Source organism: Musa acuminata, chromosome BXJ1-4, assembly GCF_036884655.1.
Source record: "Musa acuminata AAA Group cultivar baxijiao chromosome BXJ1-4, Cavendish_Baxijiao_AAA, whole genome shotgun sequence".
NCBI lineage: Eukaryota > Viridiplantae > Streptophyta > Magnoliopsida > Zingiberales > Musaceae > Musa > Musa acuminata.
The window spans coordinates 39650870-39761570 of NC_088330.1; the positions used below are offsets into that span (position 1 = coordinate 39650870).

The 110701-nt window shown below is 38.7% G+C and overlaps 15 protein-coding genes across 32 annotated transcripts; 7 read left to right on the forward strand and 8 right to left on the reverse strand.

Moving 5' to 3' along the window:
• The first annotated feature begins 4487 nt into the window (after positions 1–4487).
• Positions 4488–8189, forward strand: LOC103982785 (pyridoxine/pyridoxamine 5'-phosphate oxidase 2). Its single transcript, XM_065178403.1, has 7 exons — positions 4488–4684; positions 4746–4795; positions 4868–4925; positions 5005–5037; positions 5475–5570; positions 7380–7547; positions 7833–8189. Exons 1-7 carry the CDS (start codon positions 4598–4600, stop codon positions 7932–7934), a joined length of 594 nt encoding a protein of 197 aa, XP_065034475.1. The 5' UTR covers positions 4488–4597; the 3' UTR covers positions 7935–8189.
• An 811-nt stretch (positions 8190–9000) lies between these two features.
• LOC135667196 (probable trehalase) lies at positions 9001–16531 on the reverse strand. 3 transcript variants are annotated; one of them, XM_065178400.1, is made up of 12 exons: positions 16396–16531; positions 15711–16315; positions 14441–14560; positions 12861–12976; positions 12648–12748; positions 12458–12567; positions 12053–12125; positions 11295–11462; positions 11103–11190; positions 10282–10393; positions 9931–10144; positions 9001–9399 (listed from the first exon to the last, which is right to left on the reverse strand). In XM_065178400.1, the coding sequence occupies exons 2-12, from the start codon at positions 16313–16315 to the stop codon at positions 9310–9312; spliced, it is 1797 nt and encodes a 598-aa protein (XP_065034472.1). In that variant the 5' UTR covers positions 16396–16531; the 3' UTR covers positions 9001–9309. The 3 variants fall into 3 exon arrangements, with proteins under 3 accessions (XP_065034472.1, XP_065034474.1, XP_065034473.1); XM_065178402.1 differs by having other exon boundaries at positions 16401–16504; XM_065178401.1 differs by lacking the exon at positions 16396–16531 and having other exon boundaries at positions 15711–16370.
• Positions 16532–17414: 883 nt separating this feature from the next.
• LOC103982782 (replication factor C subunit 2) lies at positions 17415–21400 on the forward strand. The gene is made up of 7 exons (XM_009399806.3): positions 17415–17671; positions 17786–17892; positions 18009–18110; positions 18215–18410; positions 20617–20745; positions 20831–21025; positions 21100–21400. The coding sequence occupies exons 1-7, from the start codon at positions 17516–17518 to the stop codon at positions 21208–21210; spliced, it is 996 nt and encodes a 331-aa protein (XP_009398081.2). The 5' UTR covers positions 17415–17515; the 3' UTR covers positions 21211–21400.
• Positions 21401–29029: 7629 nt separating this feature from the next.
• Positions 29030–32364, forward strand: LOC135667262 (F-box protein PP2-A13-like). Of its 3 annotated transcripts, none has more exons than XR_010510353.1 (4): positions 29030–29518; positions 29679–29797; positions 30317–30525; positions 31574–31712. XR_010510353.1 is itself a non-coding variant. In XM_065178404.1 (3 exons), exons 1-3 carry the CDS (start codon positions 29192–29194, stop codon positions 32025–32027), a joined length of 900 nt encoding a protein of 299 aa, XP_065034476.1. In that variant the 5' UTR covers positions 29032–29191; the 3' UTR covers positions 32028–32364. The 3 variants fall into 3 exon arrangements, 1 of the variants encoding a protein (XP_065034476.1); XR_010510359.1 differs by having other exon boundaries at positions 30317–30442; positions 31574–31701; XM_065178404.1 differs by lacking the exon at positions 30317–30525 and having other exon boundaries at positions 29032–29518; positions 31574–32364.
• A 5120-nt stretch (positions 32365–37484) lies between these two features.
• LOC135672619 (ethylene-responsive transcription factor ERF027-like) lies at positions 37485–38455 on the forward strand. Its single transcript, XM_065181119.1, has one exon. It carries the CDS (start codon positions 37540–37542, stop codon positions 38236–38238), a length of 699 nt encoding a protein of 232 aa, XP_065037191.1. The 5' UTR covers positions 37485–37539; the 3' UTR covers positions 38239–38455.
• A 700-nt stretch (positions 38456–39155) lies between these two features.
• On the reverse strand, positions 39156–41886 carry LOC135667288 (uncharacterized). 2 transcript variants are annotated; one of them, XM_065178406.1, is made up of 3 exons: positions 40884–41886; positions 40385–40538; positions 39156–39897 (listed from the first exon to the last, which is right to left on the reverse strand). In XM_065178406.1, the coding sequence occupies exons 1-3, from the start codon at positions 41604–41606 to the stop codon at positions 39338–39340; spliced, it is 1437 nt and encodes a 478-aa protein (XP_065034478.1). In that variant the 5' UTR covers positions 41607–41886; the 3' UTR covers positions 39156–39337. The 2 variants fall into 2 exon arrangements, with proteins under 2 accessions (XP_065034478.1, XP_065034477.1); XM_065178405.1 differs by having other exon boundaries at positions 39156–39903.
• A 3738-nt stretch (positions 41887–45624) lies between these two features.
• On the reverse strand, positions 45625–52844 carry LOC103982778 (zinc finger CCCH domain-containing protein 17). Of its 3 annotated transcripts, XM_065178407.1 has the most exons (10): positions 52128–52842; positions 51935–52030; positions 51759–51848; positions 51544–51645; positions 51212–51358; positions 50610–50729; positions 50417–50476; positions 47018–47115; positions 46775–46921; positions 45625–45825 (listed from the first exon to the last, which is right to left on the reverse strand). In XM_065178407.1, the coding sequence occupies exons 1-9, from the start codon at positions 52566–52568 to the stop codon at positions 46780–46782; spliced, it is 1296 nt and encodes a 431-aa protein (XP_065034479.1). In that variant the 5' UTR covers positions 52569–52842; the 3' UTR covers positions 45625–45825; positions 46775–46779. The 3 variants fall into 3 exon arrangements, 2 of the variants coding, with proteins under 2 accessions (XP_065034479.1, XP_009398076.2); XM_009399801.3 differs by lacking the exon at positions 45625–45825 and having other exon boundaries at positions 46437–46921; positions 52128–52841; XR_010510436.1 differs by lacking the exons at positions 45625–45825; positions 46775–46921 and adding an exon at positions 47931–50013 and having other exon boundaries at positions 52128–52844.
• Positions 52845–52898: 54 nt separating this feature from the next.
• Positions 52899–66693, reverse strand: LOC103982777 (phospholipase D gamma 1-like). Of its 2 annotated transcripts, XR_010510405.1 has the most exons (11): positions 64946–66693; positions 63377–63493; positions 61668–61862; positions 59587–59835; positions 59414–59482; positions 59164–59311; positions 58211–58359; positions 55481–55648; positions 54432–54629; positions 53214–53899; positions 52899–53021 (listed from the first exon to the last, which is right to left on the reverse strand). XR_010510405.1 is itself a non-coding variant. In XM_009399798.3 (10 exons), the coding sequence occupies exons 1-10, from the start codon at positions 66545–66547 to the stop codon at positions 53606–53608; spliced, it is 3189 nt and encodes a 1062-aa protein (XP_009398073.3). In that variant the 5' UTR covers positions 66548–66693; the 3' UTR covers positions 53056–53605. The 2 variants fall into 2 exon arrangements, 1 of the variants encoding a protein (XP_009398073.3); XM_009399798.3 differs by lacking the exon at positions 52899–53021 and having other exon boundaries at positions 53056–53899.
• Positions 66694–67179: 486 nt separating this feature from the next.
• On the forward strand, positions 67180–71896 carry LOC135667364 (copper chaperone for superoxide dismutase, chloroplastic-like). Its single transcript, XM_065178408.1, has 6 exons — positions 67180–67465; positions 67565–67591; positions 69338–69410; positions 69571–69705; positions 70588–70808; positions 71450–71896. The coding sequence occupies exons 1-6, from the start codon at positions 67259–67261 to the stop codon at positions 71684–71686; spliced, it is 900 nt and encodes a 299-aa protein (XP_065034480.1). The 5' UTR covers positions 67180–67258; the 3' UTR covers positions 71687–71896.
• Positions 71897–72533: 637 nt separating this feature from the next.
• LOC135585482 (barley B recombinant-like protein D) lies at positions 72534–78131 on the reverse strand. Of its 5 annotated transcripts, XM_065178411.1 has the most exons (5): positions 78010–78059; positions 76851–76904; positions 74871–75073; positions 74643–74753; positions 72534–73732 (listed from the first exon to the last, which is right to left on the reverse strand). In XM_065178411.1, exons 4-5 carry the CDS (start codon positions 74709–74711, stop codon positions 72764–72766), a joined length of 1038 nt encoding a protein of 345 aa, XP_065034483.1. In that variant the 5' UTR covers positions 74712–74753; positions 74871–75073; positions 76851–76904; positions 78010–78059; the 3' UTR covers positions 72534–72763. The 5 variants fall into 5 exon arrangements, with proteins under 5 accessions (XP_065034483.1, XP_065034481.1, XP_065034482.1 ...); XM_065178409.1 differs by lacking the exon at positions 76851–76904 and having other exon boundaries at positions 78010–78128; XM_065178410.1 differs by lacking the exon at positions 76851–76904 and having other exon boundaries at positions 78007–78125.
• Positions 78132–78784: 653 nt separating this feature from the next.
• Positions 78785–87040, forward strand: LOC135667435 (uncharacterized). 6 transcript variants are annotated; one of them, XR_010510523.1, is made up of 11 exons: positions 78791–79209; positions 80305–80357; positions 81372–81431; positions 81529–81606; positions 82540–82669; positions 83950–84002; positions 84569–84742; positions 85511–85994; positions 86171–86243; positions 86502–86606; positions 86864–87040. XR_010510523.1 is itself a non-coding variant. In XM_065178415.1 (8 exons), exons 1-8 carry the CDS (start codon positions 78876–78878, stop codon positions 85658–85660), a joined length of 1032 nt encoding a protein of 343 aa, XP_065034487.1. In that variant the 5' UTR covers positions 78791–78875; the 3' UTR covers positions 85661–85998. The 6 variants fall into 6 exon arrangements, 1 of the variants encoding a protein (XP_065034487.1); XR_010510517.1 differs by having other exon boundaries at positions 78785–79209; positions 86502–87040; XR_010510545.1 differs by having other exon boundaries at positions 78791–79213; positions 86502–87040.
• A 1998-nt stretch (positions 87041–89038) lies between these two features.
• LOC103982773 (1-aminocyclopropane-1-carboxylate synthase) lies at positions 89039–91131 on the reverse strand. The gene is made up of 4 exons (XM_009399786.3): positions 90908–91131; positions 90690–90821; positions 90392–90552; positions 89039–90134 (listed from the first exon to the last, which is right to left on the reverse strand). Exons 1-4 carry the CDS (start codon positions 91067–91069, stop codon positions 89144–89146), a joined length of 1446 nt encoding a protein of 481 aa, XP_009398061.2. The 5' UTR covers positions 91070–91131; the 3' UTR covers positions 89039–89143.
• A 2397-nt stretch (positions 91132–93528) lies between these two features.
• Positions 93529–100907, reverse strand: LOC103982772 (G-patch domain-containing protein 1). Its single transcript, XM_009399785.3, has 11 exons — positions 100712–100907; positions 100158–100242; positions 99973–100052; positions 99850–99874; positions 99678–99768; positions 99527–99593; positions 98237–98327; positions 97029–97213; positions 95011–95238; positions 94825–94941; positions 93529–93853 (listed from the first exon to the last, which is right to left on the reverse strand). The coding sequence occupies exons 1-11, from the start codon at positions 100787–100789 to the stop codon at positions 93797–93799; spliced, it is 1104 nt and encodes a 367-aa protein (XP_009398060.2). The 5' UTR covers positions 100790–100907; the 3' UTR covers positions 93529–93796.
• Positions 100908–101427: 520 nt separating this feature from the next.
• On the forward strand, positions 101428–103848 carry LOC135667506 (BTB/POZ domain-containing protein At1g63850-like). The gene is made up of 2 exons (XM_065178416.1): positions 101428–102608; positions 102689–103848. The coding sequence occupies exons 1-2, from the start codon at positions 101973–101975 to the stop codon at positions 103655–103657; spliced, it is 1605 nt and encodes a 534-aa protein (XP_065034488.1). The 5' UTR covers positions 101428–101972; the 3' UTR covers positions 103658–103848.
• An 85-nt stretch (positions 103849–103933) lies between these two features.
• On the reverse strand, positions 103934–105979 carry LOC103982770 (scarecrow-like protein 8). The gene has a single exon (XM_009399784.3). The coding sequence runs from the start codon at positions 105768–105770 to the stop codon at positions 104043–104045; it is 1728 nt and encodes a 575-aa protein (XP_009398059.2). The 5' UTR covers positions 105771–105979; the 3' UTR covers positions 103934–104042.
• Between the last annotated feature and the right edge of the window lie 4722 nt (positions 105980–110701).

A 110701-nucleotide genomic window follows, 5' to 3' on the forward strand; every position in this document is an offset into this window, starting at 1 on the left:
TTAATCCCAGTATAAATTTATACAAATATTCGAATATAATGATAGGAAAATTTTCATCACAATTATTCAAATATTAGCTCATTACCACAGGAAATTTAGAGACTCCTTACAAAAATAGAAAAATAATCTCAGGTTATTTAGTCTAAAATTTTAATTACAACATAAGGAAATGCCTAGAGAAACCTGTCCTGATTTGTATATATATTTCTTTGAATATTTAAATATTTCATATATGCAAACCAAAATTTAAATATGAAAAATATCATGTCTTATTTTCATCAATTATTTGATTCATATTTATTAATATATCTGAAGGGAGTATTATTGTCAGCTTGACTTTCAAAGCTATTTATTAATATGTCAAGAATCAACTGACTATGATGATTAATTACAATGAAATATTGGTATTTTTTTTAATTTTAAGATTAGATATATACATATATATATATGTATATATACATACATATATATATATACATATATATATATATAAGCAAAATTTTCAAAAAAAAAAAAACACTGATTTGAATCTGGTGAAGTAAAGGAGAGCCAATGATTAATCTTGAGTATGTGCCCCTCTTTACTCCAACACAAAGGTGATAAGAGACTGGCACAGCAAAGTCCTTTAAACTGTCTCAAGTGCAAAGTGACAAATATGTCAGTGTATTTTTACTGCATAATTCCACCATGTTGGGACAAGTCTTGTGATTGATCACATCTTCTCCTTCAACTTTTGACACAATTATTTTGTTAGGTCATCAAAATCCAACTGAAAATAAATTATCATAGCTTTTTTTTTCTCTTTTCTTTCTGATTAATTATGTTCTCATTAGTGAACAAGATTTAACTTTCACTATAATAAATTCAGAGATAACAAAAGTGTGGAGATAATATTATACTTAGAATAGACAGTGTTTTGAATACATTATAAATGTTGAGGATTTGAAATTTTATTCAATAAATTTTTTGGGGATCAATCATCCTATCTAATAAAAACTTTGATGGTTGGTATGAAGATTTTGGAATCAAATCTTGTATTCAGTCCAAATATTTTGAATGTTATTAGATTTAAAATGTATTATATGCATGAATTTTGAAGTATAGTCCATGCCTAGGATTATATTGGATGAAGAATGAGAAGCTATATCTAAAAGTTGGAGTCTTTGTCTAACCTAATTACCAAGGTATGTTCCATCAACACCCCTAGAAAGGACATCATCTTAGGATTCAGGACAGCATATTTCAGGAAAAGAAATCTTTTGGAGTTAAATTGCTCTACATTCAGAACAGTTCTTGAGGATGTTTTAGCAACCCTACCAAGATGGAACCCCTACTTGTTTAGTGTCCTTGATGTGAACCCAACAAAACCCTCTCTCTCTCTCTCTCTCTTCCTCATGAGAGCATCAATTCTTGCATTCCTGTTGCAGCAAGTTATCAACAGAAGTGTCTGACTCTTTATACTTTTGAGAAAGAACAGCATAATGGCACCCTACATATGCAGTAAGTTGAGGCAGTACTCCCCCTCCCTCCAAAAAGAGAATAGATTAAGCTGTACTATGTCAATTCTCTCTCTCTCTCTCTCTCTCTCTCTCTCTTATTTTGTGTGTGTCTGAGAACTAATTTTGTTTGGGACAGGAAGCCACCACCCTCTAACTTTAGGGATCACCTGTCACTCTCTCAATGGGCCACAAGGCTAAAGTTCTCTGTGCCTATGGAGAACAAGGTCCACAGTCACATAAAGTGTAGGGAATATCCATCAGAGTGAACATAATGTCCATCTAGAGCAATGCTGCTCACCAGAGGAATTCACTCAGAAACCAAGAAATATATGACCCCCTCTCTTAACTATGATAAGCCCCATACAACATAAGAATGTTGACTAAAACCTTGGCCTACACAAATCCAACAACAACAAGAATAAAAGGAATAGATCTCCTTCCACAGGACTGGAAGGGTTTGAAAGACGAGAAACCCAAGAAGCTGCTGGTCTTTGCTCATATGCCAGCAAAGAGGACCACACAAGTTATTATCTTGTTCTTGCTAATCCAATCATGCTTGCTCACCTATGATTGGGAGCCTGCTGAAGGAACATTTCTAGGGTTTCCTCTTTGCTTGTCTTGAGTGAGCCCTTGTGACCATGGACATGGTGGTCTTGGGACCTGCCCATGACTCTTCTTCATCATCATCTTGTGGGTGGGGTAAAGCTTGGGGGGAGGAGGGGTTGGGGTGGAGTCCACCACTGGTTGCTGCAAGCACAAAAGTTGTGCCCATCATTCTTGGCATCAAGCCCTATGATTCTGTCTCCTCAAGCTTCAGAAGGTGTCTCCCTTGATCATGGCTGTCCACAGCAAGGTCAATGGCCTCAGAAAGTGCTGCTCTCCTTGTGTTTTCACTCAGTTTTCTTTTGCAGAAAGAGAGCAGGTGAAAAGAGGGGCAGGGTCTTACTACCAGTGTATGACTACAGTCTACAGACCATAAAAGATAACTCCATGTGAGTTCACTGGAGAAGACTGAATGCTGCATGGAGTAGTATTGTCTTGGTTTACTTGATGTGTGCTTCTCCACTTGGCTCCTGCTGATTAAAATTTAGTATACTCCATTAATCGGCCATGCAAATCTTGTGTCAAGTTTTGTAGCTACTTTGGTTTTCTTTTTATGGTTCTTTTATTCCTTTCTATTAGACATAATAAAAGTTTCTTTTGTCGTTCCAAATAATTATACTGTAGAATGACAAGGTTTTCCATAATTCTGAATGGAAAATAGACTTTATTGTTGGCAGTTCTCCCATCAAAGTAACCTAGACATGCATGAATGCTCAAAGCAAATTCTGCATGATAGTTAATTAGCTGCAACATGATGGTTGGCATGCAAGCCTACACTTGTATGTTCCCTTTGTAGACCATCTCCCCAAACAGTGCTATGCCTCTTTTGGAGTTATAGATGCTGGAACTTCACCTTTGGATTACCAACAACATACTCTCTCAGTGATAAGTAGGCTCTTTTAGTACGCTAGACAACTAGATCAATACATCACTACCTGTGTTGCTGCTGTTGTTTCTTTGGCATAGGATTCATAATGACTTTTAATTCAAGAAGGGGTAGAACTTACTTTAGGTTGTTGTGGCATCAATTCAATCGACACACTGATACTGCGATGAAATGCCGTCAGTTTCTCTACATTTTGATCTCAGGACTGGGAGAGAAGCTAAGATTAGACTTGAGAATTTGAATGGAATTATGGATGAAAAGATGTGATGGGTTAAGTGGTCACAGATTATTTAGAGTACCGTATCATCAAATCATGTGATGATTAATACTATGTTATGGATCGATCTATAACACTATGCTATGGACTTATTCAATTCTATATATAAGTTTATGATTAAAATATTTTTAAATAAATTTATCTATATTATTAATATATTATATTTAAAAACATTTAACTAACACAAATGAACTCAAAATAAAATTTTAAACAGGTATTCATATTAGAGGTGGAATAAGAATTACCAAATATAAAGATTGTTGTATCTTTAAATAAATTTATAATTAAAAAAATATATTATAGGCTTATTTAGGAACACTATAACTAGGGAATTAGATAAGTTCATCATATGGATCGATCTGTAGGATGTAATTAGATATTGTTCTAATTATCTTATTAGGAGATATTTTAGGGATTATAAGAAATGTGGATGTTATTTGGGAAATATAAAAGGGAATTTTACCTTAAAAAGTTTTTAATATTAGATTTTTACCAAATGACATTCCTTAATTATTTTTTATTTAAGAATTATTTCATTAATTTGATAAAAATATACTCGATCCTCTATAGTCGTCGCCTCCGATTGTCATTGCTTTTGTTGCCTTAACCATCATCATTTTCATCGTTATCTTCATGCTTTTGTTCCCACTACGAGTGACACCTCTCTATCCCCGATACTCCTCTTCCTTGTTGCGATGAGCGCACCAATAATAGAGGTAGTCTTAATGTAGCATCGTCCCATGGGCAATAGTTTTATCCTCTCTCTTAGTAAGACTACCTCCACGATGGCACGGGTGGACACCTCCGCCATCACCACTCTTTGCCGTCGTTGCTTCCACCCCACTATGAAGTGGCATCACTTATTCTTCCCCTTATTCTATTAACTAACGATTTTTTTAAATTGAAAAAAAAATATCCTTACGTAAAAATCAAAGGACATCCATTCATAAAAACTCCAACATTAAAGAGTTTTCTAGATAAATAACCTAATATATATAAAAGTACACTCAGGGCATTCTACCTCAAGTAAAAAAATTGATGATTGACTATTGTATCTTAGTTATGCAATTAAAACAATAAACCCAATAAACACAAGAAAATAACGTATTAATGGCCATACTTAATAGCGAATAATCCAAACCACAAATTACTTGAGCTAATGCAAAATCTAGTGATGTGTTGCCACGTACATCCATCGTACTTTAAATCGTAACCCAGGTCGTGCACGAACAGGAGCGAGAGGACCGAGGAGGGACACATCCATCGCCGTGTTCCGAGGCCGAAGCAAAAAAACTAGGAGAGCAGGAAATAGAGGAGCATAGCTTTTCCGGTATGGCGACGGCAGCGTCATGGAAGCCCCTCCTCCTCAGAGCCTTGGACTCCAACGCCCACCTCAAGCACTCTGCCTTCTTCCAACTCGTACTCCCCCCTTCTCTTGCTTGCTTCTCCTATTTGATTCTGATCGAAAATTATGTCGCAGGCGACGATCGGCTCCAACGGAAGACCTTCCAATCGGACGGTCGTCTTCAGGTAAGATCTGTTCTCTTCTTGCTTCATTTAGATCGCAGGCGTTTGGGTCTGAACCTGTTTTGGGGTAATTAGAGGGTTTCAGGAGGATACCAATGTGATTCAGATAAACACCGATCGTCGCAGCGCCAAGGTGAGGTTTTACTTATCTGGATAGTGAAAGGAATTCCATTTCGCTGAACATTTGTGCTTGTTGTTGTTGATCGGAACAGATCGAGGAGATTAAGCATTGCCATTTTGGAGAGGTAATTGGTTTATGAGGTATATGATAGTATGCGTGTTCGATCTTTTGGTTGAAGCATGCTGAGCATCAGTAGTTGCAACTGAGTTTTTAGGAAGAAAGTGTATAATTTGGCATACGAATCTCAAATCAACATCCATAATGTTTGCTTCTGTAGGTTCTGTAAAGCGAGTACTGCAATTGCTTTTCCTTTCCTTGCATTCGCTGAAATAGAATGACGAGGCAAAAATCTCACTTCTGTAAGGATAAATCTGCATCGAAAGATGACTTACGATTCAGTAAATTATGTAAACACCATGTATCATCAGAGGCTTACACCTCCAATTATATCATCACTGGATGAGATTCATTATTTATTTGAGTGGACTGCAAATTAAGAAGATTTGTACTAGAGGAGTTGGATTATATGTTAGGTTCTAATGCTTTATGATTCTTTTATAGATATGTTGGTACTTCACTGAATCGTGGGAACAGTTTAGAATAAATGGAAAAATTGACATTAACGACGGAGCAAATTCAGATGCTTGCAAGCTGCAGGTTAGGAGACAGCTTTGATCCTTAACATGATGATCATTTGTTTACATTTAAACTAGCATAAAATTACTGATCACATGTTGTAAGCCTTGACTCCATTGCACAGGTCTGTGGTAGTTTTTGTATTACTTTGTTCATTTGATTGTATCTGCATTAACCATCCCTGAACTCTCGTTAGGTTTACTTCAGCAAAGAAGGTTATCTACTTGATTTAAAGTCCTAGTTCCTAAATTTGAGCAGTTATTTTTGCTGAACTGGCTTTTTTGATGACATGGTATTAGATCAACCTCCTACTAGGCTACTACAATCACACAACATATAAACCAGGATTCATTGATGAGTTGGTTCTGATTTGGTGGTAACATCATGTTTGTGTCATCCACATGGATGCCCCTTGCATATGAAATTAGCAGTTTCAAACTTTAGTGGAGCCATGGATGACACATATGTACCATGTAAGATGGCAAATGGTCTGTCACATCAGCATTAACCTATTGATAAACCAGGATTTGTCAATGAGTTGTCACTGGCACTGTGGTGATATGGCATCTATTTGTCATCCTGGGTTGCCATATGGGACATGGAAAGTATGGCTAGAAAGTGCCATGTAAATATCATACGAGATGCCACATTGGATGTATCAATTAATTGTGGTGTACATATAACACTTGTTGAACTTTAGCAAAAATGCAAAATGTCGAGAGGTCTTTTATAGACATGGCCTTATCAGCAGTTGTTGGGTGAGCTGACAGAGATACCCACAGGTGGGCTAAGTGCTATCAATAATTTTACAGATAGGTGAAGTAAAATCAGGTCATACCACAAATGGGAAATCTGTTATTAAATCATTAAACTGATACAAAAGAAAAAAGTTTGTTACTATATCTTAGAACATTTTTTTCATTGTTGATTTTAAGCACTGTGGTATTTTTTTGTCTGTTATTTTAAACTGAATTTAATGTGACACTATACTGAAGTTCTGCGCATGGTTGCTTGAACACCTATTATGGCACTATATAGTGTCATTTTAAGCAACATGTCCCTATTTTTCTGTGCAAAACAGGTCCATGACTGGACACCATCATTATCAGAGCTCTTGTCTAGGGGAGAGTGGTAATTGTGAGCACAAATCCACCTACATGAATTGACACATTCCTTTCTTAAAAACTGAAAAGACTATAATCAATTTTCACATTAAAGAATCTTTTGTTGTCTTCAATAAAGATCTTTAGTTCTAGAATGGAGGGAGATACATAGATCATTGATTTTTTACACTTTTTGAAGGATGAAAACAAGCACTAGACTTGGACAAATAGGGGAATGCTAGTATGACAAGGACATACATTACAATAGGAAATGTACATGGCCTTTGGTTATAACTAATTTAATTGTGCCGTGGTTTGGTAATCTTTTTCTCATCCTCTTACCTTTTTTGTTTTTAATGCTATTCTGAATTGAAGTATTGGAATCATTCTGTATGTTTAGTTTCTTGAACTTTGCCATTAGGTATGTCATTTATCTTATAAGGGAAAGGAGTTAAAATTTTGCCATAGACGTTCATACATTATGTATTCTGCCTATGAGTTATTTCTCACTCTGGAAAAAATTAAGCAATGGTCACAGTAAAGAAATAAGATTACAAAGGTGATCCATCTCTTTCAAGCATGCTGCTAATTTCAAGAATGTCTTGTCTTCTTTAGCATAATGCACAAAGCATTTTGACTTCCTACCCAACCAAAATAATTAATTACTTTATCTCCTCAGTTCAACTGATCTTTAGCTTTGACAATACAAACAACTCTCTTGATGCAGCAGAGGGAAAAAGCTTGGTTTGCTAGTTCTCTCAAGTCACGGCTACAGTACTTAGCACCTGCCCCTCGTCTTCCAGATATTAGCAATGGCTCTGGCGAAGAGAATCAACTTGACCCATCTGAGGGCCCAGTTGAAGCATTTTGCCTTTTGCTCTTTGATCCAGAACAGGTTAGATAGTCATCAAGAACTTTTATTAATTAGTTTCATGGTGCAGAGCTTCTATGTAATTTATTAGATTGTTCATTGGAGTCTCATAAAGTTCAATTTTCCATTTACAAAACAAAATGCCACCACATTCAGCCTTTCTTCTTAACTTGTTTTTCCCCAAGGCTTCTATTTAATATCAACCACGTAATTTTCCAGAAACTTTTCGATAGTTTTGTCTATGTGCTGCTCAGTTCTATCAATGTTTTTATTTAATTTTCTTTTTGTACTATCATCTGTTGAACTCAGGTTGATTACTTAAATTTGAAAAGCAATGAACGATTCATCTTCACATCCAGATCAAGTGAGCAAGGATTCAAATTGTGGATGTCTGAGAAAGTCAACCCATGAAGTCATGTAACATGTATGTGCCTTCTTGACATCAGTTGTCTGATAAATTTTCCTTTCTATCTCAGTTAAATTTCTCCATTCTTTTGGATCATGTTGGGATAATATTACCCATCATTTCTCCTTAGGAATTGTGTGATAGCTTGGTTGCTGAAATTGCTTCTGTTCTATTAGAAATTTTCTATTCCTGTGTTGTCTTATGGTTCTTACTTTTAGAACAAATCCATGAAATGCTAATTCATCTAAAAGTTGCTTCGACCTTCTTGAGCCATTTGACATTGGTGACAAATAGAAGCCCTGGAAAGCATTCCCATACAAGCATGCTTGCATGATTCACAAGCTGTTGAGACATGCTTGCACTTCACATTCTTAATACTTGGTTCTCATGAAAAAATATCTTATTCCATGAAGTAACCTCAAACTGTGAATTGTTTTCCCTCTCAATCTTATGTTAACTTCCCAGAGACAAATCACATTAAAGATTCAAATAAACATTCCCGTGGAAAGCCTGAATTTTATTTAATGTCAGCTGCCCCAATCTTATTAATTGTGGTCTTACGTTATTTCTCCTTATTATCTTGTGAGTCAATATATTTCAATTATGATAAAAGATCCATGTAGCTAATCCTAAATAGTTAGGATTTATGATTTTGTTGCTGTTGTTGTTGTTGTAGTATCTTGCGGATAAATTTGTGATATATATTATGGCATAAGAAGTTGGTGTTTGGGAGGCCATTCATATCAAGCTTTAGAATTATGGTGATGGAAGTTGACATTAACCCACCTAGTGAATGAGAAAAGGAACAACACGAGAAACAACTATGATAATCTATACTTTGAACATCTTCCCTCACTTACAAGCTTATATAGTCATGGTGATAAGATTTTAATTGAGATTTATTATTTATCCTGAAAATGCTTGATAAGGGGTTTGACATAAGTCAAGTTAAAGATACAGTATATTGAGAGGGTTATCACTTATCCTAAAAGTAAATTCAAACTTATGATCAGCTACCATATCACGAAATAATTATGATATGACTATCATTCATCACAATAGCAATCACAATGATAAGGTCGTAAAATCTCAATTATTTAGAAATTATCATTCATCACAACAAGATTGAATTATTAGGAAAGAATCCACTTTATATATACTGACACATCGAATGACAATGTGCTAATTGTCATTATTTTACTTTGGCTCTATAGCCTACATTTTCCACACTCAAAACCAACCAAATACACACCTAAGTTGTTCCATATGAACTATAGTCTCTGCCTGATCTGGAACAGGACAACAGAACTCGAGAACTTGTGAATATGTTCGATATTTAAGCTGAGAATTGTAGTCCAATCATGAGCATCAAACCTCTTCTTATGAATCGCAATCTATTTCTTTGTCGTGAGGCCAACCAAACTCTTCCAGAAAAGCAAGCACTACACCATTGGACCAACCAAATCCAGTCTGCAGTCACAGTGCACACAGAATAAACAAAAAAAGATCATAAAAAGGAAATGTAAAATAGTATAAGAAGAATAGGTAACATAAAAGATTCAGATATCTCTTAGTGGATGCCAGACAATCTACATGTAATCGAATGAAGATATGACTCTTGGAAAGGGAGAATGTAGCCATATGGGTTTGGCTATTTCCCATCTGTAGTCAAAATATTATATATGTCCTTTCCCATTGATAGAAGACTTAATCAAAGATGAAGTTAATGCTGAAGTTATCCACTTTGGTAACATGTGCTTTGCCTCTTTTCCAAGGACTATCTCATCAGCTAATAACATATGCTTAGGAATACTTGTGAAGATGTCTAAAAATTTCACTCATAAATGGTATTCAGAAGGACCAAGAAGGCATCTTTTTGAAGAAACTTGAGTGTTTCTTCTATGACTACATAATCTCAATGCAGAAACCAAAAATGGCACTGAAAATCTTGAGATAGATCAAATCAATTGTCAACAAGAATAACTTGAATGGGTTCATTACCTGAGGTTTGTATTCCCCACCTCCACCAATCTTTCCACAGGCCTCAACGTCATATTTTTCATGCATGGCGCCAGTTTTCTTGTAGGCAGCATAATTTGTTCTGATCCACCTGACAGCAATGTCTTCAGCCAAAGACCTTGCCTCTTCAGAACCAGAATTAGCCAATCCCTCAACAATCATGTGTTGCAATGGGGCCCAACCATTTGGGAAATCCCTGCTCCAACAATCAACAAAAACTTGCATTGTTATTATTATTTATCATAAAATAAGAAAATAGTGATTCATGATTTCAGTTCCTTTGGTAGATCTGTTCATGGCAGTTTGACGTCTAGTTACAAGAAGACAACTTACCATTGTTGCCCAGTATTTGTCAATGAGGTAGCAATTCCAGCAGGCTGAAGTAGCCCTGAATTTTGGAGGCTTTTCAGAACTTTCTCCACCTTTGGTCCATCTTTATAAGCATCTGAAAGTAGAGTTACAATTTTTTGGACAACAATTTAAAGGAAGTTAATAATTTTGAAACACTCATTCTTCACATAAAAAAGTTAAAAAGGTTCATCCTTTTCTGATATGGGCTTCTCCACGAAATCAGATAAAAATATTTACACTGATATACAGCAATATGCAGCGTATACATTAGTGGTTCATTGTAATATAATTTGGAATTTTCTTCTCATATACTACATTTAACTCCATAATCAAGTGTCACAATCATTGACAGAAGTGATTCAGACGATGACAGCTCCATTGTAGTGTGTACTGTTGGTAAATATCTTGCGTGCCCTGGTTAAATACCTCTAAATCATATATTTCGTTGTTCTCTGGTTATAATAATTGGAGAAACGAAGCCTGAAACAACTTTCTTACCTAGGATGGAACACAATAAAAAAGCTCTGTGGTACACTTTCCAACTCTTCAATTTGCTCAATCTGATCTTGGAGTTCCAGACAGAAAATACAGATAAGCGTAAATACCAAACTCACTTGTAGTTATGGATAAGTTGCAGTCGGATGCAACATAAAACATTAGGTGTGCTTTAATCTTCAAGTAAAACAATGGTAGATATATGTGATGAATGGATTTAATGCTTCTGCACTTTAAACCTCAAATAATGTGAATGTTCCTCTGCAACATGATAGTCTTGATTCAATCACAGAGAGATGATGACATACCTGAACTATATGCCCCTATCCATAGAGGTACGAAGTTAGAGGCAAATATATTATGGTTTTGGTGGTGTGCTTCCCATTGGTAGAATTCCTGGAAAAATTCAAACAATTTAATTGAAATATCGTCAACCAACATACATAGCTAACATGTTTCTTCTTTAAGAGGATAAATGAGGATACAAGGGAGCAGTGCACCTCACAGTTGCTCTTCTTTATAAGCCAGTAGTCAAGCCATTGGTCCTTCTGTGAGTTCCAAAAAATGGATGTTATTGCTACTCGCCGTGCTTTAGAAGCTGCCAAGAAGCTTTCTGAGGTCACACTGTCCCCAGTGAGTTTTGCAAAGAAGGCTATGTCAGATTCCATCTGTTACAACAAGCAAAATTGCTGCTTCAGGTGTTGACAGAGAATAGAGTATCAATCTCAAAAGTTCCATATAGTTCAGAAATTACATATACATACTAACAATATAAAGTACAAGGAACTAGAATCATAATTGGCATCAAAACAGAATAACTGGAAATTCTATAAACCTCATTCCTATGGAAACAACACATATTTGTAGGCAGAAGGCTGGACATACTGATCTTCCCTATAGCCTGCATCAGCTAGGACTAAATGCTGTGTGTCAATCCATATAGATTATGTTGAATCTTATTAGCATATCAGCAATAACATATATTCTCCAGATAAAAAAAATATGCCCCTTTTATCTTAGTGCAAGAATGTATTTCCTTACCAATTTGTTCAATGATTGGATAAAAATAATTGAAATATCATTTCAAGAGAGTTTGTACCTTTCTGCTGTTAAAACACTATTACAATCTTCACATATGAGATTCAAGCAGAATACTGACAGATTTTGAAATAGTTAGCTCTTTATACATATGTCACCAGATAAAACCATAAAAGCAAAGCATCTAACATTTAGAAAATGGAAATCTTGCTTCCGATACCTTGTATATGAAAGCATTTAGGTCCACAGGTATGATTGATGTTGTTTCTAATGTTGTCAAGTCAGATGAATTGCTGCAGCAAACAAGAAATGCCAGATGAGGTTACACAGAACTAGCTGCTGAAGCATCACTTTTATAGCTTGAGTTACTAAAAATATTTGGATAAACTGCAAGGTGTAGATGACTTGCATCCAGCTTAACAGCATAAAATATAAGGAAGGCTTGGAGATTGATGAGTAAACAAGTAAAAAATAAACACCAAATTCAAAGTACTGCAAAGATTAAATGAACTATATGCTACAAAGAAGATGTATTAATTTAGTAAAGTTGACTCTAGGATCAAATAAGACCTAAGCAGAATTGCAAGTTCAAGATGCTATACAAGTACAACAGGAAATACATAACCTCATCCATCGTGAGCTGAAGTCCCATCCCGATTCAGCAGTTGAAGCAAGTTGGTGGTACAAGTTCTTCTTCTGAGCAGCAGTTGAAAGCTTGGAAGCAGATTCTTCATCCTACGAGAAGGTAGCAACTTTCGTATCTGATGCATTATCATTATCAAATTAGAAAAATAATACATGGAATTGAAACATACAGTAGTAGCAGATTCTGGCCGGGGGTTGTTCCACATAGCATTGTAGCGACTGAGGGAGTGTTTCTTTCCACGTGCAACTTGAATGGTCACCTTATGGATCTCTGTATCAATTTTTTCAAGAACATTGGATATATCCTAATCAAAATAATTTAGAAACATAGCAATAAACATAGTAAGGGAGGTAAGTTTTGGATTGCAAGAAATGAGACAAACCTGAATTCCAGAACTTATGTTCTTTGAGCAATAAAGGAAGGGATTGTTTTACTAATTTCAAATCGTGAGTTTTCTTGTATATTTCCAGTATCATTGAACTCAATAGTGGAGGCTGACTGCATAAAGTTCCACATGTTCAAACTTCAAAATGGAAGACAGAAACATTCAAGAGCAATTACTAGAATATAGTAGACGGTACATGTCAATGCTCATCAAATTTTATTATATATGGAATCAGTGAAAGCATAATTCTTGGTTGAATGAGAAATCATCAAAATCAATTTGAATCTAACAATTCCATGTGGTCTCTTTTCAGACCATCAAGTTTCTGCCTACCAGAAAACAGAACATCTTAATATAATACCACTGAAACTAATGTAGATCACATCAAGCCACATAACTTAGCAGATAAAATGCCATTAGTCTCTCTATGCTGTCTTCAGAAAATATAGAGTATAAACTTCCGTTAAATCTTGCCAAAAGCCAATTCTTAGCAAGCTCACAAATGTGCTTCTACTATAGGTATAAGTGGGAATAGAAATTTTCCTTTTGTTATTTGGACTACAAGTTGTTTTGTTGATATGAAAACAAACTAAACTGTTTTATTCACTATGTAAATGGAATTCCTAACCAAATTTGTCTCTTAATATCTTTTTCCTTCATAAGAAATCTTATGTATCTTAACATAATGTAATATCATAAAGTAGTTTAATATCTTATTTAAAAATGGAATAAGTAATTTCTTGTTTATTACATTCAGTTCATCACAAACCTGCACTGACACAGGCTCGTGCATTAGGCTGCCTCTTTCATTAAAATAAGTTAAACTGATTCACCTTTCCACATACATGGTCTCAGAAATCCTTTACATCTTTGAATAGAAACCATAATGTGCTAAGCAAGGTTCGTCGTATCGTACCGTATCGGAGTTTCGACCCGGGCTCGATACGGTACGGTACCGGTATACCGGGCGGTACACCAGGGCATACCGAACGGTACACCCGGGTGTACCGATACTATAGTAGTGCTACAGTGTATACTGTAGCACTGTAGCGGTACAGGGCGGTCCACGGACCGGTACGTACCGCCTGGTACGCTTCGGTACGATAGACACTGGTACTAAGTAAACGAACATAGTATTATAATTTATTCGGCAACAAATTGCTAAAGGAGGGTATAGAACTGATACTAAATGAATATTTTGGGTCCAAATGATACCCTTTCTTAGTGCAAACCACATAGTCTCAATAGATCAGTATTGAACATTTAATTTGAAAGTAAAAACATATATTGCTTCAAAAAAAAAAAGAAGAGAAGAGAAAACATGATAAGGAATATCAGCTGCCGGAAAGTGGAAATACTACATATGGCCACCCCATGTGAAATCTAGCAATAATTTTCCTTAGTGTAGAAGCAGTTAAGACATTTTGAACCTCATCCAGGCTCCCTTAACTAATCTTAATAAGTGATCCCAACATAACAGAAGATACAGATTTCAGAAATAAATGCAGAATGCACTTGATGTTTCAGAACAAATTGATGCACATTACCACTGAAGGAAATGAGCTAAAGATCCTCACCTTCGATTAGTATAGTATGCTCTTGCACCATTCAAGACGAAGCCATACTTTTCAATAAGTGAAAGAAGATTGCGCACTATTTCCTTTGCAGTTTCATACATTTTGCTGGCTAGTAAGCCCCTGCATAATAAGACATACATAAATGAACAACATTGCTAATTTTTACAGTTATTAAAACCATATTGTATCGGACGATTTGATGGGAAAATCCATTATCCGACTCTAAATAGACACACCCAATTCAATTAAAATATGAAATGTTTCAAAAAACTAAGTAGATGGGCTAACCCTATCAGTACTTTATTAAAACTTAAGCATAATTGGTCCATTTCTAGCATATGCAAAAGATAATAATATCCTTGCAATTCTAAATAAAGTTGAATCATAATAAGGGGTATATAAATAATATCAACATCAAATAAAACAACTATCTTCTCCTCAATCCCCTTTCTTTCGTTGTCATGCTTACTTTGAATATCAAGATGCGAAGAGGAGAAACAAGAGAAGGAAAAGAAGAGGTAAGGAGATGGAGGACAGAAAGAACAAAAACAGAAGAAAAAGTGAAAAGAATGGAGGAGAGGAATGAAAAAAAAAAACTAAAGAGAAACAAAAGAAAAAAAAAGGGGTGAGAAGACCAAAAGTAGGTATAGGAGATAACATTTGCAAAAAGGGTGAGCAGTCACTTGCATCAGGTGAAAAAAGATATCTTGCTTGGAAAGTAAGCCAAAACAGCTCATCATACTATATAGATTGCATTTCAATAACATTCCTCTCTCTCTCTCTCTCTCTCTCTCTCTCTCTCTCTCTCTCTCTCTCTCTCTCTCTATATATATATATATATATATATATATATATACATATATATATACAGACACACACACATATGCTCTGCTTTGCAAGATGAAACCTTTAGGGAACAATTTTGTGTATCCTAATATCCTGATTTTTAGTGAAATTGTCCCAGTGTGGAAATCAAAGATACCTCCTTTGCTGCTTAGTGTCATCCACACTGTAAGATCCAAGTTTGATTTGAAGGTGTTCATGAATGAAAGATTAATGAACACAAGGATGTCTTTAAAGTAATAAAGATTCATGTGAATTGTCTACCATGGTATTCTTTCCTAGAACTAAATTTAACGCTCTCGTATACCAAAACTACCTTCCATCAGGTCACAAAATCCTCCGATGAGCAATTTGATGAAACCAACATAAGATGCTTGTGAAAGGAACAGAAGGAAAGAGTGGGTGATCAAGATCGTCATCAACTGACCTGATACTCCAATAGGAATCCCAGTAATAAACCTCCCTGAATCTTGATCCCGGCACAATGACCGATCCGGGAAGCGAAAGCAGCGTATGCAACTCCGGCCGCTCCTTCACGTCGTCGGCCTCTCTCCGACTCAAATTCTTCCACAACGCGTGCACCTCCAGCGCCCAAGCTCTGACCTTCGGGTGCTTCACCTTGGGCAGGAACCCCTCCGGCTCCGCCACGAAGTCGGCGGGCGCCGCTTGCACCAAATCCGACCCGGCCGCGCCAAAATACTCGTCGACGAATCTCTCCAACTCGGGGGCCGGCACAACGCCGGCGACGTTAGGGAGCGCGGCGAAGGCCGCCTCGACCTCGGAGAGGTTCCGTTTGAGGGGAAGGTCGACGTAGAGCTTGGGGTCGAAGCCGTCGGAGCCGAGGGTCGCGAGGGCGGCCGATTGGAGCCGCTGGAGGAAGGCGACGAGCGGGGTTGTGGCGACGACAGCAGCGGAGGCGGCGGCGGGCAGCATCGCGGCGATGACGAGGAGTAGAAGCACATGAGGAGCAGACGGCGGTTTGTAGGAGGACGTTTTGGGATTAGGGATCGAGGAAACCACGCACTGCGGCATCTGCGTAGGAAAGGATGGAGTATTATTCTAATCGTTCGGATTCGTTCCCCGCTTTCCTTGCGTTACACATTTATACTCGCCTTACGTTCGCCGTTGACCGCTTGTTGGGACCGGCGGGAGATCAGTCTTCGCTTCGGCAACAGCAGTTGCAGCCGCCGCCTCGGAGCGAGTGCTGCGTTTTTCGTGTTCCCTTACGTGAGAACACATCGTCACGGCCACCTCGTCACTACTAATTCAGCGGGTTGGAATTATTAGTGTGATAATTAACATCATTTTCCCGTTCCATAAGTTATTATAATTAAATAAAAAATTATGTTTAGCAACATAATTATAATTAAACCATTTTCCAAAAATTATATTTACGAACTTCTAATAAACTATAGTTTAGCTATAATTACTTTAGTTATTCGTCCAATCGTTATGACCAATGCTTTGTTTGAGTACTCGTAGAAGCATTAAAGAGTGCTGTGTACAAGAAACAGGAAAGACAAAGGCAGATGACTTCTAATGGTTGTCGCTGTCTGTGTGTGTTGTAGCGTTCCACAATTGATGCTGGAGAATCCTTCGGGGCAACTCCAAAGACTTTGACTGAAGAAAGCTCTCCTTACCTTCAAATCGATTGCGTCAACAAAGAAAAAAGTAGTTTCACATGAGACACGTAAACCCAACTTAATCCCATGTTATTCAATCAAGTCTATTATTTAACTTCCTTCTACCGACCTATCATGTTAGAAAATTGATCACATAAATGTCAAATAGATACAATTCCTGCTAATTGAATTATGTATGTCTTTGTTTGACAAATTAATATGAACACATTGTAGAACATTTCTTATTCATACCTATCTTAGATTGACAAGTAAAGAAGATGGACATCAATTATTGCGCATTGGGAACTAATTTCAATATTGTAATGCTTATTTTCTCTCATATTTGAGAATTAATAGATAATATTTTCCTTTTTTTACATGATGACACGTGTAATTAAATCCAAATATAAATATTAATTAAGATTAAAGACGCACACAGACACACAATCACAGATGTGACAAAGCCCGGCCCAGATGATGTCGGCCTCGAGTCTGAGGGAAGGGATTGGGCTTCCTCTTGGTGCTTGCCCTGTCCACCAAGATCAGGGTTTTTGGCTCCCGCCCACGCTTCCTCTCGTCCCTCCGCTTACCGGCGAGGCGTCCAAAGTCCATGGCCTCCTCCTCCTCCTCCTCAAACCCGTACGATGTGCCCTGGGTCGAGAAGTATCGCCCATCCAAAGTTTCTGACATCGTCGGCAACAGCGACGCCATCTCCCGCCTCGAGGTCATCGCCCGTGATGGTAACATGCCCAACCTCATCCTCTCGGTAAGCTCCATCTTGCTCCTCCTTTCTCCTCTCCGATGCCTCACCGAGAGCGTAAAAACTCTCAAACCAAGCAATGATCTTTGCGTCGATTGACCTCATCATCTCCGGTTCTAGGGCCCTCCCGGCACCGGGAAGACTACGAGCATCCTTGCCCTCGCGCACGAGCTGCTGGGGCCTAATTATCGTGAGGGCGTCCTCGAGCTGAATGCATCTGACGAGAGGTATCCTTAAAACCTTTCGAGATTTTGTGCGTTTGTGTATGTTTGCTCGATCTGTATTTTCAGGTCCTTTAGTAGCATATATTGCTTATGCGGAAGAGTCTGATGGAATCTTGCAGGGGTATCGATGTAGTGAGGAACAAGATCAAGATGTTCGCCCAGAAGAAAGTGACGCTGCCACCAGGCCGGCACAAGATTATAATTTTGGATGAGGCAGATAGGCAAGTTGATGATTTTGGTTTATCTTTTAGTGCAAAATTTCATCTTTTCCTGCTTGTGAATGTTATTTTGGTGATTCTGATCTGACATTGGGAAATACGTATAGTATGACATCTGGGGCGCAACAAGCACTGAGAAGGACGATGGAGATATATTCGAACACCACGAGGTTTGCTCTGGCATGCAACACTTCGTCTAAAATAATTGAGCCCATCCAGAGCAGATGTGCTCTTGTTCGCTTCTCAAGGTTATCAGATCAAGAGATTCTTGGCCGCCTTATGGTTGTGGTGGAGGCAGAGAGGGTAGGTAATCTCACTTATTTCATCTTCAGTGCAGAAATGCCTTGGTAGTGTAAATCTTCTGCTGACAATGCCACATTATTCTTGTATGATCTTTGAGAATCTTGTTTAACCCTTCTTATAGGGTTGTTTGAAATAAATTATTTATTTGAGATTTTCTTTAATAGACGCGAGTTTCACCTTGTCGCCTATATAAATTTTATAGCATCTGGTCTGGAGTTTCTGGCAGTTTGTCTGATTTCTGTAGAGATATCTGTTACAATTAATCTTAAGTTTCCATTTTCTTAATTTTTTGCAGATGCAAAGTTCATTGTATCATGTAAATGTTTGTGTTATAGATTTATCATTGACCTCAATGATTTGCTTGATTTTCCACTATCCAGGAGATTTTACATTGTCCACCCTGTATCCAATATTTAGTTCTCATTATGTTATTATCTTGCCATTGAGACAATAAGAACTTTATATCTCACTTACCTTAAACTAGCAGACAAATGTGCGGCACACTCCAACATGATCTAGCTACTTTGTTGTTGTGAATAGTATAATACACTTCTTTGTCAGAATCCTTTACTTCAATTTACTTGCAAGCTGCTATTACCTTTTGGACTACATAAAACACATCTCTGATACGCATACAGTCAGTTCTTGTATCTAAGATTAGATATGTGATTTTGTCTTGAGTTTGGGCAACTCATATTTATTCTTTGCTCTTAACTAAAGTTGTAGAGAATAGTTTAAACTACACATAATATGATTTACCCTTTCTTCATGTTATGGGAATATGTGTGATTTTGCTCATTGCCTGGTTCATGCTAAGAATGATTATGAACTTCTGATAGAGTAGGTTCACTGATTGAAGCTGTATAAAAATTTTTGCTGAGCACTTGCATATTTAGTGAAGAAGCATATGCTTTTGAACACAAATTTGTGATGCAGTGTGTGCTGATTGAACTCGTGAAGGTAACCTCACTGTACATAAATTTGTTAGTTGGTTTCAAAAGTTTGAGAAATCTGGTCCATTTTTCATTTCTGTGGTGGATTGCAGTACTATATTCTTATGAATAAGCTTTCAAATGGCTATCCAGTACTTTTCTTTTCTGAATATTCGAAACAAACCTTTTATAATCCCCAATTTTTTGCTTTTACTTTTTATGTACTTGATACTGTCCTATCCTTGATCCCATAGAGCTACTCAAAGCAGTCTGTTTTACCATGCCTCTATGTATGTCAGAAATCTGAACTAAGCCTGATTGCCATATGTAGGATTTAGAAAAAAATAGATGAACCCAATTCATAAGAATCCCACCAATGAACCCAATGCATTAGGCTCCCACTAATGTTGGATTTAATGTACACAGTTTTTCCTGTTATTTAGGGAGATTGTTTTCGAGACTCCAATCCTAATCTCTCACAAACAAGTAACCTTACCGTTGTATGAAGACTCTCCCTCTGATTGGACCTTTCTTTATTTTACTCTTCACATCCTCCAAATTTCTGAGCCCAGGGAGGTGGCTTGATGTCATTGCCATAATTAATGTTTCATTTTTTTCTCTGAATGTTGCATTATAGAAGCTTATCTCTTCTCTTTCTCCTGTGTAGGATTATACTATATCAAGCAAATGACTACTATTTGAGATCACGAAGTGGTACATGCTTTTTTCCAATATATCACATTGGTTGCATCCTATTCTTTTTAGAAACTGCAAGGTAACAGAGAAGAAATGCAAAGAAGGGAATCTTTTTTTGGAAGAACTATTTTGTGCTTAAGATTCTTTATTAGAAACTTTGGATAATTTACCAAAGGAATAACCTAATAAGTAATAAGTCAAAACTTCTAACTATCAAGCTTATCAACTTCTCCAGAAAGCTTAAACCCAAGCCAAATTGTTCTATTCATTTCTTATTCCACAACGTTCTTATTTGCTAACATTAAACTATTGGGTGTGACAAGGATGCATGCTCATCAGGAACTAACATATGGCTATCGTGCAATAGTGAAAGTTATCTATGCGGCTTCACTTGCTTTGTTCTAATATGTAAAGTTTGCTTTTTTATTTAACCCTTGTATATTTGTTGAGGTTACCCAGGTTCAACAGTTCCATCGTAATTTGTGATAAATAATTTGTTGTTAGGGGCATGATGGTGTTTTTGATAGAATCCTAATGGATTGTGTACAATTAATTGAATTGCTGTCAAATTTCAATAGGTTCCTTATGTACCAGAAGGCCTTGAGGCCATTATATTTACTGCTGATGGCGATATGAGGCAAGCTTTAAACAATTTGCAAGCTACTTTTAGTGGGTTCCGGTTTGTCAATCAGGAGAATGTGTTCAAGGTTTGATCAAGGATCTTCAAATATTCGTCATTTTCAAAATCCATCGATTGTTCTATGACAATTTATTTGACAATTTTATTGACAGGTTTGCGATCAGCCCCACCCTCTGCATGTAAAGAATATGGTTCGCAATGTGCTTGAAGGAAATTTTGATGATGCCTGTGCTGGCTTGAAACAGCTTTACGATCTGGGTTACTCCCCCACCGACATAATCACCACTCTCTTCCGAGTTATCAAGAACTATGATATGGCTGAATTTTTGAAGCTGGAATTCCTGAAGGTAAAGAATATTCTTTTCTTTTGGTTTGCCCTAACTTTGCACTTGACCATTCTTTGACTTCCTGCTGAGTTCAGGAAACAGGATTTGCTCATATGAGAATCTGTGATGGTGTGGGTTCCTTCCTTCAGCTCTCAGGCCTTTTGGCGAAGCTTGCAACGGCCAGGGAAACTGCAAAAGCTCCATAAACACTTGTTTTTCTTGCCATCCTGTTTCTACTCTCAACTCCTGAAAACTTTATTCTCTATGAAAAATCTAGTCATGAAGAGCTAGACACTTGTAGGTGGCTGACTGAACCTTGTTACTCTGTTGTGTTTAGCAAAGGGCTTTGGTCTCAGTGCCAGATTCTAGTAAGAACAATGGCCACATTTATGTTCATTTCCATCTACTTGTCAAGTTCCGATAGCCATTCTACTTGTCAACAACAAGAGGCAGGAATGCTTATGCACATTTCTCTCTCTATCCAGTTCACTGCTCACTGCCTGTTTACTCACCCCATAATACAGCCAAGAAATGTGTACAACCTTGTTGAGATGCAGTGCACCAAAACAAGGGTTAGGTTTTGACTTTTAATGCATCTCATTTAAAAGGATAATACTGTTAGGATTAAGTAATGTACTGATATGCACATGAAAAACATCCCACTGTACAGTCATAGAATGAGTAAATCCTTTTGGAGATGCAGCACACAAAAGGAAGGGAGAGAGAGAGAGATTTGTTGTTGCTGTTTGTCATCGGAAGGAGAAGCTCGATAGCCGTGTCTGGTTTTGCGGGATAGCATCTCATTCACTTATTTTCTTGCATCTCGCATTCAAATTTTGTAAGATATCCCATCAAATCCACTTGATAATCCAACGATATAATCTTGTAAGACATCCCATCAAATCCACTTGAGAATCCAACACCAACCTTGCGATGGACATGAATCTCGTGAGACAACGTTAATAATAGATGGGATCAACCAAACTCCGAAAACATTATTCGACTTTTTTCTATCATTGGTGATTAATATCGTAATATTATCTCAAATTTAACGAGCTAATTACGCGGGTTCTGTCATCCCTGTTTGTGATCACTAGCTATTATTACATCTAACCTGTTATTTGGTAGGTAAAATTGACATCATCAATCACATCATGATTTCGAAACATGTTTGACATTGATGCATGGATGTAACTCCTTTCCCTGTCCTTCTCATTTCTCTATTCTTCTTCATGCCTGCCACGAACAATTCACAAAAGCTTCACCAAGTTCTTGACAAGAAAATTGTTAGGTGGTCATAGTCAACTTACATCATCCAAGACTTCAATCGGTAGGTTCACGAAACCTCTAATGACAGATTTCGCATGGTTTCATCATGGCTTAAAAAAGGGTTCAAGCTTTTGGATTGTAATAGCATTGCATCGACTCCTTAATCCTCACTGATTTCTAAATCATCTTGGATTTTCTTTTTCTTTTTTTTAATGTGATTGCTGTAAAATGATATTTTAAGAGATACAATCGCATGGTTTCTGTAAATACAACTGATGATGTTAGGATAAATAAGGTTATTTGTTTAATTTTTTAGAACTATAGAAATCTCAATATAATTATTTTAAATACATGACCGTAATACTAATAGGGTTTAAATATAAGAGGTAATATATAATTATCTTATTTTTCTTTGTTCATGAGTGATGAATGAAAAAATAAATATATAAAAAGATTATAAACGAGCATAATTATTAATATTAATTTATGGTAAGCGACTATCAGATTAATATTTTAAATATTATTTTTTAAAATTTTATTTTAACCTTTGCAAGTAATCAATTACTCAACTAAATAATATACCAATCATATAACTACTAATAAAATATTTTATCTTGGATACTTAGTAGCTTAAGTGTGCCATGTAATTCTATTTTATTTTTTTGGGCTAATTCGTAGGGTGTGCTTTAAATAAATATACTAATAATTTTTTTTGGTCTAATGATTCTTAGGTGGATCAATTTATCGAAGCAAATTTCTAAGAAGGTGATTCACATTGTGATCATAAGTTGAATTTAGACATTTAAATACTTCTGTCATATTTAGATTTAAATCCGGATGAATATGAGACCCGTCGATTGTTATTGGGTTCACCGAAGAAAGAAAGATGGAGTTGTGGGAAGGAGGAGAAAGATCACAGTGGTCATCCACGGTTTCACAAAACCAGCCTCATTTCCGTCAAATACCACATCATATCTATCGAAGGCAAAAGAGGTGATGACAACAACGCTTGCAATGCGCATCGATGAGACACCATAGTGTGACTCACGTACGTGTCCTCTATTCCCTTCGAGAAGGCGTCCTCGAGCTCTTGCCCCCTCCCCCATGTTTGTCGGACTTGTTGTTGGCTCACCATCTCAAAGAGACGGCCAGAAAAAGTCCACAGAGAGAGAGAGAGAGAGAGAGAGAGAGAGAGTCGGAATAGAAATTAACAATGTGAATAATTCTATATCGTTAAGGATTAAAACAATCATATTGTATATATGTAAAGGTTTGGTTCATAATCTATAAATATAAATTTTGACTAAAATGATATCTGGTTATTAATATATTAAACTTGAACAATTAGACACAAATTTATTATTTTTGAAATTTAACTTTTGGTATCATAATTAGATGAATAAAATTTGATTAGAATGAGTCAAACTAAAAAAAATTGAGTCAAGATGTATTTGATAATCCAACATTAGGTCAAGCTAGAGTTTGACTACTCTAAAATGAGTCGTATTACTCTTCATGGCGTTGGAAAAGATATAGTTGAACTTTGAACAGTTAAAAGATGAGGAAAACATAATCGATCTATATATAAATAAAATAATATTGAAAATATTCATGTGTGAAATAAAGAGGGATAGATTAAGAGGATAGTTCTATATGACTGTGTATTAAAAGAATCAAATTATATATATATATATATATATATATATATATATATATATATATATATATATATATATATATATATATATATATATATATATATATATATATATATATATATATATATATAAGATTTGACTCTTTTGGTTGAATTAGTGATATGTATGTTACCCTCGGCAGTTTAATTGGAAATCCAACACATTTATCATCTCAATCTCTTTTTTCCAACCCATTGAAAGATCGTAAACCATATATAATTAATTATGTTTTAATCTGACTTAATAGGATTCTTAATCATTTGGTTTTGTATTTCAATAATTTCTTTGGCATAGTGAATGCCTTCTTTAACTATTCGGTACAGTCAAACATGAAGAAAGGAGTTGTGGCATCAAATGAGACATCAAATCAAAGCCTATAGTGGAGTGGAGATTATTCTTGAATGGCCTTTGCTACTTCATCATCAAAACTTATATTTTCCGTTGAATGCTTAAATATGTAATAGCAAGTCCAATTTACTATATAATTCATTTTGATTCATTTATGAGATGATTCTTCACCACAATATTGTGCTCAAATGCTGATGAGGCATTTAAGAGTAGGAGGTGATGTGTTGTCGGATTATCCGTGTATCAATTTTTTATCATCAATCATCGTCATGTTTATGATTGACTATGCTGTTCGATGGTTATTTTGAGACAGACTATAGTGAGCGGTTCTTTGTGACTAGATTTATTGAGCTTAATTCTCTTAAATTCGAGTTCGATGTTGCATAACATATATGATGATATTGTTATAGGAAATAATGAATGAATTCAACTACGTTATTATCGAGTGATGTTTCATGATCAAATTCGGTTGTGTCATAGTTATAGAATGTTTCATGATCAAATTTGATTGTGTCATAATCGAAAAATACTTAAAGATCAAGACGACCATATTCAACTCTGTCATTTATAAATATATGTTTTATGATTGGGTTCGATGGATGAATATTTCATGGTTTATTTGATTATATTAGTATAAATGAACACTTTATAAATGGATTTGATCACATCATCAAAGAGGAACACTTTAGAAGGGTGCTTTATGGTTGGTATGACAACATCATAGTCGAAGGATGCTTCATGGATGATCGTATCATCTTCAAAGAACCTTTATGGTCAATTTAGTTACATCATCATAGATAGATGTCACCTCCTACTTAAATGCTCTGTTAGGTGACAAGTAGGACTAGTGACAATTGTGACCAGTTCGATGACACTGATAACAATGCTTAACGGTTCAAATAACTCTTCATGTCCAAATAACGTCCGATAATCTCATGAAACCATTCTTACATATAACCTTCCATTTAATTTCGACGGCTATCAATGGACACTAAGTTTGTAAAATACTTGATCTCAAACCAAAATTGATCTCAAATTCTCGACATCTTACACAATCAAATTCTGCTGAATATCTATCTACCCACTTCCAAATTGCTATTCCTTTTATCATTTGATCCTTGCTTTTGTTCGATCGAATTAAGCTTGATGCAATAGAACCCATCGAGTCCGAGCCAAACACGAGATCGAGTGAGAGCAATTCACAATCCTTGGTAATGAACTTAGGAATGCTTAGATCTCAAATAACAAGTCTTTTATTTGATATAATTAATATTGATTGATCTACAATGTTACCTTCCATCATCACCACAATGTCGTACTAAAGTGAAAACTCTTCCCTTCACACCTACGCTCATATTATTGACCGAAAAGTAATGGTTCTATGAAATATGAATCAACTGATCATACATCTTTGTTGATTAAACACCAAAATCAAAATATAATATATAGCTTATCGCACATTACTTTGGGCAGAAAAATCTATCTTCCCCTCGCGAGATCCAAAGCGTTGACGGATTCTTCCTTGTCGTCTTCCAAAACACAAAGGACTTAAAAAAGACGAGACACTTTCCATCTATTTCTGTAGTTATTTGGCAACCTTCGACGATCGTCTATATGCCCCACAATTCTTTGGTGGCTTGTGATGTCCATCTGCCACGAACGGAACAACAATGAAGGAAGTAGGATTCTAAAGAAGACAAAGATGACACACAATAAAGTGAGAACTCGATTCATCTCCTTTGGCAGTATCTCAAAATGACTCCGATAAAGTGGAATCCCATCTTGTCTAATTGTCTATATTTATCTAATCACCAAAGGTTGAGCTGTAATACCGTATGAGAGAGAGAGAGAGAGAGAGAGAGAGAGAGAGAGAGGAATGCAACATTTTTGTCGGGATTGTAGAGCTTGAGGTGGGATTTGGCTCATAAAGGGAATAATATCTCTCTAAGGCGACACCAACCTCGACAAATGGAGATTGATAAAATAAAATATAATATCAAAGCACACTTTAATTAGTTAAATATAATATATATTTATACATATTAGAAAGAAAAAAAAATTCTTAACTGATCAGCGAGATTCTCGTACAGTTGGAGATTAATAAAATAAAATATAACAGTAAAACACATTTTAATTAGTTAAATATAATATATATTTATACATATTAGAAGAAAATTTTTTTCTCGGATCAACAATATTTTCTCGTACAATTAAGGAAATCTTATCCGTTATTAGAAATATCACTTTATGATATCTTACAATCTAGATAAACTCACCATTAATATTTCTCATGTTGAACCTTATTAATACTTAGGTTTAAATTTTAATCCTTTTGTAACTCTAACATATGTCTTCATTATCAAGAATATAAAATTTTGGATATCCTTTTAAATAAAATTACACTGATCAAAAGTGTAACATGGTGTCAGAGCAACAAAAAGTTCGAAAAGATGCATCTCACATCAACCTAAATATTAAGTCGAGGATAAGCCTTAAGAATATTGATTATATCATATCATATTTATGGACTCAAGCTTTAGTCATTGAATCTACTTAAAAGAATGTAGATTATATCTTGCCAAATGTATAATTTTTATTAACTATTAAAAAAAATATCATTAATGTATTGATCGGTTCGATATGATTCAAACCCGTGTGCACAAGAATATCCAAGATGGTTTTGATGAAAAAGTATCGTACTTTTAAAGTGACTCTAAGATAGCCCTAAGGTGGGTTTAAAATGGATCCAAGATGACTCTAAAGATAGTTCGAAATGGATTCGAAGAAATCGAAAATAGTTTTGAAGTGCAAGTATTATACTCATCGAGTTATCACCTATACCAAAGACTAAAGTCGGATGAGATTTTTCGATTTGATCATTTTCATGCTCAAGTTAATAAATTGAGATTTTCAAATATAAGTTAGAATAGTTTTTCTCTACGAGTTATTTTTTTTCTTATTTATAATACGTTTTTATACGTTGAAAGGAGGAGAGAAAAGTTTATAATTGTCATTCTCTTTTTATAAAAAAAAAAAGGAGAAAAAAGGATTTAGGATTACCCTTTTTTAATCATAATATTTACTGAAACGCCTGATGCTAAAATTATATTTCTTTTGGCATCAATTTACTACGACATATAACTCTTTGATGGTATATTATTTTGTTGATGCATATTGTCTTTTCCTTCAATGTGTTATACCAAATAGATTTTACGTATAAGGGTGTTTGTTGCATTATGCGTGAGATGTAACGATATATGTAGATATATCATAGATATACATACTAGATTGCTTATAATTTCTTGTCGATTAAATAGTAGAACTAGTTTGATGAAATGATTTCTTAAATAGATTCGATTTATGTTTAGTCAGAGTAACATTATGAACGTATCTTTTCGTTTCTTTTTTTTGCTTAGGTTATAATATGTTTATTATCAATAGCGAGCATAATGATGCTTGAGATTATTTTCATGATGATTCCTTGTTCTAATTAACCAATGCTCATTTTGCAATCGTTGTTCGTGTTATAAAGTATTTGCATCTCACGCAATAGGTTTTCGTGGTTATAAGAAAACCTCTTAATTGAATATTTTAATTAATATTTTTCAAGTGGTCAGCACTTTTAGGAGCTTGAAAATTATGAGTTTTCAAATTTAGTGAAAGTGAAAATGTTAATTGATCACATTTTGTTAGAAAAAATATTTTACTTTCATAATAATAATAAAATATGTTAAGTTGGATTGGATTATGATTATCTAATACTTGAATATCGTTTGGAGCTAACTAAAACTTATTTTTAAATCTATCTCTCCTCTTCATCCGTGTGGGCATTACTGATAATCTTGAATTTGTCATACTTTCGTGAGGCGGTCTATAATAACTCTAGCTATGTCTATGCCCTCACAATCTATATTATTATGACCCTCAACGTTGTCTACCTTCGTGGCTCCCTTGCTAATATGCTCTTTGTTCTCCACTACTCAACTTGCCCGGCATCCATAGCCTTCCACTTACTATCACTTGACTCATCTTTTTCACATCCATAACCTCTTCCTTCCCCTCCCTCCCCTTCAACATATTTTGCTTCAACCTTGCCATCATCCACAACCCCATCTCCTTTGTCTGTCATGCCCTTGACCAGCTCCTAAATTGAATTAGCATCTATCTCACCATCATCCGCAAAAGTTGTGGTAGAGACATAGTTTTACTTGTTGTAGAAGGCTAAGGCCTCGTGAAAGTGAGGCAACTCCAAGGTTATCGACATCGAAGATCATGGCGGAGACATAGTTGTGCCCATTGCGTTTTGAAATGTTGAGACCTGACGAAAGTGGGATAATTCCAAGACGACAGACAATATTTATCTAAGAAGAAATGATGACAACCAAAAATGATATCCTTGTGACGAAGGAAAAGAGGCATGAGTGATAGTGAGGGATAATTACAATATTAAAAGAAAAATAAGGACACCTAATTTAAAAAAAAAACCTAAAAATGGGGAGCATTAATCTCTGAAAACCTAAAAAATTACATATTTTTTTCAGAAAAATCGCCCTTAAAAGAAAATATAAGATTACAATTATACCAAGAAATTGAGGCATACCAAAGCGTGCTTATATATAGCTTGCCAGCTTTTCGTTGAAGAAACAACCCCAGGGGCAATTGCGTCATTTCATGGGCCACCATTCCCCATATTTCGAACGTACCATGTCTCTAGGACACGGCCGTTGATCGATCGGGAACCCGCGCCAATGGTTCCCTCCTCTCTCCCACCCACCAAAGCCCTCATCTTTCCGTGACTTTGATTGCCTCCTCCGTGTTCTCGAGCTCGATTTCAGTGGAAATTGGAGCCGGGGTGGGGTTCCTGGTGTCGTCGATGGGCGCCGGGGCGTCTAGCGTCATGGGGCGGGAGGGAGAGGCGGAGGACCACGAGACGGGGCTCGGGAACCTGCCGGAAAGCTGCGTCGCCGCGGTGCTGCTCCACCTCGACCCGCCGGAGATCTGCCGCGCGGCGCGGCTCAGCCGGACGTTCCGTGGCGCGGCGTCGGCGGACTTCGTGTGGGAGGCTAAGCTGCCCGAGAACTACATGTATCTGGTGGAGCTGGCTTCCGGGGGGAAGAGCCCCAGCGAAAGGGATCTCCTGTGCTTGAAGGAGGTCTATGCGTGGTTGTGCCGGCCGAATCCCTTCGATGGAGGTAACAAGGTAAGCTTTTTTTCCTCTTTAATCTGTTTAAGGTGGTTTTGTGCAATCGATTCCGTCGTTTGAACGAAATGGACGCAGTTTTTCTAATCGTAGTGTTGGATATGTGGAAATCGATCATTTACTTGTGCTTAAATTTTCGTTCTCTTGCTGTAATCTTCAGGAATTCTGGCTCGACAAGAGCTGGGGTGGGTTTTGCATGTCGATTTCCTCAAAGGCGTTGCTGATTACTGGGATTGATGATCGGAGATACTGGAATTATATCCCCACGGAGGAATCCAGGTATCACCTGAATTTTGGTGACATGACTGCTATTTGATTCGATTATTCTGTTCCATTTTTGTGTATCCATTAATACATTTTTTGGTGTCTGATTTCTTGATATGATAAGCATTTATTCTTTTTTTTTTTCCAAACTATCATTTGGAGGTGGATAATATTTGTGTCTTTCATTTGATCATCCCAACCACTGTATCCAACGTATAATCTATAGCTTAATATCTCTCCAGATACAATCGGTCAAATTTGCTTAGTTTTTCCAAAAGCATAAAAGTACATGCGAACAACCACTTAGACACTCATCATTTGTTTATTCTCTTTGGACTGTTCGATTGTTTCAAGTCTTTAAACAACAGGATTGAAACTCAAGGGTTGGAAACAACCTTTTGGCTTGCGAAAGGCTGAGCCTCTTGTGCTGGGCTATGTTTCTTTTTTGACTCCTTAAACATTAATTATTCATTGCTTTTCCTTACATGACTTTTAATCTGCCTTTTTCTTGACGTTTGTATTGTTGTGTTACAGATTGGTCTGCCTTCTGTATTATAGTACATGCGAATCAGAACGAAATGAAACGAAGGAAAATAACAATTGCTCATAGTGAAACTTTTATATGCATCATTGGTTTTTGACCTGTGGTTAGCTTTCCAGGTAATAAGATCCAACAAGGTTTGGTGTGAATTGAGGACCCAGTTGGTACCATGTTGAGATGCCTTTCGAGTCACTAAGTTGTGGTAATTGCAATAGAATTACAATTACACTTATTACCAAAGGACTGTTGATTAAATTTTAATTCATTAAATTGGTTATGATGAATTAATCTGAACTTTTTTTTTTTGGGACATAGGCTTTAACTGTGTTGAACTTCCTAGCTTCATGCTATATTTATGGCTTCTAATTTGTTATGTATAGATTCGAAGTAAGTTCTGTGGTTGCTTATCTAGTGAGCCAAGCTGATTTATGCTTCATTGCAGCTCTTATTTCCTTCTTCCTCTTGTACTCCTCCCTCTTTCCTTTTATACTGCTGCTTTAGCATTTGCATTCTCAACCTTAAAGAACTATGTGGTGACTACTACATCATGCTGACCTACAGTTGAATCTCAGTCAGTAACTAATCTTGAAAAGCAGTAGTTTCCTTGAGATGTCATTAATTAATAGCATATTATTATCAGCTTCTAGATTATAAGAACTTGGTAGTATTGTGGCATGTAGGTTAGTTGTGTTCCATGGTGTTGCTAATGCATCTACATGACTTTTATTATTGTGTTCAGAGTGCCCACTTGCTTCTTTGAAAATTGTAATTATCACTATTAGCAGAAAGATTTTTTGTATGACTTTTTTTTCAGTAGAATTGCACAAAACTTGTGTTGCCTGAATATTTCTATGGGCCTGCTTATTGGATAAATCATTTTTTATTATTAACTTAATAATTGTCAAAAGCAGAATAAATCTTGTACTGAATGCTTTTTGTTGACGTTTGTGGGCTTGTTTGGCTTAGTCAAGGTCCCTTTGTGTTTTCTTTGAACATGTAGTGCTTTTATATTGACTTTATGCACTAGTGATACATCATGTGGCTTTTACTCGATTAGCATAATGTGATGAATTGACCAAGTGGGTGTTGATATAGGTTGACACAAAATTTGAAACATGAATTTAATTCATTAAACACTGTTTTGAACTGTTGTGGTTTCAATTCTGGGAACTTGTTTTTGATGTTTTTGTGAACACAGTACTCTGAAGAAATAAAGAAGCAACTTAACCTTAATGTTCTTCTCCTTGCAGATTTTACACGGTTGCATATCTTCAACACACTTGGTGGTTTGAGGTGGATGGGGAAATTGATTTCTACTTTCCTGCCGGTACTTACAGCCTGTTCTTCAGGCTTCATCTAGGTCGAGCCTCCAAGCGACTTGGTCGTCGGATATGTAGTTCCGAACACATCCACGGATGGGATATAAAACCAGTGCAGTTTCAGCTGTCAACATCAGATGGTCAGAACACTATATCTCATTGTTTTCTAGATGAGCCTGGGAGATGGATCCTCTACCATGCAGGAGATTTTGTTGTCGATAACTCCAATATCTCAACAAAGATCCAATTCTCGTTGACACAAATCGACTGCACGCATACAAAAGGTGGCGTCTGTGTTGACTCTGTGTTGATATATCCCAAAGGATTCATACTGAAAAGGTCTCTACTTCCAACTTGTAAATCTGTGCAGTTAGTGTCTGAATAACAGCCTCAGCTTAGAAACAGTAGAAGATAGGAACTTTGCTCTGTAGTTTCTGAAACGACAGCCTCAGAGTAGCACAATAGAAGAAGGGAAGTTTGCTCTGTTCCCTGGTCATATATGGTCCAAGTCAGTGTACATAAATCTCCTTTTAACATTTTGAGTGGGAGATGTAAGTGCCCTTTATCATTATGAGTGAAAGATGGGGAATTTTGTGATATCTATCTTGAGGACTGCCTCAAGTTCTAAAGATGGACATTTGAGTTGACTGTGGACAACTAAGTTTCACCTATAACAGATAAGGACTAGAATCAAGTTCTGAAACATGGTTTTTTGGTGCCAACACTGTGTTCGTGTTCTCTTGTCAATGTGTGCTTGTTCTATTTGTTTGGTGTAATCTCTTCCGATCACAATATTACAAAAGAGATACACATTGATGGAATATCTATCATCATTCTGTGCTTGTTCTATCTATTTGGTGTATCCCGGGTCACAATCTTACAAAAGGGATGCAGTCAAATATTGCCTGATCCCAATTGTACCCCTAATTCCATGTCTCAGTCTATCTGGAAAGATTCTAATTGTACGATTTGATAGCTTCCATGGGTTAGCCACACCATGATGCAAAGAAGAATAATGTGGCTCTCAAACCTTGTATGACAATGAAGGAATTGGCAATTCCATGGGCTTTCCTGGTGTAAGTTTACTGGATCACTAGGAGGAGCCTATACAGGCCCAAGGGACAAGGAAAATTTCCCTCATCAAATCGAGTTCGCATATATTTTCATTATATTAAATAGACTCGAAGCTGAGATATATCAATTAAACAACAATATCTTAATCCGGACATTTTAAAAGACACATCAACCAAAGCATTTTGGTGGATGGAAGCAATAAGTTAATGTTTAAGATGAAGAAAAATAATATATATATATATATATATATATATATATATATATATATATATATATATATATATATATATATATATATATATATATATATATATATATATATATATATAACACTAGGGAGCCGATAACCAAAACATTTGTGAATGGTAGTCATAACTATAATTGTTCTAAGGTAGTAAAATTCACTAGTGAGTAATTTCCGACCGGTACGAAAGGCGTAACGATCTAACTATTATCTTAGAGAAAAATTTTGTGAAATATATATATCTGTGAAAATGCGAATAGGCAAAACCTATAAAATTTATGTGTGTGTATATATATATTATTTTTTATAAAAAAAGAGTTGATTGACCATGTGGTTATGATGATGAAGGGGTGGGTATACGGAGAGGAAGATATGCAACCAAATTTTCTTGAAAGGAAGAAAGAAAAGCAGAAATACTCTCTCTCTCTCTCTCTCTCTCCCTCTCTTTCAACATATTGTGTGGATGTAATGAGGTGTGTTTGAACGCAGACAAGAAACGATACTTTGGACTGCCGACGTCGCAGTCTTTGCTTTCCGCTCCAAAACACTTTGATATCTGACATAACAACGCCTCTATCCATCTCCTCGCCTCTCGCCCTCTGTTGTCATCTCATGCAGCCAATGCGAACACTTGCATGGTTAGCTTCATCTGTCGACGCACGCCTTCCTATGACGAGACATATTGTAATGGCAGAAGACAGCTGCCTGTAGCCGAATCGATCACCCATATGCAGCTGGATTACTCCCAATTCTCTCTCGCACTCGGTGCCGGACACCACCACCATGTTTTGCGTCTCCTTTCACTGCTCTCGAACAACTTCAATTCAAAGCGCAACAGAGGCGAAGGATGCATTGTTTCCTCCCAAGGAAAACGAAGCTTCCTAACACAAAGTGTTAAGATATTGTCTTAGATATATTAGACTAAAAAATTTAAATTTGGTCATATGTGTGACCAAATAATATTAATAGATAACAACAGAAGGGCTACAGAACTCTTTAATTATCAATAAGTTTTATCATTCAATTTATATCTCATATTAGAATTAGAACACTTCGCATTCTCCACAAACATCATAGTTAGACTCACATGAGCTTCATAGTGTCTAAGAGGGGATGGAATGTTTTGCTCTATTGCACCATATAAGAAAAACAACTCGAAATTTATAAATTTAGATTATCCAGTTATACGCATCGTCAAATACGCTAGTTTAGCTCTACACTTAACTCACAATTCATTCACTTGTTGCATTATCGCTCGACCAAAACTAATTTTTTTTAATCATTTTCGAACGTCATAATACGTGTCAAATCGCCTAGGGAACATAGGGCTCGATGTTGCTCTTGATTAGTAGAACGATAGATCTCATTTGCTTTTAACAAATCATTATCCCTACATTTTAAGTCATTGAAAATGAATACGAAAAATGATCCATAATAATTTATAATATTAGAGGGAAAAAATTGATACACTAAAATATATAAAGATCACACTTTAACTTAATTTTATTTAAGACTCATATTTGAATTCAACTAATTTGACTACTATAATAAAATAAGATAAACCCCATCCTCTTCATTGATTATAAAAGAATCTAATTCACCAACTGGAACTCTACTTTTAGCCTCAAGCACTCTTTATATCTTTACATATGCCATTAATGTTGGTAGCCGCTCTCCATGTCCTTTAAACTTTAAATTTGTTGTGAGATAAAGTATTGCATGTGGAATATTGTACCCAATCAAAGGTTCCTTCTTTCTCTTCTTCTTCTTCTTCTCCAAAAGAAATAGAAAACAGTGTGTGTTCAATCATTGAAGGGCCACAATAATGAATCCAGCAACATGATTCGTCAAAACATCTTGTAGCTCCTCCACATGGATGGAGCTATTCCAAGTAACATCATCATCTTCTATGCACCTATCACTTTGTTGAAAAGACCCAAGACATTCCAATTCAATGTTGTTGAGTGGCCATGAAATATTAATCTTGTTGTGCAAGATGGAGAAAGTACTACCCAAATAAAAGAGTAGCAGACCAACAAGGAATGCCCAAAGATATGAGAGCCAATGCAGGCAAAAAATCCACTCCATAGATTTGTTAGGAAAGCCATTCTGAGAAGAACTTGTTTAATAGCATTCTAAGAGAGAGAGAGAGAAGATAATGTCTTTTCAAGATGAATCTTATAATAACAAAAGTGACTTTCTTTCTCTCTGGATATAGAAATGGAAGACACAAGCTCTCATGATTCACTGCAATATTATTATGAGTACTAAACAAGATAGATAAGAGTGAAACAACCACTTAGTATATCAACTCAAAGCTTAACATAACAATAATGTAGAAGATAGCCTCACATTAGTAAAATATTAAAATAATATTTGTCTTTTAAAGAACTTTGTGGTGCATAACGCTAACATGTGATGATTGTATGTAATAAGAGTGTCATTTGACAATCAAAATAATAATTTATGTATTCCTATGTATTGTAATTATAACTCTTTATCTTCTTCTTAAATATCTTTCGCGACAGAGTGTGTCACATATCGCAAATGTCCTAACAATTAGTCACATTGTAAGTTTACTAATTAAGATTATCTTTGACGTTGTTATAAAAACCGATATCCTTAAATTCAAAATAAAATATTTAATAATATTATTATTTTAGATATATAAATAACTCTTATAGAATTCCACAATGAATCCATTTATTCGGCACCAAATTGTCATGTTGTCACCCGTACAACAATTAACAAAAGAACATCACCCGTACACAAGAAAATATTGTCATGTTGAGCATCAAATCTATGAACCAAGTTGGCCCATCTACGAATCATGGTAGTCACATGATAATATCTAGTATTGTGATCACCCTTTCGTGATTCATTTGATCCAACACTTTGAGCATCATTTCGTACTTATCTGCCATGATAAGCCCTCTCTTGTCATCGAGATTTGGAGTTTAGCATCTCGGTTGTTGTGTTCTCCCATGTGGAATGTACCCATTCAAATCAATTACGGCTGATTTCTTTTTGCGAGGATTTGATGTTTCGATATGCTTATTATAACTTCAATCAAGCGGAACACCTTTTAGGATTGGTTAAGATATAGAAAAGCTATCGAATATTTTAATTAGCATGATTAAGCTTCAAATGCTGATCACATAAACCTTTTCAAAGACTTCGAATTTTCCTAACATGAAATATTTGTTTTATTGGTTTCACTCGATTTGCATGACTAATATTAGTTATTAACTAGCAATTAAGTTTTATATGTTATCTTTCTTTTTCTCCTTTAGTGATTGCTTTATAACCAAAAAAAAAAGTGACAAAAACAAGAGGGCCTATGACTTAGGTTTTGATGGATGGAAAATAGAAATCTTGATTATTTTTAATTCATAAATAACTTTTGGCATTTTATGCTCCATATGGAAATAGGGTTCATCGAATCTCTTCATGTATGTGTATGTGAAACTAATAATTTTGATTATATTTGAATAATAATAATATTATTTGTTTATGTTAAAAAGATTTAATATTTTTAACAAAAGAATACTCTAATAAATTGCTGAGGCATTGAAATAGTTGGAAATGAGACGAATCCTCTCGCTACAATGATAAACAATTATTTATTTATTTATTTATATTTACGGTAATGATACAATAAAATATTTCTAAAAACTCAAAATATTCGTGTAATAATATTTCACATTGATGTTAGAGATCAAGAAATGGAAAGTCAATTTCTTTTACAGTCATTTTGCGTGATAAAAACATCGAAAAAGTTTAAGAATTCATAATGTAAAACACATTTTGGGAGATTCTTCTTCTATAATATTTGTTTGTTCTGTAATTATCATTAGTTTCGATTTCGATATCATGTTAACATTTTTTTAGTAAATAAATGTAGTCAATCAAACATTTATACTTGCATAAACACATTTATAGTAGGTGATAAAAATTTAGAAAATACCATCAAAGTTTATTGGAAATCACAAAAAAATATCTTCATCTTGTTGTGGCACCACAATATATATTATGGATTTAACTTTCTCATCAAATCATGATCACCAACTTTGCACGTCAATCAGCAAAGAATTTACCATGATCGTGTTGCAAACACATCTCCACGTGTCGTTACCACCCCAAATATAATATCCCAAAAGCTTCAGCAATCACTACGCTTTTGGCTCAAAGATTTATGCTCCCAATCTTTCCCCAAAGCAGACATTAAAAGATTCACCCACTTCCAAATAGGGGAACACTGTTTGACTTTGACCCCATCATCACATCAATCCTTTGAGAGATCACTCGGTTGACGTTGTGGCTATTGTGATCTCACTACAAAGATTGGCTCCGAGGATAACAGCTAATTGGTTCCTGCACTCACACAGAGAGAGCGCGTGCCAACCAAATCTTACTCTCCTTACACCTCTCACACTCCCTCGCCGCGAAAACCCCACGCTTTCACTTCACCTTCGCTCTTACCACCCTTCCCCGGACACCTTAAATACGCCTCATCGTTCCCGTCTCCCATTTCGCCTTCGCTGTTCCCATTGCATTTGCGCTTGCTTGGTGTAGATGTATGGCTGAGCAACCTACGGACACGCAGTGTCATCCCCCCGTGCAGTGTTCGCACGTGGGCGAGGGCGGCCGGCCACCTCCGCTGCAGCCGCCCGAGCAGCTCGCTCCACCTTCTGACCAAGGAGGGAATGTGCCGCAGACTGAGGCGCAGCCGAGCGAGCAGCGCGCGAGGGCGGAGCGGGGCGTTTCCCGGAGGCACCCCACCTACCGCGGCATCCGCTTCCGGAGCCGCAAGTGGGTGTCGGAGATCCGGGAGCCGCGCAAGGCCAGCCGCATCTGGCTCGGCACCTACCCGACCGCGGAGATGGCGGCCGTGGCCTACGACGTCGCGGCGCACGCGCTCCGTGGCGCGGACGCCGTGCTCAACTTCCCCGACGAGATCGCCACCCGCCCGGTACCCGCCTCGGCCTCCCCCACCCATATCCGCGCTACGGCCGCGGAGGCCGCCGCTTCGATGGTTCCCAAGTCAGGCGGCGCCGATGACAAGGTCGCTGCTCCGCAGCAGCCGGGTGGACTCGGCGAGTCAGCTGCGGGCGGCGCGGAAGGGAAATATATAGATGAGGAGGAGATATTTGACATGCCGCAGTTGCTGGTGAACATGGCTGAGGGGATGCTGATGAGCCCACCAAGGCTGAGCCCGCATGGGTCCGAAGACTCGCCGGAGGCCTCGGAAGGCGAGAGCTTGTGGAGTTATCCTTAGCCGCCATACGAAGGAGTTGCATTGGACCTCTTATTCGCTATTTGTGGGGTATATTGTGTGTACGTGAACTTCTACATAGCAATAATAATAATAATATATGTAATGTTTGCTATTATGTAATAATTTTGATCTCCCTTCATTGTACTGGAAATGAATAAAGCATCCATCCAAACTCATTCATCTCAATTGTCGATTCCTTACATAGACTTTGCATTCAACTAAAATAAAATAGAGAGAGAGAGAGAGAGAGAGAGAGAGAGAGATGACTCAAAGCAACTGTAAGCCTATCTTTGGCCAGTTTGATCCATCTGATAGATCAAAAACCATGCAGGAAATCCAGCAAGTCTGACTTTGACTTGAAAGAAAGCTCTTTCCCTTTCCTTTACAGTTGCTCAGGGGATTGATAGAAACAGCTTACAGAGACAACCCTACTCAGCACAACATGTGGTATACCATAAGATTCCCCCTTCCATACAAAGCTTGCTCGCTTCTACCTTTCTCACGTTCCAACAAAAGAGGAACTCGGGCAATGTTTCTTAGACGTCCCCACCCATCATCGAAAGCTCTGCAAACCCTTCGAGGAACGTGAAGTGGTTTGTTCTCACCTTGTTTGGCACTGTAGTCAACTCTTTAAGACCCTAATTTTAAGAGCTTCAGCTATTCAAGAATAAATAGACTATGGAATACCATTGGTCATTCACGACATTAATTAATCACATAATAATTATGGATGGAGGTGTGTTAATCTATTAACACTACGCATATATTGTCTAACATTATGCTTTTGGGTCTACGACGGAGATGTACACTAATGTCTACGCACTAATAATATGTAGTTTATTGTGCATATCATGATATTTCAATATGGTTTACATTATATAATATTTTATATATACATTCAAATTAACAGGAAAGTGTAGGATTGGCAAATAATCATTATCCATTAAATAATTGCCATTACGAAGGTCTTCTAACAATGGAGGGATGACGTATGGGAGTCAGCCTTGGCCTTCATCAATAAATGCACAAACATATCGATCTGCTCTACCACAAAATTGAATGGCCTCATCACCGACGATGACGAGATTCGTGGTGGTCTTCAACATGACACGAATTCCTCCACGACCTCCTCCATCAACGACCCGAGCACGAGCCGCTCCAAATCCACCCCCAGCTGTCGCTCCTCCCCCTCGAACGATCTCCACCGCCCGTCCCGCTCCATCTCCCTCAGCGTCGCCTCCCCGTGGTAGTCGTCCAGATCCCCGCTTCTCGCCCCCTCGATCCAACCCCTCGCGGTGTTCAACACTGCATCTTCTTCCGCCGGCTCACGGCGGACGGCGGAGGTCCAGCACCTTTGCCTCCGGCGCAACGGGCGGTCGAGATCGTCGCCGTCGTCGTCGAAGGAGGACAACCGTTGGATGAAGAAGTCAACCAGGAGCCTGTCGGTGCTCCTCTCCTGTAGGTCCGCGTGGCAGCTGGCCTTTAGTTGTCCCAGTAGGCCCCACGCCTTCCTCTCACGTGAGGCACCTCCCTCCACCTCGTGACCGGTGCGTTCGGGAAGCTCATCAGAGGAGGAGAAGCGACGGTCGAGATCGACGGGGCCCAGATCTTGATTCCTCTCGAGCCGTCTGATCTTCTTCAGCTGCTGCACCTTCGTCCCTGCAGCTACAGATAATCCATATCCACGTTAAGTTAATATAGAAAGAGACAAATCCGATATGAAATTACATATGATATATGTCGTATCGTATTCTATGGGTGTCCCATTGTGGCAAGAGGACACGTGAAGCAGGCAAAGCCAACTCAACGAGGGACCATAAAACAACAAGATTATAAAGAATACACACGAACGAGAGGAGGGTTATCATTAATGGGTACAGTTGGCTGAGGGCGTGGTTAACGCCCGCACCCGACAAGCCACGAGACAAGGGGAGGAGATTCCGGCGGAAGACGAGGACCCATGTTGTCCTCTACTCAGCAGCAAGAATGTGGAGACGAGAGCAGAAGAGCTGTGTCTCGAAGCTCAACAATGTCATACGGACAATTTACTTCGTGGGCTCTGAGCGCAAACAAACAAAAAGACAGCTACTGCGTCTCAAGATTCTTCACACGAACAGAAGCCAAAAGAAATAAACAAGTGGCGTACTTTCGAGCTTGGCGAGGCTGTGGCGGAAGGAACGCGAGGCGGGGTCGTCCTCTTCTTCGGAGGGGAAGTCCATTACTGACACTGGACTTAGCTGCTGCCGCTCCTCCTCCTCCAAGTGGCATTGCGGTGATCCCGTGCCCTCGCTCTCGGTTACCTGTTTTGCACATGTAATCCATCCTCGGATTAATCTATATTCCACGTGCTATTTGATTTGTGTGTGTTTCCCGATCTCCACCTGAAAGGTAGGGGTTGGGAAACAGCAGCGAAGAAGAAAAAGGGAGAAGAAAGGCATGGCACGACGGGGACGGCCGATGGAAGGAGATGAACGGTGATGGAGATGGAAGGACATCTGGGCCCAGTCCTAATGAACCATCTCAACCGCATATTTCATGCATTTCCCCACCAATCGTTTCTTTTTATTTTGGGGCAAATAATAACCGACAGAGGTGAGAGAGAGAGGGTGTAACGAATTATTGACGCGCATTAAATGAACCCTCACCTTCGGCGCAAGGCGGTGGCCAGCGGCGAATCCCTCGCCGGTGCTTTTCCTACACGCCCTGGGGCTGCGTCTCGGGCTTGCTCGCTGCGAGCCCTTGTTTCCGTCTTCGGTGGTGTCGGCGCCGGCAGCGGGAATGTCGTCCGAGGCGTCGGTGCTGGCAGTGGAGGGGAGGAAATCGGACCCGTAGGAGTCTGACTCCGACCAGCTGCTGCGGCTGCTGATGGTCGGCGACAAGAAGCTGAACGACCTCTGCTCATCGCCATTCGCCTCCTCCTCGAACGATCTCAGCCGGACGATGTCCTTAACCCTCACCCTGTTCTCCACCTCCTCAGCCGCCGCCATCTTCCCCGTCTTCCTCCAGAAGCTCCCCCTCAGCCGCCTCGAGAAGCTCCTCGACAGGATGCCTTCCTGTCCGGACCGGTGCTCGCCGCACGAGGCCGAGTTGGAGGAGGAGGCGACGGCAAAGGGCAGCAGCTTGATGGCGTTGATCACGGCCGAGATCCGCGTCATGGCGCTCATGGATCGCGTCCGCGGCAGCCTTCGTCCTCCACTACCGCCTCGGAGCTCCGCATCAAGGAGGCGCCGCACGGTCGCGGCATCGGCGTCGGCGTCGTCGTCGGCATCGCTGGCCCGCATCGGTGCCTGCCAGAAGCCCTTACCAACTGACTCGGAATCGCAGTCCAACTCAAGGTAATCCTTTAACATCAGCGGCTTCCGTGCCATCACCACTCAGCGACTCTTATCACCCAGAAAACCACCCTTTTCTCCTCTTGTTTCTTTCTTCTTCGGCGGAAAGAAGCAAAGATTAGGGAAGTGGAATGGAAGGAGTGTGCGAAGCGTATTTAAGGGGAGAGGAGGAGGCGGAAGTTGGAAGTCGAAGGAGAGGCGAAGCTTCGGAGACGGAGATCTCAAGACGATGAAGAACCTGGGAGACGATGACAGTATAATAATGGAGAGGGGAAGACAGAGAGAGCAGAGCGCAGCGACGCCGCTTCTCCCCTAATTCCCCTCGTGGAGGTCTTTAATACCCGAGCGAAGGAGGAAAAGGCCAAACTTACGTCTAATCTACCGACTAAGGTAAATAGGTAAGTAGTAAAGCAGATTTCCGAGAGGTGGCAAGTAGGATATTTTAGATTCGTTCGAGGGCTTTTTCGTCTCAACATTTAGGAAATACGACCTCCTTTTGACCTCCCAAAGAAATTAATATCAGTTTGAACGCCAAAAATACACGACCATAAAAGGTAAAAAAGGGGGGCGATTCGAAAACATTTGAACCCGGTCGCGCCGCGAGAACTGTCGGCGGTATACGTGGCGGCATCGGAGCATAGCTCCCGTTCGTGTGGGTTCCCGTGAGGAGAGGATCCGATGTTGGCCTCGTCGGTGCGCTCGCGCGGGGAACGAGACTTGGGCACGGACGGGGGAGATCCACGCGCGGGGATCGGGTGATGCGGGCCCCGTCGTGACCTACGGCGGATGATTCGTGCGCCTCACGCCTCTTCCTTCGTACAACTTCACGGATGAAGTGCTGTACGCGGGAGGCAAATATCGCACCACGAGTTGAGGCCCGACTAGGAAACGCATGCGGTGTTCCTTTGGTGGGTGACGTGGAATGTGCCACCTCTGCCTGTCGTCACTTGGACCGCGACACTCGGTTTCTTTTTTGAATGATGGATTGCATGACGATTGTCGTAGGAGTCAGCCATCGAGTTGCATGCGAAAGAATAAGGTGCGAACCGACCATCGTATAATTGGAGATTGCTTCTTACTGATTTGGAATGACTTGAAGCTTTTAGATGCAACGATGGTGATAAAAATGGAAGTGTAGTTATTGAAACAGCTCCTTCAAACAATCTGATAAAAAAATTTACCACACTCAATCACCATTTGTTATTCTAGTCATCCTATATTATATAGGATTGAGAAATATATTTTTTTTTCATTCATTATGATAAAAAAAAATAAACTTTCTTTTCTCTTTGTGGTAAATAACATAATTTTAAATTTTATTCTCTCTTTATGATAAAGATAATCCCGAACTCTCAAGCCTAAATTTCATTCTCTTTATTAATGATATCACAAACTTTATTACCTTCCGTTAAGATATAAAAACATATTGAAACGAGATGACTCTTTTCATTCTTAAACTACTCAAGCTCATATTTTGAGATCTTGGATTATTAACTTGAGCGTCGAAGGGATTAAGTCGAGAAATATCTCTCAACCTAGGTCGTTGTATAGGTGACATTTCGAGAGTATAATACTTCCATTTTCGAAGAATGATATTTCTACCTCTGAGGCCTATTGTATATTCTTGTACACATAAGTCTGAATCATGTCGAGGTGAACAAGACGTCAATGACATTTCCCCTTAACACCATCTAAATAACTCAACATAGCTCATTCAAAATAAAAAAAAGGGGAAGGAAGGCATACACATCATAATTTGATTTAAATTACAACTTAATAAGCCAATGACTTAATAATTCTAAATCAAATTAGAATTGGGTCGAGTTCCACCTACATTGGGTCATTGAGTGGTATCAAGTTTTGAGTGATATCCTTATCCACCTATATTAGATGATAGAGTGGTATTAGGGGTGTTCAAATTAGTTTGAACCAAATCAACCCTTTTTTTTATTTGATTTTATTATAGTGAGAGAGTCCAAATAGAAATCGATCCAACTATACTTAACTTAACTAATTCAAAACTAATTATTCCAGTCAATTAATCGATTTATAATATTAAATAATTTAATTTTTTTTTTCAAATGAATTGATTCAATTCAATTGAACTGAATTGAAATCTTGATCCAATTAAGTGATACAATAATATTTGGAAAATTGAGCCAATGTTATTTATAAAATTGAGCCTTTGAGCTAGTTTGATTCATCAGTTTTGAATCAAAATCGGATTCATATCTTTTAAATTAAAATCGATTCGGTTTGATTCAAATCGATTAATCTAATAAAAAATATACTCTTGAACCATAATCATTTATTTATAGTCTTCAAAACTGAACCATTGGTAAACTAGTTCGGACCAAATCAATTCAGTTTAAGTTTAATTCTGATTCGATATGATATTTCGGTTCAATTTGAACACTCTTAGCGTTTGTCGAATGATGTCAAATAGTATTAAGGAAGTATCGAGTAGTATCGAATGCCAGAATAACATTGGAATTGAGTCTTCTTCTTTCAAGTGACATCTGACATCATGAGATAAATTATGTCTAAAAACTTTAAAGCTTACCCCCTTACTATTAAAAATTATCTTAAAAAAATAATTTTACTATTCATAATATCTCAATTATCAATTTTATCTTTTAAAAAAACAAAAATTAAAATTAAAAGGATTATGAATAATAAAAATATTATTTTATTATTTTTTTGAAAAATTAATTGTGAAAAAAGGCCTTTAAATAGCAAACTCCAAGCTAAATGATCAAACACCGCTCTGAGTGACGAATCTACCCCTTCCAGGGGGCAATAAAATACCACTACTTCATTGTGCGTCGTCATCATAAGTGGGAGCTCAAGTCGCACCTTAACTCGGTTACACACGACAAGCAAGAGAATTCGTGACGTGGATCGTGTTGTGTGACCCCATGCCTCGCGAACCTTCACTGCTCCTTCTCTTCGTCGGGATTCATCGGTGCACGGCGCTGTCACCGTCCTCTACGTTAACTCCAAGCCCTGCCCAGGTTGGAATGTTGTCTTCTTCTACTTCAAGATTCCGTAACAGCTTGTTCCCCATTGCCTGTGTCGAGCAACGCTATTGGAACACTTGCTGAAAGAACGTAGTAGAGTGCAGTCAATGGTAATTTACATATATACACACGGTGACCTCGAGATGGAAGACTTATCATATTAGCCTTTGCACAACGAGATCCCAATAAAATGTTATCATATTAGCCTTTGACTGTCCCTATTAAGACTTGTAGTTGATTAGTATGAGACAGTGTTCGGCAGCAGTTGGAGCAAAGAGTAGTCATGTGCTTGACGGCCGGGATGTTGGCTATCTACTTAGCAGTAGTTACCTTATCTCGAGAGGAAGCTTCCTCCGGCTTTGGAGTTTACGGGCATGCAAACCTTGTGTCCTTCTGCCGACATACACACAAAGTCTTATACTCGCAAGGATAAAGAAGCAATCTTAAGGTGATACCAAAGCTTGTCATGGATAAGAAATTTCACTGGCAATATTTATCCAAATTCTTTAGTAAAGACTCTAAAACTCACTATCTTGTTTGGTTTGGGATTTCAAAAACATTTGTTCACATCAATTCAGCATATACATGAGTTGCGGCTCAATAAATTTGCATTAGCCAAAGAATTCGTATTCTTTTGAACCTAAAATTTCTCTATTTCAGAAGAGCTAATTATATATTATCTAATGTAATTAATTATCTTTAATATCTTGATCTTTATACTTTTAAAAGTTATATTACCATCTCTGTCTTCTGAAAACAAAAAGACAGCAAGATAATTTTAAATGTTAAACAACTCTTTCATCGTTCTACATCTATGCCGATGTCGAACGATCATTTCGACGACACAATCGTCAAGTGACGAAAGAGCTGTTGACTGAACCAAACAAACTTGTAACTTCCTTATGAATCAGGTTCACTCGGGAAGATATATTATGGATTCAAACCTCTCAAGTTGGCATCTAATTGCTAATGCAGGTGCTGTAATTGTGAAAATATAAAGATGGTGAGAGGTACTACAAATGCCAGCCAAACAATAAGAGAAGGGGATGTAATTTTACGTGGAAGCTGTAACAAGTAGAGTTTGATGTAAAATATGAAGATTTATAACTAAATCAACCACAGTCATTCTTATCCCCTATTCTTTAGCCCATTGTTGGCTACTGACACCACATCAATTGAGATATGTATATGCTTCCAACTGACCAAGAATTTGGTTCAAAACACAAATCTCAAACCTGCAATAAAAATAAAAAAAATTACACTTTAAGGCCTTCACTCTCCAGACAAGTAAATTTGATGCAAAATTTTGGAATGCCTCCATTACATGTTGTTGAACAAGGTTATGCTAAATATGGCGATCAACAGTACCATAAGAGTGTTTAAGTATACAAGAAACTTCGAACCAGGAAGAGCCATGGACGAACTTGGCTGCGGTCCAATATGTCACTTAATTACATCCTACTGAATTTTAACAAAGATCCAAAGAATACATTAGACGAGAAAGGCCATCAAATGATTTGGATTTCACAGTTTCAACTCCCAGGCAAAGAATAGATTAGATGGAAAAAAGCATCTATCTTCTCATATGTTAACAGTTGTATCTGGTAACAAGAACATCACGCTGATGGAAAATACAACTCCTTGCAAGAGGAACAAATTTGTGCACCGACAAATGCAAAGATCACTTATTTTCATCCTTGTTCCATATGTCACGCAAAAGAAATTCTTAGTTCATAAATACACTACCATAGTGAAGGTTCTTAATCCAGAAAAATGCTACTACAATGGTGCATGAGACCTTGGATAACCACTGATCAAGTGCCAAAATGCCAATGAGTAAATACACTGATTTGAAATGTATCCCTTTCACCATATTTTGTTTTAGTATGATATTCGGAGATCTGTAAAACACTGAAATAATGCAGGATTGAATTTGGTTCTTTGCTGACTTGACAGCTTATCCAAACTACCCGAAATCAGACTACTTGTCTGCTAAATGTATTCCAAGTGACGGCCAACTAGCAGCAGCCAGTGACCTCATGATTTGATTTCTATCAATGAGAAGTACTTGGAAGGCAGGTAATTAAGGATCAATGGCCAAGATGATAAAAATGGCAGGCACAACTCTCACTTCTGTTGTTTATCATACATGAGAGGATACTATAAATAGAAAGAACAGCTCACTCTTATCATGAATGTGGCATCTCATTGGGTAACCAATTCCACACCTTAACTTCACCTGTGGCATCCCCAGTAAAAAATAAACCACCAGGTCCAACTTGCATGGCTCTAACTTCTTCTTTGGAGAAGATCTTACCCCTCTCGCTGAATCTACAAAATGAGAAAAACAATTTACCTCTTAATATAATGAGCATTTCGATAAGCATTAGATACTTTTAAGGAGTGACTATATCAATATCAACGTACGACGGCAGGTCATAGAGGCGGACACTGTTGTCATTGCAAGAACATAATAAGATGGGTTTCGCTTGAGCATCAAGCATACCAAATAAAGAAAGAACTCCCTGAAACATAAAACAGCATCAATTAACAAAATTTTGCTAGAAACATATTGCACCAATAAACCGGTAACACATGAAGCACAAATGTAGGCCAAGAAAAAAACAATCCACCATCTGAAAGAATGATTAAAAAAGCCTTTACGAGATGTGGCTTTAAAAAACTGGTCATAGTGACAGAATCTTTCCATTCAAATGCACACTGAACAAGCTTTTGAAAGACTTCAAAAATAATAACATCTTTATTACTACTTAAACAGGAGAAGGATGCCCAACTCTAATATTTTCTTTTTCATAATACAACATGTGCGTGCTTGGCCAAACTGATAGATTCTTGATTTTGCTGATACTTATAAATATAAACTAGATCCAGCAGACAAGCAAATAAGTCACCACAATTCAGATATAAAAACAATGGTGACTAAGCATAAAACTGATTTCGGATTTTCCCAGATTGTCTTTGCGGTGTGACCAGACACACGATAGATTCCACTGGTAATAAACAAGGCTCACCAGAATTCAAGCTTAGCACACATCATACATCCAATAGAGGCACGAGTCCCACCACTTCTATATATAATATCTAGATGATGAAAATGTACACTTTTCAAAGAAACAGTGAAATAGTAAAGCTTCTTGACAACTAATAATACCAAGGACTGTCGTATCATCCAAAATGGTACAAAATGGATGGTATGTAATGGTACGAAAATGGACCACTACACAGAACGTTCCAGTTTCGGACAGTTCGATCAAAATGTTATATAAGAACATATAAACCCTAAAATAAGTGTGATGCCACCTCGATAAGGGCTTGCTACCTGACACTGTTGTCATTGATGTCATCGTTATCGTTGTGGGACGTCATTTGCTCATTTGCTACCGTCACAGGGCGTCGCCCGCTCATTCAATATAGCTGCGGGATGTTGCCGGCTTGTTTGTTGCTGCCGCGGGATGTCGCTCACTCGTCCAATGTCGTTTCTCTCTGGTACACACCCTCATCTTCTCTTCTTCTTGCTTCCTTCTCCTCCTCCACAGCTCCGTCTTCTTCCTCCTATCCTCTTCTTCCTTCTCCTCTGTGGCTCCATCTTCTTCGTCTTCCTCCTCCACAGCTCTGTTTTCTTCCCTTATCTTCCTCCTCCTCATCCTTCGTCGCTTTGTCTTCTTTTTCCTCCTCCTCTATTGCTTCCCCTTCTTCCTTCCTCCTCCATTGCCTCCCTTCTTCCTTCTTCCTCCTCTGTTCCTCCACCGCTCTTTCCTGTTCTTTTTCTGCCTCTCCAAAACATTGTTACATACCGATATACTGACACATGGTGTACCGGTACTGACTGGTATTTACTAGTCTGACATATTATCGAAATGACAACCCTTGAATAATACATCATGTTTTAACCAGGAGCATAAGATGTACATAAATGGTTCATTGGATGTTTGTACACACTACTACTATGGATATAGAAGATTTACTAATCAAACTTCAGATTAGCAGAATCTTAGACATTTTATAGACTTTGAAATGCTTTCTTTCACTGTCCAATAAAACCAATAGACAGTATAGGTGCTCTACACAAGAACCATAATGTTGAATGCTTGGATAAGAAGATAAACACTCAAGCGAGAAATTAAACTTATAACTCACCCCAAATCTCCTAGAACTTTCCAACCTGTTCCATGTATCCTCGGTCCCAAAGAAAGAAAGTCTTTGGCTATTCTTTTGTCATCTCTTAAATGCAAATCAACCGCACATACTCTTCCCATTTCAAGTGGCAATCCTGTTCTTGTCAGAAGCTACTCTGACAATATACCGAGTTTGATTTAAAAGATTGTACAGTTGAACTTTCCAAGGAACTATGGCTCCAAATACATCATAGACAACAATATTTCATCTACTGATAACGAAGATCAATCAGGACTTATCACCATTCACCTCCTATATCTAACATTGCCTTTAAGCATTAAATTTATATCACAGTTAGAAACTCGCATTTAGAAAACAAGCTTCAACCGGGCAGATCATAACTTGAGAAACTTTTTAAGTCTCTTATGACTATTTCAATGGCATTGTATCCATGTAATATACCAATGTCCTCAAATACTTAATTTTACAGCAAATGTCATAATTCCAGGAGGCAAATATTCAAGTCCCCGTCACTTTTCCCATGATCAGATGAAATAGACTGAGTCGGCGTTCTTTGAAAATCCAACACTAACATCACAGGTGAAACAACTCACATTATAAGCCCGAACCAGATCTCTAAAAGGTGGCAAAAGCCCTTTGAATAACAGAGTAGATATGTTTGGTCCAAAAGCTTTAAACCCTTCAACTTTAGGCTTTCACAGAGCATCATCATCCCTTCTGAGAGCTTGCCACTTGCGAACTCACAAGCTTCACCTTGCCTTAGAACCTCCTGAGAGGTGTGTGGAAAAGTGTGGAGTCCTCGCCACCACCTCATCTCATGCCCTCACCCCTCGAGAATTCCAGCTGAGAATTCCTTGCCTCAGATCCTCATGTAAGTCCATATTGTTTAACTTGTCTTCCTTCTCACAAGCCTTGCCTTGCCTTACCAAATCCAGATTAAAGTAGAAAGGCTGGAGAAAAAGAGGAGAGTTGTCACTACCACTTTTGATTTGCATTCACTTTCTTCTCTTATTTCCTGTTTCAGTGGGACAGCAATTGTGCAGCCACCACATCACAGAATACATTGTTCAGGTGACACAACTCCAGTATTGCTAGAACTTTTGGCAAGAGTTCAATGATACATATTTGAATAATCTTCCAAAATGGCTAATCTTATGGTCAACTTTAACTTTTCAATACATATCCAATCATATATCCTCTGTTTCTATTTTCATATGTACTCACATCCAACAGAAAAGAAAAGGCTTAAAAGTGTTAATGATCCCCTGAAATAACAACCAAAGGACCATATTAAATAAAATAATGAACCATGAAATTAGTTTCTTAGATGTGGTATGAGGCTAATTTTTTTAAATTGAATTTTCAACTGACTGATGTTCCAATTTTTCTGCAATATATTGAATGGTTTAAGCTATTTAAAGAAATTAAAAAAATTCCTATAAATCAGCAACTAAATTATTCAAAATCTAATATCATCACAACTACAATAAAGCAAGCACTAAGCAATCCTATTAGTTAAATTTCACATAACAAATATCAAAGAATAGCAATAAAACTCATGAGGCAACAATTGTTATCCCAGATCACTTAGATAAAAATTGAACCAACGAAGTTATGGTTTTTGTGATCCAATGTCCAAAGTTTCTTCTATAGCTATCTAGTGCTTACATGCTCTTCATTGTGAGTATACGTTACTTCTAGGTTCCCACTTTCTGTAGCTACCCAGACCTGCACAGAAAAAAAAAAAAGACATAAACAGAAAACATTAATAATGCTGCAAGGTGAGCAATCCAAAATAGAGACTAAAAACAAAAGAAATATTTCTTTCAAATACATAGAAAAAATATAAATGAAAACTAACTTTTATGGTTTTGTCCAGTGAACACGATAGTAAGAATTGATCCCAACAAAGCACTGACATGACAACTGATGTATGGTCAGTAAGTGTCTGGATACACTGTAGAGTTGCAAGGTCCCACACCTGAAAGATAAGATGCAGTATGATTTAGAAAACATGTTTTACAATAATAAAACAAAAAAAAAGAATCAGTGCTTTTCATTGTCAAATATTTTACATCTTCTCTACCACACTTCTAACATCAGTGCTTTACCACAGAAAATAATAGAAGGTATTAAGATTACAGGAAACTCTTCATCTCACCACATCAACCCAAGAAGCATCAGTTGGAAAGTTAAAGAATCCAAATAAAATCAAAGAGAAAATAAACTTTGTCTACAACCACAAAAAAAAAAAGTATAAGAGAAGGATGAAGTTTTTTCTAGGCAAGAATGGGCTTGCTTCCTATGTTCGAATTATATAGTACTGTTTGCGATAGTGAGATCTCACAAATACTTAATACCTAGAGAGTGAACAGGAAAAATATATCAAGCTCAATAACCCAAGGATGAGGTTAAAATCCTATAGCACTAAAGATATTTGATGAAAGATGGCACAATTCTTACTCTTATCATGTGATCCATAGAACCAGAGTAAAGCCTCACAGCTCCGACCACTAAAGAAACTACTGAAAGTTGATGCCCAACAAGAGATGCTGCTGGTTCAAAGCAGTTTCCTACGGCAATAAATTTCCATGCCAATATGCGTCCATCCTGCAGCAGAAACACAGGCATAAGTTAAACAGATTTAAAAGTTATTATCAAAAACCTGAAGATAGCACATTGTTATTATCAATAAAGCAGACTAGATTTAGAAGTTATTATAAAAAACCTGAAGATAACACATTGTCTAAAATTAAGTATAAAAAAAACAAAGAGATCAATGATAAGAAAACTACCTGAGTGCCAGCAAAGAGCAATTCATTGCCAACAACCAGGGAATAAACTTGTCCGATTGGGCCATCAAGACTTAGATCTGTTGCAGTTTGCATGTTCCATGCCTGTCACACCACCCAAAAACAAATTCAATATGATTTCCCCTCATTCAATGACAAGAACATAACTGCAATCAATAAAGAAGCCTAGAAGAACAAGATTATAAAATGTAACTAACCTTGACAGCATTTGGAACTCCTATAAATATCCAGGGCCCTTCACTGATCATACATCCAACTTCACCTCCCACATTGATGACTCCAACGCACTACCCCAAACACATGTAAAGGGTTTACGAGGTTATGACACTGGGCTTCAGGGGAAAATAAAAAAGAACGACAAGATCATCTGTACCTGCCCAGACTGGCAATCCCAAACCCTCACAGATTCATCCTTGCTTCCAGAATATAACTTGTCCGAGCCAGAAGGAAGTGCGATACCAGAAACGGCCTGCAAGCATTCGTCACCTGATTTGAGGTACTGAAAACTGAACAAAAGCTCGACAATGAAACCACAAAATCAATACCAAGGAAGCCAAAGAAATCACCTTTTGGTGCCCCTGCAGTGAGGTCAGAAGGGAGAAGCTGTCGCCGACGAACCACGAGTGCAAGAAGCGGCACTTCTCGCCGTACGTACAATTCCCCGCCAGGAAATAATTGCAAACCCTGTCGGGGCCTTTGCCAGGGGGTTGCCCGACAGCGCCTCCGCCACGCCCCTTCCCCCACTTGGAAGGGGGGCCGGAGGCGGCGCCGGCGTTGCTAGGGTTCTTCCAGACGAGGTTCCGCTTCGCGACGCCGCCATCCGGGGACGCGGACTGCTGCTGCGGCGTCGGGATCTCGCTGTGGAGAAAGGGGCAGGGGTGACGGTTGCACCGCCCTGCCCGCCAGTGGTAGCACACCTTGTTGTTGGCGCGGTCGGGCGCCGCCGCCTGGGACGGCCCCAACCTCTGATGCATCCTCTTGTTGCCATTTCGGCCGGTCGCCTCCATCTCCGTCGATCCAAGAAGAGGAGGACAGAACCAAGAAAGGATGGATTCCAGTCGACAAGGAAAAGATTTGAAACCCGGGAATCGGACAGAAAAAAGGAAAGATCTCGAGGGTGAATGGTAAGAGTGAGTAGAGGAGAGGACAGGGATCGAGGGAGGGGGGAAGCAGAGGAGCGTTCGCGAGATTCTCCTTCTGCTTCCCCGCGTTCTGCTTAGGTTTGGCTTTTGGATGTAGATTGGGTTCTCTGTTGCCTTCTTGCTCTCGGGCGCCGCTTTTCCTCGTCGGCCTCCGTTTACTTCTCTCACACCCCGACCGCGCCGGAAGGCGAGGTTGGTTCTATTAGACCGGGCTCGGCCCAAGTTCCTGATCAGCCCATTGATCTCCTAGTTCGTGGAAGGCCAGGCCCAATTGCCCGTTACCACATGGATAACTATCGCAGGTAGGTGATAAATATACTGCAGTACATAAAGTTCCAGATTCAAATGCTTGTGTAACTCTTTTGATAAAATACATACACAGGCATATGCATCAAAAGGATACATACATATACATTTGGAATTGACAATGCTCCGAATCATACATAGATTTACATTAAACACCAGAATAAGCTTATTGAAGAAGAACTTGGCATCATAAATACACTGCACCTTTGGGTCTTTAGCAATCACACGAGAATAGCACCTCTGCTTCCAGGAGTAACATGCGAAGGCCCTACGCTAGTGGAATCTCTGTGGACTCGCGATCATTCTATTTACTAAAATAAATGGATTAGTATCGCAGAAAATTTTGGAAGCAAGAAAGCAATCTTCTCTTGTATGGATAACACCCAAATAGTAGCCGAGACCTATCTTGATCCATTCCCTTGGTGACATTGCACAGGTGAGATCGATGTGAATGCAAATGCTGTTTCCATCTGAATGAAGCCAAAGTTACATTTGCTCAGTGTAGAATTCTGCTGTCTATGCAATCTACAAAAGCAACCGACGCCAATTGCTGAGATGTGCCAGAAGAGGTCAAGAGTGATATTGTGTTGGAGCACTTAAATGGTGATATTCTCTTGAAAACCAAGAAATGATCCACATATGTTGCCACCAATATCTGGGAACGTCTCACATCCAGGGAGAGGCTTCACTCTGCCCTTCCTGTCGACAAACACTGGGTATTTCAACAAGTGACTTTTCATTTCAGTAATCTCATCAGCCACATACTGTTTCCAATTCTGTTTACCAAGATCACGGACACGTCTCATGCATTCAAGGCTTTCTGGTTGTGTAAAACATTCCTCGAGAAATCCAATGTGTTCAGCCCACAGTGACATTCTATAACCATAGATCTACATAGTCGTCCATGAATCCAAATCAACAGCATTTAACATTACTAATATAATAAATAAAGTTTAAGATGTTATAGACAAATAATTCATCAAAAATACAAATTGGCTGTAATATTGCTCAAGTATCAGAAGATGTATTTTTATATTTATTTCATATTAGTAAGTTGAGGTGTTTCTACAGTTATACCATAGGAACAATGTTAGTAGCAACTTGATGAATTAGAAGCTGGACAAGAATAAGACAATTAAGGTTGAAGTGAACATGGATGCAACTAAACTTGCACTAGGTTATCAGTGAATTCCAAAGTTCGATAAAAAGGCAGCAGTTCTGAATCAGTAGACTGATAACAATGCAAGCTTAGACAGATGAGAGAAAAGTCAGGGGCAAGCTTAGACAGTGGTGTCACAGATTATAGACACATATACATGATCAGTGTCTCAACTCAAGTATCATTATGAAGATATCTATATCATCAGGGTATTGAAGATATGTTGAGTTCAAATAAATGAAATTTGCAATCACATTTCTTACCTCTCCACGAGGACCAGATAATTTTCTTGCCCATGTATATTGTGGCTGGTATGCGCCTATTGCAATCTCTGTATCCCTGGTACCTTCCAAGGACCTTTGATTGATATTTGCTGAACCCAATATCACATATTCATCATCCACTATCATGCCTTTTGAGTGTACATAGATCATGAAGCGTCGATTCTTCTTGGCACGTGCCTGATGAAACCAGCAACATGTTATAGAATAGTAATTAGTAGGCACATGCTCTACTGCAAAGATATGCATTATCAATGCATATTACATTTACAAACAAAATACAAGTCTTCAGTAAGCATTGACCAAAATTCATTGTTATATCAATAGATGTTTCAGGCCAAAAGATCCAATAAATAAGGAGCAAGGTTCTTTCTGAATACCATACTTTATCGATGTACCAATCAACTATCGGTACAATACATACCGAGTTGTACCGAGCATACCAACACACGGTACACTAAGATGTACCGATGTATTGCTCATACCAGTCCTCTATCTGACCGGTACGTATCGAGCGGTATGATACAGTATTGCAATTCTTATTAAGGAGGCTATATTTTGAGGGTGACCTTGATAATTAAACCCCTTAATGCTAGTCTTTTTATTCTATGAGCATATTAGAAATAACCATGAACACTAAAGTATATTATATAGTTGCTCTATTTATCGTCATTTGCCAAATGTTCAAGCTAAGCCCGTCAAAGGTCCAGTTTTTCACTTGAAGGAAAGTTGAAGGAAAATGATAATACAAGGGATTGAAAGTACACAAATTTAGTATGTAGTGAACAAAAGTTTAAATGGAGCAAGTAAATTTTGAAATGCACTCAACCATAGTCAATACTCAACAGTTGACAATAGAATAGCAAACAACCTAAACAAGACCAACACAAGCATTTTAAACTTCTGATACAAAATATAACTTGCAATGTGTTTGGTTAATATATACATACATATGCATCATGTGTGTGATTCAGGTCAGCATATTGAATAACTTATGAACACAAAATTTGCACTTAGAGATGGAAAATTACATGAGGAGTGTTTGCTGTTGCATTCTGACTTGTGATAGCTAAGTCTGGAGCCTCACGATTGCCAAGGCAAAAGAAATTCAAATAGTCTCGTGGCTCATAAGTATCGTCAAGACCAACTTCTTTCAAAGCTGTATAGACTGTTTCATACATCATTTGCATAGTTTTCTTCTGAGGTGATCAACATATATTGTATCAGCAAATATCAGAAATTAGTTGTGTATAGCCAAAAACATAGCAATATAGTTAAGTAGTAAGTAGATATCCAAATCATATGGAACGTGTTTTTGGTCCAGAACAGAAATAGTTGATAAAAGAAGCACATGGAAGCATAATCTCATCTGCAAATGTACCTTTATTAGGATTTCAGAGAACTTTATACAAAGTCTAAAACAGTTTTAAGAACAAATTTGATAGAATTTGGATGGTTACGAAATCTATACCTTTTATGGCAAAAGAATTTGCATTATATTCAGATTCTTTTGAAAAGGTCAGTCTATTTTAATTTTATAGTCACTTACCAGTCGACTCACGAGCATATGAAAAGAATGTATGCGTGTATGTGGCACCTCTATTTGTGTGAAAGATACATGTACTTATTATTTTATTAATATTTTTTTTGAGATATTCTTCTTAAGATGACAGGACCTAAAAAGTTCATCTTAGCTTACTTGGTCTTGAGATTCTAGGTTATAATATCCCTCTTTTAAATTCCCTGTTGGAAGAAATCTTAATCTTGCACTCTAGAAGTAAAGAAATATCTATAGCATGCCTGGTTGGTTTTGTTTCTGTGAACTTTATAACTGTCCTCTAATATTCCAGATTCCCAAATAATACTTCTGGTTATTGATGAGTTGGAGCTATTCCTTTCAGATTATTACTTGAGAACACTTGGTTCAGACGATTAACATATTTGACTAAATAGTTAGCATATGATAATCCAAACCATGTTGGTAGTGTAGCTGACTATTTCAATTGTACACTTGGTTCTGATTCACACTTGTACCTTGTTGCAGACTTGTAGTTAATGTCAATTGTGCCATTTTTGTCTTAGTTGTATAGTGGAGACTGAAGTTAGAGCTCCAAGAACTGCATATGAGGATTGAGATGATTCTCATTTTATGTTTTTGTTATAATTAGGAGTTGATTGTCTTTGCCCATTGATGTAGGCTTATAGAATGAATAAAAATCTTATGTTGTATTCCCCCTTTTCCCGTTTCTTTTCTTCTTACTAAATTAAACTATGAGTAAGAATCCATCATTTTATCATAAAAAAGTTGAGGTTCATCTTTTTTTACATTTTCTCACCCTTTAGAGTTCTGGAGTGTTGAGTGTGGCTTAACTGTCAGGTACAGCCCTTGACCCAATTGGTAGATTCATATTTATACACTGGGATATGTATGTTATTGCATTTAGTGTCAAGGGTGTCACTTCTGTTATTCCAAATCAGACATCCTTGTTCATCATTCTGCATTCCTGTTTTAATTCATCAGACATATATATAGTATATATATACATGTATATATATATATATATATACATGTATATATATATATGTATGTTAAGAGCTTCACTCTGCATAAACATATTTCTTTCTGACTAATCAGACTAAAGAAGTCTACTATTGTTCTACCACATCTTTCTACATTCCTGCTTTAATTCATCAATATAAGGAATTCATGCTCCAGGAAACATATAGTGTACTGTGTTTAAAATCTAAGAAACTAGTTGGTGAGCAAAGCTTCCACCGGTTGTTGCTTAATCTCATAATCTCATGCAGCCAGGGACAGTCTTGCTAATGTTCACAAGGGATAAACCATTTTTGTATGTTGGGGTCTTTTTTGACCCTTGTGGTGTTGTATACACCTGTTGTGTTGGTCTTTCTTATCTTATGAAATGCAAAGGACAAGCCCTTATTTTCAACTAGAAAATCTTTTGGCATTCACTTGGACTCTCAAGGATTCTAAAAGAAGTATAAATGATATAGTTTCATTAAGAAACTAAGATATTTGTGAACATAGTTGCATACTCTTTTCCAAGTGGACACATGAGCATGATATATAATAGTCATCATGGCCACAATAGATACAAATTAAATGATCATTAGTAGTCAAAGATGTACAATTAAACGATTACATGCACTCAAAGATGTACAATAAATTGATTATAAGTACTCAAAGATGTAAAACATATGCAAAAGCTAAGTAATAGACCATTATCAAGACAGGAATGTTAGAAGCCACAAGCTCTACATACTAATAAAATGAGCAACAAGATGAGCTATTACAAAATGGCTACAGAGAATTATCAAAAGAAAATAGGAAATATCAAACTTTACTTGTCAAAGACTGAATGTTTGTGATAAAATTGATTTGCCAATATAGAGAATATCATTCTCTATGTAGGAAACACTATCTTAGAGCAAGATATATGTAGGATACATATTTAAACAGACTTCAACATACTTAAAATCTAATGACAAGCTAAAGAAAGGAAGAAACACTAATATTACAGAACCTTAAACTTTCTAGTGTTCATGTGACTCAAGGTAGATGGACAAGTACTTAAATTACAGTCCAATGCCAGTTTTGGCAACCAGTCAGACTGATGTGCACCACCTGATATCACTGGAAAAAATAAAAAATTAAATAGTGATTGGTATCGACCATGTCCTTGATTGGACCAGTAAATACTAGATACCAGTAGGTATTTGTAGCTTTGGATGGAGATAACCTGCCAGTAGAGAATTCGCTGAATAGGAGCACTGGTTGGACTACCCTCAGGCCACATGGGAACAACTATATACGCAGAGAACCTCTCATTTGCCTTAATTTTGTTTGCAATTTTAAGAGCAATTTCAATAGGTATCAGATTATTAGCACCTGCAAGAAGAATAAATGAAAACTCTGCAATTAAAGAAGAAAAACTTTGTCATGAACAAGTTCTTAGTAAAATTTCTGAGTGGTGATCAATGCAATAAATAACAAGATCCTACAAGATATAATACCTTCTATCTGCAAGTGAACTAAATGTAAAGTGTAAACATCAAGAACCTCAGACATTGTGATATAGGATGAATTTGAATGGCAAATGGGTATGTTGACTGCCAAAGCAGCATATCAGATTTATTGATGACATTTCCAAACGGATGTTAAACTTAAGAGGCTTAAAGGTAATGTATATATTAGTTTTGTTTACTTTTATACTACCAAAATGGTTTGTGCAGTTTTGTTGGAGAATTTGTAAGTAGAGAATAAACTATTCTGCATATTCTTATCTGACAGGCTATTAGTGGAAGAACCTGTAAAAGCATATAAGATGGCCAACAAATGTTATTAGAATAACTTCTAATACAAATTCACCAGAGATTTGCTATACCATTTCTATTGCTTCCGAGAATAACTGCAAATATGAAGCATAGGGAATAGTCCATGCTTAAAAGATGTAGCATGTTATTTGAAATATTTTTACAAATTTGCACGATGGGTGAATGCCATGTGTCAGCTTGTTAAGCCATGCTACTGAGATGAAACTCTATTATCAGGGTGCATGATAATATTTTCCAATATTGTCATGGATAAAATTTATGTAGCGCACAAACCTAGATATTTTCCCACTTTGAACATATATGATATATGCATCAAAGCAAATTCAATCACTTGAATGTCTAGCATATGTATGCTTACCCAAGTCTTCATGTGAATCCCAATTAAATGATGAGCCCAGGAAGTATTGATTCTCAATGTAAATGAAGTGTTGCGCAGCTCGGATGGCATTTACATAAGCTGTATGTATACTCATGTCGATAAGAATGTTTTTCCCACAAACGAGGTTCTGTTGGATAGAAGTTCTCACAGCTGTCATTACTTAGAAGGTGGCACTGCAGAATATGCAACCCAGTAAATGCCCATGGACTTACTATTTGTGTAGATATACCTTGTGAGTAGCTTCTCTTGGATCTTTAGGAAAACCTTTCGCAGAATTAGAATCAATTGAACGGAAAACCTATGATTTTTTTTATGGAAACAGATAAACAAAAAAAAAGTTATAAATGCAAATGATCATTTAAGAACATCAGATAACAGCTAGCATAAATTGGTAGATTCTACCTGGGCATGCCAAGTCTCTGGATCGTTATCATTCAGATACATTGAATCATTAACCCCAATGATATGTGGTATTCTTTCAATCTTCAGCAAGGCATCTTCAGACAACTTCTTCAAATTTTTTATTCTATAGCGTTTAGAAGCTTTTAACCAACGCTCCTCAAAATTTATCAGAACATCATATGCAGCTGGACCATCAATTCTTGCATGCAAATCATGCCACGGTTGTCTTGGACCACTGTTATCAGAATCCTACGAGCAAAACAATATAGGAAAAATATCCAAGCTGATTATGACTTTTCTAAGAAAACAAAAGTTATGTATTAAAAGAAGTTGACCAATAACTGTTTGGTTTTCACATATTTATTTGCTAATTTCATCAAGAACTATAGAACAATTTTGTGTCTTTGTTAAAGCATATAGAAAATTAAAGAATCTATTGTTAATAATATCAATAGCAGACTAATATTGAAAATTTTACGACAAAGGTAATCTTAACTTTCTAACATAGATTAAAATCTTATCTCTCATAAAAATTTGAAAATTAGAGGAAAAGTAATATAACTGACAACAAAATTTTACATGATGATCTTTTGAGATTGATCAATAGTTACAATGGTGTAAGTAGTAAAACTTTGATTTTAAAATTTCATAAGTTCCTTCATTTTTTTAATTTTTCTGAAGTTATACTTCTTTTTTTGACTCCTGGTATCAATATTTTCTTTTGCTTACATGTTTTTCGAAATTGACAATGTTTTCTTGTATGTAAATAGGTAAGGCTGTTGCCATATGCTGATCTACGCAGCAGGATCTAGTAATCTGGGGCTTGTTCACTACCTAGGCATTGGCTCATGTGCCCAAGCAATGACCCATGACAACAATTATCATGCAAGATCTTTATAAGTTAGTAACTGACCAGATTAATAGAAGTTCAACCATTTTATATTTGCATCTGGACATAATTAGATGCGACAACCTAATGCATTGACATTATCTTGGCAAAGCTTAATACCTTCAAAGCTCAACTGAGAGGTTGTCACTGTTTTGAAAGTGGTCAATAATTTATCTATCCCTTTCCGCACCTCTATATCAAACACCTACCTCTAGGTTATTTTGGCCATTGAAATACCTTGACATGTTTCAAGCATTCGCAACCTTATTGTTTGCTATCTGAATTTTCAAGTCACATTAGCCTATGTGTGATAGGAATCCTCTGTCACAAAATTCCAGTTTGTTCAAATGTTGACTCAGTAAAGTTTAAAGAAAATAATTTTTGCAACATTTAAGGTAATTCATATTAAGGTGTTAGCAATGGTCTGAACTCTGAAGGATGGCATCCAATCCCACACCAATTCCAGCCATTTCCTGGCCAATTGAGGTCAATCTCCTGTAAATTCCTACAAATCGATCCAACAATCTGATCTCAAATTCTAAAGTGAAATATATCCTGATCACTCAAAGACTGAAATTCAATGTAAAGATTTAACCCAAAAAAATTGCTAAGCTTGGGGCTTTTTAAGTTGAAGCTTACCAAATATGAAGGTCAAGTGAACTCATGTTTCTATAATGGAAGCTGATGATAATTCCATGTGTGATAACTGTGTTCCCCTTTTATCAGCACATATGTCAGACAAAGCAAGCAAGAGGACAAGTATATATGCTAGAAATGGTATACCATTTTCAAGTTCCAAAAATGTGGAGCAAGACTAGTATTATGATAGCATAAGCTTGGCCTGAATCTAAAGGAGAATAAATTTCAGGTAACAGTAGATGTTTATGAGGAATCTAATGTTTCTTAAAGGCAACAGTAGATGTTTATTGGGAGTTCACCCATTTGTTACATGAAACGTTGTTGAATTACTTAAATTAGGTTTGTTGTCCAAGAATATGCAGTTCATTTTTCTATTTTGATGCTATATACCTTAATAGTTGTGTAAATTCCTCTTATAACCAACTTTTTTATGGGTGTTAAAATTTAAATCATTTCACATTTCACTTTTATGCAACATGAGAGTGAAATAGCAAGAGCAGCAAATTAAAATGCATGAATGTAATCAATATACTGTAGAAGAATCAAATTTTACCAAAAATGTAGGATTGTAATAGTCATCCTTATGCAAGGATTGTAGCGTCTTAAATAAAGGATGTTCTGGATTGTCATATCGGCCACCACATAAATCGATCCCTCCAAGAAATGCTGTAATTTTTCTTTTATTATTACCAGCATCAGTGTCCACAATCACTTGTTTCTGGTGGTGAGTATATATGGTTCCTGTTTCCTGATATTTAAGAAATTAAAATAGGTAATACTTGCAGAGGTTCTATTCACAAGAGCCACAAATTGATATCCTAGTTTTATTATTTAAGAAATACATGCAGCAGAAACATTATATCCTCTAATTTTGAGTTGCATACTATTTTTATTACAGTTCCTGCCTTCCTGCCATAAATAGCAAATCACAATGATTCAGAAATCAGAACATTCTCTATTCTATATTCTTTGTGCATCCATATGAAGGTAACTACTGACAGCTACTATTTAAAAAAGAAAAAAGCACTAACAGACTAACAGTTACAGGTTTAAGCTGAGGTGATTTTGGATGATATACCTATTGTAAAACCCAGTCAGACGATAGGCACTTAGTTGGAAGCCCAGGTAACAAACTACACACAAAGAACTTCATCAATTTTTTGAAACAACTTAATAAGTATGTTTGATTCAAGGTTTAGAAACTCAGCATTCTGATGTGCTTTCACCTTACAGTAGCAACACTGACATTTTAGAACACTTGCAAAATAAAGTATCTAGTTTGTAAAGGTAACCAAATTCAGAAAAATAAGATGACCAAGTATGATACATGTCATTAACTTCTTACTGCAACATTTAGATGTATATATTTCATTAGTAGTTACATAATGTCCAACTATCAACTATTAGTAGTTATATTATTTTTAACCATCAACTGAATACAAACCATGTTAAAATTTGGCACAAAACAGAACGACTGGGCAAGATTAGGCACTGCAGTGCGCAGACAGCCTATGTTGATCAGCATAATAATCCTGATCAATATTAACACCATCAAAACAATGCCACCAAATGAAATTGTTGCTTAGTACATTATCATCTTAAAAATCCATCTCATATGTTTAAACAACATCCACACATCTCTCACCTCATTTGTTCCTAAGTTTCTTTTTTCCATTGCTTCAGATTATATATCTAGTATTTTCCAGTCATTTAGATTTTGTTTCTCCTTTGCTTCTTTAACTACATTATGACAAATTTCCTTCTAGTCATCTTATATATAAAATTTGATATTATTTTAAAAATAAAAGTGGATCATACATTTCAGGTTGTGAGTGGTCTGATATGAGCCTTTTAAACGCTTCTGTATGAAATGCCATTGTTGCAAGTATTATGATAAGAAATAAGATGAAGTTATTGTATGCAACATGGATGTGATTCTACTCAAGCTTTATGTATTCACATGTCAATGATATGGCTGACGATGAACAAGATTTACCTAAGCACTCCAACAGGAGCATGCATAAGTTAACAATCATCAACCATATACTTTTTTGTCAATAAAGCTTTCAAATTCTTTCTCATGGATAAATTGATAGCATATGTAACCAAAAACTAAGTAATATCTGCAGCATGTTCGAAGTAAATCACATATCCAAGAAAAACTAGATAGGAAGGAACAAATTATAGAATTATGGAGACATGGACAATAAAAACTAACTCTGTGTTACTTATAAGGATGATGACACAATACTAGGAAGCAACCTGTTGTTTCACAAAACTGTGCCGCTTTCCAGCAGAACGAGGACAAAGCAACACTTGCACTGAAGAGTGTTTGAAAAAATGGCGAGTCTCCTCATCATGTGTCCCCATGACACCATTCTGCATGTGTTATGAGCAAAAATTGACAAGCAGCTTCAAAACTACCAGAATACCATGTCAGGATAGCTATAGTTAGAAGCTATTACTGAACTTTAATTCTGAAATAACAATCAGTAATGTTTGTTGAGAATAACACCAAGAGAAAGATGCAGCAGTATAACTATCCCAACAGATTGATCAAACACTGAATAATTTTTTAAAGCTTAGAGCATGATAACAAATAGTTATTGTTTCAACAAAAAGATCAACAGAAACAGCAAGACAAGTTTACACAAAAAATCATACAGTTAATGACTACATGCTTAGGGAAATTACAAAAAAATATAACAGTGACCATTATCAGTGATGCTATCACCACATGGGGGTCATATAAAGCTTATAAAGGGAGGGGAGATGTAGCAGTTCCAAGCATTGACTTGAACAGTGCTATATTATTAAGTTTTCATTCAACTGCACAGTGTATCCTCTAGTAGCATTTTTCATGCAAGATCATGTTGCACTAAAACAGTGTTCAGGTTTAATTTTGCCAGTTTAGAAAATGTGTTATATTTTTAATTACTTACGTGAACCACTAGGTCGTGTGCATCTGTGTACATACTTATGTGCACATATGCACACTTATGTATATGTATGTACACAACTTATATTTGCACTTGTTGCACTTTTAGAAAAAATTTAGATGAATGGATAAGATGCAAGGAAAAAGCACATTAAACCATCTAAAAAGTGCAAAAAAATAACAGTAAGATGGTATTTATCAAGTCTCTGTTAAGACATTCAAGTTAGTTGGTGTATTGTTGCACAAGTGATAGGGCTTAGGTCCAAATCCACGTGTGAGTATCATGTATGTTATTTAATATAATATAAATTTCTTCTCTTTTATAAAAAAAAGACAGTATTTATCAGCATCATTAAAGAGAAATCTGGAAGTCAAGATTCAAAACCTGGTTTCCAAATAAGAATTATAAGAGCAATTTAAATAGTAGATTAACCCTTGAGAGTCCTTGCTAATTTGTCCTTCTTGCAAATTTAGTGTGTATAAATTAAGTTTAAAAGTAAAACTGTGATGCTGTAGAAGTTTTACTTGCTGCATAAAAGATCCCTTCATTCTCATATATGCCAATTCACCAGATCACATATAGAAGCAGAGTTGGAAAATATGTTCCAGGATATGATTATGACAGCAATAATTAAAATATTTTGATTTAAAATATTTTAATTAACAACGGCATCTATTCATTAGAGGCTCCAGAAGTGATGTATGTGTGTTCTTGTCCCTATTATATGCTACAAATGGCAAACTACTCCATAAGATTTAAAGAATATCAACTATAGGGCATCAATAGAGCATGTGCAACAATATCTGCATCTAATTCAGTATAGAGGAAAGTCAATCAGAAATGAAAATTAAAGATACATTATATTAAAAAAAAGAAGGATATAAAACTTTACTGTACGAATGCCCAAAATACTCCTTGAAGTTGGATCATCCCACAGAAGAAGTAACACTCTCACACCTTCCTGAGACTTGGATTTCAATAGATCTCCAATATTTGGAGATGAGCCATAACCAATATCCCTTACTAGACGGACCATGTGGAAAACTGACCAACCGATGATGTAAATCAAACGATGAGCCTGGCTTATTGCATCAAAAATGTCATGCCAACATTTCCCGTGAACATAATTCTGCCCATTTTCAAGCTTCAACTCGGGGAGGCAACCATCAGGAACATGAGCATCCTGATAAAGTGTAACCTTCCCGGCTTTCCTGAGAGGAAAATAGGTACCTGGCACCCCACAGTACTCAGGGCCAGCACTAATTCCATGATGGTACATGCTAAGCCTCCCCACTGGAAAATACTGTATCAATAACCTCAGGACAGCTCCTGGCTTGCATTGCTTCCCATTTGAATCAAGAATTGGGTAGACACCTTCCACCCTCTCACCAGAGTAAATCCATTCAGCCGGGATCGAAACAGTACCAATGAGCTGTGCTCCGACAATGTCATTGTCTTTGACCAAGAACCTTATCTCAGCGGTATGGTGTGCTACAGCAAGATTAAAATGCTGCATCCAAACAGGGTTCTCGGTGTTATTCAACACGTACGTTCTGCCGATCGTTGCACCGCACACCATAATGTTGACATAGGGGTCGCTGGTCATCGACGATAAGTTCCGCATTTTGCCGCTCAAGGTTTTAGACAGCCGTGGGCCGATCATGTCCCCCAAGGTCTTGGATAACTGGTCCTTGTTGGGGAGGTACCGCGCCTCGCACACCCACACATCGAGGCTCCCATGGAGGAGCAGCACTTTGAGGGACGCCTGGCCTTTTTGCGACCGAGCATATGGCACGATCAGCGAGACGCCGCGGCCAAAGCTCGCCCCGTGATACGAACTGCCGAAGGGGCTCCCGGGAGGGGTGGAGTGCGGCGAGGAGAAGCTCCCATGGAAGGAATTGGTCAGGTGACCGTGTACCATCAGATGCTGCTGCGATGCGGCGAGTGGAGAGGCGTCGGAACACCGATCGGGGACGCGGATTTTCTCAAGAACGTCCGCCAGCGGGTTAGCCGCCAAGGACGAGGAGGGCATGGAGGATTGAGCAGAAAGGGCGGGATGTTGAGACGGCTCGTCGGTGGAGAAGCTATTGGAGCGCAATGGAAGCCCGGTGACCGGGGCCGGGACGTGGTGGTGATGGTAGTGGTAGTGGTGGTGATGGAAGCTGGGGGAATTGGGACCGAAGGAAACTGGGTGTGGGTAGGCGTGAGGAGATTGATGATTGGCGTGGGGACTGAAGTATGGATCATGAAGCGAAGCTGTGGCCAGAGGATAAGGCGGCATCGTGACCGGAGGATAGAGAGGGGCGTAGTAAAGGGAATAGGGCGGCGGCAGGGGGTGACGCAACGGGCCAGAGTGGTCGAGGGATTGGGGCGATGATACGGGCGACGGATGGGAGAAAGAGTTCGAAGGTAGGAGCTGGCGAGGCGGTGGGTATTGGTAGGGGGTTTGATGATCGTCAGGATATGGGTGGTGCGGCTTGCTGTGGTTATCCATGGAGAGAGAGAGAGAGAGAGAGAGAGATGAAACCTCTGTATGAACGCAAAGCTCTGCTTCTCGATGGGTTTCGCCGAGGACGGAGGAGAAACCGGTGAGACGCGGAGGCGAAAGAACGAGGATGAGGGGAAGGTGGAAAGAGGGAGGGGAGGGGGGGTGTGGGTGTGGAGAATTAACGGTTTGGAAAAGTGGACGACGCGGAGAACGAGGTCGTTGATTCGATAGTCGTTGTGGGCCCGTTTACGTGGTCAAGAAGGCCGCAGTGGGCTCTCCTCGGCTCGTACCTCTCGGACAATCCCGACCGCCGATCAATCGATCTCATCACTGTTCTCTGATTTTATAAAACCCGCCATTGCGATTCGTGAAAGCCTGATGATGGCATTATCGCAGGAACCGGAACACTCGAGGTGGGACCCAATCCTGCCTCCAATTACAATCCACGTACGTCGCAATTGAGAAGCGCGGTCTAGGTTTCGAGCTACCGGGCCGCTGGATTTCTCGAGATACTTCCAGAACCTTCTGCAAAGGGCCGAATAAAAGAAGGATTATAATAATAAAAAAAGAAACTCCACAAAAATTATACTCTCCACAATATAATACGGGATAGTGAATAGGATAAAAAGCTTTAGGAAAAAGAATTATAAAGCAAGTAATAAAAGAGTGAATCGGAGAAGGGAGTGCGAAACCAAACCCTCATTAAGAGGACGAAAAATGGTCGCTGTTCTCAAAATCTTAAGCGTCTCTTCTCTCCCCGTAGCGATCGCAGCGTTAACCCTCTCCTCTTCCTCTTGTTCTTACTCTCCCTTCCCGACCAAGCTCCCCATCTCTCTTCGCTCCGCATCGGCGACCCGGAGGCTCCCCTTCGCCGCCCTCCGCATGGATTCCTCGGCCACGGAGCTGAAACCCTCCGCCGTCCAGGTGAGCCTCATGTCCCTCCGTCCGTGGTTCTCCAGTACCGGGCATCGATGCTCGTGCTCAATTCGGTTCATCGTTTCTGATTTTTCGCTTCTCTTGCAGCAAGATGGGGTTTTGCCGGAGCTTATGGTAAGCAAGTCTCTTTTTGCTCGTCAACTACCCTTTTTTCTTTGTCTCTACCTTGACTTCATTATTATGGTGGTCCTAGTATTTGAGTGGTTCTTTTTGCAAGGAGAAGTTCCTAAAGATTGTATTTTGTTGCGCAAAATGCTTTGCTTGTGATGCCACCATTTGAAATTCAAGAGATTTCATGCTTGAAAACTTGGTCTTCTGGGAGATGATTGTTAGAGTTTTGTATTGATCTGATTCTTTTTCAGGTACTGAAGGTAATTCTTAGGACTAAATTGTGAATATAATCTAGGAATATTTGTATCTCAGTCTATGACTAATGCTTCTTTCCACCTGAAGTAGTGCAAAATTGTATGATTGCCTTTGGCCACTGTGCAAAAGGGACAACTAATAGTAGTAACAAGCTGTCTGACAGACAATTCTGTGTGCATGTGTGTGTAAAGCATAAATAAGGACATATCTTCGCACTTCATTAACATGGATATAATATCTTTTCATGCAGATGTTCCGTTAGCTTGATAATTCTTCCCTAAATAACTGCAGCACAACAGTTGATTATGCTTCTTTTTTCTTTTTCCTTTTTTGTTGAGGAAGCTGAATCCATTTCTTTGACATGAGCATATGAAAATGTTGTTTTATTATACCATGAGAAAACTGGGATAAAGATCTAGACTTGTTTTATCCAAACAATGGAGATGTGGAGATTTCAAATTTATGGTTTCGAATATGTCTCCATTAATGTTTTTCCTCCCATAACTCCATTCTGTGTCATCCTAAGATCTGTGCAAGAATAAGTTCTTTATTTTCGTAATCTATGCTCTTCTTGTTACTAGAGTTGAATTTACTATATGTATATGTAGATATTGAAACGATAGAAGGAAATCACTCATTGTCATTTGGTACATTAGAGTATTCTTACAACTTCGACTTGGATGATGTCTTATGAAGTTCCACCACTGTTAAAGACTTCTGTAGATCTGGTTGGCCTAGCACTAAAATTCTTGAGGTTTTTGGGTTGATTTGAAGGTATTTAAGTGGAGCAGAATGCTTCAATACTAAGTGGAGAAAAATGCTTCAATATGGTTTTGAATATGCTTAAGCAGAATGCTTCTTAATGGTCTCGGAGCATTTATATCTGAAGTAGCAGTTGAATGCTTACTGACTGGATTAGTAAGTTCAACAATAGCTCAAACATATCTGCCTTAAAAATTGTATATTTTTAATGCACTGATCTGCTACAATTAAGCCACATTTGACTTCTTGTAAACCAGTGTATTAGCACCTTGTTTGTTATTGTCTTTCTTAAGGTGTATTTTCTTCTTTTAACTTACACTGAGTAAGATATTATATGAAGACCTCTGAAACAAGCTTTAGATCTAGGAAAGCTTCATAATAGCTGCTTTCTATTCCTATGAGCGTGACAACAACTTGGCATTAGTATATCATCAAGATTGGTAATAAATTAAATCCAAGATCAGAAACAAATAAAGTCCTTATGAATTAGTTGGGCCCATTTTGACAATGGTTGTCCAAGCGTCTAATGCATATTAGTGAAGCAAGTATCTATTTGACATGTATTTTCGAGGTGGAATGGAGTCTGGATGTCACTGCATTAATGGAAACCTTCTAATGATTAACAGAAATATTGGCTAATTGAACTACTGTACTGGTTTTTTTACACTCTGTTCTATAAGCTTGCTTGATCTTGTTCATCTCTTTGTTCTAAATAATCGTTTATGGTTTTAGACAGAGTTCATGGTGGATATGAAATGTGAAGGCTGTGTTTCGGCAGTAAAGGATAATCTTCTTAAGCTTGATGGTATATAATCAGTAAACTTCATCTATAGAGACTTGTTGGACATACACATTGTCATCATCTTTGGTGTTTTATGGGTTTCTGCTAATGGGCTGAAACCATTCCTAATAGTTGTTTGTGTCATGCTTTCAGCTGATTATGCACACTGTTTTTGTGCAAACAGGAATTAAAAATGTTGATGTAGATTTGAGCAATCAAGTAGTGAGAGTCCTTGGCTCGATTCCTGTGAAGGACATGGAAGATGCTCTTGCTCAGACTGGCCGTAATGCCCGATTAGTTGGACAAGGCAACCCCAATGGTTGGTCATTCCTATATTTTGCAAAGCCTTAAACATAGTCGAAATAAGAGCTTCTTTTTCAACTATTATGAGCATCTGAGTTGAATTTATTTAAGATATAGCACGGTTTTAAATACAAGTCTGATACTGGTTTTAGTAACCTATCAGATTTCTATGATACTGATACATATCGGATGGTAAAACGACCTGCACTACCAAGTTTTATTGAATAACCAAATGAACCATATCTTTACTGATATTAAACTATGTTTCAATCAGCACGTGCCTATCAGACTGGTATTTTAAACCTTAGAAGTAAAGATTTAAGCATGTTTTTATAAGATCATGACCAACATTAAAATCATTTGATCTTCAATAAATTGTTTTTAAGTGCAGTATATGATACACTAAATTTGTATTTTTGTGCATTTTGTAACAAATCGGAACTTTATATTCATGTAAGGCACAAGCTATGGGATAATATGTGCTCATTCTAGAAAGAGTTGCAAACTACATGGTTGGCCAGCTGGTTCATTCTTCTATAGGATTTTATCTGAAACATTTAATATCTGCAGAGTTGCTGCAGAATATTGATGCTTGATTTGGTGATTGATTGATGTTAAAAAAAGCAAAAGATCTTTAAATGATTTTTATTTTGTGGATTTTCTTACAGTTTGTTTTCCTCCCAAGTACATATATTTAGTTGGTGAATTGATAGTCCTTCAGTCAAAGCATGTGGACACCTTTGTATGGAAGTCATGCATTTAATGTAGTTGACCAAACCAAAAGGTTGAAATGAAGAATTTGTTGTTGCAAATTATTTTGTAGTTTATAATTCAAAAATGATGTTATTTCTGTCTGTTGATAGTCAAAGTGATTGACTGTAATTACCATCCTTTGTAGACTTTTTAGTTTCTGCTGCTGTTGCTGAGTTTAAAGGCCCTGTAATATATGGTGTTGTACGCCTGGCCCAAGTGAGTATGGAACTAGCAAGAATTGAGGCCAGCTTTAGTGGTTTATCCCCTGGCAAGCATGCATGGAGCATAAATGAGTTTGGGGATTTGACCAAGGGAGCAGCAAGCACTGGGAAAATTTTTAATCCACCAGATCATATATCTGAAACGGTATCATTTACCATGTTTTTTTGTGTTTTTCCAAACCATTTTACTGATAAAAATTTGTCTCTCATTCTTGCAGTTGCATACTATGTGTGTGCATTTGCTTGTTGATGTTGCAGTTATTAACTGCATGGATCTGCCTGCACTGAATTTTAGCATTTAGCTTGTGAAAGTAGTTAAGTTCTTCAATGCATATCTCCTTGGCATTAGCATTTTGATTTTCAATCTGTATTTGACTTTGAACTCCATTTAGTTGTTTGGGATAAATATTTGGAGATATTTGTTTGTCATGTTTTATGTTTAATCGCATTTTAGTGAACCTACAGAACTGTATGAATGGTTGAGGATATTTTTCTTTTCAATCTTTGTCGTGAAATTGCATGCTGTAATCACTAAGCAGAATTATTTTTGCATCTCGACACTTCTGTAGAAATCTTGAATTCTTGATTACTGTAGGAACTCACTTGTAGAGAGCCTCAACCACCCTCTAGTATATGGTTCATACAATATAAGGTTATTTAACACGGGGAAGATAACAAAGACAGGAATTTGAAATATCTGAAATATTTTGTTTTACTTTTTCCATTGTGTCATATCATATTGTTGGAAGTAGAAATGCCTTGAATATTCTGGTTTGATCTGCACAGCCCCTTGGCGACCTGGGAACACTAGAAGCTCTAGGGACAGGTGAAGCCAACTTCTCAGGTTCTAAACCAATGATTAGGGTTGCTGATCTCATTGGCCGCTCAATTGTGATTTATGAAACTGAAGACAAATTGGACCCGGGCATCACAGCTGCAGTAATAGCAAGGAGTGCAGGAGTTGGTGAAAATTATAAGAAGATCTGCACTTGCGATGGTGTTACCATATGGGAATCGAACTAATTTTCTTTTCACTCTGCTTTGCTGAGTGTCAAGATTCACTTGGCTACACTGACCTGCTGTAAAGAAGCTGACAAGACTCAATTCTCAATAAAGTCAAACTCTGATGCCACATCATTCATGGTGATGTAAACAATGACAATCTGAGCTGCAAGGGGTTGGGTGATTGTGATATGCGAATTGGTTGTTTCAATCTACCTTGTATTCCAATTAGCAGATTCTTCTCCATGTTTTGTTTTAATGGGATTCAGACTTCAAATTTGTATAACTTGCATTTTCCTCTCACCATTTGGATTGGGAGCTGCACGTGTTGTTCAGGAAAGATCGAGTTGTTGCTCCTTCAAGATTAGGTCATGTTTGTACTTCTGTTTGGAGTTATCCATCTCGAGTCATCATGCTAATGCTAATTGCTTTCTGATTAGGTAACTTGTTCCTATGATCAACCCTTCTTCAAGCATGTTTGTACTTCTGTTTGGAGTTATCGATCTCTCTGAGTCATCATGCTAATTGCTTAAGAATTAGGGAACTTGTTCCTTTGATCAACCCTTCGTCAAGCATCACGAAGTATTGATCCTTTTTTATTGTCCAGAAACTGATAGGGGATGTTTGTCCAAAATTACTGAGCTGAGATTCTAACAAAATGTCTACATACCTCATACAGCATCATTTTTACACAGAAAAAACAATAATTTCTTCAATTTTAATTAAGAGACTTAATTTGGAAGGATATCTACAAGGACTTTCTCCATCATGAAACTGAAAATTCTGTTCTCCATCTTACACGACTGGCAAATAACTACAGAGGATGTTAGAAGATAAAAAGAGTTCAGCAATCCTACAAGCCAACGAGTTCAAGAGAACGTTCAATTTTTGTTTTCTTGGGGCAAGCTTCATTATATTGATGAATATCTTACAAGAAGAAAGAACATGACAACCAGTAGTAGATAAAAGTTTCTGAATTCTACTGCATAAACAAACACTAATCGAAGTGAACAGCTTCCTGGTGGTAGTTTCCCTGCAAACGACCCAGCACAGATTTTAGATCACAGAGGACACCAAAACTCATCAAAACATACTGCCTCACTTGATGGTGATGTAGCGATTTGTCCCATGCTTAGCCCAGTGGTCCTTAAGGTCAACTGGCAGAGACAAGTCATGGCCTTCTGCTGCTAGTCTGCTTAGAAGCTTTCTGAATGCGCTGCCGCTCATCTTGCGCCCTGCGACACGTGCATGACGCTTGTTGGGCAGAACCGGTAGTGGATACATGGAAAGAGTCATGGTACAACAGGCAGACTGCCATCCTCCGTTCCCCCACTTGTAGCATTGTTGGTATCTCCCAGTGCACGAACAGACAGGCGCTGGCATGGATGAGTCATCGAACGTTACCTGATTCAGACCCAGGTCTTGACTCTTCCATTCATGATGCTTCAATGAGGACACCTTATTTAGATCTTCCCCAACTCCGACTTCACCTCTCCACGCACCAGCTGCCCTTGCAATAGTGACTTGCTTGTCCCAATCGTTACCCCCACCCTTCTTACTCTTGCGAGGGAACTTTGTCATCTTCTTTGATGAAGAGGCTTCAACTTCAGTCTTCTTCCTTGACCTTTTGGTCTTGATGAGCTTCCCTAAAGTCTCTGGACCACCTGAGTTGTGAAAGGCCTCACTTCTTGGTGTCTCTCGTGTTTGGTTGTTGGGAGCATCATGCAGTTGCTGCGGTGCAGTTTGGATATGCTGAAGGTGTTGCTGTTGATAGTTGTACATGTTTTTTGTTCCGCAAGGAGCAGGGGAACATCCAGGTGCACAGTTATTGCTCATGCAATTCTCACGGGCATATTCAAGGGCAGCAATTGCATCATCACGTTCTAAAATGGCATTATTCCTCTCAGCGATTGCAGCATCACGCTGGAGGTAGGCCGTGTCTCGTTCAGCTAAAGCAGCTTTCTTCTCACTTATGGCTATGTCACGTTCTTGGAGAGCTTTCTCCCGCTCAGCCATGAGGAGCTTTATGGTTTGATTCTCCTTCAGCTGATGATGAGGCATCATCCACTGTAATATCATCATCCAAAGAGAATAATAAGATGAGTAATGTAAGCCAGAAACTGAAGGTGCTCAAGGGTGCTGTCATTTATCTGCAAACTTTAGCATGATAAAAAGGAAGCTATATAGATATCGGTAAGTAATTAATTTTATTTAGTAGGATTTAGGAACACTGTTGGCACTACATCATATGAATTGACATATAGAAAAGGCCAAAGAAGCTTCTCAAGTATCATATGCTCATCATATGCCAATTTAATCTTATGGTTTCTTTTATATATGCAGTGGAGCTAAAAATCTATGAACCTCTAAACATACTGTTGAAGGCCAGACAACCAAATTTCTCTCCTAAAAGGAATTAATTTGATTTGTTAAATAGGAAAGTCAGAAGTGAGTGAAAAAAGTTAAAGAAACTAAATTCAGGACAAAGATCAACATGGAGATAGTAATGCCTTCATTCTGAATTTAAATCTTGGATAGTTATGTACCCAGTTTCTTGAATCCAACTTAAGAAGTTCTTAACATTTTCAGAATACCAACAACAAAATTTCAGAATTGACGTATCTAATATTGAAAAAATAATGGACATACATCCTGAATGGTCATTGAACAAAATTTAATCAAGCACTACTAAGATAAAAGATTCTGAAAAAGCAAATAACAATGGACTACAAATGTTTAGAACTTAATTTTAAGTTCGAATAGTGAAGCCAACTTTAAAAATAATGATAAGTGCAAAAAAAAGTGATTCTCTGGTTTAATCATACCGTCAATTGAAGCTGTTATAATTTAGAGACACTGATAAGAAAAAAATGAATTTTTTCTATTAAGCTTGAGCTTTTCAACATCTTAATTAAAATCAATAAAACCAGGAAAAACATTGGCCAGAAATATCTGCAAAATTCTTTTAAAATAATACCTGTGCATGAGCTGTTTTGTATTGATCATTCTTGTGTCTCCCATTCTCCCTATGACCAATCTCATCCATAACCGCAATCGACTTGTAGGATGAGTTCAAAGTTTCTATTATCTGTTAAGCATTAACATGGTGTGCACATTCAGCCACATCCCATGATAAAATTTCAAAGATTATCTATCAAAAGAAAGAAAGAGTACAAACGTGTAATCAAGTCTATGTAATGCTTACAAGAGAAGAATTGATGGTAAAATGAGCTCCTCAAAAGCAATTCAACTGAATGCCATCACCATGCTGTTCATAACAAGCATATACTTCCTCTAATTGTTAGGGGGTAGAAATGCTTAATGCACAATCCTGAGTTGTCATGAAAACCCCTCACTCATTTGTGCTTAAGATAACTACTTGCCAAATTCATTATCATCATCATCACTCTGTATAAACCACATTGATTTAGCTAAAGAAAACACCAAAATTAATAGCACCAGTATGGAGATAATAAATTGCACAACAATAACAAAACATGGAAAAACTTCTGAATATTTAACCTAAAGGTATCCCACTTAAGTTATTGATATAGTTTAACAAGCATTATCTCAGTGATTTTTAAAAGATATAACCGCAATGTTAAAAAGAATATATCATATTGCCTGAAGAATTTTCTTATCAGGAATTACTGAATTTGAGAAGAATCAAATTGCTAAATCAGTAATCATCCGTAGGATTGTGTACCATGAAGTTCTCAACAACTTACACTTAAACATGATCCAAAGACATATTACCTGAAGTATCCTATTACTTAAACATAATTATTGGCAACGTATCAAATTATCTATTTACATGTTACAATATCTACACTTTGTATCTATGCTCTAAATTTGAAACCTTATTGTACCTTTCTCATCAATTCCTTCATTTTTTATCCATCTCATCAAACTCTAAATTCTATTTTTCATGGAAACATTCTCTTTGAGACAAACCACCAAGGGACCACTGCAGCACCCCTCTAAGGCACTATGCAGTCTTCTTGCAGGCCTTGTACAGCTACCTTTAAAAAATTAAATTCCTTGGCTATGTATACAATCAAGTCAAGTCGCTGTCAACAATGAAACACAGATCGAATGCCATAAGTGCACGTTGCACATGTAATTAAAGCTAAAAATTTATCCCTATCCAAAGATAACATCAGAGTGATTAATAATGTGCAGCTATGTTTTACAAATACTGCAATGAAATACATATTTTATAATAAAAAAACATGCCTTCATGAATTCTGTATCAGAAAAGTCTGTGTTTAGTATATTTCCTTTAGTTTGCAATGAGATTCACACTTGCTAATTTATTTTCACATTGGTGATGTAAAATTGTTACGAAAATAGAAATTCTAATTAAGTTTTGTGCACAATCATAATTGTCAACTCTCAAACGAATTGTCACTATTTTTTCTTCAAACATAGTACATAGTTATGCATCCATGAGTATGTAATGTAGTGATCGTCTGTACAAATGGATATGAGTTAACAAAAGAGAAAGGTCCATGGTGACAACTTGGCCAAATAAGATATACTCGATAAATTATGTGAAGAAATTGATTACTGAGAAAAAAAATGAGAGATGAGAAATGGAAAGAAGCAAAGAGAATCAGACAACAGATTCACACAGAATCAGATGCATATGCTCCATATAAGTGGCAGAATTAGTTCATAGGCAGACCAGGAAGAAGACCTTAACATGAGAGCTTGGAGAATCATGGGGCTTGACTCTTTATTTCTCCATTCATGTAATGCATAAAAGAACCAGAAACTGACAATATATTTCTTGAATTGGTTGCTTATAGTTGGAATCACAAGTGTTTATGAATTGGTCAATGCAGTTTACTATTGTGCATTATTACATGCTTAATGAACTCGAATAGCGGTTTCATGATTTCATCCAGCATGAGATAAATTTGTGATGCCATCAAGCAGAAGAATATTATCCACATATGCATGTTGATAAACCATTGCCTACATTTTGATATTAATTACGAGCATAGCTGCAGATTCATGTGAAGTCAGATCTGAACACAGAAAAGAAAGGTTATTAATGTAGTTTGAGTTCCATGTGCTGCAAGTCTGCAACCATACAAGGATAAAATCAAATGGCTAAATATATATAAATATACAGCCTACAATTTGAACAGATGATATACAAATTATTCCACATTCGTACCTTTAAGAAATAGATAGCATGAACTTTAGAGAAATCACCACCATGAATAACTTGCTATATCACATGTTCAAGAAAAAAGACAAAAGAGAAAAGCTATGTTTAAAAATCCTTCAAAATTTCTGAGACAGAAGAGTTTGGGAGTTGGAAAGATATGAAAGAGAGATTAAGAGGCTAAAACACAATAAATTGGGATACAGGAAGAATCCAGGTGGAGGACCCCATTTTTGTAAAAAGTTCTTGCAAGAGAATAATACTGATTTACAGAGTCTACATGTACTTACCATATGTATCTGGTGTATATTTAAATTATGCATGACCAGAAAATAGGCTAGAACTGGACCATCAATCAAAAGCAAGAAGGATAATGAAAAAGGAATGATCAAAGCATTTCTCAGTCATTCTGCTACAACCTCCATGATTTCATTGTTTACCCTTTTACATGCATGGGTTTGCTGGTTACTTACAAATTATGAATGGCTCCCTTGTTCATTTTTATTTCTTCTTGTGGGAGATTGAGGACGTAGCATATACTTCTCAGATAATTATGTGGAGGCTACAAGGTCCTAGTGACGCAATCTCTTTTCAGTTCAAGCACAGAATAAACATCGTCTCCGTAAAATCTAGCAAATTGAACATAGAAGTGATCAAGATAGTCTTTACTTTCCACCACGAATATTAACCCAGGTCGAGCTTCACCAATGTGCATACCCTAAATCATTTTCATACTGAAAACATCCGATCAAGTTTCCGACTAATGCATAAGCATTACTAAGTGCTTCGGCAACAACAGGAACTTCCATGGTCTCTTGAGGCCCCAAGTCCCATTTTTCACCTCCACAACTTGAAGCACAACCACCAACACCGTAGTTCAAGATCCCAAACGCACGAAACAAGAAGTCCACAGAAAGGGGGAAAACCCCATGAGACAGCTAGGGTTTTGACAAAGGGCATGTAAAAGATGTCACACCTCATTCTAAGAACAAATTTCGGAAGACCTAAGATCAACAATCGGTAGGAGTAATATCACACCGCTATCAATGCGCTCGATGGTGAAGTGTCAACATAGAAATGTTCCGAGCCAAGAATCCCGAGGTCAATAGCAATGGATTATGAAGGAACCTCCAAGAACGGGGGGATCAAAGAGAGGAAGACTTACTACCTTCAGCGAACACCCACGCTTCCTTCCTTCTTCGTCTCCCTCCTTCCTCGAGCTTCCTCCTCTCGGTGTCAGTTGTCCCGAGAAATCCTTTAGTATTTTTTTTTTTTGCTCTCTTATTTTTCTGAAGTCTCTATCGGCTCAGTTGTACTGACCTGTGGGGTCCATGTCCCTGTCGAAGGGGTCGGGATCACCTCTTTTACGAAGGCAGGGTTCAGCATTCATACTTGCAATGAGATCAGTCTTACGTGCCGTGGCAAACAGTTATTGGCTAATACTAACGAATATTCTGAAGCCTGTCTGAGATCAAACAGGGATCAAGCCCGAATGGTAACACTCGCCTGCTCACCGTTTTGGAGTAGACAGCACGAAGAGGTTCAAAGGGAATAGCAAATCAATTATATAAGGCCGAATTTTCTAAAATGCCCTTTACATTGTGCAATGTTCCACAAAACATCCCTCCTAAAAATATTCTAAAAAATATTATTTTTATTTCTTTTCCAAATGACTCTTCTCATCTTTAAACCGATTCAACTCATAATCTTACTTAGGTCGATTTAAAGTACTATTATATTTTTTTTATAATTTAACAAAAGTAAATTTTATTATATTTTTCTATTCTAAATTAGCTTATAATTTAGAATTTATTGGTAATTTAATGGTAAATAGAATTTATTGTTTCGTCGTTAGAAATGTGTATATCGTCAACCAATTTGTTTACAATTAAAAAAAGAAAAAAAGAAAATTTGATATATCCGCTAATTCGAAGCAAGCTTGTGAGTGAGGAGATAATTTGCCCATTGCAGGAGAGTTCGTTTCCTACCTTAGCTTGAGAGGAAACGCTCCTTAAGAGGAGCCAAACCACGGCAATGGTCACGGCCATGGCGGTAGCTTGTCCTCCTCACCTCTCTCTCGGCTTTGCGCCTCGAGTGCGCACCAAGATTCACTGCCGCCGCCATGCCCTCCGAGCGAGTCGGCACGAGTCCGGCACGAGGACGCTTTTCTTGTCCTGTCCTCTTCCTTGTGGTCGGAGAGTCATCAATTATCGCTCAGCCTCCCACGCGGAGGAAATTCCGGCGCCGGTGCCGGCGTCGACGGAGGACGAGTCGTCCTTTTCGGTCCTGGCCGCCATCACGAGCCTGCACAACGATATTGTGGTTGTGGACACGCCGGCTTCGAGGTTTCTGCTCCTCGATTCCACCCGTAGGTGCTTCTCATGCTCGTGGATTTTCTTGCTTTTTCTTGAATTCGTAGTCTAGCCGTAAAAATATGAATTTCGACTGTGAAATCGTTAAGACATTCGATGGAATGTGTTGCCGCATCTATTCTTGTTTGACGGGATTTCTTCACTCCCTCGTTTTTTTATTGGTTTGATTTTTTTACCTTTTTTCCATTGCCTGAATTTGAATCTTGGATTTGGTGTTGAGGGTCTGAATCGGTTGTGAAACCTGTAAGATATTTGACGATTGAACCCATTCCTGTTCAGAGAACTTAGAGACATTTCCTAGGAGTAGGATGTTAACCTTGTGTTCATGCAGTTTCTTCTGTCCCACCTCGACCCGACGAAGAACTTGAACTATAAACGCTTCTTTTGTTCATAAGAGTTCTTGAACATTACATCTTTTCACAGTTGACTTTTATAACAGTTCTTGAACATTACATCTTTTTGCAGTTGACTTGGCACTGATGATTATTTTCAGGGATTGTTTGATCATCCTTCATATCCTCATAATGACACACCCCTCCTTGAGTGGCATTTAAAAGGCATAATTTGGCTAATAGCCTTATTTGTCATGTCATTTGCTATCCCTCACTTAAATAAGTAGAGACTGACCATAGCTGGCTGCTTGCATTTAGAAATTTAGGAGGTAGATTGGAGAGTGATGTGGACAAGATGTTGAGGTGGATGGGATTCATGTTTCGTGTATTGTTATGTTTAAATATATGTAAAGTAGTAATACTTGGAAAAGTATCTAAGCTAACCATGCTACACATAATAGCATTAAGGGACTACCATGCACAAGAAAAAGAAGTAAAAAGATCTCAAGTTGTCCACTGGGCTAAAGTATAGGTCTATTGCTGTCATTACACTGGAAGGAATTTTGTGAATGGATTCACTTGAATATCCTTTGAGTATCTTTGATGTTCGGTTGTGCAAATTCATAAGAAACTTTTGACACTATAATTGGATTTCTTTAGTCAATGCTATGGACTAGTCACTTAAAAGTTCCAGTCTCAAGATCAACCACTATCTTTGCCTAATCTGTCCATAATTATTGTTTTTCTGTTATTTTGTAGATAACATTCACAGCATGTTAAACAAGGAGCAGTTATTGACGGGATCATATTGGGTATGGTGTGTATCATTTTTTTTTCTGTCTAATTATTTGTATTATCATCATTGTTGAGGTAATTTTTTGGAATCTTTCAGCATAATATTCTATTATGAAACAAGGCTAGAGTGTGTCATGGAGACAGCATTCGTCAATGCTGTTGGGAGTCCCAGGAATTAAGGGAGATAACAAGATCATGCACAGAATTCGTCATACTCTTCTCTTGTATGATTTTCATTCTATGTTTGGAAAATAAAAATGCAGCTTCATGCTGCAAATTCGTAAAGAAAATCAGTTTCACGGTGTAACTCAAAATTTCTTTGAATAAGAAAAAAAAGATATTTTCACATTTAAATATTTTGATATTTTTTGAGGTTATCATAACCTATTTATTGGCTTCTCCTTTGATTTTTCCATCTTTATTGTTCCATGTTTTCTTAGTGCTTCCAGGAAAATAATGAAAACAGAAAAATCAATTTTGTTTGTTGTGGTATCTTAATTGATGAGAGGTAGTTACGCACCATGTGTATTTTTATGCAAGTAATGTTATTCCCAGGAGACCTTGTATTCTATATTTCCTCCATATTTCCAAATCCAACATTCTTTTAGCATTTTCCCAAGTTAGTTACTAAATACCATGTTAGTGTAGAATTAAATTGATATTTCTTATCTTTCAACTGCTGAAATTACTTGATGTGGATGTTCTTCTATCGAAAAAGTCAATAGCATATTCTATTTACCATGTTGTATGTGTTTGTCTCTCTCTATGTTTATGTTTGGATGTCTTGTTTCTATATATGTTATTCTTACCTGCTGCATTTATGCTTAGGTGCGCATGGATGTGTGCAAGTGCCGTTTTGTTGTCTCTATGTTAAGAACTACAAATTCATTCTTATACACTTGGATGGTAGCTATAGTCTGGTGCATAAGATATTCTGTTAATTTACACTAAGATGCATATGTGCTATCACGAGTTTTTTGCAAGTAATTATGATTTGTTATATTTACTAGATTGTTTGGTGTTTTCTTTAGGATGATTTTGCCAGTCTTCCTGCTATTGTTCCAGAAGGTCCAATTGCAATCTTAGGCTTGGTAATCTACTGCAACTAGTGGAAAGCCTGCAATTATTTTCCCCAACTATTCATGTCTAAGAAATCATATGCTGAAGTGAACTATGATATTTCTCCAGGGTGGTGGAACAGCAGCACATATAATGCTTAAATTGTGGCCGAACTTGCACCTGGAAGGTTGGGAGATTGATGAAATAGTAAGGAAAAGTTCTCAAAAATTACACTAATCTAAGTAATTTATGTATGAGATAATGATACTTAATGAGTGGGTTTGGCTTGTTCTGGATCAGACCAGCCAAGATCTGGCCACATCCAATCAGAATCAGCCTTGCTTACCCTTAATGTAGGATGCTACAGCAGTTCAGCACTATTAGATGCTTAACTGACCCCGTATGGGACCTTGACATATCACATGGCACTCTGCCATGCATACTTACAGAAACTTTCTATCTTTTCAAACTGAAATACTTCAGATTAAATTGGATCTTAAGTCATCAAGAGCAGTAAAAAGTTGACTCTTTAGACTAGAAAACATGAAATCACAGTCCTGTGTTGGCCAAAACTTATCGACCTGGACATGAGGAATGACAATTTCATGATTTAGTTACAATCTTTATGTTGAGAAATCCACAAAAAAGAATGCACAATGAAAATATCATTTTCTGTTGAATCAACTATGCAAGAATTTCATGGTAATTAGTGTTTCAGGAGTAAAGTTTAAAGATTTACACTACAGTTAGCAACAATTTATTAATTTAACACCTATAAGCATAAAATTAAGACACTGTAAGCTTAATAGGTACTTCAACTCTGGTATTCTCCATTCGTTGATTACCAATGGCAAGTTGTCTTTGAAAATTTGATGGTAGTTAAAAAGATGGTCTATTTTTTATGTTATGCAATAGTCTATATACATCAATGATCTTTTGGCAAGCTTGTCAATAATTGATTTACTGAGCACAATTATACGTTGACCGGCAGTGGCAAACTTGTTTTATGAGATTCCGTTCTTTTATCTTTCCTAACACTTCAACAATGTCTGGTATTTATAAGGCCACTTCCATGTACTTCCTTGATTATACAGTTTCACATAAACACTTACTTCCTTTTTTGTGAGTAATTCATGGCAGCTGATTGACATGTCAAGGGAGTATTTTGGTCTGTCTGAATTAGAGAAATGCACATCAGCTGGTGGTTCTCTTTCTGTTCACATTGGTGATGCATTTTCTGAATCTGTGAGAGTTCCAGGAGGTTTTGCTGGTACTTTTATTTCTACGGCCTTGAATATTATTGTTAATATTATTTTCTGCGGTGGTTCCTGAATTTTCTTTATGCAAAATGCTTTTCAATTTTGTTCTATTTAATCTGGTTACACCCCTTAACACTTTGGGTGTACTGGTCTTGTCAAGAGCTTATAAAGGTCCATAAGATTTTGTTATCAGGATTTTTTATTTTTTTAGTTTATAACCTGAGACCTGAGGAAAAGCCTTACTCAAAATATGACAGGAGACACACTTTACATCTACAAGATATGACTCCATTCAACAACTTGAAGCCATAGAATCCCAACTATATGGGGTTGGCTAAGATATAACCTCATAAACACAACTAAGTATGCCTAGGGAAATTTCATCATATAAATACATATGGCGATCATGTATCACTTGCAGAAACATGGAAGCACAGAGCTCAAGTATATAACAACATAAGGAAGTGCAAATTCTACGTATTTACCTATTAAAACAGCATGGCCAAGCATGAATGTGAACCTCTGAGTCATAATCTCCACCAGCATTAATGGGTCAATCAAATCATTACCTTGAGAGACAATAGGATGAGTAAATGGATATGCTCAGTAAGGGAAAGCATCTATTCAAATGATATTGTCATCATTTGAAACATGACATTCATGTAAACTTAACATTTCTATTTTTCATTTTAATTTTTATATAACATAGTAACAATGTTTCCCTTTACTTTAGATTGTTCATTTTTTTAGCATTTTGCTTCGGCTTCCTTATTCCTTTCCTTTACTATAACTCCTTTCTTTTTTTGTTCTTCGAGGTAATTGAGTTTAACAACTTTTTCCAATTCCAACCCATTTGTGGTTCTCAGGCTGAGAGATTGGACGAAAGTGGACTTTTATAGTCATATGGATCATAGTTAAGACTAATACCTTGAACCATGCTAATAATTCTAAAAATATTTAATTATAATTCAAAATAATTAGAGGGTATAATCTTTGAGTCACAGTAACTTTTATTGGTCCATGATAAATCTAGGAAAACCAAAATGTGGTGCATCAACTCACCAATAGACATTTGACCCAATTATGGAAAATGAAAAATGTCCAAAATGGATATGTTTATGATCATAAAAGTTGCAATTCATAGTTTAGGCAAAACATTACAGTCAGAATCATGTCAAAAGTTTAATCTTCTGTTAATTTTACAAAGACATGCTGATTAGTTGATTTTTAACTTAAAACCAGTTTATCTTGTTTTTCATAAAGATTGTATTTGTGTTGTGTCACAATACAGGAATCATTGTGGATTTATTTTCCGATGGAAAAATTCTGCCGCAGCTAAAAGAGGTTTGTACTTTTTTCTCTCTTTCATATTTAACATGTTCTTTCTATTCGTAGTTTTACCATAATAATTTTACTTAAGATTCAGTTGTGTTCATGCTTGCTCTATGTTGCATATATTGGTTCAGGTATTTAGGTCTTATATTCCATAAGAGAAAAATTTTAATATTATAAGTGGTTGTTGCCATGTATTTTCTATCACATTTTGTATGCTATACTACTATTTTCCTGGCATATACAAAAAGTTTGGTGGTTGTTGGCAGTCTAACCTTTCTGACCATCTATAAGGAAACCATGATTCAAATCCATTTGTTGTATTTTTTTTGCCCAATATATTTCTCCTATATCTGCCATGTTTACTCTAACCTAGAAGTTCTTTTTGTTCTTTTCTGTCTGGATTTTTTAAGTTCAGTATTTTGTGGTGATCACTTGGTTCTTGTTTTACTTAACTTTTCTTCTTTTTCATTTTATTTATGCTCTTCTCTGTTTTCCTTTATGGCCTCTTTTCTTTTCACTGTGACTTATGTTCTTTCATAGTTTAATATAATAATATTTTCTTATGTGCATAACAGGTCACTACATGGTTAGATATCGAGAGAAAATTGATGCCCCAGGGTCGTATCATGGTAAATTGTGGTGGAGCTCATGCTGAAGTATCTGGAAGTGGTGATGGAACAGCCAATATGGATGGTTCCTGGATTCAGAATTCTACTATTAAGGCACTTCGCCAAGCATTTCCTGGAAAGGTTTGTTGCTGCCTGTCCTTATACACTGGTCATTGGTTTCTACTGATTTGCCAATATTTTTAGACACCTGGATCTTGTGTTTGATCAGATCTTAGAACTTTCCTATTGATTTCAGAATCAAGTGCTTGAATTATCAAGTGGTATAATTATTCTTAATCCTCAATCATGGTTCACATTATGTAATTCAGTTATGTTATTGACCTGATGATGCATATGCATCAATTTTGTTTTGGTCTTTCAGATAGGTTTTAAATTTGTTGGGCAAAGGATTTTATGATTCAGTCAGTCTGAGGTCTTCAGTTAAATATGTTCTTGGCTGAGAGGCAGTTGCTTGCTTTTCTTAAGGCAACATCTCTCTGACTATGTCTGGCAAGTGCTTTAAGTGATCTTCGGGCAATGACCATATATATTCACTTTTTATATCTTTAGCATCTACCTTATAGAATTCGAGTAACTCCTACACTTTCAGCAAAAAATATATATAGGTATATTCTACTGGGTTGTAGCCTCCATGCCAGTAAGATTTTGGCTTTAAATTTCAGGTAGATGCCTTCGGATGTCTGTTGGGAAGGTTTTTTTCTTTTCCCATGGATGAACATGGGATTGTATGTCACTCTATAAAATGAAACATTTTAGAAAAAGCAATGTGTTTAAGATGGTGTATGCAATCTTCCATTTTGTATAGTCATCTCTTGCATATATTGTCTCTTTACGATATTATCCTTTATTCTGCAAGTCATTCCTGATGCAATAAAAGGTTTTTTGCAGCTAAGCTGGAAAAGAATAGCAGAGAAAGATAGTGACAACTATCTTGCTCTCACTGGTCCATTGCCAGACTTAGATGCCTGGTCAGCTGCTGTGCCTCATCAACTGAGCATGAATGTGAAAGATTGGAGAACCTGCAAGCTTGCTTCATAAAATTTTCCAGTGTGACCAGCTTCATTGTCCATTTGGCAATGAACAAGTTATATCATTTGAAGAAACTCACCCAAGGAAACTAATTCTTATGGGCTTTGAGGTTACATCTGTTACTGGAAAAACTTGGTGCTGACTCAAGGAGATAGGAGGGAGTGCATATTTTAGGCTAGAATTGTTGATTTTTAGTCTCTTTCTAGTAACAACTATTTTAAATTTTATTTCAAAATTTGATTAGTGATGCAGCTCACAAGAAGCGAGTGCACTGTAGTGGCTAAAGTTGTAGACTTGGAAGGATCTTCCACATTATATATTTCATCATCTGATTCATTGCCAGGTAATACCTTTTGTCAACAAATGATGCTGCAGGGAAATCCTGTCCACAATTTTCCTCCTTTATATATATATACAATAGACCTGAAATCATACATTTGAAGAAAAGTTTCAGTAATTTTGTTATTATAATTATGTGTTCTAGTCTTTGGTGACCTAAGCATCCACATTATGTTGCAGTCACATTTTCTCTATGTTAAATCCAGTACTACGATGAATTCAAAAGGATGTGAAACACTACCTCATATGCATGGTCAGTTCCTTCTTGACTTCAGATTTACATTGAAATAAGATAGATGTTTGGAAAACATATTTGGTTTCTCAATTCTCTAGTGGGTTCTCATGTTGGACATCTATCAGCCTCCATCTCATCTTGTCCTGCATCCATGACATTTGTTGGAAGGCTAGGATTTTGATCATGCATATATCATGAAATATACTTCAAGCATCTTAAACAGGGTCAATTTTGCCTTGTTTCTTCATAAGTTCCTCTAGTTATTCTTGTCAATAGGTGCTTGACTGTGTGCTGCAACTCCGGTTTCGGCTGCGACAAATCAGATTTTGTCCATGTTTACTATGAAGTCAAAAGGCTGTGAAACACTACCTCATATGCATGGTCAGTCCTTCTTGACTTCAGATTTACATTGAAATAAGATAGATGTTTGGAAAACATATTTGGTTTCTCAATTCTCTAGTGGGTTCTCATGTTGGACATCTATCAGCCTCCATCTCATCTTGTCCTGCATCCATGACATTTGTTGGAAGGCCAGGATTTTGATCATGCATATATCATGAAATATACTTCAAGCATCTTAAACAGGGTCAATTTTGCCTTGTTTCTTCATAAGTTCCTCTAGTTATTCTTGTCAATAGGTGCTTGACTGTGTGCCGCAACTCCGGTTTCGGCTGCGACGAATCAGATTTTGTCCATGTTTACTATGAAGTCAAAAGGCTGTGAAACACTACCTCATATGCATGGTCAGTTCCTTCTTGACTTCAGATTTACATTGAAATAAGATAGATGTTTGGAAAACATATTTGGTTTCTCAATTCTCTAGTGGGTTCTCATGTTGGACATCTATCAGCCTCCATCTCATCTTGTCCTGCATCCATGACATTTGTTGGAAGGCCAGGATTTTGATCATGCATATATCATGACCTATACTTCAAGCATCTTAAACAGGGTCAATTTTGCCTTGTTTCTACATAAGTTCCTCTAGTTATTCTCACCAATAGATGCTTGACTGTGTGCCACAACTCCGTTTTGGCTGCACAAATCTGATTTTGTCCATATTTACTAGAAATTCACCGAAATCAGATTCAGATTCTCTGCAATCAGGTTTTATATATTCATGAACACCTTATTGCAATTTTATTTCCTATTTTTGCATGGCGTAGGAGGATATTATTTAAAATTTTACATTAGAGATTCACATAATCTAAAGTTGATGTTCTCATTATGTTTTGTTAGTGTGATTTCACATGCAATTTATAAGTTATGATGCAGCTTAATTCAACTTGAGATATGTATCCAGGTAAAAATACCACTTGTTGTATTGTGGTCACATTTATTAGTTATTACTGTGTAGATCATCTGGTATAGCATAGGATTGAATGGAGCTTTGATTTCTAAACAAGCCTTTCGTTAAGCAATTGTTGTTGGACTTGCCGTTATATTTTTACTATTTGAAGTTCCTGTTTTTTTATTGTCTTTCAAATGTTTGCTGAATATTATAATTTTGTGGAAGAAATAGGAATTTACTTGTCTCTTGTTTTTAAAGCTAATTAACTCTCTCTTCTTTGATTGATGTCCTTTGAGATTTGTGAGGTTACAATTATATGTCTTCTTCACGGATGGATATCACAAGATTATCTCATAACTTGAGTCTGATGAGTCAACTTATTAAGGATTTGTGAGTAGTCCTTTTCTACTCGAGCCCTCTCATCATACTCAAGTGCTAGGTCGGTTCTAATACCAAATATCACGACCCGAGTCTGATGAGCCAACTGGCCAATAACTCCATTTTGGTTATTGCAATCACGGATCAAAATGCTTAAGCGAGAGATTACATAATATACTTATGAGGCCCTTATAAGCTAATTATACACATTCCCCAATTCCGATGTGGGACTAATGGGATATTACAATTAACATGTATACTCAATTGGTCATGAGGCTCTATTTAATTAGATGATAATCACATTCATCTATCTAGTCAGATGATGTGTTGCGATCCAAGCATATTCAATCAACATGGTATTTAAAAAAGAATAATCCGATAATAATATCTTAGTTTTGAGCCCATAAGAGGAGGGAGAGTTTCTTTTTTACCTTTATATATTAAACTTTTTTTATATATTAAAAATTGGAAGGATTTTGTCAAACTTATATTCAAAAAGATTTATATATATTAAGCATTTCTTGGAAGACAATACAATCCATGTTCGACAAGCGATTTACTCGAAGACAATTCAATCCAATCCACGAAGAATAGGTTAGGTTTAATATTTAACAAACTGAATTATATCATATATAATTTTATGCTGACTGTTGACGGCACGTGCCGAACGCAGAGGTTGTGTGTCTTTGTCACCCAGGAATTGAAATCTCACGTCAACCACTTTTCCATGCAAAGCACTCCTCGTAATATTATTATTACATGAACCCTCACCCCGTGCTTTCTCCATTTCAAAACAGCGACTGTCCGCTTCCCACCGAAGTCACCCGATAGCGTTGAATCCTTTTGGAGGCTCTCGCATTCAAGAAAGAACACAGGTTTCGAATGGAAGCAGTTTCTTTGCCTCTCCATGTTCCTTATAATTTGAGTTGAGATCTTATACGGTAACATTATAAGAAACTTGATAACAGTTAAAGATCTCCTACGATAACAACATCAACAATGGTCGAAATCTCTCCAACGAGATATCGTAAATCTGTTGAGGACTCTGTTGAGAAAAATTCTCTCTTCTAACATGTATAAATAGAGAGAATTATATTATTTTAACTTAATAAATGCATTCTACTCCTTTGCATTTTATTTCTATCAAAACTAAACATAACTTAACCTCATGACATCCGGAGAACTTGAGAATGTCGAGGCCAATGCGCAGAGAAAGAAGAAGATGATCAGCACTTGTGTTTCGGTCAACAGGTCAGGTGGCGGCCTGAACGAGCGGAGAGCGAGGAGACATCAGACGCGGTGTCAGGACGGTCATCTCCTCGAACCTTCGTGGCAAGCTCAGGCGAAGCGATGTGTTCCACCTCTTCTTGGTCTTGGCGGTAGTAGCTGCGTCGTTCGCCCGGCGCACGAACGTCCTGATCCGCCGTAGGGCCGTCTCCATGGTCTCCTCGTCCATGTTGGCAAAGCACGCCCTGAACCACCCCGGCTCCGTGCAGTGGAACGAGGACCCCGGAGAGATGTTGAGCTTCACCTCGTTCACTATCACCCGCCACAGCTCGACCTCGCCCTCCGCCGTGGCGTCTTTCAGCAGAGGCTTCAAGCTCATCCAGCAGAATAGTCCGGCGTTGCTCTGTAAGCAACGAATGCCGACGCCTTCGAGGCCGGCAGTAAACGCCCTGTGCCTGTGCATTAATCTCCTCCTGCTCTCCGCCAAGAGGTCGGTGGTGAAGTCGTCGTCTCCCAGCATGGAAGCAAGCAGGCGTTGAGTCTGCGTCGAGACCAGTCCGAAGCTGGACATCCTCCGAGCGCAGCTGACCACCGCGTCGTTGTACGAGTATATGATGCCGACACGGAATCCGGGGACGCCGAGGTCCTTCGACAGGCTGTAGACGATGTGGAATAGGTCTCCGTCGCAGGTCGACGGATCCTCTTGCAATATTTCCGCCACACTGACATATTCCGGCCCGTCGAAGACTGTGCCGGAGAAGATCTCGTCGCAGACTAGGTGGATCCTTTCCTCGTTCGCGAATCTTACTAGGGTTCTTAGCGTCTCCCTGTCCATGGTTGTGCCCAGAGGATTCGACGGGTTGGTTATTAGTATTCCTTTAACCCTGATCTTAGAGTCGCGCGCCTTCCGGTAGGCAGCAGCAAGCTCGGCTTCGGTGATCTTGAAGTTGTCGTGACTGTGGCAGCGAATAGGAAGGAGCTGAACTCCAGTTCTCCACCTGAAGTCTCGATCGAACCTGAGAAGAACCAAATGCCGTTCTTTAGTGTCGGATTGCATGACCACAATTACGTTGAATGGTGTGGTTTTGGTCAATGCTGTTCTTTAGTGTTGCGTTGAATGGTGTGGTTTTGGTCAATGCTCCGGCAGATAAAAGTTTGACTGTCGTTTGGGTCATGCACGACTGATTGGTCGGCTGGAACATTTGTTCGAACGGGGACGTTGACGACGCAATTACTTGAGAGATCAGAATGTTGACTCAACAGGCATACGTACGCTGGGTAGTATGGCGTCGGAATGAGGAAGGCGTCCCCGGGATTGGCCAGACAAAATGCGATCGTTTCTTGAGCTCCGGTGGCTCCACCGCTCATCACTATGCGCTCCGGGTCGAACCTGGCTCGTCCTCCTCTCGCTTTCTCCATGAACTTGGCAATGGCCTGTGCATTTCCATAGATGATCGCGTCATTACCTTTCGGCTATAGCAACGCATATCGATCCAACTGTGCCCTCATCGTTCATGGCACGCATGCGTAAGGGATCGAGGAGCTGCATTATGGCTGCAGACGGTGATTACCTTACGGAAGTCCGGCAGGCCATGGTAGTCCTGGAAGTTAGCGATGGCTTCGAACTCTGAAACGCCCTCCTTGGTGCATATAGAAGCCTGTGGATTCTTCCTGATCCAATCTCGCATCAAGTCCAAGCAGAGCTGAGGAAAGGCAGACCGAAACCCATTAGCAGCAGCAGCAGCAGCAGCAGGAGAAAGTAATGGGCAGAGCCAGAAACAAGCATTACCTGGTTTTCTGCGAGTCCCATTTGGATGACACCATTGGGATTATGAATCGGGTGGAAAGGATCATTATCGTAGGCCTTCCAGCCATCGAAGTACGAGGTGTTCTCACCGTGGCCATCGCCCGTAGCGACCCTGGAGAGGATCTCGTCACCGGGAATCCCCATGAACAACGTAATGGAAAGCCTCGAGAAAGAGAAGAAGGGTGAGCTCGTGCTTTGCTGGCATATCGAAGACGCATGCAATGGGGATGAGAGACTTTAAAGCCGGAATGGGAAGACTAATTCAACGTTCAAAAGATAAAAACAGGTGACTTCAAATTTACTTCCGGTCTGCGAGTATAAGTAAATCAAGCACGTGAGTGAGTTCGGCCGATGAAGCTTCGGTGAAAGCAGGGAGATGGGTGGAAATGTGAGGCTGCCGCAGACAGGCGTCGGCCATGACGCAGAAATGGTGACTGCATAGGTTTCATCTCGGGGGACCATCAAGTCCAGGGTTATTTAAGATGTCGACGACTGATAGCAGATGGAGAGGCAATTCAAATTTTGGCTCTGTAATGTTCACTGGCTTCGGCAAAGGCCGTCTCATCGTCTTCTTCCTCGTTCCCTTGTTTCTGACGTTTCCTCTGCATCTTGTGCTGCTTCTTTGTATGTCTCAGTTAGCTATCGGACTATGAGAGCAATAAATTCAACCGACAAGTTTGAATCAACGAGCAATGGTTCATCGCGTTAAGGGAGCGCGAGGCCTTGCTCATACAATTTGATCCCAATTGAGAATGGCTCGACCTACGGATAGGATCGATCAGCGATTTGGACCGCCCCGCTCTCTTGGCGTTGACTCATTGACAGCAGTCTTATGTTGACGATGCAGATCTAAGGCGTGTTTACAAGAGAAAATGATGCGTCCCCATAGACGGCTGAGGAGGCATGCGAGTTTGGTTTATTGTACGTACGCCAAATGGCTTTACGAATGATGACGTCAATTCCAGTGGTTCCATGGCTAAATTACGAGGAAAAATGAGCTGTAGATAAAGTTAATGTTGTTCATAGCTTGCTTAGATAAGATATCTATTTCGTTCGTATGACAAACTTAAATCGACTTACATATGAGAAGCGATGTTAGAAGCCTATGAATATTAAGTCGACTTACATATATATATATATATATATATATATATATACACTATTACGTAGAGTACCAATATACTATTCCGTAAACAACTGTCGTTTCCATTACTCGAGAGGTACACTAGCGAGATGGGAAGTCAGTAGCGTGGTTGCTGACCAAACTCTGCGGCGACCATGAAAGTTGATACTTTTCTCGAGGGTAAAAATGGAGAAGATGACATTACATCAGTCGTATCAAAATTAGGCACTTCCATGACCACAAGGATAAGGGAATCGCTTTCTCTACCTCGACGTGGTCAACTATCGCAGGGTTTAAAAGTAGAAATGAGTGGTTTAGGGATGAAGTTGAGATCAAACACCTGCAGATATGTCATTCCTCCTGAAGCCACACACACACACGTGTGGGTTGAACGAATAAGGAAGTCACGGCTAAAGAAGCTGAACAGTGCGTGTTTTCAGAGGCGTGCTTTGTCAGCTATGTGGAAGAAACAAGTTTCACATTTGTGGAACTCTGAACTGTGGGTTGAAAGAGGAGGATTGTCTTGGCTAATAAGCATGTCTGCAACAATGCTTGATTCAACAGGGCTACTCGTGGTGGTGATGCCTGAACTGGACCACTTGGAATAGTTCCTTCCTTCATATCCAGTACTGGGAATTTAGATAAAAGTTCGCGTTTCTTTTCAAACGTTGGGAAGAGTTTGTCATTCAATCCAAGTCTTCCTACGTTTTTCCATATTCCCACTTTGAACAGATGATAAATAGTTGCACGTACATATACATCCTTCAAGTATATAAATTTTGTTTCTGTATTGAGTTAGTATCAAATTATCATATATGATGTAATAGAAGCATAAAAATAAGATTTTTATTATCAAGAAATAAATACAAATATATATGCAATTTTAGCATATATATATGTACTCCTTTGACCTTTTTTTCATGTTCTGAAAGTAAGGGATGTTACCTACAGCTATCAATCCAAATCAAGAATAACAAAAAATGTTGAATCTAAACAATACTGAACCACACAAAAAGATCAACGAGCTCGTGATATTGAAAATGATGCTAATTCTAGAGAATAGATTCCAAGAGCACCAAGGAGCTAACCAAGTGGACAAAGTTTTTCGACCGAGAAACTTAAGGATGTTATTTATTTTATTTCTTACTGATTTATTTCCATTGTTTACATTTCTACTTCCATCTATTTAAACTGATAAATATATATATATATATATATATATATATCCTATTTTTTATTTCTCTCTAAATAACATAATAACATTAGAACTCTAAATCAACACTAATACCCCCTTTATGAACATCAAAAAGGGAGAAGACAACCAATTGACGAAACCAATAGAGTATTTTCAGACACTTAAATTTCCTAAAGTCAATCATGTATATGCAAATATTAAAAGTTGATGCTACTCACCAGAAACATGTATAACAAAAGCTTCTATTCATCTATGAATTTAGCACTATGTTAAACGAATAGCACGCAGCAAAATGTCATCCACTATCTTACTACTCAAACCTCAAGACTTGTATCAAGAACAGGTGATTTTGTGCTTTGACAAGGTAAATCAATGAACACTCCGGGTAAATAACCATATTATGTCTAAAACATCTAAATGAATCGCAAAATTTTTCTCCTCAGAGACTTTAAATTGTAAAAAAACAAATACCGGAAAAAAGGCGTATAATTCTTTGCATGCTCTCCAAATGAATTCAAATAACCATCATTTTGATTAATTACCAATATTTATGTCATGCGGACAGAGAGACTGTGTTTCCCTCCACAATGAACGTCTTGCTGCCTTCTAACTGCATCCAAAGGAAAATAACATTGATAGTGTCCCAAAATGTGCAATGAATTCCTTCAGGGAAAAACATGGTTTATAATAAATACAAATTTCATGAACTTTCAGTCCCTCATGCAAAATTTAGATTGAAAAGCACAATAAGACAACGGGATGTACAAAATCGAAGAACAAATATGTCCCCAATCATCATGGGCGTGTATATCCGTTCAGGCAATCTACAAGCTGAGCAAAAAAACCCATTATTCTAAAGCTTGGGCTCGCCAGTCATTTGGACTCATAATAGTGGTTAGACCAGCTAACTTAACAGACAAGGTTATTCATGCAGGTGCAGGACATGCATCCAATGTGCATTTCTCTAGACAATCACTAGTCATTCAGCCAAACTGGCTTGTGGCCAGCAGAAATTAAGTGGAAAAGCAATCTAAAGTGGATCCTAAAGCCATCCCATGTGACACAAAGCATTGTGTTGTGCCACTAAAATGTAAGTTAATCCCATCACAAAAAAAAAACTCAAAAACTCTTATCATACTGTCAGCTTCAAATGGAATATGGAGCAAGTCAATTGACTCAGCATGACAGATGTTGTATTCAACCACAAATACCGAAGAAAAGAATACCGAGGGATGATGCATAAACTAATATGAAACTACCTATTTGAGGACAATATCTCATAATGCAGCATAATAAATCGAATCAGTATTAGCATTTCTATCTTCAATTCATTTTTCTGTCAAATGTAGGCAACTCCTATTTAGTGACACTCTGAACCAATACATGTTATTATAGAGCAAAGCGTATATCTCAGAGTGAGCTTGAGTCCAGAACACTTCATTTTGACTTTGCCACCATCAGACAAGATACCTTGTCCAACAGTATCATCTAACCTACTAGCGAAACCACTAGCAACAATTATGAAAAATACTTCTGCTAGTTTTAAATCATCAAAAACAAAAAGCTTCAGAAAACAAGTACCTTTTTCTTCAAGTATGACAAAGCATCACGCTTTGAGGAAAAGTTGGAAAGGAGAGAAGTAGAATGTGCCTCGATACATGTTTTAAGCTGCTTCAACTTCATTGATTGAGAAGGTGCCTAAAATTGTAAGTCATGTTAGCAACATAAACATGCATAGGATGAAATATAATCTTTTTGGGTTTTAACCTGATGAAGAAGCTCTCTACACAATTTCTTCAGCTTAATCTTGGGCTGCACATTGTGTCCAGATTCTACATCCTCATTTCGCTTCCGTTTTGTTGAACCACTAGAATCATCAGAATGTTCACCATCATTGTCACTGAAAGATGTTTTCTTCCCCTTCCAGTGACAACCAGCAATCTTCTTTGGCTGATTCTTGATGCCAAGCCCCTGTTTTCCTGTTGTCGCTTTCTCCTGCAATATATGGAACAAGGGAGTAAACCCATCACCAGCTATTCATGAGACATCATAACTAGTGAACGATCCCCAGCCGGATCACTAGCAGATAACATGGATAACTCCAAACAGAATGTTTGCCAGATGTAACAAATATGCCTGATGGTATATACACCCAATAAAGACCAGCTACAAATGCAAGGGGATGGTGACACAACCACATCTTATGGGATGTAGTTCATGTTATCAACCCACGTCCGAATCCAGAGCCATGTTTCTTGATGTTTAGACTAGTGGTCGAGAAAAGGGTGTATGCGCCCATGTATGTGGATCCAACTAGATAACCTCCTCAAATGAGGCCCTCAATTTGCATATTACTGCATAAGAATATACAGTCACAGGTGTGGTCTGCACCCTTAAGTTTTCATATTACATAAAATATAAGTCACAAGCATGGTATATGCATAAGCATGAAATGCGCAGCCATATATATAGTTTGTCTCTTCATCACTAATAATGCTTAGCATTGTAATCATTTTTACTACTCTAATACATGGTCAATAATATAACATTAAGCACTTGGAATGTTTAACTTTTACTTTCTTATAATTTATCACTTAAATAGCTTCACAAATAAAATTATAAATGTCATCTCATAACTTCTTTATTTGCCCATGGTTTAGTGGCAGGAAGCACTCATAGAGTGTCATGGTACCAGGTTCTAACTTGTGATCCTGTTCCAACTCACAGAAAATAACCACATGGGGATCACACTTTCTAATAAAAGTTCCGATCACCATTCCCTAGTATCCAAAATGATAGACGACCATTACCAATCAGAGCAAAGAACAAACACCAAGACTCCTCAGGCCTTGGGCGAGCCATGCAAATGCCACGTTTGTGCCCTTGTGCTGCTGCTGGCCCCCACATTCATTACAAGAGGGAAGCAGCAAGATCAAGAGCAAGGCTTTAGATATAATACTTTAATCCCATATGAATACAGGGTAGTTTGGATCCCATCCAATTAAACTTTTAACAATTGATCATAAATATCATATTCCAACCAGCAACTACCATAACAATAAAGGTAAATAAGAGAAGAGGAGGGAAGTAAAGAAGAGATAAAGAAAAAATTGTTTAAAAATCATAATAGTTGTATTGATGTAAATTTACTTTTCAAATTCATAATATCCTAAAAATAACCAAATATTTTGTTTGTATAATATAGACAAGTTATAGATCACTTGCATGCTAACCAGGTGCTTCATACCTGTATATATACACACACTTACACACCATTTCAGCTCTTGCTTCTAGTAACTAACAACCATAGCATGTGTTGAACCCTTCATTGTTTAACCTTAACCACATATTTCTCTAAATATGTTATGTAATTGCATATTATTTTGAAAATCAAAATATGAACTGTGTTTATGCCTACAGTAACTTGAAACCCACCACCAATTTTGAGAAAATAAGTTGAGGTTGAGATATTGAAAACCAGCAAATAATTATTAAAAAAATACAAGATAGCCATATTTATGCATCCTAAGAAAAAATGAATTATTGCATGAACCAGCTGTGATAATAAGTATTAGTCATACATTCTACTCAGCACCAAATCCAACTGAAGACTTTACCATTTTATCTAAGAGCTTAGGGTGCATCCTTTTTTATCTAAGAAACTTAACATGGTTAACGATAACATGGTATTTGAGGCAAAGAATTGAATAACAACATTTGCATCTTGTAGCAAGTATTTGTCCAAGAAATCAAAACACTAAATGGCAAAAGATGCCAGTGCGTACCTGAACAAGTTTGTACAAGTTTTCTTGATCTTCCTCCGCAAACGTGTTACGCTTATTTGAAGCCAAAGATCGAGAATCTTTCTGTAGGCATGATTTAGTAGCATGGGATTTTGTTCCAAGAAAACCTCCTGAAACGAATCCATGATTGTGACCCCACCACTGTGCATCTTCAGCTTTGAGGCTTACTACATGTAAATGCCAGAGAGAATTATATATTTCCAGTGCACAGTAGAAAAGCATATAAAAATAACATAGTTAACTACTAGTAAAAGCAGCAGAGAGGAGAAGAGTCAGATTATAGTTGAATGACCATTAAATTAAAGAAGAAAGATGAAAGTCCTAAATTAGTTGAACGATCAGTGAAGGTTGATTATGAGAATCACTAAACATTTAGTTGAGAAATCTCAGTAATTCATCAAATTGAAGCATGACCTTCCTGAACTAGCCTTGGCCAAATAATTGTTGCACTGTGTGCCAAAAAAGCTCATTAGTTAAAGAATCAATGACACATTAAAATTGTAGTACAACACAGCTGAAAAGGGGAGTCATACCAAATCCAATTGCACAAGCAACAATCATGGCATGTACACTTGATAAACACCAGCAAAAGCTTCCCATGCCAATTTTAGATCAAGAAACCAACTTAAGGCATCATCCATGTGATACTTCCTCCGAACTATAGTTAGTCAAAAACAAGATACACATGTTTTAATAATTTAAATGGAAAACCAACAACCTTCATAAGGAATTTCATCATTTGATGGACATAAAAGGTCTTCCTTACAAGAAACACAGAGAGAAAGTCAGCACTCAAATTAATTGATAGAACGTGAAACAGAAAGTGTCATGGTCTAATGAAAATCCATTATCAAATGATCAATTATATCCTATGCATTAGGGAAAAAAACATATACCTATCAGGTATTGTGCATGGTTTTCATAATCAACACCGAGGCACCTACGTGAACAAAATAGCATGAAAGAGAAACTGCAGCTTATCTATAAAACGATTCCGGGTAATTTTAGATAGCACAAAATACAGCCTAACTAGATCCACAAGTAAAAAATACATACAGAACAATTGAATGGTAAAAATTTTCTAACACAATATCTGAAATTCTTGCAGACACCTACCGCATCAACTTATGAAACAAAAACAATGAAAAGAAAAAGAATCCCACAGAATAATATTTCATTATATGATATACCTTCTTGATGATTGTCCGAATCAACTATTGTAAATGTAGTTTCATCATCTATATCAGCATCAGCCTGACAGTTCTCTTCACCTTTACTTACCTGCAGATGACAAGTCAGCATTAGGAGAACCATTTACCTTTCAAATAAAAGAGATAAACAGAACTCCACTCCACAAAAATAAACTGCATGGATAAACACCATAAAATGTCATAGAGCAATTCTATATGACATCTCAAAACAAAGGGTAACACAAAATTACATCTAGGGTTTTGCATTTCAACCAATCACAAACTGGATCAGCCAAAATGGATCAGAATTAATCAGCTTTGATTGAAAACTCCCTTCCAGATCTTGTGCAAATCAAGATTGGAATGTTTATGTGATTCTGATTATTACAATGTGGAAATGATGCACTTGGCCTATTCTGGCAAAAGTTACGTTTAAAAGAGGACAACATATAGAACTGAAACTAACAAAAGAGAACTAAATTTTCTGAAATTCAATGTGAAATGTACAGAACCACAAAATATCAAACTGTCAAAATTTGAAACGTTCTAGAGATATCAAAATTGTAACTCACCTTCCTTGTTATTACCATTACATGAAGATGAATCATAAAACTGTAATAACTATAATTAACAAGCCATACCCAGATACTACAAGGACAAATAGTACCTTTCTCAACCAATGAGCCTTGTTGAGAGCAAGGTGGTGTGGTCATTGAACTATAAGATCAGATCATGGCATATAGCAGCTAGACAATTTATCTTATGTTCTGTACATTACCAACCTAATTTACAAGATCTAGCCCTCTGTCCTATCATGTGTTGCCTCAACATATATGTCACAGAGGACAAAAATATTGTTGCATCCCTTAAAGTAGTATTTACAAACAATAAGTTTAGAGGGCCTCCAACCAATCAGATAATATGTCATTCGTGTTGAGAAGCAAATTCTGGACTAAGCAAGTCAACTAATCAAGAAACAGTTATGATGATCAATTGCCAAAAAGAACCAATGAATAAGTAAAAGATGTCAACACAACAAAACCAACATCTACCTGCAAAGGCCAACAAATTTAGGTATTCTATAAGAAAAATCTAATTATTAATTAGTACAGATTACAGAAAGACCAAATGTCGAATTGTCGATTAGCATGCAGCCATGTACATCTCCCAGGATGATCACAACTTAGAATCAATAACCATAGTTATTATTTTGTTGTAAAGAATCATAATACTAAACACATCAAAGAATGACTGAATTTAAGACTTCTCATAAGAGGGCCAATCTCTTACAAGAATACCCTGAAGATCCTTTGTGGAGTATGCATTCACAATCTTTCCTCTCTCTCTTTTCTTGTACCTGTTCAGAACTCGAGAATCATAACCATAAATGGAAAACCATTCGTATCCTTTCTAAATATGACACTGAAAGAACATAGTCAACCTTCCTTGAGGCCGAGTGGCCTTCATAACTGGATCATCTTTTGATGTACCATTTCCAGATTCAACGTGAACATCGTCTGTCTCCACTGTTTCTGTAAAACACAAATGCCATAAATCAACAAGCTTGCAACATGCAGAAATAGCAAATTTTCAACAATATAATATCAAGATACCTTTTTCATCAGGAACAGCTACTTGCTGCGATCAAACAACAGAATAAGAAGCAATGAAGATCAGAAACATTCAGCAAGAATAAAAAAAGACTAATAAAATTTTCATCCGAGCATAGGCATTACCACTTTTAATTTTTTCAGGATATTGTCAAATTGCGAGGTGTCAAACACCCAATTATTAGAAGCCTTATCCAAACCAATGCCTGTTTACAAAATAAAAAATATATGCAAAATATTACTTCATCATTTTATCCACACACCAGTAGTAAATTTGATATTGGCTTCCAACTAGGAAATCAGACAATAACCTGCTGTATCCTGCTTGTTTTTTACTCTAATATGTCCCTTAATGCCCTGCTTGTCTTTGCCAAGGCCTTCACCTTCTTCCCAGCCCTAACAGAAGTTAAGAAAAAAGCACAAATTGAACGCATGAGTATATGACAAGTGAAGAGACACTGCATGTGTTTGATTAGAAACATCCAAGACAATGATTCAGCAACAACCAGTAGAAGTGAAGATTCTGAAAAATATAATAAAAATCTTATAATATCAAACAATACTCGGCTCTTTCATACACATTTACATAAACTTTTAATAGTATTATAACTAATAGGCTGAACCTTAATATACCCACAATTTTTTTCTCAATTTGTTTCTTTCGTTAATAATTCCTACTGCCAACATCTTGTGAGATGAGAGATGCATATAAACTGTCAAAATCAACTCTTCTTCATATTATTTAAAGAACAAATCGCCAACACCAAGACATTCAATCAAGATCAAGCGTCGATATCGACATAACCGAGATCATCACCGAAGAAAGGAAACATCCGGACGAACTCAAGGGATAGAGATGCAATACCATTTGCTTCATGAGGCGGAAGGCGGCGGACTGCCGGGTGACTCCAGAGTAGCAGGCGGGAGTTTCCGGCGTCGCCATGTCTTCCAGCCTTCGTCCCGCGCCGCTCCCGCCGCCCGCTGCACCGCCGCCGAGGCCCCAACCACGCTCCTCCCGTGAACTCGGAGTTTGAAGCCGAAGTTGAACCCTAGGAAGAAGTAGGTATGCATTTTCTATTAAGGACGAAGTGTTCTTTCGTATTCTACGAAGCGAACAATTGACCAAAAATCGTCCGTTCATTTCACTTTTTCCTTTTAATCTCGACCGTAGATTTATTCAAGATATAAAATACCAAAAATTTATTTATACGCATCAAACGGACGATTTAGATGAAGAAAGGAGGTGAGATGAACGGTTGTGATTCCCACGATCCAAACCAAACTTTAGGCTGTGTTTGATCGATGTGATTTTAAATCTTGGTTCAGATGCAACCTAAATGACAACTAGATTCAGCCAAATGTGGTCGAGTTCGACCAATTCCGACGAGGTCGAGTTGTATCTCTCCTTGATAAGTATACTGTGAAACTTGATCCCGCAGTCAAACTCTGTTCCTCCATCTTCTTCGGCACGCTGTTATAATCATTGGACAGTGAAAGCTGCGTGCTGCAGTTTCAGAGACACGAGCCCATTGCCCTGTGACTACCTTTAACTCCACTCTCTCCTGACAAAGGCCAAGGTTGCTTCGGAACATGACAATGATTTACCACGCGCTCCCTCTCCTCCCCCGCTTCCGCATGACCCAACTATAATGCAGCTCTGCTCATTGTGCTGCGGCCTGCCGCGCTCTATCTTCCGCTTCTTGCATTCTTTGGTCTCTGCCTGCGTAGCATAATGAGTACAAGGTAAGGTATGGGCGAGTTACTGGATTGATTGATGCACATGAAAATTCTCGTGAACGGAGACGACGACGACGACGACGGTCCCGTTTCTTTCGCTCTCATGGAAAGACGACAACCGCGGCGAGAGGCGAGGATGAGTTAAAGGATACCCCCTCTTGATGGCTGCTTACTCCCGCCAGCCCAAAACCCACACCAAGCAGCAGGAGTAACAACAACGGCAGCAGTTGTGACACCGGATCGAGCACCAAGGCAAGCCCGTGACCGCCACGCACGGCGTCCCCTCCGACGGCTCCTGGTGCTGCGCCATTACGTCCTTCTCAGCCGCCGCCCCGCCGCGCCCACTCTGTGGCCCACAGGACTGGGCCGAGGACGTGGTCGCCGCGGCTATGGACGCCTTCCCCGCCGCTGCCCCGGCCGCGTTCTCCTCCCCCTATGCACTCTGTTCCTCCAGCTACAGCAAGTTCAACTTCGCCCTCGGTGCCGGGCTCCTCAAACCCATGTCTCCCCCGCCGCTGGCCCCGCTTGACAAAAGCCGCTCCAGCCCCACCCTGTTCGACAAGATGACCAACGAGCAGGGCTTCTACCCCCGCTCCCCCGAACACGTCGTTCCCCCTCCGATGCAGCAGTTGGGTCGCGCCGTTGCCGACCCCGAGGCCACCTCCCCCCAGGACCGCCAGCTCCTTCTTCAGGATCGTGTGGCCGAGATCATCGGCAACTGCAGCCCCGGGAACCAGCTGAATGACCCTGAGTCTGGTGATGTCCACCTCACACTCAGCTCCATGGATGGCCTCACCGTTTCCCTCAATGTCCATCGTCACATCCTCGTCGGCCACAGCCGCTTCTTCGCTGCCAAGCTCCGCGACCGCTGGTCCAAGCAGCAGCGCTCCCTACCCTATATCGTCGAGATCTCCGACTGCGATGACGTGGAGATCTACGTGGAGACCCTCTGCCTCATGTACTGTAAGGACCTTCGCCGTCGCCTCATGCGGGAGGACGTCTCCAAGGTCCTTGGCATTCTGAAGGTGCCGCCTTTAGAATTTCTCTCTGCACTTTTTTCTGCTACAACTGCGTCCCCTGTCACCATTTCTGCACTGTTCGGTAGGTTTCGGCTGCGATCGCATTCGATGCGGGGGTTTTATCATGCCTCGAGTACTTAGAAGCCTCCCCCTGGGCGGAGGACGAGGAGGAGAAGGTGGCCTCGCTTCTGTCTCAGCTCCACTTAGAGAGCCTGGGCGCAGTGGAGGTTCTTAAGAGGGTCTCCATCGAAGTGGCCCCGTCCGCCGCCGACGAGGCCAACAGTGGCTGTGACAGCCAGGAGGTCCTCCACCGTCTGCTCCAGGTGGTGCTGGAAGGACAGGACGAGAAGGCGAGACGGGAGATGAAGGGCCTCGTCTCCAAGTTGATCCGCGAGAACAGCACCACCACCAATGGAGGCGGGCCAGGCAACGGCGTAGGTTCGAGCGAAGGACGAGGTGGGGACCTCATCGAGAAGTCTCTCTACACCGCATCCGACAGATGCCTCCGCTCTCTCCGCCACCATTTCGCCCGCGCCGCCGCCTCCGACCTCACGGACGCCGCCCAGATCGCGCGGCAGGCCGACAACATCCACTGGATCCTCGACATCCTCATCGACCGGCAGTCTGCCGACGACTTCCTGCTGACATGGGCCTGCCAGACGGAGCTGTCGGAGTTGCACCCTCGGGTGCCAGCGATCCATCGGTACGAGGTGAGCCGTGTGACAGCCCGGCTGTTCATCGGAGTTGGCAAGGGCCAGATCCTGGTGCCAAAGGAGGCGCGATGCCTGCTGTTGCGGACCTGGATGGAGTCCTTCTACGAGGACTTCGGGTGGATCCGGCAGCGCTGCAACGGCCTCGACCGCCACCTGATCGAGGAAGGCCTCGCCAACACCGTCCTCACGCTGCCGCTGGCGACTCAGCAGGAGGTCCTGCTTGGCTGGTTCCACCGGTTCTTGAACACCGGCGACGACTGCCCCAACATCCAGAAGGGGTTCGAGATGTGGTGGCGGAGGGCCTTCTGGCGGAGGAACGGGAAGCTCCAGACCACAGGGTGATGGCAGTTTCACCTGTTCACGTTAAGCGCTTACGTTCGAATGGCCTCGTGATGACCAGACAGATATTTGTCACATGGATTTGTCGTGCCAAATTAGATTTCCACTCGTAGACCAAAGAGTAATCCAGCGGCAGTGTTCGCATCTCCGCGTTATTTCATGTTTCGCATCGATAACAACAAAGATACAAGTTCTTAATAAACCAAATCATTCTTAGGCCATTTTTAAGCACTAATATAACCATACTTTTACAGCATAAGAGTCATCAACGCTGTCAAATGAGTGAATGGGGATCATAATTATCACCAAAATAACAGGAGAAATATCGTTGGTAATATCTCCGTAACGATCATAATAATTTATATCATTAGTGTTTGATAGATTCCGCTTAACGCCATGCGGATGCGACGGTGAGCACTCGGCCCATCCAACCCAACCCGAGGGCGAGTCCGCCGGCCTCCTCCTTGACGGTGAAACCCGGGTCGGAGCAGGTGGACGCGACGCAGGCTTTCACGAGTTCGACGACGGCCGGCCCCAGCGGGACTGGCTGGAACCCGGCCATGCTCATCCGCTCTCGCCACTTACCGAACACCTCGCACCGCTCCACCCGCTCCGCCCCCTCCCTCGCCACCGCGTTCACCGCCCGCCGCGCCAGACCGGCCTCCGCCCACCCCCGATCCGGGCTCCCCCGCGCCGCCGCCTCCAACGACTCCAGCAGCGCCCCGTAGTGCCCGCACGCCTCCGCGAGCCGGGCAGGGAACGCCGCCGTGTTGGTGTTGATTTCCTGCTCTGCGAGCGCCACCAGGCGAGGCCGGAGGGCGCGCACGCGCCGGAGGAGCTCGTCGCGGGGGTTGTCCAGGGAGACGCTCTCGTCGGGCACCCGCGAGAGGACGAACGGGAGGTTGACGATCAGGGCCTCCTCCCCGGGCTCGCACCCGAGCGACGCTGCGTCCAGCTCTGCTGCCCGGAGGGAGACGACTCTGAACCGGAGCCTTACGCCTGCCCGCTCCGCAAGATTTTTTATCCGGTCCCCGACCGCCCTCGTATCGCCAATGTTAATGTTGGTGAACGGGGAGGACGGGTCAGCGACGGCGGTAATCCTGACGGCAGGAGGGCAGCGGCGCTTGGCGAGGGCGAGGAGGAGAGCGTCGTATTGCCCGCCCTGCCCGACTTCAAAGTCGACGATGTGAATCTTGGACTCCTCCTTCGTGGCCTCCAAGATCGCGGAACTGGCGGCAACGAATCCGAGCTTGAAGCAGGGCGACAGATCGTAGAGCATCTGGGTGGCCATGAAGTGCTCCGGGCTGCGAAGGTCCGTGATCGGGTGGGAGCTTCCCACCTGCGGATGATTGAGGCGAGAGAGAAGCGCCGCAATCATCACCGCCATGAGGCGATGCTCGGGGTCACCGCGAGGGTCAGCCGCACGCTTGAGCACAGCGAGATTCGCCCTCACAGCCTCCAGATTCCCTTCGCCGAGTGCGGTAGCGGTGTCAAGAAGCATCTGTCTCGACGGAGGAGGGGAGGGCAAGGAGGAGGGAGGGGAGCAGGAGGCGAAAGAGACCGTGGAGGAAGACGAGTCGGTCGGCGACGGCGAGAGGCGGCTTACCGCCGTCGGGAGCAGCGGCGGCGGCGGCGAGATGAGCCGCTGGATCGCCTCGCCCCACTCGGCGTGGGTGACGGCGGAGCCCGAAGGCGCGCTGGCCTCGGCCTCCTCCTCGTCGTCCAGCAGGAGCCGCCGCTCCAGCTCCCGGAGCTGGTCCCGCATCGAGCCGGAAGACCTACTCTCTGGAGCCGGCAAGTTCACCGTCGCGGTCGCCGACACGGGGGGCGGCAACCCGGTTCTCGCCGTGAACCCAGGCTCGGAACAATCGACGGACGACAGGGATGAGCCCATGCGTTCGGGCGCGGCAGCGGCGGACGAGTTGCAGCTAAGGCCACCGACAACGGGGTCGAACATGGAGACGGAAGGCACGGCCTGAGTTCTTTGCCTCACCGACCGCAGCAAAATCGCGTGCTGCATCTGCTGCCTCTCCATGTCCAAGAGCGTGCGCTTCAAGAGGTTTCCTTCTCCGTTGCCCCCCAAGCCGAGCTCACGCCCGGGGAACCCAGACGCCATGAAGAGGAAGAAAGAACTAGGGACGAAGGAAGAATCGGAAAGGGAAGAAACCTAACAGGGAGCGCGACGACACCTCCTCATGTCGACGAGCGATCACTGTCTTTTCTTCTCCTCTGTTCTCTGTCAGATCAATGGATCTCGAAGAAGTGGAATTCCAGGAGTCAGGCGGCCAACCCCTTCGCCTTAATAGAAAGACCGTCAAAGAATATTTGTTTCTTTGCTTTTTGCGACGATCACCCCAATAAAAATCGTAAGCTGTTCACACCGTTGAGCTGTGAGAACAGTGGAATATTATTGGCTGGGTCCCACAAGGCCCAACTTTGCTCCTCCAATCATAAGTAGGTAAACGATGAGACGCATGAAAATTTATCGCTTCCGTATGTGGGATTCGTTTATTTTCTAAGATTACATGTCAATTAACCGACCCGCCAAATGGTTGGTAGGATCGATGGGCCCAATTTAAAGTCTCTGTCGGCCCCGCTCCAGCTACCAACACCTAGGTGGGTGGGTCGCGAGCTGGTAGCGAAAGTGACGCTGAGTGATACGAGCTGCGGGGTTGCGTGAACGAACTGCGGGTGGAAGAATCGAACATTCTCGTGACACGTGTGGACGAACCCACAGCGAGAACCACGCGTCGTGCCGCTTCCTCGATCGATCATACGAGCATTTCCTACCCCTTCGTCGGCACCCGCTCGGATACGGATGATCGACTGGCCGCTGCGGCGGCCCCAGCGGCGAGGCCCGTGGGATCCACTAGGTATACGAACAGGATGGGTATGGCGCGAACGAGCTGGGACGAGTACGGAAATCGACCGTTACCTCGCGCCGTGGGACGCTCGGATATGATTGGCGTGCATCACTAATCGGCCACGTGATTTATATCGCCCGTGCTAACGTTGACCGGAACTAAAGCGTTTGACGAAATTGCAGATCGGATCAAATCTTTGCGTCCAAAAACCTTCCAGACGGAAACCACATGCATTGAATCGGGTAACTCAAATTCGATTCGTCGGTTCATCGAAGAGATTTAGAGAGAAGAAAGGCAATTAATAGTAAGAGTTGATGGTTAGTCAAACGGGGAGCAGATTCAAAATCCAACAAAGGACCAGTGAGGTCAAAGTCAAACACTTTTATTCCGTGCCTTTTGGATTCAGACGTATCGGATTCCATTCGAGGCGTCAATTTATCGTAGTGCTTTTCCATTTTGGCAATACGCTGCATTAAAAGAAGGAAGCCGAACAACGTTGTTGGAAAAGGAGGACAAACAAATCATTTCGTTTTCCCAATTCTTAGGGTTCATCGACCGATCTTCCAAAAGGGATTCTCTATATTAGGGTTTTGAATCGGTTCGATCTCTTCAAGTGTTATACAATTTTCTTGTTATTTCTAATAGCTAATGTGATATGTTCGATAGACACTAATCGAACTTAAAATCACTACAATAGGGGTTGAAGAGGACACAAAGACTCCAATATTTTGCCAGAGCACAATTCAATTCACACAACAAGGCAATAGGGGGACCGGTCACAAGGATTCAGCACCTCAACCCATCTGACATGTGCATTGTTCATGTTCTCTCTGATCAGTCTCTCCACCACTGAGTTGATGCAGCCACTGCTTGCTCGGATTGGAGAACAATGATTGACTGCAAGATAGTGCTTGACAGAATGAAGTCTATGGCTATCCTATCTGAGGAAAACTTATCCTCCTATAATTGGGGACAACATGATTCAGTAACCCATTCCTCCAACAAACAGGGATGGCAGATATCCTGGTTTTTATGGATAATCTCACTCATTGGGTTTATTTTGAGTTGATTTAGAATATTTGTTAATGGAGTTTTGAAGGGACAAGTTTGATTAATTAAGTTTCAATAAACTTTAATTTAGATTAAGGTATATTTTGGATGGATTAACTTAAGTTAATGATAGTAAACTCATTAAATTATTATAAATCTTATGATAAGTTTGTTTGATTCTGATTCATTGAGTTAAGGTGTTTAAGTTCATCAAACTCTTATAAGCCAATACAAATATATACCTACTGATAGGCGTTAATAGGTATCACAAAAATCACTCGATGTTTTTCATCAAATATATGTAATAATTGGTTTCGAAACAACAATTGCATGATTAAATGGTGCTTCATTTCTGCTCTTCTCGATCAATGAGAGTTGCAAGTCCAACAACCTCCATCACCATTAAGAACATTTTGATCTAAGTTGGTGCAGATGAGGGCCGTCTGACATGGATCAATGGGCCGCCATGTCATGTCCGTACACAGCACCTTTGAGTTGGATTGAATTCCAACTCACCACCGATAGCTAATCGTTGTTTGTTAAACAACGATGTTAAATATGCTTAGAAAAGGGAAATGAAGCTTCTTAATTGAGTGTGTCATATCTATGAGTCGAGGAAGATCTTATACAATTGTCCGATCTTAGTTGGATATGGATATGAATCCCATGAATGCATACTTCTATGTTTGGAATTCATTTGGATTTTGAAGAGATGTGTGAAGAGTTTGTCAAAAGGACGTGACAGGAAAAGTTGCATAGAGGAACTCGACGTGGTCCCATGCAAAGCTTAATTAGCCGCATTTGTAGCCGTCTGCACGCCTTTGTCCTCGCGCATCACCCGCTTTGCAGAAGGGAGCAGATCATTCTTTATATCCTCATCATATGAATGCTGAGAGAGACAAGTCACAGGTTCCACTTGCGTCCCCCGGTACTCGTTTTTGATACCAGTTGATCATGTGGAAGTATGACCCACATACATGCAGTGAGTAGAATTGGAGAGAGAGAGAGAGAGAGAGAGAGAGAGAGAGAGAGAGAGAGAGAGTTCTCAGCGACTAGGGGAGATTGGATGAGATAAAGCCAGATGCCAAAGAATATATACCCTCCTCTCCAGGGTTTGGCAGCAGGACCACCTTGGAGACGAGGACAAGCACATCATGCACACTATATGCTTTGTTGCAGTGACAGGAGTTTGCATGCAGTTAATTGAGAACACAGCTTTCTCGTCTGTGATCAGAATGGCAAATGAGAAGGGTGCAGAACATCCGGACGAAGCAAGAGGCTGTGTCTTGGCCAACATGAACTCTACCATTATAGATTGTGTGTTGCATAGGTAACAGAAATCTTCTTCGTTAAGGTCTCTGATAGGTTATTGTTTCAACCATGGATAGATGCAACTGAGGGCAAGAAGATTACCTTCTGCAACTTGTTCCTTTGACTGCCTGCCTGCCCATTTAATGGCTTCTTGCTTCCTCCTCGCAGTTCTTGGATGGAAACTTGGGTGCAACCTCTCTAGTTATCCAGACATCAACTGATGTATTTACCAAAGAAGAATGAGATTAGGGAGTGAAGTCTTGTTGGTTCTCGATAAGTCAAATAGGGGATGAAAAATCTAATGGATTGTTTGCATGGTGCAGTCAGTCATCAAAATATAGAAACTGGATTACTTGGTGTTCCATTTTCAATGCATTAATGGCCTTTGAATTCAAATCATAAGAACATAAGCTAGAAAATTCCAAGTGCACAATTAGCAACAAATCAAGAAATTATATGATTCTTATAAGGTAAAAATGCTGATGACTCAACCACAGATATCAGACTCCACACCATCATTCTTGGCCATGGAAGGGGGAATGATATCCGATTGAATCAATGTAAGCTTACATAGTCCATGAAAGAACATCATCCATCATAATGAGAAAAGATGCACAGATTGTGCAAGATGAAGATCAAAGCCAGAATGATGTTCTACCATCCAAAACAAGGAAAACTCAGTTTGGGGCTTTTGATTGATGCTTTACCCAATATCTAAGTTGATGACTTGCAAACTGTTAATGAACCTAGAAACTTTGAGATACAATATGCCCCACTCTGGATGCATTGATGACTGCATGAACTCCAACTGCTACTGTTATTAAGAACTGTGTTTGCAGCATACCTTGTGTAAAGAGCAAAGATAATTCAAGTTGACGTACAGTCTATTTGGAATGCGGTATGGCTTTCAGGACCTTGAATTGTGATGTATATATCCATGACTCAAAGGAAAATTTGCCGTAATTCGTAATTAGGTTCTAATGATTTATGGAGCATAGCCAATAATCTTCCGATGGAACTTTCAGAAGGACTATGTTTCATAAAATTAAAAGAATGAAATCATTCACAATGTCATGGAGTTGAAATCTTTATAGGAAAGCACTTTGCACTGGTATGTATGCTAAGCAAACCTTGTGCTTCATTCATAAGATGCTAATAATGTATTTGTGGTTCATCCCTACATTTAGAGTTCCTTAAATGACTGGGGACTATGCTGGATACACATTAATTGACACTTGTGGTGCCTAATTACAAGTGTTCAATTAAGCTCTAATATTATCAGACAGAAGTACTATCAACAGAAATATGTTTATTACACTGTAAGATCATCCTCTTTTTCTTTCTTCACAAAAGGATCTGAGATGCAAATAATAATACTCTGAACCAGTATTAGAAGAAATTGAATATATGACTAAAGGAAGGCTAGTCAAAGCTAGGAGAATAACAGGCTTTATTGCAGCATAACTTTTGATGTTTGTAGGAATGACCCAAAGTTTCTAAACCAATAGAAGAAGTTAAAAGGTACCAATAAAGTGAAGACTAGCCAAGGATGAAGAATAAATCAGCTTTGATGCAGGAATGACACAAAAGTTTCTGATCCAACTGATAAATCAATTGTAGCACTGGCTTGTGCATATAAACTCTTGAAACTGATTTGTTTTAGGGTTCTTGTGCACTTGACACCTTCATATTTAACTCAAAAGAAAAAGAAAAAAAAAAAACAACAACTACTACTTATTAGGGAGAGAAAAAAACCTAAAAGTTTAATGCAAAAAATTAGCACAATAAAATCATATTCAGGTACCAAAGTACAGACCTCAAT

Excerpts from the sequence above, each read along its gene's own strand:
- LOC103982785 (XM_065178403.1), top strand. The coding sequence starts at position 4,598 with ATGGCGACGGCAGCGTCATGGAAGCCCCTCCTCCTCAGAGCCTTGGAC. Across the intron at positions 4,796-4,867 it reads AATCGGACGGTCGTCTTCAG|AGGGTTTCAGGAGGATACCA; the intron begins GTAAGATCTGTT and ends TGGGGTAATTAG. Across the intron at positions 5,571-7,379 it reads CAGATGCTTGCAAGCTGCAG|CAGAGGGAAAAAGCTTGGTT; the intron begins GTTAGGAGACAG and ends CTCTTGATGCAG.
- LOC135667196 (XM_065178400.1), bottom strand. The coding sequence starts at position 16,315 with ATGCCGCAGTGCGTGGTTTCCTCGATCCCTAATCCCAAAACGTCCTCC. Across the intron at positions 10,145-10,281 it reads ACAAATACTGGGCAACAATG|GGATTTCCCAAATGGTTGGG; the intron begins GTAAGTTGTCTT and ends TTGTTGGAGCAG. Across the intron at positions 9,400-9,930 it reads GTGGGGAATACAAACCTCAG|ACTGGATTTGGTTGGTCCAA; the intron begins GTAATGAACCCA and ends CTGTGACTGCAG.
- LOC103982782 (XM_009399806.3), top strand. The coding sequence starts at position 17,516 with ATGGCCTCCTCCTCCTCCTCCTCAAACCCGTACGATGTGCCCTGGGTC. Across the intron at positions 17,672-17,785 it reads TGCCCAACCTCATCCTCTCG|GGCCCTCCCGGCACCGGGAA; the intron begins GTAAGCTCCATC and ends CTCCGGTTCTAG. Across the intron at positions 21,026-21,099 it reads TGAAGCTGGAATTCCTGAAG|GAAACAGGATTTGCTCATAT; the intron begins GTAAAGAATATT and ends TGCTGAGTTCAG.
- LOC135667262 (XM_065178404.1), top strand. The coding sequence starts at position 29,192 with ATGGGCGCCGGGGCGTCTAGCGTCATGGGGCGGGAGGGAGAGGCGGAG. Across the intron at positions 29,519-29,678 it reads CCTTCGATGGAGGTAACAAG|GAATTCTGGCTCGACAAGAG; the intron begins GTAAGCTTTTTT and ends TGTAATCTTCAG. Across the intron at positions 29,798-31,573 it reads ATCCCCACGGAGGAATCCAG|ATTTTACACGGTTGCATATC; the intron begins GTATCACCTGAA and ends TTCTCCTTGCAG.
- LOC135672619 (XM_065181119.1), top strand. The coding sequence starts at position 37,540 with ATGGCTGAGCAACCTACGGACACGCAGTGTCATCCCCCCGTGCAGTGT.
- LOC135667288 (XM_065178405.1), bottom strand. The coding sequence starts at position 41,606 with ATGGCACGGAAGCCGCTGATGTTAAAGGATTACCTTGAGTTGGACTGC. Across the intron at positions 40,539-40,883 it reads GCCACCGCCTTGCGCCGAAG|GTAACCGAGAGCGAGGGCAC; the intron begins GTGAGGGTTCAT and ends TGTGCAAAACAG. Across the intron at positions 39,904-40,384 it reads CAGCCTCGCCAAGCTCGAAA|CTGCAGGGACGAAGGTGCAG; the intron begins GTACGCCACTTG and ends GATTATCTGTAG.
- LOC103982778 (XM_065178407.1), bottom strand. The coding sequence starts at position 52,568 with ATGGAGGCGACCGGCCGAAATGGCAACAAGAGGATGCATCAGAGGTTG. Across the intron at positions 52,031-52,127 it reads CACTGCAGGGGCACCAAAAG|GCCGTTTCTGGTATCGCACT; the intron begins GTGATTTCTTTG and ends GAATGCTTGCAG. Across the intron at positions 50,730-51,211 it reads CTATGGATCACATGATAAGA|GTGTGGGACCTTGCAACTCT; the intron begins GTAAGAATTGTG and ends CTTATCTTTCAG.
- LOC103982777 (XM_009399798.3), bottom strand. The coding sequence starts at position 66,547 with ATGGATAACCACAGCAAGCCGCACCACCCATATCCTGACGATCATCAA. Across the intron at positions 63,494-64,945 it reads GTATTTTGGGCATTCGTACA|AATGGTGTCATGGGGACACA; the intron begins GTAAAGTTTTAT and ends TAACACATGCAG. Across the intron at positions 61,863-63,376 it reads ACAGTTTTGTGAAACAACAG|GAAACAGGAACCATATATAC; the intron begins GTTGCTTCCTAG and ends CTTAAATATCAG.
- LOC135667364 (XM_065178408.1), top strand. The coding sequence starts at position 67,259 with ATGGTCGCTGTTCTCAAAATCTTAAGCGTCTCTTCTCTCCCCGTAGCG. Across the intron at positions 67,466-67,564 it reads TGAAACCCTCCGCCGTCCAG|CAAGATGGGGTTTTGCCGGA; the intron begins GTGAGCCTCATG and ends CTTCTCTTGCAG. Across the intron at positions 69,706-70,587 it reads TGGACAAGGCAACCCCAATG|ACTTTTTAGTTTCTGCTGCT; the intron begins GTTGGTCATTCC and ends CATCCTTTGTAG.
- LOC135585482 (XM_065178412.1), bottom strand. The coding sequence starts at position 74,711 with ATGGATGAGATTGGTCATAGGGAGAATGGGAGACACAAGAATGATCAA. Across the intron at positions 73,733-74,642 it reads ACAAAACAGCTCATGCACAG|TGGATGATGCCTCATCATCA; the intron begins GTATTATTTTAA and ends ATGATATTACAG.
- LOC135667435 (XM_065178415.1), top strand. The coding sequence starts at position 78,876 with ATGGTCACGGCCATGGCGGTAGCTTGTCCTCCTCACCTCTCTCTCGGC. Across the intron at positions 79,210-80,304 it reads TCTGCTCCTCGATTCCACCC|ATAACATTCACAGCATGTTA; the intron begins GTAGGTGCTTCT and ends GTTATTTTGTAG. Across the intron at positions 81,432-81,528 it reads CAATTGCAATCTTAGGCTTG|GGTGGTGGAACAGCAGCACA; the intron begins GTAATCTACTGC and ends ATATTTCTCCAG.
- LOC103982773 (XM_009399786.3), bottom strand. The coding sequence starts at position 91,069 with ATGGGGATTCCCGGTGACGAGATCCTCTCCAGGGTCGCTACGGGCGAT. Across the intron at positions 90,822-90,907 it reads TGGGACTCGCAGAAAACCAG|CTCTGCTTGGACTTGATGCG; the intron begins GTAATGCTTGTT and ends GCCTTTCCTCAG. Across the intron at positions 90,553-90,689 it reads GCCTGCCGGACTTCCGTAAG|GCCATTGCCAAGTTCATGGA; the intron begins GTAATCACCGTC and ends GGAAATGCACAG.
- LOC103982772 (XM_009399785.3), bottom strand. The coding sequence starts at position 100,789 with ATGGCGACGCCGGAAACTCCCGCCTGCTACTCTGGAGTCACCCGGCAG. Across the intron at positions 100,053-100,157 it reads AAACAAGCAGGATACAGCAG|GCATTGGTTTGGATAAGGCT; the intron begins GTTATTGTCTGA and ends TTTTGTAAACAG. Across the intron at positions 99,594-99,677 it reads GCCACTCGGCCTCAAGGAAG|GTACAAGAAAAGAGAGAGAG; the intron begins GTTGACTATGTT and ends AGTTCTGAACAG.
- LOC135667506 (XM_065178416.1), top strand. The coding sequence starts at position 101,973 with ATGGACGCCTTCCCCGCCGCTGCCCCGGCCGCGTTCTCCTCCCCCTAT. Across the intron at positions 102,609-102,688 it reads AGGTCCTTGGCATTCTGAAG|GTTTCGGCTGCGATCGCATT; the intron begins GTGCCGCCTTTA and ends ACTGTTCGGTAG.
- LOC103982770 (XM_009399784.3), bottom strand. The coding sequence starts at position 105,770 with ATGGCGTCTGGGTTCCCCGGGCGTGAGCTCGGCTTGGGGGGCAACGGA.